This window comes from Saimiri boliviensis, chromosome 11 (genome assembly GCF_048565385.1).
Source record: "Saimiri boliviensis isolate mSaiBol1 chromosome 11, mSaiBol1.pri, whole genome shotgun sequence".
Lineage (NCBI taxonomy): Eukaryota > Metazoa > Chordata > Mammalia > Primates > Cebidae > Saimiri > Saimiri boliviensis.
The window spans coordinates 11,574,568-11,716,574 of NC_133459.1; the positions used below are offsets into that span (position 1 = coordinate 11,574,568).

Here is a 142,007-nt window from a genome sequence, read left to right on the forward strand (position 1 = left end):
AAATGGGACTGGGTCTGTAGCACCCTGTGGCACTGGCCTTATGGCGAGTTCTCGCTGTGTTTCTGGTGATGTGTGATCCTTTCCCAAGCAAACTACCGGCCTCTTGTACTCTCTCAGCAACGTTCCCCTCTGCACCAAGCACACCCTAGGTAGACAGTGGGTGCTCCGTAAAGACTGGTTCTGCTTTCCTGAGTTGGTGGCCTGGGGGCTGGTGGTGGCATGGCAGGACAGAGGGCATCTCTAGCTGTGGCTGGTTCTCTGCAGACTGGTTCATAAAGGTCATACCAGGGAGATAGAGGGGCCTTAACCCATGGCTACTAGGAGGAGCCTGGCAGAGCCGGCAAGGAACCCTGTACCTCCCTCTCTCTGCCTCTAGGCCTGGGCTCTACTTACTTTCCTGATTTCTGCCCCCTTCTCTCTGCCCTTGGCAGCTGGGGACCCCGAACAGACCAGTTCTCTCAAAGGATGGAGTTTTGTGGTTGGGACTAGCTCCCTCCCAACTGATCACCAAAGATTTGAACAAAGAAAACTCCCAAAAGCCATCTCTCTTTATTTTTCATTCCTGCCGTTCAACCAGTTTGCACAAGCCGAGGATGAGTGGGTTTTGGAACAGGAGGCAGAGCATCTGGGGACAGACCCTCCTGGAAATGGTCTATGCACACTGCTGAGGCTGGTTAGACTTGAGAAGCAATTGAACAATAAACTCTACAGAACTGGAAATGTACAAAAGTGTCGTGGTGGCTGCTGGCTGGTTCCCTGCCTCCCCGTGGGGGTCAGTTACACCCATCAGTCCTGTGCAAAGGTCCTGGGACTGGCCTGGGGACAGCTGGCTTCTTTGCTGGGGACAGGAGCTGTCCTGCTCACCCAGCAGAAGTGTGCCAATGGACAGGCGCTTGGGTGTGTGCCCAGGTGCCGCGGCCCCCGAACTCCGTGGTTCCTCGAGCGTGTCTTCATCCTGCCTCTATGTCCGCCCTTTGAAAGTGTTCATGCAGGTGTAGGTTCCTGAGAATTTGTGGATCTCCTCGAGTGCAGCCTGTGGGAGTATGCTGGGGGAGTGGGAGGAAGAAAAGAAGATGTCAGCACAGTGGGATCCAGGGGCTGGGTCGCTGGCGGCCGTGTGACACGGGGCAGCAAAGGGCTGTTTCTGAGAAGTGCTCCCCACCCCTCCAAGCCACTCACCAGATTCTCCCCAAACTCCCACCCTCTCCAGGGGAAGAGCTTTCACATCAGTGGATAAGCAGCTGTTAAAAAGGCAGGGGAGAGCCGGGCGCGGTGGCTCAAGCCTGTAATCCCAGCACTTTGGGAGGCCGAGGCGGGTGGATCATGAGGTCAAGAGATCGAGACCATCCTGGTCAACATGGTGAAACCCCGTCTCTAGTAAAAATACAAAAAATTAGCCGAGTATGGTGGCACGTGCCTGTAATCCCAGCTACTCAGGAGGCTGAGGCAGTAGAATTGCCTGAACCCAGGAGGCGGAGGTTGCGGTGAGCTGAGATCGTGCCACTGCACTCCAGCCTGGGTAACAAGAGCGAAACTCCGTCTCAAAAAAAAAAAAAGGGGGAGGGGGGTACGGGGAGACTGGGCACAGTGGCTCATGTCTATAATCCAAGCACTTTGGGAGGCTGAGGTAGGTGGATCGCTTGAGCCCAGGAATTCAAGACCAGCCTGGGCAACATGGTGAAACCCCGTCTCTACAAAAAAATATAAAAATTAGCCAGGCATGGTGGCATGTGCCTATAGTCCTAGCTACTGGGGAGGCTGAGATTCGAGGATGGCTTGAACCCAAGAGGCAGAGGTTGCAGCGAGCTGAGATCACACCTCCGCATTCCAGCCTGGGTGACAGAGCCAGATCCTGTCTCGAAAATTGTTTTTAACAAAGGCCAGATGTGGTGGCTCACGCCTGTAATCCCAGCACTTTGGGAGGCCAAGGTGAGTGGATCACCTCAGGAGTTCGAGACCAGCCTAGCCAACATGGTGAAACTCGATCTACTAAAATACAAAAATTAGCCGGGAATGGTGGTGGGCACCTGTAATCCCAGCTACTCAGGAGGCTGAGGCAGGAGAATTGCTTGACTTGGGAGGTGGAGGATACAGGGAGCCGAGATCACGCCATTGCATTCCAGCCGGGGCGACAAGAGTGAAACTCTGTCTCGGGGAAAAAAAAAAATTCTTTTTAAAATATATTTTTTAAAAAGGCAGAGGGTTGGCGGTCAGAGCAAAAATTTTTTTAATTTAAATTTTTAATTTTTTTCCTAGATACTGAAACAGAGCTCTTTAAAAAAAAATTTTTTTTGTGGGTACATAGTAGGTATCTATATTTATGGGGTACATGAAATACTTTGATAAAGGCATGCAAATGTATAATAATCACATCAGGGTAAATGGAGTATCCATCACCTCAAGCATTTATCTGTCATGTTACAAACAATCTAATTATACTCTTTTAGTTATTTCTTTTTCTTTCTTTTTTTTTTGAGACAGGTCACCCAGGCTGAAATGCAATGGTGTGATCTTGGCTCACTGCAGCCTGTGCCTCCTGGGTTCAAGTGATTCTCCTGCCTCAGCTTCCCAAGTAGCTGGGATTACAGGCACCTGTCACCATGCCTGGCTAATTTTTATATTTTTAGTAGAGATGGGGTTTCACCATGTTGCCCAGGCTGGTCTTGAACTCCTGACCTCGGGTGATCTGCCTGCTCCGGCCTCCCAAAGTGCTGGCATTACAGGTATAGCCACCGTGCCTTAGTTATTTTTAAATGCACGGTTAGATTAATATTAACTATAGTCACCTGTTGTGGTATCAAAGATTTGTTCTTATTCAGTATATTTTTTGTACCCATTAAAAAAATGAGAGTTAGATGCCACTAAGTAGGTGGCAATGCCTTAACCTGTGTGTGTTCCTTGTCAGGGGTAGTGCTGACCTTCTGTCCCTTCATACCACACACACTTTCAAAACCAAGCTCTTGGCCAGGCACAGTGGCTCTTTGGGAGGCTGAGATGGGTGGATCATAAGGTCAGGAGTTCCAGACCAGCCTGGCCAATATGGTGAAACCCCATCTCTACTAAAAACACAAAACCAAGCTCTTAGCATCTTGGTGCTCACAGGCAGCTCAGAGATCCATCGATCCCAACGGCCACTGATTCCACAAAGGTTACAGTGTGGATCTGAGGAATTAGGTACGATTTGGGTGTCACATCCTCCAGAGAAATGTCCTGGGCTCACCCTGAAGCGTCTCCTTGTGGAACCCAGAGTCCTGGCACTTCCCCAGCAAGCCCTGGTGTAGTCCTCGCCTATTTACTTGTCAAGCCTGTGGGGGCCTTCATGGCAGGTAGTTCATTTCTGATCCCTAGCCCCGTGCATGGGCCGGCACAGAGAGGGCCCTATGTTGTCTGGTGAATCAAACTGAAGGCCCACTCTAAGTATAAGATGAAAAAGGTTGACTTCTAGCTGGAACAATCTGGAAGGCTTCCTGGGGGTGGTGAGGAGGGACACAGTTTGGGGAATGGGGAGGGGGTGGCTCCTGCTTCCTGTCGAAAAGCAGTTTAGGTTGGAAAATGAAGGCTGAGGACGACTGTGGAGAGTGCTGAGATGTTCTAGACCAACTTTTCTCTAGAAAGTTCTGGAAGGCTGCCATGAAGCCCCCTTGAGGCGGAGGGTGGCAGCCTGGCCTCAGTGAGGACCTGGGCCCCTGATCAACTAGGGGCTTCTAGAGGCGTCCGAGGAGCGTCTCAGACCCGAGGTCAGGATGGACTGAGGGAGGCCGGGGCGTGGCCTGGATGCCTCTGGGCACCCCCCAATCCCTGGGCTGCTGAAAGGGCTTTGAGTTTGGGGAGGATGGCGATCGGCCTTTCCCCTCGGTTTCCAGGTGTCTGTGCCATGTGTGTTGGGGCTGCCCCTCAGCTGGGGCTCACCGTGTCCTGGCAGCCAGGGCAGAAGCTGGCTTTCCTGGGCGTGCGTGTCGCACGGAAGCAGGAGCCAGCCTGGCACTTGAGGCCTTCCCTTCCTGAAAAGGCCTTCCAGGTCAGAGGGGCTCAGTCAGGTGGGGGGCGGCAGCCGGAGCCCCAGGGGAGCCAAGAACCCATGGTCACTTGTGGCTCCAGGGATGAGGCTCTCCTGCTGTACTAAGAGGCCTGAGAAAACTGAGTGTGGGACTGGGATGGGAAGGGTTTGCTGCACAAAGTCTGGAAAGTTCTAGGGGAATAGGATGCCAGGCAAATTCTGGAGGAGGATTTGCTCCTTTATGAAGCCTACCTCCACCAAGTGCTCTGCCCTGCTGCGTCCCACCTGACTGGCACCATGACGCTTCTGTGAATTCTGAGCCCTTGGCATCGAGATCCCGTGTTTCCTGTAACAGTAAACTCCCTGAGGGCAGGGCCTATGTCCAGTAGGCTCTAGAACAGTGGTTCTCCAAGTGAGGTCCAGGAACCCTTGGGGGTACCCGGAATCTCTTCAGGGGTCTCTGAGGTCAAATTGTTTTGATAATAATCCTAAGATGTTATTTGCCTTTTTCACTTTCGTTCTCAGTGAATGGTAGAATTTTCTGGAGGCTATGTGACACAAGCTATCACAACGAACTGAAATCAGAAGCACATGTAAGAATCCAGTTGTCCTCGATTAGACCAAACATTTTTACATTTGCAAAAATGTAAAACAATGCCACTCCTGACTACATTTCTTTTGTTTTAGAATATATAACTAGTTGCCATAAAACATATTTATATTAATGTAGTGGGTTTGTCATGGCTATTTATAAACGAATAAATATTATAAATAAATGTATACATCTTATAACATTTTTATGGCTTTTAATTTCTTTCTTTCTTTCTTTCTTTCTTTCTTTCTTTCTTTTTTTTTTTTTAGATGTTGTTTTGTCCCTGTTGCCCAGGCTGGAGTGCAATGGGGCGATCTCGGCTCACTGCAACCTCCGCCTCCTGGGTTCAAGCGATTCTCCTTTCTCAGCCTCCCAAGTAGCTGGGATTACAGGTGTGTGCCACCATGCTCGGCTAATTTTTTTTTGTATTTTTAGTAGAGACAGGGTTTCACCGTGTTAGCCAGGATGGTCTCCCTGCTGACTCCATGATCTGCCCTCCTCGGCCTCCCAAAGTGCCGGGATTACAGGCATGAGCCACCACGCCTGGCAGCTTCTAATACAGGTTACAATAATTGCAGATACCCACAATTTCTAATACAGTAAATAGTGAAGATACAACTCACGTTGACAGAAGCTCTTTGGGTTCCTCCATACTTTTTTTTTTTTTTTTTTTTTTGAGACAGAGTCTCACTCCGTTACGAGGCGCCAGGCTGGAGTGCAATGGCATGACTTTGGCTCACTGCAATCTCCACGTCCCAGGTTCAAGCAATTCTCCTGCCTCAGCCTCCCGAGTAGCTGGGATTACAGGCGTGCACCACCACGCTCAGCTAATTTTTTTGTATTTTTAGTAGAGACGGGGTTTCACCATGTTGACCAGGATGGTTTCGATCTCTTGACCTCGTGATCCACCCGCCTCGGCCTCCCAAAGTGCTGGGATTACAGGTGTGAGCCAGGGCGTCCGGCTCCTCCACACTTTTTAAAACTCACAGGGGCCCTGTGACTAACAGGTCTGAGAGCTGCTGCCGCACGTGAGCACAGCACATCAACAGCAGATGTGCCGCCGCAGACATGACTCATCGATCACATGCGCACTTTCCCCTGACCCAGAGCATCCTCTCCCAGCCCCATACCTTTTCAAGATAATGAGGGCATGCATCGTCCACGGGAGGAGGAGGAGGGCCTGGTTGAGCTGCACGGCTTCCACTGTCCTCCGGGCCACCGTCTCCGGTTTCAGTGGGGGAAAGAGGTTGGGAAACCTGAACACGGGAAGAGACACAGTGGGTTTCTCCTGGAGAGGCATGTGCTTATCTGGAAGCCTCTATGAGGCTGACATGTCTGGGGCACCCTTTGACCTTTCCTATCTGAGAGACCCGAGGCCTGCTTGGAATACTCCCTCTACCCCACACTCATCAGGAGAGCCACATTCCCTCACTCCTCCAGGTGCCCAGAGGTCTCTTCTTGAGTCAAGGATTTCTAGCCCACCTACTGGGAACCCATTCTCCCAAGCCCACCAAGGGTTCTCAGCACCCCAGGGCTTGGCCTCTCCATGGCCCTGTGCAATCCGGGCCCTGCCTGTCCTTCTGATTCCTCTTCCCTACACTCTGCTCCTTCAGGACTGGTCTTTCTCTGTTCTTTTTTTTTTTTTTTTTTTTGAGATGGAGTCTCACTCTGTCACCCAGGCTGGAGTACAGTGGTGCCATCTCAGGTCACTGCAACCTCCATCTCCCGGGTTCAAGCGATTCTCCTGCCTCAGCCTCCTGAGTAGCTGGGATTACAGGCATATACCACCATGCCTGGCTAATTTTGTATTTTTTGTAGAGACGGGGTTTCACCATGTTGGTCAGGCTGGTCTTGAACTCCTGACCTTGTGATTCACCCGCCTTGGCCTCCCAAAGTGCTGGGATTACACATGTGAGCCACCACCCATCTCTATTCTTGTCACATCACACTCTTGGGTCAGGGCTTTTCGACAGCTCTCGATGGTCTGGCTTTCTCCTCCCAGCTCCTCCTCTGGGAGGCATCTCAGGCCAGTCCACCCAGAGTGACCTCTGCTTTCGTCCCCTGCTAATTTCCTTGATCACGTTCACCCCGCCTAGGAAGGCCTTGATTATTGGGTTGTTTTCTTGTCAGTGGCCTGTCTCCCCCATCAGACTACGAGTTCCCTGAGGGTGAAGGCCTGGTTGGTCCTGCTCCCTGTTGCATCTCCAGCATCTAGCACAGCATCTGATACATAGTAGGTGCTCAATAAATACCTCACAGACTGAACACACTGACGACTTGCTGCTTTCCAAATGTGTCCTGCTCATTTTGTCTGGAGGCAGGGGCTCCGCTAGCAACGTCTTTGGCTCAGTTTGCTGGTTCACTAACTCATTGATTGACTCATTCATTCATTCAAACATCTGCATAGTGTTTTCCATGAGATTTTAAAATGAATGAATGAATGAATGATTGCGTAAGCAAACATCAGGGGCTTCTCATGACTCTTTAGAAGCATGTGACCCTAGACCCAAACCATGATGATGTTCCCTCAGTGGCAGATTCAGGCGCAGATTATCCTCCCAATTTACAGATAAGGAAACTGAGGCTCTATTGAGTCAGAGGGACAGTCCAATGCTCTGTCCCCTTTGCTCACTGTTCTTTCTGCCCCTTCTGGGTCTATAGGTGCAGGGCTTATGTTGCTGGCTCTGACCCAATCCCACAAGGAGCTTGTGATCCACTGTGGCACCAGGAAGATTAAGGTGATGAATCACCCAGGTTTGATGTCATTCCTGAGCAACAGGGAGCCCCTGGACTCCCAGCGTGGTCTTGGCCTCAAAGGACACATGGATCTCACCCCCTGCCCTGTAATTCCTTTGTCATCATGATGGTGATTCTTTTTTTTTTTTTTTTTTACTTTTGAGTCCTGGGTCTCACTTCGTTGCCCAGGCTGGCGTGCAGTGACATGGTCACAGCTCACTGCAGCCTCGACCTCCCTGGGCTCAAGTGATCTTCCCACCTCAGCCATCCGAGTAGCTGGGACTACAGGTGCACACACCATGCCTAGCTAATTTATATCTGTTTTGTAGGGCCGGGTTTTGTCATGTTGCCCAAGTTGGCAACTCCTGGGCTGAAGTGATTCACCTGCCTCAGCCTCTCAAAGCACTGGAATTACTGGTGTGAACCTGGCTACTGCGCCTGGCCCTGATGGTGATTCGGAGAGGCCCAGAGCCCTGTGGTCAGGAGGAGCTGGCCTCTGTGGTTCTGCAGAGATAAGTGTGCTGAGACAGCTCACTGGTACTGGAGTCCTGCAGGTCTCACGGGCAGTCTGGATTGTCTGGCTTCCACCTGTGGCCTGTCCGGTTCTTGGGAAAGGGAAGACAGGATGGACAGACCAAAGTCCATGAGATTGAGGGAGATCCTTCTTGGTAAGACCCCCGCCAGGGAAGTTGACAGAGGAGGCCTCGAGTACGTCTACGCATAGGATTTTCTCCTTCCTCTCCACGCGGAACTGGCAGAGCTATTAACTCCCATGGAAGCAGTGCAAATTCCTGGAAGAAGCATGCTCAGTTAGCCAGTTTCGAGCTGTGCGAACCTGGACAGGTAACTTTGCCTCTCTGAGCCTCAGTTCCCTCATCTGTAAAATGGGAATAAAAGCTTTCCTGCAGAGTTGCCGTGTGGGCCAAATGCAGCAGCCACTGTAAAGTGTCTAGTGGCTCCAGACGGGTCTATGGCTGGAACATAGAAGAGGCTCAATTTGGCCAGGCGCGGTGGCTCTTGCCCATAATCACAGTACTTTGGGAGGCTGAGGTGGGTGGATCACTTGAGGCCAGGAGTTCAAGACCAGCCTGGGCAACATGGCAAAACACCATCTCTACTAAAAATACAAACATTAACCGGGCATGGTGGCAGGCACCTGTAATCCCAGCTACTCGGATCACAGGCAGGAGAATTGCTTAAACCTGGGAGGCGAAGGTTGCAGTGAGCTGAGATCATGCCACTATACTCCAGCCTGGGTGACAGAGCAAGACTTTGTCTCAAAAAAAGAAAAGAAAAAAAACAAGAGACCAAATAAATAGCAATTTATAAACAATGACATCCACTGACGCAGCCAGTCTTGCTGAGAAACTCATCCATTTTGACCTAAGCATGACTTCACATTTAACCCATTTAACCCTGGGAAGCTGCCAAGCATGGTTGTAGGAGGAAGCCAGTGCCTTATTCACGTTTTGCTCTCTTAGGAAATGGGAGTTGGTACCATCTTTCTTCTACTACTCTTCTGGTCAAGCCCTCGGGGCTCCCTGGCACAACCACAGGCAGCTAATATTCACCAAGTGCTTGCTGCTCGCCAGGCACGGCCAGATGATTCACACACAGGCACTCACCTAACCCATGAAAAGGGGATACTGTTGTTATTATTATTATTATTTTAAGACAGTGTCTTGCTCTGTCGCCCAGGCTGGAGTACAACGGCACAATCTCGGCTCACTGCAACCTCCACCTCCTGGGTTCAAGAGATTCTCCTGCCTCAGCCTCCCAAGTAGCTGGGATTACAGGCAAATGCCATCATGCCTGGCTAATTTTTGTATTTTTAGTAGAGATGGGGTTTCACTATGTTGGCCAGGCTGGTCTTGAATTCTCCACCTCAGGTGATCCACCCACCGTGGCCTCCCAAAGTGTTCGGATTACAGGCATGAGCCACCATGCCCGGCCAGGGATACTATTATAATGAATCCCTTTTTAGAAGTGAGGAAACCGAAGCAGAGAAAAGTCAAATAACTTGCCCAAGGTGACGCAGAGCTGGGATTTGATCCCAAGCAGTTTGGGTTCACACTCTGAAAAACTGTCGTAGGAAAACCTTGAATTTCCTTCTTAAAGTTGTAGAGAGGAAACTATGCTAGAGGGTGAAATAGACACACAAACTCAATGTCCGCAATGCCCTGCTCTTTCCTGTGCTCAGGAGACCCAGTTAAAACTTCAGATTGGCCGGGTGCGGTGGCTTACGTCTGTAATCCCAGCACTTTGGGAGGCCGAGGCGGGCGGATCACGAGGTCAAGAGATCGAGACCATCCTGGTCAACATGGTGAAACCCCATCTCTACTAAAAATACAAAAATTAGCTGGGCATGGTGGCACGCGCCCGTAATCCCAGCTACTCAGGAGGCTGAGGCAGGAGAATTGCCTGAACCCAGGAGGTGGAGGTTGCGGTGAGCCGAGATTGTGCCATTGCACTCCAGCCTGGGTAACAAGAGCGAAACTCCGTCTCAAAAAAAAAAAAAAAAAAAAAAAACCTGCAGATTGTCACTGATGCACTTCTGTCCAGTATACATTTATTGAGCACCTTCTGTATACTCAGATTAAAATAAACCAAACCAAGACCCATGGGGGAAAATGCCCACAGGAAACATTAATAGCCATTAGTCTAGCCTCCTTGAAATTCAAAATTTATGATAATTTGCACGCCAGCCAGGTGGTCTGCTAGGAAAATTAATGACGTGCATTTATGAAGATGTTTATTGTGAGTAAAATATAATGAGCAGCAGCTCCTTTTTTTTTGAGACAGAATCCCACCCCTTTCGCCCAGGCTGGAGTGTAGAGGGTTGATCTCAGCTCACTGCAAACTTCGCCTCCCAGGTTCAAAGATTCTCCTGCCTCAGCCTCCTGAGTAGCTGGGATTATAGGTATGCGCGCCACCATGCCTGGCTAATTTTTTGTATCTTTAGTAGAGGTGGGGTTTCACCATGTTGGCCAGGCTGGTCTCGAGTATCTGACCTCAGGTGATCCACCCACCTTGGCCTCCCAAAGTGCTGGGATTGCAGGTGTGAGCCACCACACCCAGCCAGCAGCTCCTTATAGCGCATCTAGTATCTGGGCTTTGCAGATGTGTTACATGTATTATTTCTAATTTCCTGGGCTCAAGCAGTCCTCCTGCCTCAGCCTCCCTAAGTGCTGGGATTACAGTCATGAGCCACCAAGCCCGGTATTTCTGATTCTTGACAATCAGCATTGCACTGCCCCTGTTAATAGTAACTAAGGCGTAATGAGTGACTCCCATATGGCATGCCCTACACAAAATAGCCTCATTGAATGCTCATGATGACCCACATCATCCTCATTTGTGGAAGCAGCTTAAGGATATGATTCAGAAGGTGAAACATTGTATGCTGGACTGCAAAAAACCAGGGAGAATAGTATTTGAGTCATTCCCGGTTTTCACTCATTGATGACCTCATGCCCCTACACGACTGCACATCATTACAGCACCGTTTATTGAGCACTTAATGTGTACCACATAACGGTGTTCCCTGCCAGATTCCACTTTGTCCTCACCGCAGAACCTAGGATGGAGACATTAACTTCTTTTTTTGACGGAGTTTTGCTCTTGTTACCCAGGCTGGAGTGCAATGGCGCAATCTCGGCTCACTGCAACCTCCGCCTCCTGGGTTCAGGCAATTCTCCTGCCTCAGCCTCCTGAGTAGCTGGGATTACAGGCACGCGCCACCATGCCCAGCTAATTTTTTGTATTTTTAGTAGAGACGGGGTTTCACCATGTTGACCAGGATGGTCTCGATCTCTTGACCTTGTGATCCACCCGCCTCGGCCTCCCAAAGTGCTGGGATTACAGGCTTGAGCCACCGTGCCCCGCCCATTAACTTCTTACAGAACAGCCAGAGCAGTAACAGATGGACCTAATGTCACAGAGTACATCACAACTATGAGAGGGTCACCACCCCAGGTGGCATGAGCTCTAGACCAGTGGTCCCTATTTTCCTTCACTTAATTGGTCTGGAGAAAGAGTGGCTGGACCTCCCTACTGCTTATTTTAAATTGAGCTATGGCCAGGCACCATGGCCCATGCCTATAATCTTAGCACTTCGGGAGGCCAAGGCAGGTGGATCACCTGAGGTTGGAAGTTTGAGACCAGCCTGGCCAACATAGTAAATCCCTGTCTCTATTAAAAATACAAAAATTAGCTGACTGTGAGTGCACACCTGTAGTCCCAGCTACTCGGGAGACTGAGGCAGGAGAATCACTTGAATCTAGGAGGTGGAGTTTGCAGTGAGCCGAGATCGTGCCACTACACTCCAGCTTGGGTGACAGAGAGAGAGAGTGTATCTCAAAAAATAAAATAAATAAATAAATAAATTGAGCTATAATTTGCATACAACAAAAGGTATAAATCTTAAGCACAGGAGGCTGAGGCAGGAGAATTGCCTGAACCCAGGAGGCGGAGGTTGCGGTGAGCCGAGATCGTGCCATTGCACTCCAGCCTGGGTAACAAGAGCGAAACCCCGTCTCAAAAAAAAAAAAAAAAAAAAAATCTTTAGCAGACAGTTTGACTAACTTTCACCTATTAAAGCCTTACAGTTGCCTTGGCCTCCCTTCCAGGTTATATCCCCAGTCCTCCAGGGGCAGCCACAGGTCTGATTTCCAACACCCTAACCCCGTTTTGCCTGTTTTGGAACTTCTTACAGGTGGAACCAGGCAAACCAGGCAAAACCAGACATTGCCCTATGTCTCTGGCTCCCTCTGCCCCGCACAATGCTGTGGCGGTTCACCGGCTTCTTTTGACCTTCGAGCACACTCCCTTGCATGCCGGTAGCTCTGGTAGTTTCCTGCAAGCTCCCTGAGCAGCCCCACTGTGGCATCACTGCCTTGCAGACAGAGAACCAGGTAGGACAGCACCAAGCAGAGGGTGGAGGCTCCTCAGTGACATTTTTTTTTTTTTTTGAGACAGTCTCGCTCTGTTGCCAGGTTGGAATACAGTGGTGCGATCTCAGCTCACTACAACCTCCTCCTCCCAGGTTCAAGCAATTCTCTGCCTCAGCCTCCCGAGCAGCTGAGATTACAGACACCCACCACCATGCCTGGCTAATTTTTTTGTATTTTTAGTAGAGACGGGGTTTTACCAGGTTGGTCTTGAACTCCCAACCTTGTGATCCACCTACCTTGGCCTCCTAAAGTGCTGGGATTACAAGCATGAGCCACTGCACCTGGCCAACTTTTTTTTTTTTTTTTGAGACGGTCTCCCTCTGTCACCTAGGCTGTAATGCAGTCACACAATTACAGTTCCCTTGCAGACTCAACTCCCTAGGCTTAAGCAATTGATCCTCCCACCTCAGCCTCCTGACCAGCTGGAACTACAGGTGTGCCCCACCATGCCCAGCTAATTTATTTTTTGTAGACACAGGGTTTCTCCATGTTGCCCAGGCTGGTCTCGAACTGCTGGGCTCAAGAGATTCGCCTGCCTTGGTCTCCCAAAGTGCTAGAATTATAAGCTTGAGCCACTGCAATCAGCCTGATTTTTATATCAGAGCTCTTTCTGCAGTTGGCTTACTGAATGTCCCCAAGGTGGGTCCCCCACTCACTGACCTGACCCTCATGCCCTGGAACATCTCGGTGCTGGTATGGAAGGGCAGCACCGTGGTGGCACTGACGCCCGGACAGTCCAGCAGCCCCAGGGTCAGGCTCTCCATGAAGGCAAAGGCTGATGCTTTGGATGTGCAGTAGTCGATGGCACCGGGGATGGCAGACAGAGCCAGCACAGAGTTGAGGCACACGATGTGGCCATTCTGCAGCTCCAGCATTCGCGGCAGGAAGGCCTTGGTGGTCTGAGGGCGGATGGGGTGTCAGTGTTGAGCAGCCACGGCTCTGACAACCCCTCCACCCTTCTCTCGGGGAGAACAGCCCGCCTGTCCCGGACATTCATGATGCTCTAGTGTCTGAGCCTTCCTGCGAGGGAGAGGGCCAAGGGCTCCTTGCCCCAGGACACTGAGCACATGTCACAAAGCCTGATGTGTCCTGGGGCTGGTCATTCCTCCTGTCCGGCCACCTCGTTTGTGGACATTCCTGCTAGTCTGAGCCCAAGCCCTGGCAAGCATCCTCTCCCCTCCACCCTGCCTGGGGTCCCTGTATGCCCGGGGCTGGCTCTGGCCCGGGACAGCCTTACCCAGAACTGGCCCAGGGTGTTGATGTGCTGGGACTTGAGGAGGGCATCGTCGTCACTGTCCATCAGGCTCTTCCCATGGACCACGGCAGCATTGTTCACCAGGATGGTGATATCACCCACCTGCAGGTGAGAGGGGGCCATGGGGCCACGAGCGCAGCCAGCCCCAGACCAACAATACACGTTTTTTGTTGTCTGTTTTTGAGATGGAGTCTCACTCTGTCATCCAGGCTGGAGTGCAGTGGCGCGATCTCGGCTCACTGCCACCTCTGCCTCCTGGGTTCAAGTGATTCTTGTGTCTCTGCCTCCCGAGTAGCTGGGATTACAGGCTCCTGCCACCATGCCCAACTAATTTTTATATTTTTAGTAGAGATAGGGTTTCATCATGTTGGCCAGGCTGGTCTTGGTCTTCTGACCTCAATTGATCCACCCACCTCAGTCTCCCAAAATGCTGGGATTACAGGTGTGAGCCACCGCACCCGGCCAAATATACTTTTTAAAAGGGATACAAGCTACACCTAAGTGAACGAGTAATTTCTGAGTTAATTTATGGTCCATCAACTGATGTGTTATTTACAAGCTTTTCTTTATTCCTTCCTGCAGGCTACTTTCCGCCTGCCCAGTTCCGCCAGCATACATAGAGCCCCAGCAGCCACCTGGCCCCACCAGCAGCAGCCACAGGGCCTGGGGAAGAGAACTGCCTCTCTGAGCACCAGTCCTGATTTGTGAATGAGGCTAATGCCCCACCAGGACTGTTCTGAGGAGCAGAAATAATTTATGGCACACATTGTACCTGGCACACAGCATATTTATAATAAAGGAGGTTACTGCGACATAAAAACAGTGAACATTACCACGTGCCAGACACTCAGGGTGGGTTTCTCTCTCTTGGAGTTCACTGATATATTTAGTCCAAACAGATGACTGGAGTCAGGAGAAGGATTTTCCCAGAGGCCAATGGGACATGTGCCCCGCCACGGTCCTGGAGTGAAACCCACATGGTCTACATTTCCAGGGAAACAACAGAGGATGGCTCTGTTACATAATCAACCCTAATCCCTGCCTACGTCACTGGGGCCAGCTTCATGGGAGAGTCCCCAAAGATGCCCCAGACAAAGCCCCTCTGCCATAAGCAGAGCTCCCTTCCAGGCCACATGAGAATGTTCTCTCTGGCGGGAATCCGCCTGTGGTCAGCTGTGCTAGGAACAGAGCCTCCGGGGCTACGGACCTTCTCCCGGACAGCCTTGGCGGTCTGGTACACCTCCTCCCGGTTGCCCACGTCGCAGATGAAGTAGTGGCACTCAGTGCCCATCTGCCGAATCTCCTCTGTTGTCTCCTTCAGGCATTTCTCAGTCCGCCCCCAGAGAACAATCTGGAAGAAGAGAAAAACAGCACAGAGCAAATGGTCATGGAACAAGCCACAGTGATGCAATGATTGCCATCAGGAATCAGCATTTCGAGTGATTTGTCTTGAAATTACTGGCCTCCCAGATTCCACCCAAAGATAAAGAATACAACACAGATTAACAATATAACATTTTTTTTTTTTTAAAGCAGGATCTTGTTCTGTTGCCCCGGCTAGAGCACAGTGGTGCAATCATACCTCACTGTGGCCTCAAACTCCTGGGCTCAAGAGATCCTCCCATCTTAGCCTCCTGAGTGGCTGCGACCACAGGTGTGTGCTACCATACCTGGCTAATTAAAAAAAATTTTTTTTTGTAGAGTAGGGGTATTCTTATGTTGCCCAGGCTGGTCTTGAAGTTTTGGGTTCAAGCAATCCTCCCACCTTGGCCTCTCAAGTGGTAAGATTACAGGTGTGAGCCACTGCCCCCGGCCAACAATATGACTTTTTAAAGGGACAATCTATTCTAAAATGAACCAGTAGTTTCTTTCCTCTCTCTCTCTCTTTTTTTTTTTTTTTTTTTGAGACGGAGTCTTGCTGGAGTGCAGTGTCGCCATCTTGGTTCAATGCAACCTCCACTTCCTGGGTTCAAGTGATTCTCCTGCCTCAGCCTCCTGAGTAGCTAGGATTACAGGCGACTGCCACCACGCCGGCTAATTTTTTTTTTTTTTTTGTAGTTTTTAGTAGAGACAGAGTTTCGCCATCTTGGTCAAACTGGTCTTGAACTCCTGACCTCGTGATCCACTCGCCTCGGCTGTGAACCAGTCGTTTCTCAGCCCACTTATGATCAATCAATTGATGTGTATTTACAAGTTTTTCTCATATATTCCTTTCCGCAGGCTGCCTCCTGCCAGCCCAGTTCGCTTCCTGCAAATGTGGAGGCGATAGCAGAGCTCTTTCCGCACCGTGTTCCAGAATGCCCTGTTAGGAATCAGCTGGCTTCACCAGTTAGGTCTACAGCCAGGATGATTAACATCAGCCGGCAGCATAGACTGGACTATTCCAGCCTCAAGGCTCACAGGAGCTAAGCCAAGCCTCCCATCTAGCTGCAGTCACGCCCCTAAGTTCTGGAAGGGTCTGGACGGGGCTGCCACTGAGAAGGAAGCATTGCCTCACCCGGCAGGTCATAAACAGGGACTCATTACGCCAGGAGGTGACCTTGGCAGGACCACTGAGGGTTTGGGCAAATTTATGAATGGCTGGCCCATAAAAGGTTCAGAAGAGAAGCCTGGCGATTTCTTAAGCTTCACCTCATGGAGGACAAGGCACCTCCCCATGATGTGAGGCCTCTGTTGGTAAAAAGGCCTGGAGCTGGATGACAGGGGGACCAAGAGCCCTAGGGAAGAACCATCTTCACCAGCACAGAGGGGGAAAGGCAGAGGGTTGAACACTGCCCAGGGGACAGAGCAGTGACAAGAAGAGCCAAAAGGCATCGTGGGGATTCGTCTGGTGGGTTTCTGTTTTTGTTTCTTTCTTTCTCTCTCTCTCTTTTTTTTTTTTTTTGAGACAGAGTTTCACTCTTGTTGCCCAGGCTGGAGTGCAATGGTGCGATCTCGGCTCACCGCAACCTCCACTTTCCAGGTTCAAGTGATTCTTCTGCCTCAGCCTCCCGAGTAGCTGAGATCACAGGCACGCACCACCATGCCCAGCCGATTGTTTTTTTTTCTTTTGAGATGGCGTCTCATTCTATCACCAGGCTGGAGTGCAATAGTGTGATCTCGGCTCACTGCAACCTTTGACTCCCTGGTTCAAGCGATTCACCTGCCTCAGCCTCCCAAGTAGCTGGGATTACAGGCACCTGCCACCACGCCCAGCTAATTTTTGTATTTTTGGTAGAGAAAGGGTTTCACCATGTTGGCCAGGATGGTCTCGATATCCTGACTTCCTGATACCCCCACCTCGACCTCCCAAAGTGCTGGGATTACAGTCGTGAGCCACCGCACCCAGCCTGATTTTGTATTTTTAGTAGAGACGGGGTTTCTCCATTTTGATCAGGCTGGTCTCAAACTCCCAACTTCAGGTGATCCACCGACCTTGGCCTCCCAAAGTGCTGGGATTACAGGTGTGAGCCACTACGCCTGGCCCTCTTTTCTCTTTTTAAGATTATCAATGAAATTCTCCCTTAAAAAAAAAAAATCCAACATGGAAGCCTCAACATGTGAAACCAAGAGAAGGAATAAATGATACGCCTGGCTCCGTGATATTTTCTTACTGTAAAGGCTGCTACTGAGAACAAAACGGCTGCTTTGGAAAGGCAAACGTTTTAAACTGGGGTTACAGATGGCGGCTCCAATCACATCAGACCCACGTCCAGCTGATTTCTGTATTTTGCTTTGTTACACAGTACAGAGAAAAGTCACATTGATAAGAAGTTGCTAATGGTAACAGTTTATCAGCTGCTCTCCTTGAAATCTCAAAACAGTCACTTAAGCAGAGAGGGCACAAAACAGGCCAACTGGGGGACACTCAGATATTCCGGTGGCCTCCAATGGAATTGATTTTTTAAATTAGAGTTTTTAAAACTTTTAAAATATTTTACAAAAAAATAAGTGTTCTCTCTTTTTTTTTTTTTTTTTTTTTTTTGAGACAGAGTCTCACTCTGTTGCCAGGCACCAAGCTGGAGTACAGTGTCACAATCTCGGCTCACCGCAATCTCTGCCTCCAAGGTTCAGGCAATTCTCCTGCCTCAGCCTCCCGAGTAGCTGGGACTAAAGGCACACGCCACCATGCCCAGCTAATTTTTGTATTTTTAGTAGAGACGGGGTTTCACCATATTGGCCAGGATGATCTTGATCTCTTGACCTCGTGATCCGCCTGCCTCGGCCTCCCAAAGTGCTGGGATTACAGGCTTGAGCCACCGCGCCCGGCCAATAAGTGTTCTCTTAAACCTAGTTTGAAAACCCCAACTTAAGACTAGCCACTGTATTTTAATTAAGGTTTTGAAATATAGGAAGGGCTTAACAAGTGGGTCCCCTCAATTCCTCTCCATGACCATACACGTCCATCAAAGGCAGATGGACTGCAGTCAAACAGGCTCCAAGGGATACTTTCTTGTCTGTTGAACTAAACAGAATATGCTCCTCCAGGAGAAGCGGGGAGGTTCAGTTCATAGAAAAGAAAAAAGACAAACATTTGCTCCAGGAAGGCAATTTTTGGTGTGGGCTCCTCCACTCCACTGGACACCCCCTTTGCCTTGCAGCCATTGTCATCCAGGTTGCCTTTCTTCCTCTGTTATCACCCCATCTATACAGCCACCCATCCATCTATCTGGCCATCTGTCCATTTTCCCACTCACTGGTCCATCCATCCACCTACCATCTGCCCACCCCACTCCATCCATCCATCCATCCATCCATCCATCCATCCACCCACCCACCCACCCATCCATCCATCCATCCACCCACCCACCCATCCATCCATCCATCCATCCATCCACTCACCTACTTCTCCATCCATCCATTCCTCATCTACCCTACTCCATCCATCCGTGCATCCATCTGGTTTCTGAGTATGTCAGCCTGAGGGGGAGGCAATCCTTGGTTTCCATCCATCCACTTCATGCAAGCACTCATCCATCCATCCATCCATCCATCCACTCACCTACTTCTCCATCCATCCATTCCTCATCTACCCTACTCCATCCATCCGTGCATCCATCTGGTTTCTGAGTATGTCAGCCTGAGGGGGAGGCAATCCTTGGTTTCCATCCATCCACTTCATGCAAGCACTCATCCATCCATCCATCCTTCCCTACTCCATCCATACATGCATCCATCCACTCATCCACCCCACTCCATCTATCCATCCCTCATCTACCCGACTCACTCCAGCCATGTGTCCATCCATTCACTCACTTACCCCACTCCATCCATCTATCCACTCACCTACTTCTCTACCCATGCATCCATTTATCCATCCATCCATCCATTTATCCATCCCTCACCTACCCACTATACCCACTCACCTACCCACCTCCATCCACCCATCCATTCACTGCCCCATTCCATTAATCTATCCACTCACCTATCTCACTCCATCCATCCATCCAACCATCCACCATCCACCAATCCATGCATTCATCTGCTCACCAACCCTACTCCATCTTTCCAACCATCCGCTCATCTACCCAACTCCATCCATCCATCCATCCATCCATCCACCCACCCATCTCCATCCATCCATCTACCCACTCACCCACCCATCTCCATCCATCCATCTACCCACTCACCCACCCAACTCCATCCATCCAACTATCCATTCATTCACCTACATGCCCACCCACCAGCCCCACTGCACCCATCCATCCACCTGGTTTCTGACTATGTGAGCCTGAGGGGGAGGTAATACTTGGTTTCCATTCTTCGGTTCTGGTCCCGGCCTAACCCCATCCCACCTCTGGCTCATATGTGTGACAGGACCATGGGACTTGTGTAGGCTCCTGGGGTCTGGCGAGGCAGGGAGAGGTGCCTCTGGGGGCCCTAGGAATTGCTGGGCAGGTTGACAGAGAGGAAAGCTTAAAGCTGGGGGCTTGCAGGGAGACATAGGGTTCAGATGTCCGTGGGGACAAGTGGTTACCCCAGTGCTGTCTACTTGGTGGGAAGACGGCCCTGGTGAGGAAGTGGAGCAGGGCTGAGGGAATGAAGAAATGAAGGCTTCCAGTGCCCAGGAAGCCCCCCAGGCAGGGCCTTAAGGCTTTATTTCCTTTCAAGGGTCTGTTGAGGGTGCCCCAGGTGGACTGGGGGACTGGCCTTGCCTCTCCCCAGCACCATAATAGGCTTACCTTTCTGCCTCCTCACCACCCACTCCTCTGGGCCCCAATTCTAACCTGTTTACCTCCTAGTGCCCAGCACAGCACATGCTGTTTGTTGAATGAATGAATGACAGTTCAGGTACACAGGTGGATGGGGAGGGAGGTGGTTAAACTGTCTCTAAGAGGAGAGACCACCCATCCCATTGGCTAAGCCATTTAGGGCCTCAGAACCTTCCATTCAGTTCACCTGAGACAAGAGTCAGAAAGACCTGGGTGCCCCAGAGCATCAGCACCATCCTGGCCAGGCCTTGGGTGAGGAGTAGCTTCCACAGGGCAAGGCTCCAGCTGCGCACGTCCCGCCTGGCACCTCTGGGCCAGGTTCTGCGTGTTTTTATAAGTGAGTTTCTGTAGTATGTTTGTGAATGTGTATGTGTGACACACACAGACACACACACACTCTTGCACACAGACACAGTAGTCTGTAGTGTCTCTTTGAGTGTGTCTGTATGTGTCTATGTGTGTCTATGAATGTATCTGTGAGTGTCTGTGTCTGTGTGTCTCCGTGTGTCTGTGGGTGTCTCTCTGTGCGAGTGTATGTGTCTACGTGTGTCTATGTGTGTCTGTGTGTGTGTGTCTTTGTGAGTGTGTCTGTGTGTTTGTGGGTGTGTGTGTGTCTGTGTCTCTGGTGTGTATGTCTGTGTGTCCATGTGTGTCTCTGTGTGTCTGAGTGTGTGTCTCTGTGAGTGTGTGTGTTTGTGGGTGTCTCTCTGTGTGAGTGTATGTGAAGGCGTTGTCTCTGTGTGTCTGTGTCTGTGTGTCTCTGTGTGTCTGAGTGTGTGTGTGTGTGTGTCTGTGTGTTTGTGGGTGTCTGTATGGGTCTGTGTGTTTGTGGGTGTCTGAGTGTGTTTGTGGGTGTCTCTGTGTGAGTATATGTGTCTGTGTGTGTGTCTCTGTGTATGTGTCTCTGTGTGTCTCTATGAGTGTGTGTCTCTGTGTGTCTGTAGGTATCTCTCTGTGTATGTGTCTGTGTGCGAGAGTGTGTGTGTCTGTCTCTGTGAGTGTGTCTGTGGGTGTCTCTCTGTGTGGATGTGTGTCTCTGTGTGTGTATCTCTGTGTATGTGCCTGTGTCTGTGTGCGAGAGTGTGTATGTGTCTGTGTATGTCTGTGTGTGTCTCTGTGAGTGTGTCTATGGGTGTCTCTCTGTGTGAATGTGTGTCTCTGTGTGTGAGTGTGTGTATCTCTATGTCTCTGTGAGTATATCTATGGGTGTGTGTATGTGTGTCTGTGTGTGTGTGTGTGTGTTGTGTCTGTGTATGTCTTGTGTGTCTCTGTGTGTCTGTGGGTGTTTCTGTGTGAATGTGTGTGTGCATGTGTGCATCTCTGTGTGTCTGTGTGTGAGAGCATGTGTGTATCTGTGAGTGTGTCTGTGTCTGTGTGCGAGTGTGTCTGTGGGTGTCTCTGCAGATGTAGGTCTCTGTGTGTGTGTGTCTGTGGGTGACTATGTGAATGTGTGTGTGTCTGTGGGTGTCTCTGTGTGACTGTGTGTGTGAATGTGTGTGTGCGAGTGTGAGTGTGTGAATGTGTGTGTGAGTGTGTGACCCTATGTACTGTTGTGTTTCCTTAGGTCCTTGGTGGATGCTCAGTCTCAGGGAAGCGGGTTGGGCACCTTCCATCTTAGGAACTGGCGGCATCTCTGAAGTGATGGGCTGGCACCGGAGTGGGCCGAGTGGAGGGAGGGCCCTTTTCCCTGGTAGGCGATGCCCTGTGGAGCTGCCCCCACCACTGTCCCTTCCTGGCTCCTCTTACCCTCCAGCCCCTACCCTGACCCTTCTCGAGATCTGAGTCACTGAGCAGGAAACTGGCAGGTGCCGTCGGCCTGCCTGCCCGGGGCTCCTGCCCAAGTCCCCAGGAGGTGACCTGCACGGTCCCACCCAGGTCCCACCCACGGTCCCACGGTGGGACAAGGGTCCCACCCAGGGCAGCATGAGAGTGAGGACTGGGTGGGTGGAGGCCTGCAGAGGGGACTGATTTCTGAGCCCCTGGAACCAGGGCGGCTGCCTCTTAGTGAACTGCGTGCGGACAGGCAGCAGCTGGGAAGGCCGGAGGCCTGGAATTCACTCTTAAGCAGGGTTGATAAAATAAGGGCTGGGGTGCTCAACACCTCCTGGCCCTCCCCTGCCCTCCCCTCTGGGGCAAATGGTGAGCTTCTGTCCCCTTCTGTCTCCTAGTGACTGGTAGGGAGAGGCAGGGAGGGGAGAAAGACCTCGGACCTCCGGGGCGCCGGCCCGTCCTGCCCTCGCCCAGAGCCACAGCCAGCCAGACACCTCCGCGCTGAAGACCGTTGTCATCCACGGCCGCGGGGAGAAAACCACGGCCCAAAGGGGTTAAATAACTCAGCCCAGGCCACCCACTGGGAAACACGATTTGAACCCAGAGCCCCGGACCTTTGCAGAGGCACCCCTAAGCCCCCAGGCACGGTGGGGTGGTCTGAGCTTTGAGGGTTCCGCTCTCATCACAGGCATCCCCGCGGCTCGCGTTCTTCCCCGCCCCGGTGACCGTTCGCCTGCGTCCTCGCCCCCAGTGACCACAACAGCCCCGTCCATCCAGGACCACACAGCCAGCCAGCTATGGGCTGAGGTGGTCATCCAGCAGAGTGTGAAAAGGATGTCATCTTGCATCAAGGAACCCATATTCCAGGGGGAAGACAGAGAAGGAACCAGAAAACTATCGGTCACAAATGACAGTGAGTGGGATAAAGAATGAACAAGAGGCCAGGCGCGGTGGCTCACGCCTGTCATCTCAGCACTTTGGGAGGACGAGGCAGGTGGACGTGAGGTCAAGAGATCGAGACCATCCTGGCCAACATGGTGACACCCCATCTCTACTAAAAATACAAAAATTAGCTGGGCGTGGTGGCACGCACCTGTAGTCCCAGTTACTTGGGAGGCTGAGGCAGGAGAATCGCTTGAACCCAGGAGGCGGAGGTTGCAGTGAGCCGAGATTGCGCCATTGCACTCCAGCCTGGCAACAGAATGAGACTCCGTCTCAAGAAAAAAAAAAAAAAGAAAAGAAAAGAATAAACAAGACAATCTCATTATTTGCACTAGGGAATTGAGAAGATGGCCATATTATGCCCATTTTAAAGATAAGGAAATGGCAGTTCAGAAAGGCTAAGCAACTTGTCTGAGGTCACACAGCAACTGAGTAACTGAGCTGGGATTTGAACCAAGGTCATGTCCAGCTCCACAGGCTGTTGGGGTGGCATCACCACTCACTCTCCTGTAAGAGGAAACACACCTCCTCTCTTCAAGGGGTCCTGTGGGGATTAGGCTGGCAGAAGATGGCACCCACTAACTCACTGCTCAGTGCCCACTCTCTCCTGGTATTTCCCATGGGGAGGAAGAGCTGAGAAAATCACAGCACTGCCTCTGCTACGCCCTCTCCTGCGGGCTTTAATGACATGAGAAAATGCTCAGGAGCCTAATGTTCAGACACTAGAGCTTCAGCACTATTTGAATAAGATAACTCGACTCTAAACTTTTTTTTTTTTTTTTTTGAGACAGAGTCTTGCTCTGTTGCCCAGGCTGGAGTGCAGTGGCACAGTCATGACTCACTGCAGCCTCCATTTCCTGGGCTCAGGCGATCCTCCCACCTCAGCCTCCCAAGTAGCTGGGACCACGGGTGCAAGCCACCACTCCTGGCTTATTTTTATATTCTTTGTAGAGATGGGATTTTGCCATGTTGCCCAGGCTGGTCTCAAGCTCCTAGGGCTCAGGCGATCCTCCCACCTCGGCCTCCCATAGTGCTGGGATTACAGGTGTAAGCCGCCAGGTCAGTGGAAGTCAGCAGGCTACACGGACATGGGTGTCTCGAGGCAGGATCGCAGCTGACTATTGTTTGCCGCTTTATATTTGTATAAGTGAAAAATGTCTCTAAAGAACAAGTATTGTTATTTATGATCTTAAAATTAGAAGGTGGGGCCAGGTGTGGTGGCTCAGGAGGCTGAGGTGGGAGGATCGCTTGAGTCCGGGGGACGGAGGCTGCAGTGAGCCGAGATCACACCACTGCACTCCAGCCTGGACGACAGAGAGAGATCTGGTCTCAAATAAACAAAACAAAAACAACAGAAGGTGGAATAAAAGCTTCCCTATGGATCACTCCCCAGATAGATTCTTTACACACAGATAATGTCCCTCAGCCCTGTGGGTCCCCTTCGGGGGTCCTCATCCACTGAGAAGTGACTCTCTATTCACATCTTCCTTCCCACTGTTGAGTGAGGGAGGAATTCTGCCAGGTGACCCAGAGCTCCCAGTTTCCACTCACTCATGACACAGTGCTCTTGGCCCTGCGTGTGCTTTCACAGCCATTTGGGGTCTATATCCTGTCTCTTGGAGGACAGGGACTAAATCTCTCAAATTCAGGATTCCCCTGTGTTTCTACCTAGTGCCCAGCCTGGGCTGTTTTTCTCCGTTTCAAATGCCAAAACTACTTCTGGACTCCTATTCATCCTGCAAACCCCCGCTTGAATGCTCCCTCCGTTCTGAAGCCTCCCTGGCTGCTCCTTCCAGCCTCCCCACAACAACGACAATGCCACCACTATACGGTGGCTAAGTCCGTGGAGCCCTTGCCATGGGCCAGACACTGTGCTGAGTACATGGATATATTTTCTTTAGCCCTCACAACCCCATGAGGGGGTATGTTTACCCTCCCCATTTAATAGGTAAGCCTCAGACAGACAGTGACTCACCCAGGGTCACGCAGCTCATAGCAGCAGATCAGCCTGACTCAGGATACCCACTCCTCGCTGCTAACGCTAGTCTGTGTTCAGCCTCCACCTGTGCACAGATTCATGCCGACCGATTTGTGAACACCCGGCCTCTCCCGCGAGTGTGCAGGGTCCTCCGGGGAATCTTCCTCATCTCATAACGCTCACATTCAGCATGGGCCAGACACAAGAGTACAAGCTCGGCTAACATCACCACAAGACACCCGCCCCAGGAGGCCCCCGATCAGAGGATACCCAAGTGCCTTCCTCTACCCAACCCTGCCTTCCTAGACCAGAGGGGCTTGCCCTAATGCGGGACTTGGCTTTCCTTCCTGGCGTTCAGCTGCGGAGCGCCCTCCCACCGGCGACATGCGCCGGGTGGTCTCCGGGTGGGTCCCAGGAGGAGCATCTGTTTGTAATTGGCAGCCCCGGAAAGAATGGAGCCCCTGGGCAGGTCTCTGACAGGCCAGCTCACGTCCCATGGGCTCCATGTTTTGGGGCTGGGTGGGTGCTGACTCGGCTTCTCGGAGGGAATGAAAATACCCGCCAGAGACCCCAAACCACAGCAGGCTGGGTGGCGGGGTGGGAAGGTCACAGTGTGGAGCGTGCACAGCCCTCTGCTCCCGGACCCTGCCGCAGGAGGCTGTTAATAAAAATCCATCCCTGTGGCCAGATGAGCAGGCAAACAACCACCTAGCCTGTAAAACATTAGAGTTAGAGCCGCGCGCTAAACCACAGGGACTGGTGTGAGTGTGGCGCGGGTTACGACAAGAATGTCCTGCTTTTACCTCCCTGTCTATTTCCAAAAGGAGAGACTCTATCTCGAGCAGAGCAGCTTAGAACATGGGCTCTGGAGCCAGACTGCCTGGGTTCAATTCTTTAATCTAACAGTTACGAATTACATGAACTTAACCTCTGTGAATTCAGGTTTAAAACATCCACTTTTTTCTTCTCCTTTTCTTTCTTTCTTTTTTTTTTTTTTTTTTTTTTTTTGAGATGGAGCCTCACTCTGTGGCCTAGGCTGGAGTGCAGTGGCGCGATCTCGGCTCACGGCAACCTCTGCTCCCAGGTTCAAGCAATTCTTCTGCCTCAGCCTCTCAGATAGCTGGGAGCACAGGCCTGTGCCACCAAGCCCGGATAATTTTTGTATTTTTAGTAGAGATAGGGTTTCACCATGTTGGCCAGGCTGGTCTTGAACTCCTGATCTCAAGTGATCCGCCTGCCTTGTTCTCCCAAACTGCTGGGTATGAGCCATCACATGCAGCATAAAATACCCACTTTGAAGGGTAGTTGGGAGGATTAAGAAAGGGAACCATACATGCCAGCTGTGAGTTAGACATGGTGGCTCACGCCTATAATCCCAGCACTTTGGGAGGCCGAGATGGGGGATCTGGGTTTTTCATCCCTCACACACCTCCAGTGTATCTACTGCTGCCTTCCACAGTCCCATGCTGGTCCACGTCACATTGTTCTTTCACCTGGGCTGTGACAGACGCCTTCCACGGCTCCTTCTTCCCACTCCAAATCCAGCGGTCTCTTGTCCCCTCATCAGTTCACCTCTGGGCAGCCAGAGGGAACTTTCATTTTTAATTTAATTTTTATTTATTTCTAGGGACAGGGTCTTGCTCTATCACCTAGGCCAGAGTGCAGTGGCATGATCGAATTCCTGGGCTCAAGGGATCCTCTTGCCTCAGGTCTGCCAGGACCACCCTCACCCCCTGGTCCCCCTCCATCTGTGAGCCACACAGCGGAGCTTCTCAGCAGTCTCCCACCCTGCCCTGCTCTCAGAGCCTGCAGGCCTCAGCCTAATGGCAGCCTGAGGCAGGGGCCTCCGGGGTTCAAGAGATTCTCCTGCCTCAGCCTCCCAAGTAGCTGGGATTACAGGCGTCTGCCACCATGCCCGGCTAATTTTTGTATTTTTAGTAGAAACAGGGTTTTACCATGTTGGTCAGTCTGGTCTTGAACTCCCAACCTCAGGTGATCCACCTGCCTCGGCCTCCTGAAGTGCTGGGATTACAGGCCTGAACCACGGCGGCCCGCCTAGAATAGTCATTTCTACCAAGACTCTGTCTCTAAAAAAAATAGATGGAACGTGACTCTGAATCCGCAGCCTGTTCCTCTCCAGCACAGCCCTGGAAAGAAGCCTGCCTTCTCTGAATGGACCCTAGTGGGATCCCTCGAGCTGTCACCCATTGAGAGTGCTGGCCTGCCACCTGCGCATGCCCAAGAAGCCTACCAGCCCTTCTGCTTCCAATACAGATCCACACTGATCACGCTGATCCACAATGATCGGGGTTCCGCCTTGCAACCTCTCCTCCCCAGACTTTCTGATCCCTTCCACCTTTTCTCCCCGGAGGCGTCTTCCACACTCTACACAGTCCAGTCTGCATGCTGTCAGGATGGGGACAGAGAGATCGTGAGATTATGTGGTTTTGCCCCACTCAAGGCTGTTTCTAGGGAAGGCCAGACACACAGCTTCAGAAGGGGTCTTGCAGGCAACCGTTACCCCAACAGGGTACTGGATCTTCCACTAGCAAGGGGGACGATTTGTTGCTGTGCTAATAAAAATAGTAACAGCTGGCCAGGTGCGGTGGCTCACGCCTGTAATCCCGGCACTTTGGGAGGCTGAGGCAGGCGGATCATGAGGTCAGGCATTCAAGAGCAACCTGGTCATCGTGGTAAAACCCTCTCTCTACTAAAAATACAAAAAAGTTAGGCATGGTGGCGTGTACCTGTAACCCCAGTTACTTGGGAGGCTGAGGCAGGAGAATCGCTTGAACCCGGGAGGCAGAGGTTGCTGTGAGCTGAGATCGTGCCACTGCACTCCAGCCTGGGCAACAGAGTAAGACTCTGTCTCAGAAAAAAGAGGAAAAAGGTCAGGCGCCATTGCTCACGCCTAGAATCCTAGCACTTTGGGAGGCCAAGGTGGGTGGATCATGAGGTCAGCAGTTCAAGACCAGTCTGGCCAAGGGGATGAAATCCCATCTCTTAAAAAAAAAAAAAAAAAAAAAAAAAAGTAACCGCTAGCATGTATTGGTACAGCCCCAGCTTTGCTACAGGCCAGGCGCAGTGGCTCACGCCTGTAATCCCAGCACTCTGGGAGGCCAAGGCAGGCAGATCACCTGAGGTCGGGAGTTCCAAACCAGCCTGACCAACATGGAGAAACTCCATCTCTACTAAAAAAATACAAAATTAGCCAGGCATGATGGCACATGCCCGTAATCCCAGCTCCTGGAGAGGCTGAGGCAGAAGAATCGCCAACCCGGGGAGGGAGGTCAGAGGTGACAGAAGCCACTGGGCCTCTGTGTCAGAGACTTAGGCTAGTGTCCTTCCTGTTCCTGCCCTGCTGAGCTGCGGAAGCCTAGGCTGGTCTCTCCCACGTAGCCCTGTGAAACAGGCTCTCCCTGGCTCCGGGCCCCTGTTTTGGCCTGCCGAGAATGTTTTGGCTACCGCTGCCTCAGCTGTTGGGGAGGATTGTGATGAAGCTCCTCAAATTAGATCAGCCAGCCGCGTTGCGCTCCCACAAGTCCCTGACCGCAACCTGGAGAGACTTTCTCCAGGCGGACGTCCAGCCTGAAACCAACCCGCTTGGGAGGCACAGGAATGACAGTGGCCCTGGAATGCACGTGGGGCTCACTAGCTGGCCACACCGCCTCAGCATGGGTGCAGTCGGCTGTCTATTCCTCTGTCAGCTCTAGAACGGCTCATACAAGAGAAAACTGACGCACCAAGGGGCTACGTAACATAATTCCAAGTGGTCAGCGGTAGCACTGGAATCCGAGCTTATGCAATCTGTGCCCTTGGCTACTGACTTCACCTGCAGGAGCAAAGTGACCCCAACATATCCATTCATTGCACAGGTACACGGAGCACAAGCCATGTGCCAAGGACTGGACAGAGAGGTGCTCACCTCCCAGGGAAGGGGGGAAAGGTGCGGTCATCATGTGGTCCTGATAACCAAGTGGTTATGAAAGGGGTGACAGAGGCCAGACACGGTGGCTCACGCCTACAATCCCAGCCATTCGGGAGGCCAAGGTAGGCAGATGACCTGAGGTCGGGAGTTCAAAACTAGCCTGACCAACATGGAGAAACTCCATCTCTACTAAAGAAAATACAAAATTAGCCAGTCATGATGGTGCATGCCTGTAATCCCAGCTACTCGAGAGGCTGAGGCAAGAGAATCGCTTGAACCTGGGAGGCGGAGGTTGTGGTGAGCCAAGCACTCCAGCCTGGGCAACAAGAGCAAAACTCCATCTCAAAGAAAAAGTAGGGGGTGGGGGGTGTGACAGAGATGCTCCTTGCCCCTCTGCAAGGACACCGGGGGCTTATGGGGCTCAGGTGGGAGGACAGGTGAGGACAGAAGCTGTTCTGAGCATGGGTCAGCACGGTGCCCAGGGCTGGTGGCTGCTGTGAGGGGGTGAGGGGTGTGCCTGGAGCATCCTTGGTCTCCAAGTGGGCAGGGAGGGACAGTGGCAAGCAGTCACCACCACCTCAGTGAACAATCTGTGGACTTCTGCTGCATGCCAGGCCTGCTCTGGGCACTTAGACTGAGTCCTCTTGGCTGCCAAGGGTGGTACAGTCGGCTGATTAGTGTCCCCTGAAAAGCTGTGTCCAAGTCCTACACCCTGGTACCTGTGAATGTGACCTTATAGAGAAAAAGCGTCTTTGTAATTGAGTGGCTGTAAGTGAGTTGGGATCTCAAAGTGAGATCACCCTAGGTTAGCTCTGAATCTAAGGACTGGTGTCCTCAGAAGAGACAGAAGACAGACACACAGAGGGGAGGGGAAGGCTGTGTGAAGCCCGAGGCAGAGACCGCAGTGAGGCGGCCACTGGCCACAAGCTGCACGATGCCAGGAGCTGCCAAGAGCCACCAGGAGCTGAAAGAGACAAGAACGGGCCCTCCCCTAGAACCCGGGAGGGAGTGGGGTCCTGCTGACAGCTGGGGTTTGGACTTCCGGTCCTCAGGACCGTGGCAGCAGTGCTGGTGTTTGGGCCACGCAGCTGGTGGTCATTTGTTGTGCCACCGACAGGAAACTAACAAGTGGGCTCCATCATCCTCATTCAGTGGAGGAGGCCAAGTGAGGCGCAGCCCCAGGCTCCTGAAGCTGGGAGGCGACGGAGGCTGCATCCCCTCCACGCCACTCCATGTTTTCAGATGCCCAGGTCTTTTAACCTCTGAAGCCTCGTCACTGTCCTGCATTGTGTTTTCTCTCACCGTATGTCCACTCCAGCAGGCACCCTGTCAGCCTGACCTCTGAAATCCAGAGGCTCCTCACCACCTCTCGCCCGCTCCATGGCTGCCCCGCGGGGCCCTGCCACAGCGCCCCTCACCTGAACTACGGGTGGACCCTTCACCTGGTCACAACACATCACCCGGCTCCTACCTTTGCCCCAGGGCCCTGCCTCAGTCTGTTCTCAACACAGCAGCCAGAGATCCTTCTAGAATGTATCAGACTACGTCACCCTGCTCATGACTACTGACGGCTGCCCATCTCACAGACTGGAATCTAGTGTTTACTGGGATCGCAGGCCCTTCTTGGTCTGCCCCCAGGTCCCTGCCCTGCATAAGCACCGGCCTGCTCTACCTCGGGGCCTTTGCACTGGCTGCTCTCTGCTCTCTTTTTCCAAGTATCCCTCTCCTTGCAGGGCACCCTCCCTTCTTTTAAAAAATTATGATGATGATTATTTGTAGAGGCAGGGGTCTCACATTGCTGCCCAGGCTGGTCTTGAACTCATGGCTTTGAGTGATCCTCCTGCCTCAGCCTCCCAAAGTGCTGGGATTACAGGAGTGAGCCACCGCACCTGGGCACTTTCTCTTCTCATAGGTTCTGCTCAAGCGTCTCTACCCAAGAGGTCTTCATGTAAAATGCCCCAACCCCACAAACATCAGCTCTGATTTGATTTCTATCCTTCTTTGATTTCCCAGACTCCTCCTTCCCAGCTGCTGAGACAGGCATGTGTCCCCCTGTAATGAACACCTCGCGTTCCTGAGGACACTCCCTCAAACCCTAAAACCACGCCCTGCCGAGGGCCAGCGCGTGACAACCGGGCAGAGTCTCCGCCTCACCCCTGGGTGTGATTCTTGTGAACCTTTTTGGGACCACTCAGAAAACCATCCAGAGAAACGGTCACAAAGGCTGACCCGGGGCGGGCAGAACACTGCTCTCCCGCAGCCAGAAACCCAAGGGCTGATGTTTCTTTTCACAAACATCCACAGCCCACGAGACCAGCCGGGGCCTGCACCTTCATCTGACTCCCAGGGCCGCACTTGGCAAAACATGGAGGCAGAGAAACTCAGGCTAGAGTTCCTGGCTCATGCCCCACAACCTTTGCCCCGTTTCCCCAACTGGACCTCTTGCTTGGACAGTGCCCGGTGACCTTGGGGTAGGGGTGCCAAGGAGGGGAGGGAGGAGCCGACACCTACAGACCGCCCCTCCCCCCCCGCACCCCCCCGCAGCCAAATCTCCAGATTACCGTCCAGCAGGCTGGGATTTGGACAGTCGAAGTAACTCATGCAGGTTGCACTACTACAAGTTTCAAAGCAAGGCTTGGAGCCCAAAGCAAGCTCTCTCTCTCTCTTTTTTTTTTTAAATATGGAACCATTCACGAATTTTAACAGCCCTGTCCTGCCTCATTCATTCATTCATTCATTCATTCATTCATTCGTATTTGTGGCACTGTGGCACTTTGGAGGCCCTGGGATACAGCGGGGAATACATTTATCTCACTTGCGGAGTTTGCTTGCCTGTAAGTCCAGGGACAACCAGCATGAACACTTGTTCACACGAACGAATGGCTATATTAACTAGAGGTGGCTGGAAGTGCGTGGGAGGGACACATAGGTTTGTAAGGGGTTGGAGGGAGTGATTACGGGGTGGGAGTGGTATTTAGATGGGGGGCAGGGAAATCTTGGTTAAGATAATGTTTTGGAAGAGACCTGAGGGATGTGAAGAGGGAGTGATACGCATGAAGGAAGAGCATCCCTGGCAGAGGGAACAGCGAGTGCAAAGGCCCTGGGGTGGAATGAGCTTCTCCAGCACGGAGACCAGTGTGGAACACCAGCCACTGCAGGACTTTGAATTCCATTGTGAGATGGGGTAGATCGGGAGTTTGTAAGCAGAGAAACAACCCCCTCTGACATGAAGCTGGGCTGGGGTGCTTAGGTCATGGGGGAAGGGGGGTTCAGGATGTCTGCAGAGCTGGGTACTGGAGAAAGTGAGCTTCCCAGAGGATTTGGCCTGAGCAAATGGAAGAACGGGGTTGCCATTCCCTGAGCCCCAGCGCCTCCCTCTCCAGGAGGGTTGGCGCTGGCAAGCCCCAGGTGTGCAGGAAGAGACCCCGGTCCCTATAGCTCCCAGAACAATTGGTTTACGCAGAGGGAGGGGGAGGGGAGGCGGTGAGCGAGAAAGCAGTTCCAGGTGGCAAGGGCAGCTCCCGGGGAAGAGGCTGCCCCAGCGCCGCCGGGGACCCACCTAGCGCAGCGGGGGCGAGCCCAGTTTCCAATAACAAAGTGGCCAGGCCGTCCCAACCCCAGCCCTGACAGCTAACGAGCTGCAGCCGGCTCGGTGCGCGGCCGGGAGGCCAGCCTGGCTCACATGATGGCGTGAGGGGGTGGCAGGAGGAGCCGCCAAGCCCCAGCGGGTCGGGCAGGAGGCTCCAGGAAGTCTTTCTGAACGTGGGCCCAGGGGCGGGCGCGGGGCGGGGCCGCGGGGGTCCCGGGAGGGGCTGGGCGGGGCTGCAGTGCCGGGTGGGGATTGGGCTGGGATCCCTCGCGGCGGATGGGAAAGGGGTGGAAAAGGGATGGGAAGGGGTGGGAGATAGATGGGGAGGGGGCGGGGCGAGGCTGGGGTCCTGGGTGCAGATAGGGAGGGGACTGACTGGAGCGGGTGAGGGGGCTAGTTGGTGTCCCGGGAGCAGAAGGGAGGGCTTTGGGGGGAAAGCAGGGGGACGGGTTGGGGTCCTGGGGCGGGTGGCGAAGGAGGGCCGCGGTGGGGTCAGGATACTGATGGGGGCCGATGGGACAGGCTGGGGGCTGTGGAGGGGAGCTGGGTTGGGATCTCAGGTGCAGATGGGGAGGGGGCAGGGTAGGTGGCTGCGGAAGGGGGCTGCGTCGGGGTCTCAGGTGCAGACGGGGCGGGGCTAGGCGGAGGGGGTGAGAGGGGAGCCGCGCTGGGGGCCGGGGCGCTGCAGGGAGGGGCCGGGGTCCTCCTCCCGCCCCGGGACCGCCCGCTCTTGCCCAGACCCTGCGGTAAACAGACGCCGTGATGTCACGGGCGCCGCTGACCTGTGGCTGAACCCGGAGCTGTAAATGAGATGCAAGGTGCCAGCAGCCTCCGGCCGCAGGGCCTGCGAGCCACACGCGCTTCTCCGCCGGCCCGAGGTTACCCCAGCTGCACACAGGGACAGGATGCTGCAAACGCCACCAGACATTGCAACACGCAGCCAGTCTGTTGGCCGCCGCGTGAACCGTCCCGGCAGCCCTCGCCGCCCCCCTGGCGGGCACCCGCCCAGCTGGAGCGGCCTCGCGCCCCCGAGGCACCCTGGGGGACTGGCAGCTCCCACCCATCTGAGGCAACCTCTCCACGAGGGTCTCTGTCTCCGCCTCCCCAAGGAACCTCTAAACCCGAGGGCTGGGCCTCTGGGGTCAGCTTTGGGTTTTCGTGGGAAGAGATCCGGGAGGTGCCTGCCTTTGCTCTGGGCGTTCTGGGAAGCTCATTACTTCTCATTTGCAAAGTCCGGATGGGGGGCTGGGGGATTGGGGGGCTGGCTTCCAGGTATAAAGAGGTGTAACGTGTCCCGACGGCCGCGCACCACCCCTCCCTTCCGAAGCAGGGGGCCTGTTTATCCCGCAGAGCTCCCAGAGCAGCCCTGGCCCGCAGTCCCTTGGCAGCTGCGCTCCGCGCTCAGCGCCTGCACTGCCCTTTGGAATGAAAAGCAGCCTGGTTGGGGCCTCAAGGAATCTGCTCTGGAGTTGATTTGCTGTGTGACTTTTGGATGAGTCACTTGGCATCTCTGAGCTTCACCATCTCCATCTGGGGAAGTGGGGAACACTGAAACTGGCCTCCCTGGGCTGGTGTGGGAAAGGTCAGAAGTGCAAGAAAATGCTCACCAAGCCTCAGGCTGGTCAGAAGCCTCAGGTGCCAGGGGCCTGGCATGGCGAGAACTTGGAAACCCTCAGAGAAACCAAGGCTGTTCTTCTCCTCACCCGTTGTCCCCCAGACTTGGCCTCTGGGTTTATTGTGAGAAGCTGGGGTGACCAGGTCTTAGGGATGAATAGTCCCCCCTGGCTCGAGGAGACCCCCACTGACTTCCCTACTTGGACTCCATTAACAATGACCACCCTGCCTTGTGGGGGGTGGGGAACCTAGAAATGACCCCATATCTTTAGCGAGTGCAGCAGGGCACAGCTGAACTCCAGCCCTGATGCCAGCTTCTCCTTCACTGAAACTCATCTTTACACCCTCCTCCCTCACACAACTCTGTTTTCTTGTCTTTACAGCACTTAGGCACTATCTGAACTATCATGGTTATTTGTTTGCTTAGTTTTTGTCTCTTTTCCCCATTCTCAAACACACAAGCTCTCTAGAACGTAGGCTCTCCGAGGAATTTCCAGACCTGGCTCGGTAATCAGGTGCTGGGTGACTGTGTGAATGAATGAATGAATGAAATCGTTTTGCCTCTCCTGGGAAATATTAGTAACTTCCCTTTGAGGGGACCGTGGGAGGGATGAAGTTGACAACCCATGTGGTGTGGCTATTGTTAGGACCAGCCACATCATTCGCAGGGTCTCTTGTTCAAAAATTGTAAAGAATTCCAAGATGGTGACATCAGGGGCTCAAACCAACTGCAGGTGCTTCTGAGTGCAGGGCCCAGTGGGAATCCCTGGGTCACACCCAGGAAGCCAGCCCCAGCCATCACACAGAGGGTGCCCAAGAGGAACACCCGGTGGGACCTCGTGCCAAGTCACGAGCCTCCCACGCTTCCCTGGGCAGCAGGAAACACAAACACAGATCCGGCAGAACCACTCCAGGGGGAACGTATCACACATCCTCAGGAGACAGGTGACACTTGCAAACTACAAGTCGCTGCACCATGCAATCTCTATACACGCAGAGACGCAGGGGCAGTAGATACGGCAGCCTATTAGCTGTAGGAGAAAGAGGAAAAATAAAAACAGCGAACCCGGGCAACATGGGGAAACCCTGTCTCCACTAAAAATACAAAAGTTAGCCAGGCCTGGTGGTACGCGCCTGTAGTCCCTGCTACTCGGGAGGATCACGTGAGCCTGGGAGGTTAAGGCTGCAGGGAGCTGAATTCGCACCACTGCACTCCAGTCCGGGTGACAGAGTGAGATCCTGTCTCAAAGAGTAAAATAAGCTGGGTGCGGTGGCTCACGCCTGTAATCCCAGCACTTTGGGAAGCCGAGGCGGGTGGATCACGAGGTCAGGAGTTCGAGACAAGCCTGGCCAAGATGGTGAAACGCTATCTCTACTAAAAATTCAAAAAATTAGCCGGGTGCAGTGGTATGTGCCTCTAATTCCAGCTACTCAGGAGGCTGAGGCAAGAGAATTGCTTGAACTTGGGAGGCGGAGGTTGCTGTGAGCCAAAATCACGCCACTGCACTCTAGCCTGGGCGACAGAGCAAGACTATTTAAAAAAAAAAAAAAGTAAAATTAAAAGAAAAAAGACAGTCCTCATCATAATGAGCATTTATTTAGGAGCTTCTCTGAGTTCAACAGTGAGGTTTACGGCCCCTTACCTTTGGTTCTAGAATCCAAATGGCTCTAAAATCCCACATTTAATTTTGACGCACATGTTCAGGGCAGGCCCTAATTGGAACTATCATGAGGCTACTTCTGGTCACTTTATCCCACTGCGGTGACTATCACTGTGGTTCTGGGCGGCTGCCCCAGGCCTTGCTGTGCCCATCACTAGGTATCGATCTGTGTGCTGTATTGCATTTCTAAAGTCCAAAACATCGGAACTATGAAATACACCAGCCTTACGGGTTTCAGATAAGGGTGTGTGGACTTGCTCTGGGCCTCTTTTTAGAGATAAGGCACTGAGACCCTGGGAGTATCAGTAATTGCTCAAGAGCACAACCAGGAACTAGCGGAGCAGAGACCCCCAGACCCGGCGGCAGCACCTCTCAGAGCTGCAAGCAGAGGGAAGCATTCAGCTCTTGTTTTGGAAAAGGGAAGATAAACATATACTGGAGTATTTCAGCTTCTCCTTCAGATTCCAACATGAAATTCAGAGGTCACTGAGCTGGTAGGCTCAATCTCACACTGGGGCTGATGTGTCCCAGGGAGACCTTTGGCTAATTAAACATAATTTATGGACCAGCCTCTAAGGACAAGCTTTAAATTACTTGCAAGCTGTGCCAAGGTAGCTATCCTACAAGCTATTAATTAGGAATCAGTTTAATCTCTGCTAGGACGAGGGTCAACTGCCTTGGAGTGGGCCCTTCTGGCTGACTGGTCTCGTGCTATCAGGCTGTGGCTCTGGGCCCAGAGGGCCAGGGGACTCAGGGGCCAGGGGACAATCAATGGAAATGACCCAGCCAGCACACCCTGCAGAGACCAGGATGCTGGGAGAAAAACCAGGCCCTGGGCCCATGGGGCCAGGTGAAGTGGGACTTTTCCCGAGCACCAGCCTCACAGAAAGTGATTTTCAGTGGTCCTCAGAGAGCATCACATCCCTCCGACATCAGAGAATTCTGTGGACTATGAGGCTTCCGTCACCTTCCATTAATGTGGGCTGGTCATGCACCCTGTAGAAAGGCTTCAGTGGCTCCCTAGTGCTCTCCCAATCATGCCCAAACTTCACCCCACAACCACCAGGCTCTATGAGGTATGGCCCTGTCCATCTCTCTCCATTCCCCACTCATACTTTTGTTCTGGCTAGGCCAGGGTCATTTTTCCAAAGGAAACAAACTCCCTCATCTCCCACTATCTAGCCCTGCTCTCTCCCTTCGCCTGGAATTTTCCTTCGGCTGCTTCTACCTCATCCTAATGCCTCAGCTTAGACCCCAAGCCTAGGCACAGCCCCATTTCCTTTCCTAGAAGCCAGACTGCCTGGGTTCGAACCCCATGGCTACCGGGGCTGTGTGACCTCAGGCAAGTATTTAACCTCTCTGAGCCCTAGTATTTCCATCTTTAAACTGGGAACAGTCAGAGTTACTGCATCACAGGGTTGCTCTGAGGAGGAAATCAGATTGTCCATGTAAATTGTTCAGCACGTGGGTAGCATTTTGTTAAGAACAAAGACTGGTTGGAACCCCCGGTCTGTGCTCATAGCTGCCTCCAGCCACAGTCCGCCCCACCAAGGCACCCATCCCACCAGGGTCACTGCAGGCTACTGGTCCATCTCCTCAGCAAGACTGAGGATGGGTGTCTTTTCCCCCTGCCATACTTATGCAATGTCAACCATGTGCTTGTGACCAAGGGAGCCCCTCTCCCCCAAATGCCCTTCGCTTCCGTCAAATCCACTCTGCAGGAAGCCATCTGGGATGACCCAGAGTTTTCTCTCCTGTGGAAAAGCTGCCCACCCAGGTGGGGCACAATTAGGATCCCCTGTTTTGGTCTTGCCCTCCAAGGGTAAACCCTCCCTGATGACCAGCTGCACTGCCAGCTTCTCTACCGCAGCGACTGTGACAGCTTCCCTTTCTGTGTGGCACTGGGAACAGAGCTGTGTGCTCAGGACAGACCCAACCAACATTTTTCATCCCCTGCCACCGTGTTCAATAACCTGGAATCTTCCCAAGGTCCCTGGGAGGCTGGGACTTGCATTGCCACTGTAGAGATAAGGATACTGAGGCCCAGAGCGTGTAGCTGACTGAACGATGCGCCTTCTCTGAGATACCCATATTTCAATCCCAGAACCTATGAATATGTTATCTTCTATGGGAAAGAGGAATTCACGTTGCAGATGGAATTAAATGTGCTAATCAGCCAATTTTCAGATGGAGAGATTATCCTCAGTTCTCCAAGAAGGCCTGATGTAATCCCACTGGACGAGGGAGGCAGAGAGTCGCGTGGAGATAGGGTGTGAGTGGTTGACTTTGAAGATGGAGGGGCCATCTTCAAAGGGGCCACGAGCCAAGGCATGCAGCTAGCTTCTAGAAAGAGCAAGGACATGGATTCTGCCCTAGAGCCTTGCAAAGGAGCACAGCCTTGACCCCTTGATTTCAGCCCAGTGGGACCCATCTCGGACTCCTGTCCTCTAGAATTGGAAGGGAGTAATGTGTGTTGCTTTCAGCCACTAAGTTGGTGATAATTTGTTACAGCAGCAACAGGAAGCTGCTATAGAGGTGCTAAGGGATGGGTCGAAGGCCTCCAGCCAGAAGAGCTGGGACTGAAACCTGAATCTGCCTGCTTCAAAGTCTGCAGTCTCTCAAAGGCACAGCATCTCCTCCCCAGGCGAACCTATCAGCAGTGCTTATGAATAAAACAAACACAAGCCATTCCCGTCTTAAAGAAATGCCCTGGAGACTTTTGTAGAGAGTGCAGTTATGATCTGTACCCTCACCATCATGGCCAGCACTTACTGGGCATTCATTTTGTGCTCTGGACTTTAAATGTATTATCTCATTTAATCATCATCTGACAGATAAGGCAACTGAGGCTCAGAGAGGTCCAGTAACTTGTCCAAGGTCACACAGCAAGTGAATAGAAGAGCTAGCATATGAACTTTGGTGTGCTCGACTCCTGAACTCAAAATCTGAATCTCTGTGCTACACTGGCTCCTTGAGAAAGAAAGGCACCTCTGTGTGGACACACACGCACTCACGTTTCCACAGACGTGAAGGCTCAGGAAACATCCACAAAGCCAGGGCATGGATCTGCTGGCTGAGGAGGTGTGAGCCCTCGGAGGGCACCGTGTGTCCAGCCCACACTGACCTTGTGTCCTGCCATCCCTGGAGGACCCCGTCTCCTCTGCTGTGGGCAAACAGGGAAGTGGTCCGGAGACGCCAGACTCTTAATTCTTTGGCAACTGAAATGTAAGAGCACGGACCGTGCAGCCAAGGGTGGACACATGCCATGTGGGTGTGACTGGCAGGACTGCCTACCTGGGTGAAGGTCACGCCGCCCTTGACAGTCCCACTGGCCCCAGCTCCCCACGGTGACCGGCTACCAGGCCTGTGAGAGGGGCCACTGCTTGCTGGGCTGGGGAAACTCTAAAAGGACTCCAGAGACCTCCCCCCAAAACCACCGCGGAAGGACCCAGTATCATCTCTCTTCTGCTCCCCTATAGCTGGAGAGCGGGGAGAGCTGACCTCTGGCACCTGAGAAGTATCACTAGCAACTGTGACCTAGCAAAGGGGCTTCCTTTCCTCTCACGTGACATTGACCTTACATCTTCTAGAAAAGCTTCCGAAGTCAGTCTGTTGACAGACTTTGGATGTGACTGATGGAGGAGCCATCTTGAAAGGGGCTACAAACCGAGGCATGCGGCTAGCTTCTAGAAGCCAGAAAGGGCAAGGACGTGGATTCTCCCCCAGGGCCTGACGAAGGAGTGCAGCTGTGTAGCCCCTTTGAAGCCCCGTGACCCCTTGATTTTAGCCTGGTGGGATCCATGTCGGACTCCTGCCCCGTAGAATTGGAAGGGAGTCATGTGTGTTGCTGGACCACTTTGGTGGTTGAGCATTTTGCCTCTTTGAACTACAGTCTCCTTGAAGGCAGAGGTTTCAGCTTAACCCTGAAAAGTCCATTCTATCATTTTTTTTTCCCCCTGCGGGGATAGAAGGGGTTAAGGCATCAGCAAATGACCTGATAAGGTCTGCAGGATTCGACCTGGAGGGCTCCCTGATACAGGCAGGCCGGGGTCTCCTGGCTGTTTCCACGTGGCATGACTGAAAATGAAAGTTGTCCTTCCATAAGAAGGTATACTGGACATCTGCATCTGAGCCCCTTGCTCCTGCTGACGGCCCCCCATCTCCCCTGCAGAAGCCCACCTCCCCACTCTCAAACCCTATGGCTTGGCTGGGGCTGGTATACCCCTGGCTCAGAGTCCGGCCGTGACCCACAGATGGCCAATTAGAGCACGATTTCTGGTTCAGGCTCACCAGTCACTGCCAGAGAGACTTAATTCCTGGACCCTTCCAGGACCTCTGGGCAAAGAACACCTGTCTGTCCACTCGGAGGGAGCCGGGAAAGTTAAGTTAGGAGCAGCAGGGGTAGCTGTGAGCAAGCCCGTGGCAGAGAGGTCTGCCTAAAGGTTAGGGGAGAGAGAAGCAGGGAGATTGACTCCTGACAGATTGACAGCACTGTGCCCCTGGAGACGTGCCCAAAGTCAGCCCTGCCCAGGGCCTTCTGGTCCCATGAGTCGATAAACCAATCTGAGGAACACCTCCAGAGCCCCGTCAGGAGAGCTGGAGGTGATGTCGTCTGAGCCATGTAGACACTCAATCTACAGACTCCTCTAGGTGCCACCAGTGTCGTCTCTTCCATGAAACTGTTAGCCAGGAGGCAAGACTCACTGGTTACAAGCACACGAGACACCCCGGGTTCCAGCCCTGCTTGGCCATTTACTAGCCGTGTGATTCTAAATTACTGACCCTCAGAGTCCCATTGGTAAGGAAAGGATAACAGTATCCAAGCTGGAGTCCCCACTTCGAGGAGTAAATGACCGTGTGACACGTCAGGACTTTGAACAGTCCCTGGTACACAGTAGGTGCTCAGTAATTACTGGCTCTAACTAGCTACACTGGGTCAGTCATGCATTCATTCAGGTAACAACCATTTAACAAGTGTCTACTGTGGGCCGGGTGCGGTGGCTCACGCCTATAATCCCAGCACTTTGGGAGGCCGAGGCGGGTGGATCACGAGGTCAAGAGATCGAGGCCATCCCGGTCAACAAGGTGAAACCCCGTCTCTACTAAAAATACAAAAATTAGCTGGGCATGGTGGTGCATGCCTGTAGTCCCAGCTACTCGGGAGGCTGAGGCAGGAGAATTGCTTAAACCCAGGAGGAGGAGGTTGTGGTGAGCCGAGATCGCGCCACTGCACTCCAGCCTGGGTAACAAGAGCGAAACTTCGTCTCAAAAAAAAAAAAAAAAAAAAAAAAAATAGTGTCTACTGTGGGCAGATACTGTGCCAAGTGTCAGCTCTCTGGTGAGTGAGGAGGGCATGCCCCCTGCCCCTGTGGATATCAACAAGCAGCCACACGGCGTGGTGAGTTGCTATGGTAACACCCTGACTTTGGCCTCACCGAAGCCCAGTCCTGACCAACTGAGCTACTTGGATGCAGAGATAAAAATGACTAATGCCTTGTGCGGAGGAAGTTGGATGGTCGTGGGGGTTGGGCAGCCAGGACCAGCGTGGAGGCCAGGCCCCTGACCAGCCTCAGCCCCTGGGTTGCAGAAAGGCCTATACTGGACCAGCCCCTGCCTAGGAAGATAGGGGCTGTGCCACCGCATCTCAACAGGGGAGAGGCCTCAGGTGGAAGGGAGATGGCCAGACTCTGAGACTTCCCTGTAGGGAGTGGTTCCCTCCTACAGACTTCTAGAAAGAGTCAAGGGTTCAAATTCCCCCGAGGGCTTCTGTGGCAGGGGCACAAGGCTCCCCTTCCTGGGGGAGTCCCAGAACTAGGGTGAGTCAGGCCAGAGGGTCCTTTGCCTTTTGTCCCTGGTGCCCTGAAGAGCATCTGATCTAACACGCAGAAGAAGGGCTGGGGCAGAGGGGCATCCACACTCCCACCCCCAAGGCCACAGCCCCAGCCGGGAGTTGTGAAACCCAGAGGGGTCTAGGAGCGATTTCACTACATTTTCACATCTTCAGATGAGGGAACGAAAGCCCAAGAGAGTCACTCGCCCAAGGTCACCCAGCAAGTCGCTGGGAGGCCCTCATAATCTACCGCATTAGGCGCTGGGTTCCAGCAGCCCTGCTGGCACGCTAAATTGCATGAGTGCTCCGGCCAGAGCCGGCCGCTACCACCCAAAGGATCTTGGCCGCTGTGACACAGCCTATGGGCCAGGTCTGGGCTTTGGGGCTGGGGTTGTCAAGTCATACTTTCCCAGGGCTGGGTGCTCTGGAGGCAGGGAGGGCCAGGCGGAAGCCTCCTGTGTCCTTTCTGGCAGACGGATTTCGGCTGGGACCTCTTGGAGAGGCGGTCTCAGAAAGTCTGCTGGGCACTCAGAGCTTCTAGTTTACAGGCACCCCCAGTGGGAGAGGAGGTGCCCAGGCTGAGGGCAGAGCAGGACCTGGGGTGGGAGTGTGGACCCCTCTCCTGAGGGGCAAAGGCCCAGGAGAACTAGAAGACATTGGTCCAGAAGCTGCAGCACCTTGGAGTAAAGAGCCAAAGGTGGAGGTGTCATTAAAGAGGTGACATCCAGCAAATCCAGGAAGGCTCCATCGAGGCAAGGGAGTGGGCGGACTCATTTCCTAGAAGCATTATTTTCAAGCCTTATTTTTTTTTCCTTTCTTTAAAGCAATGACTTTCAGCCGGGCGCTGTGGCTTACACCTGTAATCTCAGCACTTTGGGAGGCCGAGGTGGGCGGATCATGAGGTCAGGAGTTTGAGACCAGCCTGTCCGATATGGTGAAACTCCATTTCTACTAAAATATACAAAAATTACCCGGATGTGGTGACGAATGCCTGTAGTCCCAGCTACTTGGGAGGCTGAGGCAGGAGAATCGCTTAAACCTGGGAGGCAGAGGCTGCAGTGAGCCAAGATCGTGCCAGTGCACTCCAGCCTGGGTGACAGAGCGAGACCCTGTCTAGAAAGGCTAGAACCCAGTGGCCTTCGCCAGGCTGACCACTGGTGGCCTTAAGCACCAAGCCACACATCTGTACTCTCCACCCTGAGCTTGCATGGCTATTGCGTCGCAGGACACCAGAGCGTTCCCTGCCTCTCATATGAGCTCTTGCCCTGGGCCTGCATCTGAGCATGTAGGACTCAGATGGGTTTTAATTGTATCTAGTCCAAGCCTTCTTAACCCAGAGACTAGGATAGGGGATGGGGTACATGACCCCTTAAAAGTACAAAACTTTGGTTGGGAGTGGTGGCTCACATATGTAATCCCAGCACTTTGGGAGATTGAGGCAGGTGGATCACGAGGTCAGGAGTCCTAGACCAGCCTGGCCAAGATGGTGAAGCCCCATCTCTACTAAAAACACAAAAATCAGCCGAGCGCGGCGGCGGGCGCCTGTAATCCCAGCTACTCAGGAGGCTGAGGCAGGAGAATCTCTTGAACCCTGGAGGTGAAGGTTGTAGTAAGCCACGATCACACCACTGCACTCCAGCCTGGGCAACAGAGCAAGAGTCTATCTCGAACAAACAAACAAACAAATAAAAAACACTACAAAATTTTGAGTGTACATTCTTCTTGGGATAGAGTTCATATTTCTGTCAGAACCTTGAAGGGCTCTATAACCAGCAAAAAACTGAGACTTAACTGCAACCCCCTCAGTTGCCACCTCCTTCGAGAAGTCTTCTAAGATTTTCCTTAATTTACAGTGATCAAAGCTCTCAGGCCATGCAGAGCTCAGTGACCTCAGGCTTAACTAGAGGGAGCTGTCACTCACTCACTCCTCTGCAGCAGGGTCCCTGCATGTTAAGCTGTCTCACTGGTTGTCAAATGACAGAAATTTAACTGTGCTATTCCCTTGCTTGTCAGTTTACTCTTTAAAAGAAACCCTGATAACTGAGGACTATTTTATTCCTTTGGCAAGTCTCCCATTCATTGTATGCAAATACTGCTACTCCGTGCTCTACACGCTGTTTGTGTAAAAGCGGATTTTGCTCCATCCCTGCCCGCATCCTGTTGACTCACTGACTGCTTATCACAGCTCTCTCCAGAACCCTCCCGTGTACTAAGCCCCATTACTTAACAGCTTGTCTCTTGACCTCTCCATGACCCTGAGTGAGGCAGGCCAGGCCAGGCCGAGATTATTTGTTGCAGTGGGAAAAGATGGAGTGTTGAAGCTGGGAAGCCCGGGTTCAGAATCTGTTCCCAGCGACGTGTCCCAGCTCACTTCACCTGCATCTCAGAAATGGGTGCTGGTGGCCGGGTGCGGTGGCTCACACCTGTAATCCCAGCATTTTGGGAGGCTGAGGCGGGTGGATCATGAGGTCAAGAGATCAAGACTATCCTGGCCAACATGGTGAAACCCCATCTCTACTGAAAATACAAAAATTAGCTTGGCATGGTGGTGTGTGCCTGTAGTCCCAGCTACTCAGGAGGCTGAGGCAGGAGAATCGCTTGAACCCTGGAGGCGGAGGCTGCAGTGAGTCGAGATTGCTCCACTACACTCTAGACTGATGACAGAGTGACACTCTGTCTCAAAAAAGAAAAGAAAAGAAAAGGGTGGTGGTTACACCTACCTTAGAGGACAGTCAAGAAGGTCAAGGAACTGGGTGCAGTGCTCATGCCTGTAATCCCAGCACTTTGGGAAACTGAGGCGGGCAGATCACCTGAGCTCAGGAGTTTGAGAACGCCCTGGGCAACATGGTGATACCTCGTCTCTACTAAAATACAAAAAATTAGCCGGGCGTGATGACGCACACCTGTAGTCCCAGCTACTCGGGAGGCTGAGGCTGAGGCACAAGAATCACTTGGCCCTGGGAGATGGAGATTGCAGTGAGCCAAGATTGTGCCACTGCACTCTAGCCTGGGAGACAGGCGAGACTCCATCTCAAAAACAAGAAAAGAAGGTCAAGGAAGACAAGGAATGTGCAAAAGCACCATGCAGTCACGTAGAGTGCCAAGTCACATTTGTTACCAACATCACATACATTGCCACAGCCACATGCAGTGCCACAGCCATGTATATTACCAGGGTCACGTACTGTATCAGTCTTGTACATCACCACGGTTATGTACGGTATCAATCTCGTATATTACCAAGGTTGTGTACAGTGTCAATCTTTCATATTGCTATGGTCATGTATTCATCTTGTATATTACCAAGGTCACGTACAGTATCTATCTTGTATATTACCAAGGTCATGTATAGTATCTTGTATATTACCATGGTCATGTATAGTACCAAAGTCATGTATAGTATCTGCCATGTATATTACCATACATGTGTGTTACCATAATCATATACATTACCACAATCATGTACAGTACTGCAGTCACATACAGTATCAGCTATGTATATTACCACAGTTATGTATATTAGTACAATCATGTACAGTACTACAGTCATGTATATTATCAGTTATATATGGCATCACAGCCATGTACAGTACCACATCATGTATGGTACTACAGTCACATATAGTAACACAGTCATGTAGAATGCAATGTCGTGTACAATATCATGCACAGTTTCCATCAGACCACAGTCTTTAATAATACCATGGCCATGTATATTCCCAGTCATGTATATTCCTACATTCATGCTATTTCCACAGTCACGTACTAAGGGTCTTCAAAAAGTTCATGGAAAATGTGTATTATGAAAAAACTAGGCATATATTTGAGCTTTTTTTTTTTTTGCACCAAAATAACTAACTTGTTATAACATGACTAAATGGGATCTAGTTTGAGGCACTAAGAAGGATAAGACATCAATTTGAAAAGAGCTCCTATCAGAGCAACATGAATTCTACTAAAACTGAAACAAGAACAGACATCAAATACACAGTGAAGCTTGCTTAGATGGAAGAATGCTGAAATCACTGATGCTTTATGGAAAGTTTATGTGGACAACGCCCCAAAGAAATCAGCAGTTAATAAATGGGTAACCTGATAAAAAGGGATGAGACAATGTTGAAGATGAAGCCGGACATGCCAGACCATCCACATCAAATTGCAAAGAAAAAACTCTTGTTTGTGCCCTAACGGAAAAGAACAGACAATTCACAGCAGGAAACAATAGCCAATACCGTAGACATCTCAACTGGTTCAGCTTACCCAATTCTGACTGAAAAATTAAAGTCGAACGAACTTTCCATTCTAAGGGCACCAAAACTACCGCACCCAGATCACGTCTTTAATAGTACCATGGCCATGTATATTCCCAGGATTGTATATTCATGCAGACAAGAGCACAGCTTTCAATGAAAATTTTAAACAAGTGGGATCAAGAGCTTGACGTATGTCTTCAAAGAACTGTAATAGAAGATGAAACATTTACCACTACGATCCTGAAGACAAAACACAATCAAAGCAATGGCTACCAAGAGGTGGAAATCGCCCAGTCAAAGCAAAAGCAGACTAGGCGAGAGCAAAGGTCACGGCCGTAGTTTTTTTTGGGATGTTCAAGGCATTGTGCTTGTTAACTTTCTGGAGGGACAAAAACAATAATATCTGCTTATAAGGAGAGTGTTTTGAGAAAGTTAGCCAAAATTTTCATAGAAAAACACCCAGGAAAGCCTCACCAGATGGTCCTGCTCCACCAAGTTTCCTGTTCATTTCTCTCATTGAACAAGGACAATTTGTGAGAGTTTTGATGGGAAATCATTAGGCGTCCACCTTACAGGACTGGTTTGGTTTTCTGACTTCCTTTTGTTTCCTAATCTTAAAAAATCTTTTTTTTTTTTTTTTTTTTTTTTTTTTGAGATGGAGTTTCGCTCTTGTTACCCGGGCTGGAGTGCAATGGCGCGATCTCAGCTCACCGCAACCTCCGCCTCCTGGGTTCAGGCAATTCTCCTGCCTCAGCCTCCTGAGTAGCTGGGATTACAGGCACGCGCCACCATGCCCAGCTAATTTTTTTGTATTTTTAGTAGAGACGGGGTTTCACCATGTTGACCAGGATGGTCTCGATCTCTTGACCTTGTGATCCACCCGCCTCGGCCTCCCAAAGTGCTGGGATTACAGGCTTGAGCCACCGTGCCCGGCACTTAAAAAATCTTTAAAAGGTGCTACAGTGAGGCTTTCTGTCCCCACCCCGATCTCCTCTTGAATTATAATCCCCTTAATCCCCACGTGCCAAGGGAGAGACCAGGTGGAGGTATTGGTCCATGGGGGTGGTTTCGTCTGTGCTGGTTTCGTGACAGTGAGTGAGTTCTCATGCGATCTGACGGTTTTATAAGTGTTTGACAGTTCCTCCTCAGTTCATTCTCCTTCCTGCCACCTTGTGAAGAAGGTGCCTGCTTCCCCTTCTCCTTCCACCATGGTGGTAAGTTTCCTGAGGCCTCTTCAGCCACGTGTAACTGTGCGTCAATTAAACCTCTTTCCTTTATAGCAATGGGAGAAAGGACGAAGACAAAGGGCATCCATTTTTCTTCAGTTAATGATGTAAAAAAAAAAAAAGACTGCATTGACATGGCTAAATTCTCAGGACCCTCAGTTATTTATTTATCTTTTTTTTTTTGAGACAGAGTCTTGCTCTGTCACCCAGGCTGTAGCACAGTGGCACAATCTCGGCTCACTGCAACCTCCACCTCCCGGGTTCAAGTGATTCTCCTGCCTCAGCCTCCCCAATAGTTGGGACTACAGGCACATGCCACCACGCTCAGCTAATTTTTTGTATTTTTAGTAGAGACAGGGTTTCACTGTGTTAGCCAGGATGGCCTTGATCTCCTGACCTTGTGATCCACCCGCCTCAGCCTCCTAAAGTGCTGGGATTACAGGCGTGAGCCACCGCGCCCGGCAGGACCCTCAGTTATTTACGGACGGACTAGATGGCTGGTATCATCGCTTACAAAAGCATCTTGTAACCTGATGAAGCTTACGTTAAGAAATAAAAAAATATATATACAGAGAGAGAGAGACGGAGAGAGAGAGTGCACACGCACACATATGTGTGTGTGTGTGTGTGTGTGTGTGTGTGTCTGTGTGTGTATAGACATAGAGAGACGCAGTCTTGCTCTGTTGCCCAGGCTGAAATGCAGTGGTGCAATCTCCACTCACTGCAACCTCCACCCGCCAGGTTCAAGTGATTCTCCTGCCTCAGCCTCCCGAATAGCTGGGATTACAGGCACACACCACTATGCCTGGATACTTTTTACATTTTTAGTGGAGATGAGCTGGTCTTGAACTCCTGACCTTAAGTGGTCTGCCTGCCTCGGCCTCCCACAGTGCTAGAATTACAGGAGTGAGCCACTGCGCCTGGCCTATGTTTTTTATTCTCATCCTTTAATTCCATTTTCCACAAACTTTTTGAAGCCCCCTTGTATATTACCACAGTCACATATATTATCAGTCACGTGTGGTACCACAGCCATGTAGATTACCACAATCATGAATATTACTAGGAACCCAAAAAACCCATCAGCATCCAATTTGGAAGCCACAGGAGTCTAAGCCTGAGTGAAGGACATGAATCTGTGCCCACCCTGCACCCTCCCGCCTCCTCGCTGCTCCAGCACCTTGGAAAGCCAGGACAAAGGAATGATACTAAGGCTGGAGGATGGTGCTGCAGTCATGCTGAGGAGGGCTGCCTCCTTTTAATTTGCAAGTGTTGGTTGATTGATGCTGGTGTCTTCTTTTCCTCCTGCCCCCTGCCCCTGCCTGGGTCACTGCCCTCACTAACATCATGACAATGACTCATAGAATCAAAAGGTAGAAGGGACCCAGGAGGTTGTCCAGAACCTAACCTCCCCCAATGCAGAAATCTCGACACCGTGTTTGCTTAAAGATCAGCCTGTTCCAAAGGGCAGGAAGGTGTTCCTCTTGTAGTGCTGAGGTCTGCATTTCCAAGGTGTCCCACGGGCCTGCTGTGGGTCTCCAGAACCATCTGGAACAGGTCCCATGCTTCTCTGGTACTGGAGTGCAGCTGATACCCTCTCCTGCCTCCTACGCAGTCAACTAGATTCCCATGGATTCGTCACCCAACCCAAGTCACGGCTTCTAGTCCTCGTCACCTTGAGCCTGCTCCCTGGATACCCTCCAATTGCTCAGGACCCTGTCAAACTGCTGGCCCACACGAGCCACAACGCCCCAGAAGTCATTTGACAAAGTCGGACTGAAAAGCATCTCCTTCATTCCGAGTACCAGCACAGTGGATCTGATTTTATCTTGGAGGGAGTTAAGCACTTCTGCCATCAGAGGCCTGCTAGGGTGTCAACCCATCATTCCACAGCGTCAGGAGCTTTTTCAGTCTGGGGAAGGTGGCCGCTCAGGAACACTCAGTGCCACAGGGAGAAAACCTTGTTTGTGAGTTTCCATGCCGCAGCGCTGAGGCCTAGTTTGCTGAATGAATGAACAAAGCCAAGGTAGTCTTGATTCCTTGGAGCCGTGTCACCATGAAGCTGGTTGTCACCCCTCACCTCAGTCACCAGCAAGACAGATCAGGATCTGGCTGGAAGCCAGGCTCCAGCAGAGCCCCGAGGGCTGGGTACCAGCTGCCTCCCGCCCCCTCCAACAGTGGCCCCCTCCCCCGGCCTGCCTAGATTCCACATTTCCCTCAGTCCAGACACTTCCATCTTGACAGTAAAGATCTCGGAGGCCCTCAGCATCCTCTGAAACTCTAGGGCAATGCTGAGAGCATCCCCCGAGCTCTGCGAAGCTCTGAACGAAGGTGGCGAAGCAAGGCTGGGTGATATTCTTGGAGGAGCCGCGGAAGCCCGACGGGTCTCCCACCCCTGTCACGACACTTGCACCGCCTGCATGTCACGGCAGCCAGGGGACCACCTGCTGAGGCCTGGGTGAGGGCATGACGCCTGGGTCCTGGGGTCAGCTAGGTCCACGTGCCCTCCACGGGAACGGTTTCCCTCAGTTCTTCCTCCCCACGCACGCACTGCTCCAGCCACGCTGACCGCCTCTGGGTCCTCAGACTCTCCAGGCACACGCTCTCCTCGGAGACCTTGCTCCGTCCTCTCCGGGAACACTACCATTCCCTTCCCACCCCACCCTCGCCTCCTCCAGGTCTCTCCTGTGTCCCCTTCTCAGTGTGGCCTTCTTCAGACCCTACCTGGCGTCCCAGGCCCTGGCCTGCCCATCCTCTTTGCCTCACTGGTTCTCCCCTCATTGCTTCCTGTGACAATTCAATGTACTCTTTTATTTATTTTTTTGAGATACAGTCTCCCGCTGTTGCTCAAGCGGGAATGCCGTGGCACGATCTCTGCTCACTGCGACCTCTGCCTCCTGGGATCAAGCGATCTCATCCCTCAGCCTCCTGAGTAGCTGCGATTACAGGTGTGCCCCACCACAACCAGCCGATTTTTTTTTTTTTTTTTTTTGTATTATTAGTAGAGACGGGATTTCCCCATGTTGGGTCAGGCTGGGCTTGAACTCCTGAGCTCAAGTGATCTGCCCACCTCAGCCTCCTAAAGTGCCGGGATTACAGGCATGAGAAGGTACTGTTCTATGGAACTTGCTTTTTCTATGCTTCTTTTACTAAAATGCCAGCTCTCACTACATAGGTGTGGATTTTTATCTGTTTGCTCCCTGCATGCCTTCAGTGCCCAGAACAGCACCTGGCATATACCAGTTGCTCAATAAATGTGCTGAATGTATGAATGAGTTCCCACTAACCATTCACTTGCTAACCCGGCATTCTCTTGTTGAGAATCTGGGCATGTACTCATTTTCAGACTCTAAGATCTCACTCATTTCAGGGTGCCACAGCAAATAAGCCCAGATGTGGGCATGCTAGTGTCTAAATAGACTCACATTTCTTCTTTGCAATGGGCTTCAATGGTTTCCTAACCCTCATGGTCCATGTGAATAATATGTTGAAATGTTTCAAGTATCTTATGGACATATATATATATATATATATATATATATATATATATATTTTTTTTTTTTTTTTTTTTTTTTTTTGAGACGAAGTTTCGCTCGTTACCCAGGCTAGAGTGCAATGGCGCGATCTCGGCTCACCGCAACCTCCACCTCCTGGGTTCAGGCAATTCTCCTGCCTCAGCCTCCTGAGTAGCTAAGATTACAGGCATGCGCCACCATGCCCAGCTAATTTTTTTGTATTTTTAGGAGAGACGGGGTTTCACCATGTTGACCAGGATGGTCTCGATCTCTTGACCTCGTGATCCACCCGCCTCGGCCTCCCAAAGTGCTGGGATTACAGGCTTGAGCCACCGCGCCCGGCCATATATATATTTGTTGTTGCTGTTTTTGAGATGGAGTTTTGCTCTTGTTGCCCAGGCTGGTGTACAATGGCACAATCTCGGCTCACCGCAACCTCTGCCTCCCGGGTTCAAGCGATTCTCCTGTCTCAGCTTCCTGAGTAGCTGGAATTACAGGCATGTACCACCACACCCGGCTAATTTTATATTTTTAGTAGAGACGGGGTTTCTCCATGTTGGTCTAGCTGGTCTCGAACTCCCAACCTCAGGTGATCCGCCCACCTTGGCCTCCCAAAGTGCTGGGATTACAGGTGTGAGCCACCGCATCCGACCAGACTTGTATTTTTAAATTGTGTCTCCTGAAGGTGACAACGGGGATGACCTCATAACATTCTAGGTGTTTTCACGCTTTTGTCCAAGGATAAGGGGGAACGTGTCAGGTGTGGGACCCATTCCACACTGGTACTCAGAACTGTGGTAGGATATCGCTGGTAGTGACAAGTTAAGACGAGGCCTTTTGTTACAGTGATTGTGACAACCAGATACATTTCCTGGGTAGAAAGGATGTCTCATACATACAGCTGAGATCACTTTCTCAAAGTAGATGGCCTTGGCAAATCACAAGATGGAAATATCAAGATGGAAATGAACCAGAGAAGGTAACCACAAGGATACAGAGATCAGAAGAGCTTGGAAGGGAGCTGTCCAGCCATAAACAAGCATGCTTCATCTGAAAAGATGGAAGTTCAGAAGAGCTTGAAGTCTAAATGAGAATGAGCAGAAGGGCTAGGTAGACTGAAAATGAACTTGACTCACATTCAGTATTACTAGATGGAGGAGGCATTCTTGAAAGCTCAAATAGACAAACGTGATTTTAGGAGGAAAAAAACAGGACATTTTGTCTGATGTGCTAGTTGGGTAACTCGGGTCTCTTGTTCCCTTAGGAGCGATGGTTTGGAAATATGAACGTCTTCTGCAAACGCTGCAATACATCCACGGCAGACACTGTTGAGGGACTTAAAGATGGGTGTGGGGTTCTGTGGAGCTGGAGCGTAGCACATTTTCCAACTTTGAGTTGCTTCTCTTTCATTTTGTGGCATCTAATGACTAGCAAAGACTGAGATCATCAGTGAACGGGGACAAATGCTTTCTTCATCACGAAGTCTCCTCTCTACAACTCAGGAAAGCTTGGCGATCCATCCACTGCTTTCAAAGGTTGACTGATCTATAAGATGAGAATTTTCGAGCATGCCAGGATCTTAGGGATCAAATTGTAACCCCTCTCATTTTATAGGTGTGCTTCACAGCTGCAAACCAAGAAGGCAGTAACTTTTCCAGGGTCAAGAACCCAGTCTCGGCCGGGCGGGCCAGCTCATACCTGTAATCCCAGCACTTTAGAAGGCCAAGAAGGGAGGCTTGTTTGAGTCCAAGAGTTCGAGACCAACCTAAGCAACACAGTGAGACTCCCCTCTCTATTTTTAAGTAAATAAATAGAAAGAACTCAGTCTTGGGCCTCCTGTCCAGGTGCAAGAGTGCAGGAGGGCATGGTCCCAGAGGCAGACACCTTTGTTCCCCAAGGGAAGGGCCTGGGGGCGTAAGAAGGAGGTGTTTGTCTGTTGATGAGATAGCCTGATTCATAAGGCCAGTCGTGACCAACGTTCCAAGTGGAAACACTTCTCCTAGATGTCACAGGTGGAACAGGTAGCCCACCTGCCTGCTTCCAGGCTGCACAGAGTGACGATGGGCGAGACGGGCCACCGCTGTCTCCCCTGTAAACTGGTTAGTGCAGCTGTTTCGGCCTGATGACTCCAGGGACCCACAGATGACCCGTGTGGACCCTTTTCTTCTTTTTCTGTTTTCCTATTCTTACCAGCACTGACCCGACTCCAGAGTCTGAGGTGTAAACTCCCTGTTTACCTCCCTAGCCCACAACATGGTGTTTTCTCGCTTCCCTTTCCACTTCCCTCCCCCAATTCCAGCCAGGTAAAGTCTTTTTTTTTTTCCTTTTTTTTTTTTTTTTGAGATGGAGTCTTGCTCTGTTGCCCAGGCTGGAGTGCAGTGGTGCGATCCCAGCTCACTGCAACCTCCGCCTCCTGGGTTCAAGTGATTCTCCTGCCTCAGCCTCCCGAGTAGCTGGGACTACAGGCACACACCACTAGGCCCAGCTAATATTTTTGTATTTTTAGTAGAGACGGGGTTTGGCCAGGATGGCCAGGATGGTCTTGATCTCTTGACCTTGTGATCCGCCTGCCTCAGCCTTCCAAAGTGCTGGGATTACAGGCGTGAGCTACCACGCCCGGCCCAGATAGTCTCTGATCAGGTGGTTTGTTTCTTGCACCTAGATTGCCCTTGTCACACCCCTTCTGGTTGAAACTCTTGACCTTCCTCAAGGCTCAGTCAAAGGCTCCTTCCTTCACGAAGCCTTTCATGAGCCCTTGCTATAAAGTAACTGTTCCTCTGTGCTCCCACAACGCAGCATCCCCCAAACTTCATGCCCATCCAGAACTTCAGATGCAGTCACACTGGATTTAGTATGTGCCCTGAATCCAATAACTTATGTCCTTATAAGATGATGACAGGGGCCGGGCTCGGTGGCTCACGCCTGTAATCCCAGCACTTGGGAGACTGTGGCGGGCAGACTGCTTGAGGTCAGGAGTTCAAGACCAGCCTGACTAACATGGTGAAACCCCCACCTCTACTAAAAATACAAAAATTAGTCGGGCATAGTGACGGGTACCTGTAGTCCCAGCTACTTGGGAGGCTGAGGCAGGACAATCGCTTGAATCTGGGAGGTGGAGGTTGCATTGAGCTGACATCACATTTCTGCACACCAGCCTGGAAGACAGAGCGAGACTCTGTCTCAAAAAAAAAAAAAAAAAGATGATGGGAGCCAGACACACACAGCGAGGAAGGTCACGTGATAATGAAAGGAGAGATCGGAGCCATGCAGCCAGCAGCCAAGGAGCATCCGGAGCCACAAGGAGCTGCAAGAGATGATGAAGATCCTCCCCTGGAGTCTCTGAGTGGAGAGGAACCTGCTGATGCCTTGATTTCAGACTTCTGAACTCTAGAACCACCAGAGAATACATTTTGTTGGGGTAAGCCCTCAAGTTTGTGTTAATTTGTCATGGCAACCATAGGAAGCACATACACATGATCATCTGTGCCTTCACCGTAGGTACCTGGCCACACTCTAGGCTTTCTTCATCTTTGCTGCATTTCCCCACAGGCCCAGAGCTGTACCGAACACTGAACAGACACCCCAGGCGGGCTTGCTGAGCTACGTCTCTCAGAGACTGTGTCAAGGGACTTAGGAGCTTGGCCCCAGGGCTAGGGATGGGAAGGACACAGGACTTGCTGAATGGAAGTGCTGGAGACTGGGATTCATAAATCTACTCGCAGGGCTAGCCTAGCTGGGTGTGTACCCACATGCTGTAAATTCACTGACAGCAAGACCGAACTCTAAGCCAGTCCCCATCCTACCTCCCTGAAATTCCTCCTCTCAGACCACCTCTCTGAAATGGGTCCTTGAGTTCTTTTCCTTTTTCATTTTCTTTTTCTTTTTTTTTTTTTGAGATGGAGTTTCACTCTGTTACCAGGAGGAGTACAACGGTGCGATCTCGGCTCACCGTAATCTCCACCTCCTGGATTCAAGCAATTCTCCTGCCTCAGCCTCCCAAGTAGCTGGGATTAGAGGCGCTCACCACCACACCTGGATAATTTTTTTGTATTTTTTAGTAGAAACAGTGTTTCGCCATGTTGGCCAGGCTGGTCTCAAACTCCTGACCTCAGGTGATCCACCCTCCGCCACTTCCCAAAGTGCTGGGATTACAGGCTTGAGCCACTGCGTCCGGCCAAGGTCCTGGAGTTCTTGACGTGGTATTGGCCCACGTATGTGGCTCCACCTTCCTAGGTTTGCAATCATGGCCCAAGACTCTAGTCCAGCCACTTGCTTGATACCAAAGCAAAGGCTGGAATGGTCATGACAGATACTTGTAAACCAATGGTCCGCTTCTCCTCCCAGGGGCTCCTGCTAACACCATGTCAAACTCAAAGACTGAAGCCTGGGCTGACCACTAGCCAGAAGTTAGTTCCCTTGGAAGGAAGGGAACAAGCTTAAGCTTTGTGAATGCTTTTGTGGAAGGAATTCTAAGAGGACATAGAAAATTAAAAAGCCAGAAGTTTATGCCTGGAGACCCTAACCATGACCGGCCCTGCCTCGGTTTGCCGCGATGCACTGTGGGTAAGGAGAGATGGGTCCTGATTAGAAGCTTTCCAGTTCTTACAGCCTTAGTGTCCCTTTAAGAAAAACCCTCGCTTATTTGGGCCACCTTTGCACCCTAAGGCTCACCACCACCCACAAATATTGCCGAATCCTATTTAGCTCAAGGTCATTATAGGAAACTGGGTGGTCAACTCTCCCTCCTTCCTAAATAAACGGGTAACTCCTGGACATGTCAGCTATTTGCAGAGATTCTAGTACTCTATTTTTAATTTTTTTTTTTTTCCTTTTTGGGGGTCTCTCCTCTCCAGATCCAATCCCACCGGAATCTAGTCTGGGAAGTGCTCAGATGCAGCCTCCACTTCCACCAAGAGAAGGGACGTCATCTGTGGATCTGCACCGCCACCTCTCCTCATATCACTGCACGCTGCGGGTGGTACTGGCCTCTCTGGTCCAGTGCTCTTGAGCCACCCCCAAACTCCACTGTTCACACCTGTTCCCAACCCATAAATCCCCCACTCCCTCAACACTTGACCCTCTGTTCCAAACCTCAAAACACTCCTGGCTCTGGAGGTTGTCCCAAAGTCGTCTCGCTGGTCTCAGGCAAGAAGCCACAATTCCAAACTCCCCACCATGACAGCAAACAGAAGCCTCATTATAAAGTAGCTCCAGTAATTGGTCAGATAATGATGAGTTACAGGGAGCAATGCTGGTCATCCTGATGAGTCGCATGACTGAACCGAACATGAATGGCACTCAGAGTTTCACAGGCCCCCATGGATCCTGTTTTGTTTTTGGTGACCCTGACACCAATTTCAGACATATTTCTAATTGGCCCTGGCTAGATTCCCTGGAAGAAGACGTCCAGTCCAAGTTAGGTGGGGTTTGGTTCCCGGTGTGTGAACTTGCAGGCTCCACTCTGTGCTATCACACCCAGCCCCCAGTGCCATACACTTCTTTCAATTTAGGATTGTTTATAGTCAGTCAAGTTTTTCCAGATTGACTAAGAGTTCCTCATCTGCTTACTGCAGTCAGCTACAAGAACAGTAAAAGAGACCCAGGACTTGGGCCAGCTGGAAGACTCAGAAGAAAGTCTCTGTGGGATGCAGACAGCTAAAGAATGACAATCACATGCAATTGTCCCAAACCCCACATCCCCCACCAAGGGACACCCTCATCTGCCCTTTTGAGACCCCTTCACAAAAAGCCTCGGGAGCCCTTTTATGGGGCATTGCCTCAAGGAAATGAAACTGCTGAGAACAACTCTTACTTCCCCTTATTTGGTGTGTCCAAGGGTTAAAAACACTTCCGAACTCCCCCTCCAAATGCAAGGTCAAGCAGCTGTCCAAACCACCCAAGGAGAAGAGGGAGTCCTGGACAGCCAGACCCCCGCCAGCTTGGCCACCATGGGCTCCAGCCAGCCCGGCTAGGGAAGAGTTAATCAGATCGGCTTTGGCTGATAGTTCAGGCTCCAAAGTTCAGTCCCAGTCAGAGCCACCCCTGAGGAATTGTAAATCTCAGGGCAGCATTTAACAAAACAAAAGCAACCTGGAATTACATGCAGGTTTGGTTTTCTACAGTACATATTTACTTAATCCCCAAGGTATGCGGCTCCATGTCAGATCAGCTGGCTTTGCGGCCCTTTCGCCCCCCTAGTTCACAGCAGTTTAAGTTTCAAACTAATTCCCTGTTTTCACTCTTCCTCTTCACAGAGCTGGCTGGAGACAGCCGGGCCGGCCTCCCTCTCCCGATGGCTCTGGTCACCGGGTGAGTCAGCCTGGCCTGGGCTGGGAGTTGGGTGACAGCCGGCTCACCCTCCCCACTCTCCAGCACCCGGTCTCCAAAACCTGGAGCAAGGGGTGCTGGGACCACCGAAAAGTGAAAGGCAGTGTCTGGTGGGCAGGACCCTCCCTGTAGCAGCACCTTCCAGCTAAATGGGGAGGGATCTCTGGGGGGTGTGATGGGGGGAGGGGACAGGGTTGAAGGTGAGAACAAGGGCTCTTTATCAGTAGCTGCTTACCCTGGCCTCCTCTTTCCTGCTTTCCAGACACCTGGGCCTCCCAGTGTCGGTCCGGCCAGACTACTACATCCAAGACCGCTCTTCCCTTTTCAAACCCAAACCAATTACCCCCTCTCTTGTCTTCAGAGCTGCAGCCGCCCAGGTTGGGGCTGGGTAGCGGGTTGCCAAGGAAAATACGAGGCGCCAGCTAGCAGGCGGCTCCCAGCTCTACCCAGGAGCGCGCACACCCTGCACTCACCAGGGTGGCGGCGAGAAAAGGGGGGGCAGGCGGGGAAGGGGGGCACAACACCTTCCCTTGGGAGGCAGGAATGTGGGAGATGGGTGGGTCTCCTAAGTTTCAGGGTGGGGGTGAATAGCCAGCCAGCCACGGATCCCCAAGGAGCGGATCAACTCTGAACCTGCCAAAAAAGATAGTCCGGTGCCCGGGAAATTTACAAGGTGAAACCGACTAGCTCAGCACTCGCGGGTGGCGCGGGGGAGCGGGGTGGCTCGCGACTCTCAGCTCCCGGGCGCCGGATCCCGCAGCGGCAGCAGGTGGGCTCACCCCCGCCCCTGCGGCCCCCACTCCCCGGAGTCGCAGTGCCTGGTACCTTTCTGGCGCCGCGCTCCGCGAACTCGCGGGCGAGCTGACGCCCGATGCCTCTCCCGCCGCCGGTGATGAGGACGTTCTCCCGCGACAGGTCCCGCAGCTTGGCGGGCAGCAGCAGTCCGACGGCTGCTTTCGCCACCAGATAGATGATCTGCAGAGGGAACACCAGCAGCGCGCCCAGCCGTTTCCACACCATCCTACGCGCCGCGGAGCCGGGCAGGGGGCGAAACTCCCCGGGCCGAGCAAAACAGGAATTTAAAAAGAAAACACCCCAAACGATAAATAGTAAACCGAATAAGGAGAGAGGCGTCCCACCTGGCCACTCTTCCCAAATGCAAAGCACCGGGTGAGGAGAAAAAAAAAAAAAAAAAGATAAATTCTCCTCTGGGGGAGAAAAAGCGTCTCCTTAGGTCGGGACGGAAAAAGAGGTGAAGGGGGAAGCCGGAGGTGGAAAGTTCTAACAAGAAGTTTCTTGCCCCAGCAGCCGTTTCGGCTGGGGAATTCTCAGGTAATGTTTACAGACTGACAGAGGAGTTTAGGCAGGGGAAGGGAAAAAAAAAAAAAAAAAAAAAAAGGCACCAACCACACGCGCGCACCCTGCCTCGGTCCCGCGGTTTCAAAGTGCAAGATTAAAAGAAAAAAAAAAAAAAAAAAAGCTGTTTCCAAATTGTAGCGCCCCCACCCCCACCCCTTCTCCAGGAAAAAAAAAAAAGTGGGGGGAAAAAGTGCTTGGAGCTCCCAATTTCAGCCCGCGAAAGTCTCCCGACTCATTGCTATTCTTGGGCTCAGGAAATTGCTTAAACGCGATCTGATTGCCAGCAACGTGCAGGAGAAGTGGGGGGTCCGGGTGTCAGTTTCTTTACGTGCAGGGCTCGCCCTCGCGCGCGCTCGCTCTCTCCGGCTCCCTCCCTCCTGCTCTGTTCCAGCAGAGGCTGGGAGTTGCCGCTCGATCCGGCTCCCCTTCTCTCCCTTTTTAGCATTTATTGCCTTCTTTTTGTCCTTTCCAACTTGGAGAGGGCCCGGGTGTGGAGCGCGCGTGGATCGGACGCCTTGGTCTGCGCGGCCCTATTCATTCGCTCCTCGGGCAGCCGCGGCGCGGAGAGAGAGGGCGGCCCTTTTCCCCCCATTTTTTTTAATACCCCATTAAGTCTGATTGACAGTTAAAGTTGTTGGGAGGCTTCATTACCGTTCCTCTGAGTGGCTGCTGCGGCCTCCCCTCCCCCTGCGCCGTCGCGGGGCGCGCGCATAGGCGCGCACTCGGGCTCGCCGGGACTGGCGCTCTCCCGGGACTGGCTCCCCTCTCTGCAAGCCGGGACTTGCCGCCGGTGTCCCTGAGGGCTCGCAGCTGTAACTCGAACACGCTGGAACCGACTCCTGCGAGCCGGCTGCCTTCCCGAGACATTCCTCCTTGCCCGGGCCGCCCGCGGGCCAGGTGACCACCCCTGCGTGTGGAGCAGGCCTGGGGGAGCCTGCGCATGCTTTGATCCAACCAGGTCGCCCAGGGTCTTATTTCAGGTCATTTGGTCATCCCCTGCCTCCAGGTAGGCTCCGGAAGCCACTTCTCACTTTTGCCCGGACCTCTTCTGTCTTCGCTTTGAGTGGACCTTTAAAAACCTGACCCCAGTCCCTCATGTTGTTGCGGGGAAGCCGCTGGGGAACCGGCGTTTGCTTTGAGAGGAGGGGGTAGTCAGGGTAAAGGAACCTCTGCTCGGGGTGCCAATAAAATCCCCATAAGATTAGCTGGGAGCATATTTATTGCTCATCTGAGCTAGAATTACCTTGACTGACAGCAATTTCCTTAATAACCAACGCCTGTAAACAAAACGGCCTCTACCTGCGCCCCTGCGCTGTGCGGGCAGCGTCTCCTGTTCTTGGGTCTCCCTGGACTGCCCTGGCGGGGCACCCACCTTCTAACCTCCTGCCCTCCCCGACCGGAATGTCTCCCTTGCTGGAGGGTGGGACCGAGCTGCTATTTAGAGTTGTCTGTTGCAGGAAGTCTGGGAGGTGAGTCACTAAAAAGCAGCCCCAGTTCAAAGTGCTGATGGGACTCGCCTCCCGCCCCCTGCACGCTCCCGGGGCCGGAGGAGCGAGAGCGAAGCCGGGAGCTGCCCTGTAATCTGGGGCAGCCGATTCCAGCCCGCGACTTGTTCAGACGGCGATTCCTGGGCCTCACCCCGGAGATTCTGATTCAGCAGGGCTGGGTGCGCTGGGATCGGCGCTTTTACTGCTGCGCCTGGGTGAGAAAGTCACTTCAAAAAACGCTGATCTGCGGGGAGGGGAGGCTGGGATTGCCTAGTCACCTGCAAAGACCTAGATGGGGGAGAGGTTCTGCAGGTGAGGATCTTCCTTCTGGGTGAATTGGGTGAGGCCACTGGAAGAGCAAAAGGCTGGAGAAGCTGAGGATGAGGAACTGTCCTGCCCTGAAGGCCTGGATTTGGACACTTAGTCCTTCCCGTGACCTTGTCATGGGGGTACTATTACCCCATCTTCCAGGTTACCCAGCCAGGAAGTGCAGGAGGGAGGCATCCCAATCCCGACCTCTTCCCACGCTGACCAGACGGGAGAAGTGGAGGATGGAGCTCAGCTAAGGGTTGCAGAGACTCCCCACCGCCTCCAAGAGTCTGACCCAAGGGCGGACCACTGTCCCCATCTGACCCCAGAGCAGGACTCCATGGTGGTGACGGCCTCCTCCCATCTTCGAGGTCTGTAAAGATGGGAAAGAGATTCCAGCCTGGGAGTGACAGGCCTTTCCCACCCAGCAGCGGCTGGTGTCCGCCAGGCCGGCGAAGAATCCTGGAAAGGTCTGAAGACAGAACCAAGCCCCAAAAGCGGGCTCTGCTCATCTGCTGTCCTCGGAGCCGCCTAGTGGCCCAGATCGGACACTGCGCCTCCAAGCTGCCCAGCCTCCAGCCTCCCCGCGCTCCTGCTAACTACCTGTGCTTTTCTTCCAGGCATTTCTCTCCTGTAAGGTTAACACCCCAAGTCGAAAAGGGCTTGTGAAGATCGGAGTCCTCCAGCCCCGCCCCCCGACATACTTTTATGGCTGGGGAAACTAAACCCAAAAGATATTAAGCAACTCATATACAGAGATGGGCGTTCACCCCAACTAGCCCACCATGGACAGATGCCGAACCAGCTGGGTAACCCCTACATCCTGCTTACATATCTCCAGTGTTGTGCCTTGGACGGAGGGCAGACAGTGGGGGGGGGAAGAAGGTCGAGAACCCAAACTGACCTTTCCTGCCTCAAGCCCTTGACACAGTTTCTGATTTAATTTCCTTAACAGCCTGGGGAGGCAGGCGTCATAGTGGCCATTTATTTATCCCAGGAGGAAACAGGCTGGTCAATCTACGTAACTTGTGCAAGGCCACGCAACCCACTTCCCAAAAGGCTTGGGATGAAATCAGAGGGGAAAAGAACATGTCAGCCATTCCCCAAAGGAACTGATAGTTCCAGAAGCTGGCCTGAGGTGGACAGTGGCCTTTTTTTTCCTACTTGGTCCATCTTGAGGATGTGGTTTCTGTGGGCCTGGAGGCTCTTTGGGCCACAGATGCCTCTCAGCATCAATTGCTTGGAGCGGAGCCATCACCTCCTCTATTTGTCCTCCCTAGGAAGATGGGTCCAAGGAGGCGGGGTGTGTGTGTGTGTGTGTGTGTGTGTGTGTGTGTGTGTGTGTGTGCGCGCGCGCGCATGCGCACATGCGTGCGTGCTTGCACAGTTCAGCAGGCTGGCCCTGAGGTTCGCTGTGGCCTGGCTTCAGTGAGAACAGCATGGGACACATCCTCCCTGCCTTTCCCTCCCTCCCCCCAGGTGCCCCCTCCTGGAATTTAACTCAGGGCAAAGTTTGAAGTTTCATATCCCAGGCCCGTCCCTGAAAATGTGAAAGGAGCCTTTCTGGGCTTAAGGGAAGAGGTGAGCTGCAGTTGGGAGAAATTTTTTCATGGCTCAGCCCCCTCAGTGCAGCAAGGTTCCACACTCACCCTGCGATTCCTGCACCAGAAGCCTGTTAGAAATGCAGAATTCAGGCCGGTGCGGTGGCTCACATCTGTAATTCCAGCACTTTGGGAGGCCGAGGTGGGTGGATCACCTGAGGCCAGGAGTTCAAGACCCATTCTGGGCAACACGGTGAAATCTGGTTTCTACAAAAAATTCAGAAATTAGCCTGGTACAGTGGGGTGCACCTGTAATCCCAGCTACTAGAGAGGCTGAGGCAGGGGAATCGCTTGAACCCTGGAGGTGGAGGTTGCAGTGGGCTAAGATCACACCGCTGCACTCCAGCTTGGGTAAAGGGAATGAAACGCAGTCTCAAAAAATGAAAAAAAAAAACAACCAAAAAAAAACCAAAAAAGAAATGCAGAATCCGGCTGGGAGATCACAAGGTCAGGAGTTCAAGACCAGCCTGGCCAACATGGTGAAACCCCATCTCTACTAAAAATACAAAAACTAGCTGGGCATGGGGGTGCATGCCTGTAGCCCCAGCTACTTGGGAGGCTGAGGCAGGAGAATTGCTTGAACCCAGGAGGCAGAGGTTACAGCGAGCTGAGATCATGCCACTGCACTCCAGCCTGGACCACAGATTGAGACTCTGTCTCAAAAAAGAAAAGAGGCCGGGTGCGGTGGCTCACGCCTGTAATCCAAGCACTTTGGAGGCCAAGGTGGGTGGATCACCTGAGGTCGGGAGTTCAAGACCAGCCTGACCAACATGGTGAAACCCCATCTTTTTTTTTAAAAAAAAAAAAAAAAGGAAAAGGAAAGAAAAGAAAAGAAATGCAGGATCTCAGGCCCCACCCGGGCCCTCCTGAATCGGGCTCTGCATTTTACTGAACGTGATGCCCAGGTGTTCCTCTGCTCACTGTGGTTTGAAAAGCACAGAGGCGGGCCGGGCGCGGTGGCTCAAGCCTGTAATCCCAGCACTTTGGGAGGCCGAGGCGGGTGGATCACGAGGTCAAGAGATCGAGACCATCCTGGTCAACATGGTGAAACTCCGTCTCTACTAAAAATACAAAAAAATTAGCTGGGCATGGTGGCGCGTGCCTGTAATCCCAGCTACTCAGGAGGCTGAGGCAGGAGAATTGCCTGAACCCAGGAGGCGGACGTTGCGGCGAGCCGAGATCGCGCCATTGCACTCCAGCCTGGGTAATGAGAGGGAAACTCCGTCTCAAAAAAAAAAAAAGAGAAAAGCACAGAGGCTGGGTCCTGCACGCCAGGACGAGGGCTTTGGGTTTCATCTGCAGTGCGATGGGGGGGCCTTTGGGAGCGGGGCGTGGAGCAGAGGGCAGATGTGATAGAATCTCTGTTTTTGGAGGCTGCTCTGGCTGCTGGGTCCAGGATAGCTCTGGGAACTGAGCGGATGTGGGGAGAACAGGGAAAAGGCCACTGGTACTCAGGCCAGGGATGGCCACTGGCTACCAGTTCATGATGGGTAGACAGTGACACCTGGACCTCTGCTGCCATGAGCCCTCAGCTCAGGGACATGGGGGCGAGGCTGGGGCCCCTTCCTCTCCCCGCCCAAGGGACTGCAGTCCTGGGAGCCAAATCCCAGCTCAGCTCACTGCTGAGCTACTCTGCCCCCTTTCTTACCCTTCCTCCAGCTCTCGAGCAGGATTTTAATACCAACAATTTGGTGTGCTTGACACCTACAAATGCGTGTGCACACACAGACACACGTGGACTCACACACGTACGTGACTTTATGGGACGATTGGCTACTTTCCCCTGAGCAGAACAAGCTGGCAGTGTTCAGCCAGGGAGATGTGGAAAACAGTGTTCCCCAAAGTTTAACATCAGCTGCTCTGGAGGGGCTCTTCACGGAGACAGGTTCCTGGGAAACTATGAGTGTCTGTGATGGCCAGCGGGGAGGCTTGCCTGGCCAGAGGCAACAGAGGAAAAAACAGGCGTCAGGTGAGTGGAAAATCCCCGTAGGGAGGGGACCGACAGGGGCCAAGGTCCAGGAAAGCAGACCTGCAAAGGCCAGAGATGGTTTAAAACCCTCATAAAGCACCTCCCCTTCCTAATACAGAACATGGGCCAGGAGGACGCGTTTTCTCCTCGGCAAGGCCTGGTGGACACATAACCACAAAACGCCCCCGCCCCCCGCCACAGGTGAGTATTTTCCATGGAATTGCATCTGTCTCTTCTGGGCACCGGCTTTTTTTTTTTTTTTTCTTTCATTATTGTTTGGAATCCCAGGCCGCAGCAGCAGGGAGGTGGGTTCTTTTGGCTCTTGGGAGCAGGTGCTGGGGCAGCCGTGTTTATTCTGGCTGCCAGGGTCCGGTGAAGACGAAGGCAGGAGCCAAGGCTGGAACATGGCAGGAACACAGAAGGGTGGGAGGGATGTGCTTAGCAAGGGAACAGGCCCCAGGGTGTCACTGTGTCACCTGAGAAAGCTTGGGCGGAGGCCAGAGGGTACCCAGGGGTCCTCACCTGCATCCTGCCTCTGGGTCAGCCATGTAATTCTAAACCAGGGCGTGGAGGATGGGTTTGAGGTTAGTGTGGTTGCAGTCAGATCTAAGCTCTGCCATTTATTGTCTGTAAACTTGGGCAGATGATTTACCTCTCCGAGTCTCAGTTTCTCCATCCCTTAAAGTGGGAATGTTGGCCAGGCGTGGTAGCTCAAGCCTGTAATCCCAGCACTTTGGGAGGCCGAGGCAGGTGGATCACGAGGTCAAGAGATCAAGACCATCCTGGTCAACATGGTGAAACCCCGTCTCTACTAAAAATACAAAAAATTAGCTGGGCATGATGGCGCCTGCCTGTAATCCCAGCTACTCAGGAGGCTGAGGCAGGAGAATTGCCTGAACCCAGGTGGCGGAGGTTGCGGTGAGCCAAGATCGCGCCATTGCACTCCAGCCCGGGTAAGAAGAGCGAAACTCCGTCTCAAAGAAAAAAAAAAAAATGAGAATGTTGCCACTACTAAGATAACATCTTTGCAGGGCCTTGCGTGGCACCTGGCAAGGAGATGCCAGTGGGCATTCATGTCCCTCCCCAGGCTTCACATCCTCAAGAAACACACTCTTTGGGGTGGGAGCTAGGACTGAGGGGGGACCCTGGGAGGCAGAGGGACAGAGTCATGGAGGTGGGTGGCAGACAGAGCTGGGACCGTGGGAATACTAAATCCTTACCCTAAACCAGGAGTCTGCAGACCTTTTCTTTCTTTCTTTCTTTCTTTCTTTCTTTCTTTCTTTCTTTCTTTCTTTCTTTTTTTAAGACAGTCTCACTCTGTCACCCAGGCTGGAGTTCAATGGCGCGATCTCGGCTCAGTGCAACCTCTGCCTCCCGGGTTCAAGCGATTCTCCTGCCTCAGCCTCCTGAGTAGCTGGGATTACAGGCATGCGCCACCACGCCTGGCTAATTTTTGTTATTTTTAGTAGTGATGGGGTTTCACCATATTGATCAGGCTGGTCTCGAACTCCTGATCTCGTTAGCCACCTAGCGGATCTTTTCTGTAAAGGGCTTTGTGGGCCACGTGGGTCTCTGTTGAAACAACTCACCTCTGCTGTTCTAGTGTCAAAGCAGTGAGCAACTGGACATGCATGAGTGTGGTTGTGTTCCAATAAAACCTATTTACCCACACAGGCATTTGAATTTCATGCAACTTTCACGTCATGAAATACTCTTGTTTTGGTTATTTTCTAACCATTTAAAACTGAAAACCACTCAGCTTGCAAACTGAACAACAAAAGGCAGTGGTCCAGATCTGGTCTGTGGACTGTTTTCAGTTGTCAGTGCGTCCTCTCTACCACTAGCAAGCTAGCAAACCAACTTCAGTCTTTCAAGCCCTAAGAAATGAATGAAGCAGCCTCAGGAAGGCAGAATCTACCTTCCATGCCAGGCACAGTGGCTCATGCCTGTAATCCCAGCACTTTGAGAGGCTGAGGCAGGAGGATCACTTGAGTCCAGTAGCTCAAGACCAGCAACATAGTGAGTTCACGGGCAACACAGGGAAACCCCATCTCTACAAAAAATAGAAAAACTAGCCAGGTGCAGTGGTGCATGCCTGTAGTCTCAGCTACTCAGGAGGCTGAGTCAGGAGGATTGCTTGAACCCGGGAGGTGGAGGCTGCAGTGAGCTGTGATTGTACCACTGCACTTTAGCTTGGATGACAAGAGTGAGGCCCTTTCTCAAAAACATACATTCACCAAGACCCAAGGTTTTTTGTTGTTGTTCCTTTTTTTTGTAACAAAGTCTTATTGTCACCCAGGCTGGTGCGCGTCATGGCTCACTACAGCCTCCGCTTCTGGGGCTCAATCAATCCACCACAGCTGGCTAATTTTTGTACTATTTGGTAGATATGGGGTCTCCCCATGTTGCCGACGCTGCCTTGAACTCCTGGACTCAAGCATTCCATCTGTCTTGGCCTCCCAAAGTGCTGAGACTATAGGCATGAGCCACCACACCCGGCCTAACCCAGGTTTTAATAGCCCCTGGAAGAAGAAGCTCTTAAAGAAGTCATGCAGGAGACTGATTTCATTGAGAGGTTAAAAAAAAAAGGCAGGCACGGTGCCTCACACCTATAATCCCAGCACTTTGGGAGGCTGAGGCAGGTGGATAACAAGGTCAGGAGTTCGAGACCAGCCTGACCAAGATGGTGAAACCCCATTTCTACTAAAAATAGAAAAATTAGCTGGGCGTGGTGGTGGGCGCCTGTAATCCCAGCTACTTGGTAAGCTGAGGCAGGAGAATCGCTTAAACCCAGGAGGCAGAGGTTGCAGTGAGCTGAGATCACACCATTGTGCTCCAACCTGGGCAACAAAGCAAGACACCATCTTAAAAAAAACAAAAAACAAAAAACCACCAAATGCGTAGCTCTAGTGATGGATTTGTCATCACAAGGAGCTACCATTTATTGAATGCTTCCCACACTGTGGGACTTCATCTCCTTAAAGATATTGTCTCATCTGGTCCTAACTGAACCTGACGTCATCTGTGATGAGGACAGACATCCGCAAATGTTCAATAACTTGCCCAAGGCCGCTGCTTGGAGTGGTGGAGGTTGTAGTGAGCCAAGATAGTGCCACAGCACTTCAGCCTGGGCTACAGCGAAAGACTTTGTCTTGAAAAACAAACAAACAAACAAATAAACAAAAACGTGCACATTGGCCAGGCATGGTAGCTCACATCTGTAATCCCAGCACTTTGGGAGGCTGAAGCAGGCGGATCATTTGAGGTCAAAAGTTTGAGACCAGCCTGGCCAACATGGTGAAACCCTATCTCTACTAAAAATCGCAAAATGTGGCCAGCCATGGTGGCAGGCGCCTGTCATCCCAGCTACTTGGGAACCTGAGGCAAGAGAATTGCTTGACCCCTGGACGCAGAGGTTACAGTGAGCCAAGATAGCACCACTGACGCCAGCCTGGATGACAGACCCAGACTTTGTCTTAATAAACCAACAAAAACGTGCACACTGCCCAGGTATGGTGGTAGCTCACACCTGTAATCCCAGCACTTTGGGAAGCCAAGGTGAGCAGATTGCTTGAGTCCAGGAGTTTGAGACCAGCCTAGGCAACATGGTGAAACCCTGTCTCCACTAAAAATGCAAAAATTAGCCTGGCATGCTGATGTGTGCCTGTAGTCCCAGCTACTCGGGATATTGACGTAGGAGAATCGCCTGAGCTGGAGAAATTGAGGCTGCAGTAAGTCATGGTCGTGCCACTGCACTCCATCCTGGGCAATCGGAGTGAGCTCCTGTCCAAAACAAAACAAAACAAAAACGTGCACTCTGTTGACATTATGCTACATTGTTAAAAATTTAGAAAGCAAGGTATAATTGGGAATTGTATTAGTATTATTTTTTAGCTGCCTGGGAATAGAAGTCAATTTTTCCATATTTATGGGAGTGAAATTCTTTTTTTTTTTTTTTTTTTTTTTTTTGAGACAGAGTCTTGCTCTGTCTCCCAAGCTGGAGTACAATGGCATGATCTCTGCTCACTGCAACCTCTTTTTCCTGGATTCAAGTGATACTCCTGCCTCAGCCTCCTGAGTAGCTGGGATTACAGGCGCCTGCCACTGAGCCCAGCTATTTTTTTTATTTTTTAGTAGAGGCGGTTTTGCCATGTTGGCCAGGCTGGTCTCGAACTCCCAACCTCAGGTGATCCCGCCTGCCTCAGCCTCCCAAAGTGCTGAGATTACAGGCGTGAGCCACCACGCCAGGCTGGCAGTGAAATCCTTACAGTGTTAGCATACAGATTGAATCACCAGTCTGATCCTGTTTTTGGAAAGAAAAGGCCTGTAGTATATATTCATATTTATTTAGTTACTGTTTGGTTGGGATTTACTGTGTGTCAGGTTGTACACTAAATACTTTATATTGATTTAATCAAAAGAACTCCCTGGAGGTCAGACCTATAGCCCCATTTTACACTGGTGGAAATGGAGGGTAAGCAACATGGCCAAGTTCACGGAGCCCGTGAGTGGCAGATAGGAGATTAGAATTCAGCTCGGGTTTAAGTCAAAGCCCATCCTCTCTGCTTCTGTCTCTGCTCCCTGCTCTGAAGCGGTCTCTGTCTCTCTCTGTAAGCACACGCATGACTGCACACAGAAAAAAGACAGGAAGGAAACAGAATGTTTACAGTGGCTGCCTGTGGTTGATGGCAGGACACGTTTAAGGCATTTACTAAGTAAACTAAGGCATTTACTTAGTTTAATGCCTTGTTACATATTCTCTCTGTTTTCTAATGAGTTTCTAGTAAGAAAAATCTACCGTATGATCTTTCTGTAAAAGCATGCTTGTTTTACAGTCCTGGGGTGAGGCCCTAAAGCCCCTGACCACTAAAACACTCTCCTAAAAAGTAAGGCAGAGAGGGGAGCCAGGACCCGGCTTCTTGGAACTGCCTAATCCATCCTATAATACCTTGCTTTGTAGGAAAGTTCTGTGCATAAATCCCATAAAATCCCATAATGTGGCGTTGACACTGAGCCTCCCCAGAACAAAATCTGCTAATGATCACGGCTTGCCAGGAGCCTGCAGCAAGCAAGCAGACCTGTCGCAACCCCCACGCCTGCCTCCTGCCTGAGCCCTTTCTAATAAGGACTCTTTTCATGAGTTCATAAAAACGCTTTGTTCAGATCATGTTGGGTCTTTACTTCATCTTAGTCAAACACTGAACGTCTATGGGGCCGGAAGGGGTTGAGGCCTGCCCTTCGGTTTTGGGACCCAGAGAAAAAAAAAGCAATAGGTTTGTAAAACCAGAAATGAACACCTCTCTCCTCACCCCATTGCCTATCCTGTTGCCTCACCCCAGGACGGGACCTTTCTAAGGTTGCTTTAGAAACTGGAACAAAAAGTAGAACAGAGAGAGTGTGAATATTGGCTGCCCCACATGGCAGGGGTACCTGGAAGTGCATGCTGCCCTTAACAAAATCTGGGCCGGGCACGGAGGCTCACGCCTGTGATCCCAGCACTTCGGGAGACCGAGGCAGGTGGATCACAAGGTCAAGAGTTTGAGACCAGCCTGGCCAACTTGGTGAAGCCCCATCTCTACTACGAATATCAAAATTAGCTGGGTGTGGTGGTGTGTGCCTGTAGTTCCAGCTACTCGGGAGGCTGAGGCAAGAGAATCACTTGAACCTGGGAGGTGGAGGGTGCGGTGAGCCGAGATCGTGCCACTGCACTCCGTAAGACTCTGTCTCAAAAATACAAAATCTGAAATGACTGAGCATCAGAGCGAAGTGCTGCGTGTCTCACTTTCATTGGATTTAAAATGAAGGTTGAATTCATTACCTTACAGGGCTGGTGTAAGACCGTGGAGGCTGCCTGACGCTGGATAGATGTTTTGATCGTCCTTCCCTTTCCCCGCTGCCTCTGCCATATTGCCCCTGGCAGTTACCTACTTTTTTTCACAGCTCAATGCTGAAAAGTTTTAAACTCTAAGTCTGAAGACACAGAAAAGTTGCAAAAATAGAATCACGAAGTCCTGTACCTCCCTCACTCGTGTTAATTAACATTTTGCATTTGCGTTATCTGTCCATCCACCACACACCCACCCATCTTCTACAACCTTTTACACAGCAGACATGATTGTGTGAGTCTCCAGTTTTTTTTTTGAGACGAAGTTTTGCTTCTGTTGCCCAGGCTGGAGTGCAATGGCATGATCTCGGCTCATCACAACCTCTGCCTCCTGGGTTCAAGTGATTCTCCTGCCTCAGCCTCCCAAGTAGCTGGGATTACAGGCATGTGGCACCATGTCCAGCTAATTTTGTATTTTTAGTAGAAATGGGGTTTCTCCATGTTGGTCAAGCTGATCTCAAACTCCCGACCTCAGGCGATCTACCCACCTCAGCCTCCCAAAGTGCTGGGATTATAAGCATGAGCCGCTGCGCCCGGCTAAGTCCCACATTTTTAAGTGTATATCTCTTTGAGATATACACTTTTTCTTTTCTTTTTTGGAGTCTTGCTCTGTTGCCCAGGCTGGAATATAGTGGCACGATCTCAACTCACTGCAACCTCCACTTCCTGGGTTCAAGCGATTCTCCTGCCTCAGTCTCCCAAGTAGCTGGGATTATAGAAGTGAGTCATCACACCCGGCTAATTTTGTATTTTTAGTAGAGATGGAGTTTCACCATATTGGCCAGGCTGGTCTCGAACTCCCAACCTCAGGTGATCTGCCTGCCTTGGCCTCCCAAAGTGCTGGCATTACAGATGCGAGCCACCGTGCTTGGCCAAGTGTATAATGCTTAAAAATAAGAACTGCTTATGTCACACCACAGTACTTTTTTATCAAAATCAGGAAATGGATGCTGACACATTACTATTATATAATCATCTACTGACCTTATTCAGATTTCAACAGTTGTGTCACTAACATCCCTTACGGCACAAGAAAGATAATGTTTCAAGTGGTACTTGGTTTCCATGCCCTCTTTTGATTCTTTATCTTTAGTGACCTTGAAGTTTTTGAAAAGCACTAGTTGTTAGGGGCTGAACGGTGTCCCCTAAATTCATGTGTTGAAGCTCTAACCTCAGAATGTACTGAGAATGTGGCCACTGTTGAAGATAAGGCCTTTAAAAAAGCGATTAAGTTAAACTGAGGCTATTCTGGTGAATCCTAATCCAACCTGACTGGTGTCCGAACGGGAAGAGGCAATTGGGACACGCAGAGACACTAGGGATGCGTGTGCTCAGAGGTAAGACCAGGCAAGGACACAGCAGAAGGTGACCATCTGCAAGCCAGCCAGGGAGACCTCAGGGGAAGCCAAGCCTGCCAGTACCTTACATCAGGACTTCCAGACTCCAGAATGTGACAAAATGAATTTCTGTTGCTGAATCCCCCAGATTGTGGCATAAGGGGTCCTGGTAAAGTAAAACACAGCCGGGCGCGGTGGCTCAAGCCTGTAATCCCAGTACTTTGGGAGGCCTAGGTGGGTGGATCACGAGGTCAAGAGATTGAGACCATCCTGGTCAACATGGTGAAACCCCGTCTCTACTAAAAATACAAAAAATTAGCTGTGCATGGTCGCACGTGCCTGTAATCCCAGCTACTCAGGAGGTTGAGGCAGGAGAATTGCTTGAACCCAGGAGGCGGAGGTTGCGGTGAGCCGAGATCGCGCCATTGCACTCCAGCCTGGGCAACAAGAGCGAAACTCCTTCTCAAAAAAAAAAAAAAAAGAAAAAAAAAAAAGTGAAACACGATCACTATTTTGCAGACTGTCCCTTAACTTGGACCCAGCTCATTTTTAATTTTTCTCCTTGCTATCCAATATATACTCTTGGATGCTTCCTCCAACTAAAATTATCTGCTATCCCTACGGGCCAGCCTGTGCTAAGGAGTTTACATGTGTGACCCTTCCAGCAACCCATCCAGGTGGATACTGTGAAAGGAAATATCTTGGGCCCCCACAACTACTAAGCTAACGGGAAAAGTCAAGCTGGGAACTGCTTAGAGCAAACCCACCTCCCATTCTGTTCAAAGTCATCCCTCCGCTCACTGAGATAAATGCACAGCTGATTGCCTCCTTTGGAGAGGCTGAGCAGAAACTCAAAAGAATGCAACCCTTTGTCTCTTACCTACCTATGACCCAGGAAGTGGAAGCTCCCCCGAGTTGTCCTGCCTTTCCAAACCGATGTTTATTTTGCGTATGTTGATTGATGTCTCAAGCCTCTCTACAATGTACAAAAGCAAACTGTGCTCCGACCACCTTGGGTACCTGTCGTCAGGATCCCCTGAGGCTGTGTCAGGGGCCCGGGTCCTCAAGCTTGGTAAAATCAACTTTCTAAATTAACTGAGACCTGTCTCAAATGTTCAGGGTTCACAATACCATCCTATTATTGTGTCCATTTTACAGATGAGGAAGACTGAGCACGGAGGAGGTGAGGCTACACAGGCAGTGGAGGAGACTGTGGGCCAGAAGACGCGGACCCAGGAAGGGTAAACTAATTAGAGCAATCACATAAACAAAGCCGGAGGAAGAGGCGTCTGCTGCTCTAAGAGTCCCATAAATCAGGTGCCATCACTGTGGAGTTTCTCCCTGTGGGGAACATATGGCTGTATTTCAAGGCTCAGTTCATGCAGCACCATTTCCTATAAGCTATTCTCGGAGCTGCTCCCTTCCTCACGTCCGGGATTGGGTCCTTCTCCCCCTTTTTGAACCTCTTGGAATAACAATAGCTATTACTTGTTGGGGGTCTACTATACCCTCATTTCTGTTTTAGTGAATTTATAAGTACAGTTGTCCATTGGTATCTTTGGGGGATTGGTTCTAGGACTTCTCAGATGCCAAAACTTAAAGATGCTGGCCAGGCGCGGTGACTGACGCCTGTAATCCCAGCACTGTGGGAGGCCAAGGCAGGTGAATTACGAGGTCAGGAGTTCAAGACCAGCCTGGCCAACATGGTGAAACCCCCTCTCTACTAAAAATACAAAAAAAGTAGCTGGACATGATGGAGCGCACCTGTAGTTTCAGCTACTTGGGAGGCTGAGGCAGGAGAATCACTTGAACCTAGAAGGTGGAGGTTGCAGTGAGCCGAGATCACGCCATTGCACTCCAGCCTGGGCAACAGAAGCCAAATTCCATCTCAGAAAACAAAACAAAACAAAACAAAACAAAACAAAACAAAACAAAACAAAACAAAAACCTTGCAAATGGACACTGCTTTAATAGTTGTGTTATTCATAATTTCCAACAAAGAAAACCTCACAAATGTCCACAGATTAATGAACAGATGAATAAAATGTGGCAAGTCCATACTGTGCAATATTATTTGGTAGTGAAAAGGAATGAAATATACTGTATAGGCTGTGACATGCATGAGCCTTGAAACGTAAGTGAAAAAGCCAGTCACAAAAACCACATGTTGTCTGTTCCATTTCTATGGAATGTCCAAAACAGGCAGCTTCGCAGAAACAGACATCAGGTTAGTGGTTACCAGGGGATGGGGGAGGGGAAAGGGGTGTGACTGCTAATGGGGGAAGAATTTAAGAGGGGAGATGATAAAAATGGTCTAAAAAGTTTCTTTTGGAGATGGAGTTTCGCTCTTGTTGCCCAGGCTGGAGTGCAATGGCGCGATCTTGGCTCACCGCAACCTCCACCTCTCGTGTTCAAGCAATTCTCCTGCCTCACTCTCCTGAGTAGCTGGGACCACAGCCTCTCGCCAGCACATCCAACAAGTTTTGTTTGTTTGTTTGTTTGTTTTGGAGACAGGGTCTCCCTATGTTGCCCAGGATGGCTTTAAGCTCCTGGCGCAAGCAATCCATCTGCCTTGGCTTCCTGAAGTGCTGGGACTGCAGGCATGAGCCACTGCAATGGCTCTGAATTGTACCTTTGTACGGTATGTGAATTACATCTAAATAACACTGTTACAAAGAAAGAGAAAAGCCCCACAGGGGCTCTACACCAGATGCAGGGGTATGATGTCCATGTGAGTAGCTGTAGACACTGCCCTTCTCCCTCACATCCAGGTGGGAGGGCAGACGGAAATCACTGACCACAAAATTGGATTCACGCTTGTGAGATGTCCCACAGGAAAGAACAGAGTGTAGCGTGAGTGGCAGGTAAGTGGGGGATTTGCCAAGGGCAGGGTTAGGGAAATTGAGGAAGTTTATTGGAGGAAATCGTGGAGGTGAGAAAACCACCCAGGTTTCTCTGTCCCAAACACTTGAACTTTTAGGCTATACTGTCTCTATGTGACCAGGCATCTTAATGCAGGAGCCCCCCACCTGAGGCGATGGTGCCCTGGGTACTTGTTGGATGTCTTGTGTTGTTTTTATCTTTTTTACTTTTTCACTTTTGTGGGTACATAGCCGGTGTCGATATGTACACCTGAGATATTTTGATACAGCCATACAGTCTAATAATCACATCAGGGCAAACCGGGATCGATACACTTAAGCATTTATCCTTTGTGTTATAAACAATCCAATCATACCTTTAGTTTTCTCAATGTACAATTAAATTATTATCATTTTTTCTTTCGAAATGGGGTCTTACTATGTTGCTCAGGCTGATCTCAAACTCCTCCAGAAGTGTGGGATTACAGGCATGAGCCACCGCACGAGGCCATTAAATAATTACTGAGTGTGGTCACTCTGCTGTGCTGTCAAATACTAGTTCTTATTCATTCTGTTTTTTGGACCCATTGCCTCCTCAGGCTCATCTACAAAGCCACAAATGCACCCAGCCACATTATGTCATTTTAAGCCACCGAGTTTGTGATAATTCGTTCCGCATCAGTAGGACACGGACATTCCTCCCTCTTCACTTAAAGGATGCCTCACCTGGAGCATAGTTCTTAATGCCCCTGGGCCTTGGCTTCCACACCTGTGAAATGGGGACAGCTGAAATGTCTACATCAGGAGTGTATAAGGACTGGATAAGAGTCTGGGGCAGCTGGACGCGGTGACTCACTGCTGTAATCCCAGCACTTTGGGAGGCTGAGGCAGTGGATCACCTGAGGTCGGGAGTTTGAGACCAGCCTGACCAACGTGGAGAAACCCCGTCTCTACTAAAAATGCAAAATTAGCCGGGTGTGGTGGTGCACACCTGTAATCCCAGCTACTCGGGAGGCTGAGGCAGGAGAATCACTTGAACCCGGGAGGGCAGAGGTTGTGGTGAGCCGAGATCACCCCATTGCACTCCAGCCTGGGCAACAAGAACGAAACTCTGTCTGAAAAATATATATAGAGAGAGTTGGGGGTAGAGCTCTGAGAGGTAGGTTTGGCACCCGTTAAGTGCCCCTCGCCGGGCAGTGAGACCTTAAAGTAGTGTCACCACAGTTCTGGCTCTGACCACTTCTGTCCTCCTGTAGGGGCACAAATGGACATTAGATAAACCAGTCTTGAGGTCTGTTTTGTTTGTCACAGCTAAGACAGGACCCCAGCTAATCACGGGCTGCCTCATGGGAAATGGTGTGAATGACTCCATCTCTGTGACGTCTTTTTTTTTTTTTTGGAGACAGAGTCTTGCTTTTTCACCAGGCTGGAGTGTAGTGGCAGGATCTCGGCTCACTGCAACCTCCGTATTCTGGGTTCAAGCTGTTCTCCTGGGTTCAAGCTGTTCAAATCCCAACCTCCCAAGTAGCTGGGATTACAGGTGTGCACTGCCACGCCTGGCTAATTTTTTTGTGTTTTTTAGTAGAGATGGGCTTTCACCCTGTTGGCCAGGATGGTCTTCATCTCTTGACCTTGTGATCTGCCTGCCTCGGCCTCCCAAAGTGCTGGGATTACAGGCATGAGCCATTGCCCCCGGCTGTGATGTCATTTTTAACCCTGTCAGTTAAAGGGAAGGCAAACCTGACAGTGACCAGACACAGCCTCTGGGGTGGCCTCCCTTGGTTTAAAGTCCAGTTCTGCCACTCACTTGCTGTGTGCCCGTGGGCGAGTCACTTCACTTCTTCCTACTTTGGTTTCCTGGCCTGTAAAATGGGTAGAGTGTCCATTACGCCACTACCCCTTCCTGTTTCCTGATGCTTAGACTGGTGCTGGAGGATGCTGCCTGCTCATGAAATGGATGTCAGGATCCTGACCAAGGACGTTTCTTTAAATTTGAAGCCCAACCAAATTTCCGCCTGAGATGAAACTGCCCCTTCACCACTGGCTGCCACCCTGCCTCCCAAGGGAGGCTCACAGCCCAGGGAAGTCCTGCACGTTGCTCAGCTGTTTACCAGCCAACGCTCCGGGAGGCTGGGGGGAAGTGGATGAGTATTTTGGCCCTTCCCCCTGCGTGCCTGGGCTTCTTCCGCAGAAGACAAACCCAGCCTCCCAGGGTGAGTCCTCCCAGGCCTGGGATGAAAATGCTGCTTTGGTCCAAATATCAGGTCATGTGGCCTGTTTTCTCAAGGGCTTCCCCCTTGAATTCTTGGAATTCTTGGCTAGCCTGGAGTGCCCCAAGGGATCTGCTCCCAGGTCTGGGTTAACTGGGCTGATTTACAGCCTGGGGGCGCCGTCTGTGGCCTAGGGAATGGGATGGGTGTGTGGCGGGGAGGCTCTCAGGGTGGGGATTTCCATGGCCTGGTGAGGCCATGGGTGTTCTGGTGGGGGACTGGTCTCACTCCATCCTCCCAGATAGCTTGGGGCTTCCTGGGGAGGCAAACACAGCAAAGTGCTGAGAAGTGTTGGCTCGCTCTCCTTTCTCCCTCCTGCCCCTTCTAAGGTCGTGGACATTGCAGGCTGGATTTTTGCTGTGAATGACAAAAGGGTAATTCTGCGGTGAGCTGGCCGTGTGCTGCGTGCAGGGAGGGGATCCGCCACCCAGAACACCTTGTGCTGTTTTTCCCCTCTGGTCTCTGTTTTGGAACATTGTTTAACCTCCACCCCGCTCAGTTGTACTTGCTATGTCTCCAGTTTCTAATTCCAGAAAGGCACAGCCTCCATAAGTTCAAGTCTGTCTGCCCATCCATCTGTCAGACCTGATAAAAGAAAAACTTGAGCAGAATTAAATTTAAAGCAGTTTAACTGAGCAATAAATGATTCATGAATCAGGCAGTCCCCAGAATCACGGGAGATTCACCAAGACTCTAGCACAGCCACGTGGTGGAAGGTTTTTTTTTTTCTTTCTTTTTTTGAGAACCAGTCTCCCTGTGACACTCAGGCTGGAGTATAATGGTGCCGTCTCGGCTCACTGCAACCTCTGCCTCCTGGGTTCAAGTGATTCTCCTGCCTCAGCCTCCCAAGTAGCTGGGACTACAGGCACGCACCACCACACCCGGCTAATTTTTTGTATTTTTAGTAGAGGCAAGGTTTCATCATATTGGCCAGGCTGGTCTCGAACTCTTGACCTCAAGCGATCTGCCTAACTCAGTCTCCCAAAGTGCTGGGATTACAGGCATGCCACCAAGCCGGCGCCATGTGGTGGAAGAAGATATATTGACAAAAAAAGGAAAGTGACGTACAGAAATCGGCAGTGAGGTACAGAAACAGCTGGGTCAGCTACAGGCTGGCGTTTGCCTTATTTGAACACAGTCTGAACACTTAGTAGTCTCTGAGTGGTTGAAGTATGGCCGCTGGGATTGGCGACCACCCCAGCTCAAGTGATCCTTCTGCCTCAGCCACCCAAGTGGCTGGGACTACAGGCATGTACTATTGTTTTGTTTTGTTTTGTTTTGTTTTGGCAATGGAGTTTCGCTCTTGTTACCCAGGCTGGAGTGCAGTGGTGTGATCTTGGCTCACCGCAACCTCCGCCTCCTGGGTTCAGGCAATTCTCCTGCCTCAGCCTCCTGAGTAGCTTGGATTACAGGCACACGTCACCATGCCCAGCTAATTTTTTGTATTTTTAGTAGAGACAGGGTTTCACCATGTTGACCAGGATGGTCTCAATCTCTTGACCTCATGATCCACCCACCTCGGCCTCCCAAAGTGCTGGTATTACAGGTGTGAGCCACCGCGCCCGGCCCCCTCCTCCTTTTTTTTTTTTTTTTTTTTTTTTTTTAATAGAAATGGGCTTACACCATGTTGCCCAGTCTGGTCTTGAACTCGTGAGCTCAAGTGATCCACTGCCTCGGCCTCCCAAAGTGCTGGATTACAGGCATAAGCCCCGGTGTTCAGACCTTCTTTGTTTGTTTAATGATGTGGATAAACTATTTCAGTCAAGTCTGTTTCCTTTGCAGTGTGCAGCTTCTAATGTCACACCTCAGGGGGTGCAGCCTTGGACATGCGTGCAGTCACCCGGACTATGCAGCGTTTTCTACGGTGCTGTCTTTGACTTTCTCCTTCCCTGATCTCTCTGTTAATCTCTGTGCCTCTGTTGGTCTCACACCCAACTGTCAGCCTCCACTGACTGCAGGCTAATTGTTCTACTGTTTTCAAAAATGCTCTGGGGGTAATAATTGCGCTATGTACTTCTCCAGGTCCAGCTCCTCTAGAGTGTGAGATCTTCGGAGGTATCCATAAACACGCTTAAGAAGCCAAAAATTATATTATTTGTCATGAGTTTTAAAAAGATAATTACACCTAACTAGTATAGTGAATCTTGTAACCCCTTAAGACAAACCTAAGTAAAATCTTATAAAGATACAATAACATAAATATCTACCATGCATCTACGCACTGGGGTAAAGCCTCTTCTATAACTTTCATTTTCTGTAGAAACAAAAAACGAAAAAAACATCAACTAAAAACATAAACAATAGGCATTAAAAAGGGGGCCTGCCAGGCCGGGCGCGATGGCTCAAGCCTGTAATCCCAGCACTTTGGGAGGCCGAGGTGGGTGGATCACGAGGTCAAGAGATCGAGACCATCCTGGTCAACATGGTGAAACCCCGTCTCCACTAAAAATACAAAAAATTAGCTGGGCATGGTCGCACGTGCCTGTAATCCCAGCTACTCGGGAGGCTGAGGCAGGAGAATTGCTTGAACCCAGGAGGCGGAGGTTGCGGTGAGCCGAGATCGCGCCATTGCACTCCAGCCTGGGTAACAAGAGCGAAACTCCATCTCAAAAAAAAAAAAGGGTGGGGGGGCCTGCCTTCTAGTTCCAAGCCCTGCAGCACTCGGAGGTCGGAGGTCAGTAACTTTCCCTTCCAGTCCCCTTGGGTGGTTTCACTTTAGAGTGGCCTCTAGCAAAACACCTCCCTGTGAAGGAATGGCTTTCCCTAGCACCCAAGAGGGTGGATTTTCAGCAAATTTGTTGAGTGTGTGTGTTGGGGGAAGACACCAGCGAGTCCCACTGGTGTAGCAGCAGAGCAAATTCTCTGTCAGTTCAGTGAGTCACACCATGCCCTTTCCAACAAGAGCTGGGTCTCAGCCCTATGGGTGGGAACTTTCGTGGGTGCGCTATTTAAGCCCTAGGGATAGCGGTAGGGGTAGTGGTGTTTCCTTATATGTATAATTTCTGTTTTTGTTTTTGTTTTTTTTGAGACTGAGTCTCACTCTGTCACCCAGGCTGGAGTGCAGTGGCTCCATCTTGGCTCACTGCAACCTTCGCCTCCTGGGTTCAAGCAATTCTCCTGCCTCAGCCTCCCAAGTAGTTGGGATCACAGGTGCCTGCCACCATGACTGGCTGATTTTTGTATTTTTAGTAGAGACAGAGTTTCACCACGTTGGCCAGGCTGTTTCTTGAACTCCCGACCTCAAGTGGTCCACCTGCCTCGCCCTCCCAAAGTGCTGGGATTATGAGACATGAGCCACCATGCCCAGGGTTAATTTCTGTATTATTTTGAGCTCTCTTTACTTCTTGTGAGCCAAGCCCTTGTCACTCCAATGCCCGGTGGAAGTTCAGAATTCCTGATGTGAAGCTTTCCTTCCCACACGCAGATGCCGGGCACTGTCAAAGCTTTAGGTGCTGCAGGATCCCGCTGTGTGAGCACCTGAAACCTGGAAGCAGAACCCTTCTCTTCTGCGATGTCTCTCTAGGACCCTTTACCGCCAAAGCATAGGCACCAACAGGAAAAGGCAAAATACGTAGAGGTTCCAGCTCCATTTTCACAGAGCAGACCCAAATTGTGTGTTTGGAATGGAGAAGTACTCACTGGAGAACTGGCAAAAACTCAAATGTCTGTCAGTAGCAGAAAAAGAAAAAAATGGTGTTATACACATACAGTGGAAGGATACAAATGAATGAGAATGAATGAACAGATATACACAACAGGGAAGAATCTCACAAACATGATGTCAAGTGAGAGACACTAGACATAAAAGAATGCTGTCTGGACTGGAGTGCAATAGCACAATCTCGGCTCACTGCAACCCCCGCCTCCTGGGTTCAGACGATTCTCCTGCCTCAGTCTCCCGAGTAGCTGGGATTACAGGAGCCCATTCACCACATCCAGCTAATTTTTATATTTTTAGTAGAGACGCGGTTTCACCATGTTGGCCAGGCTGGTCTCAAACTCCTGACCTCGTGATCTGCCTGCCTCGGCCTCCCAAAGTGCTGGGATTACAGGCTTGAGCCACTGCACCAGTTTGGACCCTGTCATTACAAAACAAACACACACAAGAATACTGTCTGCATGATTCCAATTATTTAAATTCAGAAACCATTCTGAGTCTCTGCTAATGGGGGAAGGAGAATGGCTACCTGTGGTGGGTGCCATAACTAGAGGATGGGTGGTAATGGGGAGAAGGGAACGTGTGGGTGCCAGAGGTGTTGGTACCCTGATTTGGGTTGTATAGGCCTCCAGGGCCTGATCCTTCAGCGGTAAGATAGGCCTTGGCCAGCTTTCCTCATCAGGGTGTGGTTAGGGTGAGCACAGCACAGCTCAGCCCAGCTCCCTAGCTAGCTGCCCTAACCCTACTTTTGTTTTCTTTTGTTTTGAAACAAGGTCTCACTCTGTCACCCAGGCTGGAGCGCAGTGGCGCAATCTCAGCTCACTGCAGCCTCCACCTGCCAGCCTCACACGATCCTCCCACCTCAGCCTTCTGAGTAGCTGGGACTACAAGTGTGCATCACCACCTCGAGCTAAGGTTTGTATTTTTTGGTTGAGGTAGGGTTTCGCCATGTTGCCGGGGCTGGTCTTGAACTCCTGAGCTCAAGCTATCTGCCTGCCTTGACCTCCCAAAGTGATGGGATTACAGGTGTGAGCCACTGTGCCTGGCCCCCTCACCCCAATTTAATGCTCCAATCGAGGCCACAGGGGAGGCATAGAGTAGCCGAGTGGTTAAGAGGTTCATCTCAGACCGGAGTCTGCCAGACTTAAACCCTACCTCTCCCGTTTATTAGCTCCATGGCCCTAGATGAGTTCTCTGCTGTCAGCGTCCCCGTTTCCTCATCTGTAAGGTGGACATCATTATAGTGCCTGGGGAGTAAGTATTCATAAAAGAACTCAGGGGCCGGGTTGCGGTGGCTCACGTCTGTAATCCCAGGACTTTGGGAGGCCAAGGTCTGGGCATTACAAGGTCAGGAGTTGGAGACCATCCTGGCTAACAAGTGAAATCCTGTCTCTACTAGAAATACAAAAAATTCGCCAGGCGTGGGGGCGGGCGCCTGTAGTCGCAGCTACTCAGGAGGCTGTGGCAGGAGAATCGCTTGAACCCGGGAAGCACAGGTTGCAGTGAGCTGAGGTCGCGCCACTGCACTCCAGCCTGGTGTCTGGTGGCGGAGTGAGACTCTGTCTCAAACAAATAAATAAATAAAATGAAATGAAATAAGGACTCAGAAGGGGACCTGTCATGTGGTCAGCACGACACAAGCGTTTGTCAAATTAAAATATCTAACACTGTCAGGCTCCAAGCCTACTTCCCAAAATGGTTCTGATCATTTCTTTCTCTCTTAGAAGTAAGCAATGTGGATAAAAATTGTCCCCACCCCAGCCCTGGGCGCCATTTGTCGAGAGGGAAGATGAGGCTGGATAGAGCCTAGTTTTGCCTGCAATGACATTCCTCCCTCCTGGTCCCAGGACCCCAGAAGATCATCACTACCAGAAAACACACCAACCTTTGCCCTGGTACAGCCAGAGGCCCAGAGGGTGCAGAGGTGGTGACAGAGGGAGACCTTATTTTAAAAACAAAACCAAACAGGGGTTAGGGCAGCCAGCTGGGGAGCCGGGATGTGCTGTGCTCACCCTAAGCACACTCTGACGAAGAAAGCTGCCCAAGTCTCCTCTCTTAACAGTTGAAGGATCAGGCCCTGGAGGCCTATACAATCCACGTGAAATCTCTTTCCAGGGTTCCCAGGAGCTGAGACAGATGCCCATTTGAGCCTGATCTTCCTGAAGGTCTTTGCGAAGCCCACCTCCCAAGACTCCCCTTGAAGGGCGGAACTGGTTTTTCTGGGTCCCCACATTGCTTAGGGAAACAGGTTCTTCTAGCTCCCCATTGGCCCTTTTGTGCTTACTCTGAGAAGCCAGGTCAGGCCACTGTGTCAGGCTTAGCCCAGAGAGAGTGGGGTGGAGGAGGCGGAGGGTATAACCCGGCTGGGTCCTCTCCACACAGGCTCTCAGGCAAGCTCCCTGGGGTAGCAGCTCCTTGAGGCCCCAGGAACATGGCTGTCCCGTGGCTGGTGCTGCTCTTGGCGTTGCCTATCTTTTTCCTGGGAGCCTTTGTCTGGGCTGTCTTTGAGCACTTCCTCACCACAGATGTCCCCGCCACCATGCAACAGCGTGCCAAGTTGAGAGCCCTGCATTGCGGATTCCTGTATGTGCTCACTTTGGTGAGTTCACTCTCGGGCCATATCATAACCCGCGGGCGGTTTCTCTCGTTCTCAGTACCTTTCCCTCTCTTCCTCTTTCCCTTCCCTTCGGACTCCCTCAACATACACTTGCCTCTTCTGTATCTGCTGTTCCGTTTTCCTCCTCCGCTCTGTTCCTTCCCCGTTCCCATAGCCGGCCTCCCTCCCTGCCTGCGTTTTTCCCTTTCTTTCTTCCTCTCTCCTGCTCTAACTCCCTTCCTTTCTCTCTTCAGCATCAAACCTTTACTGAGTGCCAGTCACTGGGCTCTTTTCTGAGAATTCGAAAACCATTTCAGACCTAGTCCCAGCCTTCCATGGGCTTGTGACCCGACAGGGCCCTGCACCTCCTTCAGCCACAACATCTTTCAGCCTCGGTGCACTGACTTGCCTACAAGTTGTTTCTGTTCTATTTTATTTTATCGAGACAGGCTCTTGCTCTGTTGCCCAGGCTGGAATGCAGTGGTGCAATCACGGCTCAATGCACCTTAACCTCCTGGGCTCAAGCGATCCTTTCCATCTCAGCGTCCCAAGTAAGCTAGCTGGGACTACAGGTGTTCACCACCATGCCTGGCTAATTTTCGTACTTTTAGTGGAGACAGAGTTTTGCTCTGTTGCCCAGACTGCTCCAGAACGCCTGAGCTCAAGCAATGTGCCCACCTTGGCCTCCCAAAGTCTAGGAATGACACGCGAGAGCCGCCGTACCTGCCTCACAGGTGTTTTCTCCTTGTTAATCTCTGTGAGCTCAGTCCCACTCACAACACCTGGCATCCGGTAGGTGCTGACTGTTTGTTGATACAGTCAGACATGAATTTACGTAGGATTTCCGAGTGGCCGAGCCAGCTAGGCTCTGAGCCGGGATTCGGGGCTGGGGGTTTGGCAGGGCTCAGCCCACTCCCGGAGTTGCAGTGGATTTGAAAACAATGGTTTGGCATCTTGCTTGTGGCAGGCAACCTGAGTTAACCCCATGTCCCAACGGCGGGTGGAGTCAAACAGCTCCTGCCGATTACAGGGCAGCTGTGGAGGAGGATGGGGAGGCCAAGCTTAATTGACAGGAGGGCTTAGGGATAAGGAACAGAGACTCCAGCCAGACTGCCTCAGTGTGTGTGGTGTGTCCCGGGGTGTGTCCTGAGTGTGTGTGGCTGTGTCCAGCTCTGCCACTCACTCGCTGTGTGGTCCCGCACCATTTACTTACCCTCTCTGTGTCTCAGTTTCCTCATCTGGGAGGGTTCATGTGTTGAGAGATGTTTAGTGAGTTCATAAAATATGTTTCTGAGCTGCCGGAATTGTTCCCTATGAGTAACTAACATTCTCTAAAAGAGAAATTGTCTTTCATTGAGACAGGGTCTTGCTCTGTTGCCAGGCTGGAATGCATTGGTACGACCGTGGCTCAGAGCAGCCTTAACCTCCCCGGGCTCAAGCGATCCTTTCCATCTCAGCCCCAGGCTGGTCTAGAACTCCCAGGCTCAAGTGATCTTGTCTTGAAATCGTCTTTTAGAGAATGTTTGTTACCCATGGGGAAATTTACAGAAATGAATGAGTTCAGTTCGCAATGGCAGAAATGCTGTTGCCTCAAGGAGGCAGGCCGAGGCCGTAGGAAGTACTCTTGTCTCTCTCATTTGGAGAACGGAATCAGCCTGGAATTAGGCCGACTCATGGCAGTGGCTGCAATCCATATGAAATTACTGGCTCGGTTAGGGCCCAAGGATTTAAAACAAGGGTCTAAGATATTCAAGTAGCCCAGAGACATTAAGATTTTTCTAACCTTCAGTGTTTCTCCTCCAAAGTAGCCCACAAGCTGAGCATCTACTGTGACAGCAGCTACAGGCCGCTCACAGGAGACTCTGAGATGGGTCTGCAGCGGCTGAAAGGGTGGATTTGGCTTGTGACGTCCTCTCTTGATCCCTCCAGCCCTGGGCCCTCCGGGGCACACTGCCCATCATGGGGTGACGATGGTGAGGATGAAGACATCCAGTAGTGAATGTTCATTCATTTCCAGAGGACAGGTAGACATCACAGGAACAAGAATTTTGGGGAGGACAAGGAAAAAGCTAAAAAGAGTCTACGGCCAGGAAATTAAGAGCTTTGTTTTGGTATCAGACTACCCTGGGTCTGAGCTCTGAAGCCTTACTCGCTTTGTGGACTCATGATTTTGTGCCTTTATTTTCTTCTCTGAAAAATGAATTTTTTTTTTTTTTTCTGAAACAGTCTGTCACCCAGGCTGGAGTGCAGTGACGTAAACACCACTCACTCAGCCTCCCACCTCCTGGGCTCAAGTGATCCTCCAACCTCAGCCTCCCAGGTAGCTGGGACCACAGGTGTGCACCATCACATCACGCCTGGCTAATTTTTTGATATTTTGTACAGATGGGGTCTTGCTATGTTGCCAAGGCTAATCTTAAACTCCTGGATTCAAGCAATCCTCTTGCCTTGGCCTCCCAAAGTGCTCGGATTACAGGGATGAACCACGGTTCACGGCCCAGGGGAGGCCTTGTATAGGGTGATGTGGGGATTAAATGAGAAAGCATCAAATATGCACAGTACAGTGCCAGGTGCTTAGAAAGGCTCAATAAAAGTCGAGTATTCATAGTATGCTTATCAAGTCCCTGAAGGCAAAGATGTAGCATTTCTTGAAGTTATTATAGATTTAAGAGTTGCTACGAATGATTTCAGCCTTACTAAAATATATAGAGTAATCTAACAAACACTACTGCTTTTCTTTTTCTTTTCTTTCTTTCTTTCTTTTTTTTTTTTTTTGGTTTTTTGAGACAGGGTCTCAGTCTGTCACCAGCCAGGCTGAAGTGCAGTGGCACAATCATGGCTTACTGCAGCCTCCACCTCCGGGGCTCAAGTGATCCTCCCACCTCAACGTCCTGAGTACCTAGGCACCGGCCACCATGCCCACGTAACTTTTTTTTTTGCATTTTTTGGTAGAGATGGGGTTTCGCCATGTTGCCCAGGCTGGTCTTGAACTCCTGGGCTCAAGAGATCTGCCTGCCTTGGCCTCCCAAACTGTTAGGATTACAGATGTGAGCCACTGCACCTGGTCTCTATAGCTTTTCTTTTAAAGGGCAAATGATGCAGTATTTGTCAAGGAGTTTCAACAGCTATCTAAAATTCTGAACCTCAGATATTTATTTTCTGTAGAGATGGGGTTTCTCCATATTGTCCAGGCTGGTCTTGAACTCCTAGGCTCAAGGGAGGAAAATGGTCCCATGTGAACATGACCCTTGAGCCTGGATATGAAAGTCAGTTTGGTGTCCACCTACCTGCTGGACAGGTAAGAAAGGCTTCCAGGAAACAAAGGAAGGCATGGAGAAGCCCTTAGTGTGTAGGTGAACAGGGCAAACAGCTGGGGAGATCAGAGCTGGAGTCAGCCTGTCCCAGCAACAGGTGCCATGACCTCAGGGAGCTCATAGCTGAGCAGATGAAGGTTCATGCTGGCACACATAGAGGTCTGGGGTTTTCAGATGTGAGTCAGGTAATGGAAAAAGCAGGTGACCTCCACCTTGCAGATCAACTCGTTCTCCAACCAAAGCAAGGAAATCATTATTTTGCTTGGAGTGCCTTTCGGGGAACCCCTTCATGGAGGGAATCGATTGGGGTAGTCTGTCGGACCTTGGACAAGACCCAGTGGGTGCAAGCAAGAGAAAGGGTGGGGCTTGCACTGGCCAGAACCCACTGGGGAGACACTCAATGGAGGTGGTCAGATCCCAACCTCACACCTCATCTTTGCACCATACACACCATGCTTCTGATTTTGTAGACAAGGGAAATTGAAGCTCAGAGACAGTAATGCCCAAGGCTTTTCAGTTAACTGGAGTTGGGTTCAGACTTGAGCTTGGATAGGCTAGGCTCCAGAACCCAAGCTCGTTCTCCTTCAGCAGTTGAGAACACAAAATTTGTATCTTACTTGTTGAACAACCCTGGGCAAGGAACTTGATCTTGCCATGCCCTAAGTTCCCGATTTGTAAAATGGAGCTGGTGATTGTGCTTGACTTAGAAGGTTACTGAGTTTAATCAAGTCAACGATTCATGCCACTTGGGGCAGTACTGGCACATTGTAAATGTCTAATAAGTATCAGCTGTTCTTATTTTTTTCTTTCTTATCATCCCTTGCTGTTTTCTTTATGACAAAGATGCTCTCCAAATGTGAAGTCTGTGGGAGAGATTATCCAGAATGGCTGAAATGTACTTAGTATGCAAAATACGACACCTTGTAACTACATTTCATGAAAAATTCAGATGTTGACTTGTTTATAATTAGAGTGGCCATGTTAATTTAAAAACACATTATTCCCTTGACCTGAGCCCACAACAGACATCCCTAATGAATCACATTGCTCTTTTTAGTTGAACACGGACACAGTTAGGAATCCTTCCTAATGTGGAAGGAGAATGTGTTGATGCAGGTGAGGAACTGCCTTTGCATCCCAGGCTGGAGAGAGGCCAGCATAGAGCTATAGAGAGAGAGGTTGCTGGTCAGTTGCCTTGGACAATTGGCATCGCTAAGTCAGTGGCTTCTTCCCACTCAGCCCCAAACTAGGCTATCCTTTGGCAAATTCACACCATTATTCAATCAAAAGCCTTTGGGAAGAAAGGTTGGAAAACCCAGCCCCCTACCTGGACACAATCCAGAGTCCACTGATTCCTGATGAGCCTCCTTTACCTGCAGGAGGCAGGTGAGAAACTGTGAAAACGTTCTAACAATTCTAAGTGTCGGGGAATCTATCATCCGGATTTTAACTTCTTCTAATGTATGGCTTTCTTTCATGACTTCCAATAGGGGAACATACTTGAGAAGCTGGGAATTTGCTCCATGCCCAAATTTGTCCGTTTTTTACATGATAGCATGAGAATTAAAAAGGACCCTGAACTTATAGTGACTGACCTGCATTTTGGGACGATACCTGTGAGGCTGTTCCAGCCCAAGGCAGCATCCTCCAGACTCCGGCGAGGCATCATCTTCTACCATGGAGGGGGCTCAGTATTTGGGAGCCCAGGTAAGTGGCTTCCCTGTGGCTTTGTAGAGGTCGGGCCTCATATGCATGCGTAGCCGAGTTCATGCCTCCCGCAAGAACCCGTCTGCAGTAGCTCAAAGGAATCCGTTGTTGGAATTTTTTTGTAAGGTTAATAGCCCAGACTAAGGGCTTTGGGCTCAGGTCAGTAGATGGTGTGGAGCCTACATGGGAAACCTTTTCCTTTCTATAATATGATAGTCTCGGTCAAGATGGGGACAGCAGCATCATGGTGGGGCTGCCACAGAGGCTGTTGACACCTCTCTCCCCTTTCTGCTCACAGTCTGCCCTGTCTCATGTTAGTGATCCCAAACCCATGTATTTCCCTCTAGCTCTGCAGTGTCGCTATCACCCAGGGCCCCATTGGTGCTTCCCTGTCCCCTTGCACCCAGCCTCCCAGCCACTGGTCTCCCTGGTTCGCCTCTCGATCCTCACATCTGGTCCCCACCCAGAAGGATTTTTTTTTTTTTTTTTTTTTTTTTTTTGAGATGAAGTCTCGATCTGTCACCCAGGCTGGAGGGAGTAGTGTAATGGCATGATCATGGCTCACTGAAACCTCTGCCTCCCAGGTTCAAGCGATTCTCCTGCCTCAATCTCCTGAGTAGGTGGGATTACAGGCGCTCGCCACCATGCCCAGCTAATTTTTGTATTTTTAGTAGAGATGGCGTTTCACCATATTGGCCAGGCTAGTCTTGAACTCCTGACCTCATGATCCACCCACCTCGGCCTCCCAAAGTACTGGGATTACAGACATGAGCCACCGCACCCAGTCTTCTGCAGCTATTTCAATAGTTTCCTTTTGCTAGTTGTGTGAAACTGCTCTCCGGAATTTTCTGTTCTTCTGCTACCACCCTGTGTAATTCCTATCTCATTTTTTTTTTCCCTTAGAGATTTCTGTCTCTTATACTTAGGAGTTGACGAGGGAGGAGGTCAGTCTTCAGTATCTATTTCCTGCTGACTGAGGTGTCAGCCCCGCCTAGTGTGGGCTTGGCAATCTCTGGATGCCTCATATACGGGTCTCAAGGGTGAGTCATCAGGAGGATCTGAATCCAAGGCAGGGATTGGTTGGAATCCTGCAGGACCATCCTTTTGACATGGAACTGTTGTAATTTATTAGGTTGGTGCAAAAGTAATTGCCGTTTTTGCCATAAAAGGCGAAAACCATTTGCGCCAACCTAATAGAAGAAATAAACTTTAGAAGAAAATTAAACAAGCAAGGACCCAAGATTGGAAGTAATAAGACAGCTATTAAAAGTCCCAGGAAAGGTAGGACTCATGTCACACTTGGTCGGTATCCCTGGATGGAACCCCAGGTGGTTTCAGCAGTGAGGTAATTGAAATGATACAGCCGGCTGGGTGCGGTGGCTCACGCCTGTAATCCCAGAACTTTGGGAGGCCGAGGTGGGCGGATCACCGGAGTCAGGAGTTAGAGACCAGCCTGATCAACATGGAGAAATCCCATCACTACTAAAAATATAAAAAAATTAGCTGAGCGTGGTGGCTCATGCCTGTAATCCCAGCTACTTGGGAGGCTGAGACAGGAGAATCGCTTGAACATGGGAGGTGGAGGTGGTGAGCTGAGATTGTGCCATTGCACTCCAGCCTGGGAAATGAGAGCAAAAACTCCATAAAAAAAAAAAAAAAAAAAAAAAAAAAAGAAAGAAAGAAAGAAAAAAGAAAGAAAAAGAAAGAGCCAGGCACGGTGGCTCATGCCTGCAATCCAAGCACTTTGGAGGCCAAGGTGGGCAGATCACCTGAGGTCAGGAGTTTAAGACCAGCCTGACCAACATGGTGAAACCCCATCTTTAAAAAAAAAATTGAAAAAAGAAAGAAAAGAAATGGTATAGCCAGATAGCCTGCTGGTAGAACTTTGAACCAGCTGTTCCACTAATCTTGAATTGTTAATAGAAGAACGACAGTATGGTTTGTTACCGCACAAACTCCTCCGAGTGGTTTATGCTCTGGTCCTCTTAGGGGATTGTACAATGGCTTAGTAGTGAGCTTAAATCCTGGGATCCAAGTCCTGTAAGATCTTGGCGTAGCCAGGAAAGTTCTAAGTTGCTTCTTTGTTTGTGGAGGTCCCGCCTTCGAGATCGCCTCCTTTCATTTGACGGACAAGACCTGGTTCCCTGGGCTTAGTGTGTGCCCTGGGTATTTTATTTCAGGTTTAGAAATCTGGGCCTTGGATGAAGAGAACTCATACCCTCTTTCTCCCAGAAAGTTTAGGACCTGAATGGCATTCTTCTCTGCGTCCTCTTTAGTGGGACTGCGTACAAGAATAAATTCCACACATCAGAGTATCCCCCCGTTTCTAGCTCTAGCTCCCTTAATTCTCGTGCCAGGACATTACACGTGAGTGCCACCCCCTAAGCACAGAGGCAGTACCGTCCAGGTGTGCCGGTGGTAAATAGTAGTAGTTCCAGAATTGGGCCACTCAAAAACACACAAATACTGAGAGTCAGGTGCAAAGAGCCACAAACGAAATCATCCATAAGATCTAATACCATAAACCAGTTGGTGTCTCCCAGTATTTGGGTAAATATGGTATAAGGATTTACACTATAGGATGTAAGAGAATTATGGTCTTATTAATGGCTTATAAGTCTTTTTTTTTTTTTTTTTTTTTTGAGACAGAGTTTTGCTCTTGTTGCTCAGGCTGGAGTGCAATGGCATGATCTCGGCTCACCGCAACCTCTGCCCCCTGGGTTCAAGCGATTCTCCTGTCTCAGCCTTCCAAGTAGCTGGGATTACAGGCACCTGCCACCCTTCCCAGCTAATTTTTTGTATTTTTAGTAGAGATGGGGTTTTCGCCGTGTTGACCAGGCTGGTCTCGAACTTCAGACCTCAGGTGATGCACCCGCCTCGGCCTCCCAAAGTGCTGGGATTACAGCTCTGAGCCACCGCACTTGGCCAATGGCTTGTATGTTGAACTAGACAGGAGTCTCACTTTGGTTTTTGGACAGGGAGGACAGGTATATTACAAGGAGGTCAACCTGGAATGAGGAGGCCATGTTTTCACAGCTTCTCAATTAGAGGTTGCAATCCTTGCCTGGCTGCTTCTTTGAGAGGATACTGATGCTTATGTGGGGAATTATTTTTGACTTTTAAAGAGAGGATCACTGACTGAGCACGTATTGCTTTGCCAGGGTTTCTGATTTCTTGGTTTCATACTTGTGGGTCTACCTGAGACCTTATTTCGGTGTGTGTGTGGGGTCTCCTGTTTTTCTGAGGCTGGCTTAGAAATAATAAGCATTGCCAATAAGGAGGGCTTTCCGGGGCCTGATACACTTAAAGCGGATTTGTTTATTGGGATGATTAGACAGTCTCATCCCAATAAACGAATGGGACATTCTGGCGTAACTGGAAACTCATGAGTTACTATATAGTGTCCTAGCCTGCAGCTCAGGGGTAAAGTAAAGCGCTTTGATTTTGGTGTGTCATCAACACCAGTGACACTGTAGCTGTTGGAGGGTAAGGGCTCAGGGTAGCTGTTTAGGGGAGAGTAAGTGGTCCCTGAGTCAATTAAGAAGTTAATATTCAGCGGACTCGGTGGCTCACGCCTGTCATCCCAGCACTTTGGGAGGTGGAGGCTGGCAGACCAATTGAGGTCGGGAGTTTGAGACCAGCCTGGCCAACATGGAGAAACCCCGTCTCTACTAAAAATACAAAATTAGCCAGGTGTGGTGGCACATGCCTGTACTCCCAGCTACTCTGGAGGCTGAGGCAGGAGAATTGCCTGAACCCAGGAGGCGGAGGTTGCAGTGAGCCGAGACTGCGCCATTGCACTCCAGCCTGGGTGACAAGAGCAAAACTCCATCTCAAAAAAAAAAAAAAAAAAAAAAGAAAGAAAGAAAGGAAAGAAAAGAACAAATGGAAATTTATATTCTTACCAGCCATGTCAAGAGCCACTGAGGCTCCTCAGCTGTGATGACATGATTTGGTGGGAGCTGCCAGGAACCTCAGGCCTCTTTAGTTCTCGGTTGTGGCCACTATGGCATTGGGTGTCCTCCTCTCCCTTCGGAGCTCCGGCAATCCCTTTTCCAGTGGCCCTTCCACGTGCAGTGAGGACAGGGTCTTGGTAGGCTCCCTGGCTGGGCAGTCCTTGCCCCAGCGTCCTGGCTTTTCACACGTGAAGCAGCAACCGTTGCCCGCACGTTTGCTGTTAGGCCCGTTTGGCCCATGGCTGAAGCCTCCCTCTGGATGACTGATTTTGCAGGGCACTGCTTACACTGCCACAATGGCAGCTGTCATTCGGGCCTGCTGTTCGTCCCACTGTTTGCCACGCTGGGTCTTTTCAACCTCTTCAGCCCTGTCCCTATTATTGAATATCCCAAAAACCACATCAAACATTTGATTAGCAGGCATTTGGAGTCCCAAAGCCAATTTCTGTAATTTTCTCCTGATGTTGGGCACTGGCTGGCTAATAAAGGGTTCTGATCGGCCGGGCGCAGTGGCTCACACCTGTAATCCCAGCACTTTGGGAAGCCGAGGCGGGCAGATCACCTGAGGTCAAGAGTTAGAGACCAGCCTGACCCACACGGAGAAACCCCGTCTCTACTAAAAACACAAAAAAATTGGCCAGGCGTGGTGATGCATGCCTGTAAGCCCAGCTACTTGGGAAGCTGAGGCAGGAGAATCACTTGAACCCAGGAGGTGGAGGTTGGGTGAGCTGAGATCGCGCCACTGCACTCCAGCCTGGGCAACAAGAGCGAGATTGCATCTCAAAAAAAAAAAAAAAAAAAAAAAAAAAGATTGGTTCTGTTAAAAAGCCATGAAGGCCTGTATATATGGTATTTCAGTCCATTTCTCCTGGCATTTATGAAAAAATCCTAATTGCAAGATGGTATTACAATTTACGGTTTCATTCTCTGGCTATTGTACCCTATTTTCCAACTTACGTTGGGGCCAAATGGTGTTATAGAAAGAATTGAGTTTCTCCTGAGCCCATCAAGTTTAAAATTATTCCAGTTTTTAAGAATGCGTCTCAAAGGGGAGTTGGCAGAGAAAAAGAGTTACCCATGACCTTGACTCGTCCTTGGCATGGCTTGAGAGAGAAGGGAAAAATAACAGGATGGTTCCCTCATAGACGGACTGGTCCTGGCATTTTACGAAATGCCCCTTGTGATCAGCCAGCTCCATGGCCATGCCCGGGAGACGGGCGTCCCAGTTCCCTTGGCTGGTGCCTCAGCGTCCAGGTATCCCTGGAGTCTCAGTGTTGCCCGGACATCCATGGCCCCTGGGGCTTTGGGAATGGGAAGGTAGAGACGGGCAAGTTTGCCGATATCCATCTGAACGTTTATCACAGGTAACACTTGGGAGTAGAGATGATTCAGCATGCCCCAAAACAGGGACCGTGAAGGGACCCCTTGGCGTTCCAGAGGACAGTCTCTAAGGGACCTATCCTGCTGTGTCTAAAGAGTTCACTGAGCTTTCGTGCGAAGTAGGTGGAAGAATCATGAGAAGATAAAAATCAAAACAGTAGGGTTTAAAGAAAGACAAGGAGAAAACGGTTCCCAACCAGGGTCAGTGTCTTGGCACAGCTGGTCCCTTGGGAAAACAGAAGCCCCCCCCCCCCCTTCCCAGGAAAAAGTGATAGTGCTCCTTGGAAACCACCCAGCCACTGTCTGCTCTGGGTTTTTACCCCACCACCCTCATGAGGCTTATGTCTGGGAGGATCATGTGCCTCAAAGCTACTCAGTGTAAGTCTGGGCATGGTAGCTTATGCCTAGAATCCCAGCACTTTGGGAGGTTGAGGCAGGTGGACTGCTTGAGCTGAAAAGTTCAAGACCAGCCCTGGCAACATGGTGAAACCCCTTTTCTACAAAAAGTACAAAAGTCAGCTGGATAGGGGGTGGTGCATGCCCGTAGTCCCAGCTACTCGGGAGGACTGTTTGAGCCCAGAAGGTGTGGATTACAGCGAGCTGAGATTACACCGCCGCACTCCGGCCTGGGTAACAGAGAAAGTCTGTCTCCAAAAAAAAAAAAAAAAAAAAGCTGCTCTGTGTAGGTGGAAAATTTTCCATCTCTGCTTGTCACCCATCAGAATGAGTTGGGTTTTTCAGCTTGAGGGAGTAGTGGGGAGGCCGACTGTAGTCAGCACCCAGAAACAAGGAAGGAAGTAGCAGTAATTCCAGAGAACCAGAGGACTCCAACCAAGGTTGGAGTGGGACTTACCGATTGCCAGTGGTTCTAATATGAGGGTGATGGTGTTCCTGGCTGGGTCACCACAAAGATGATGATACAGGTGGGCTGGGGGAGGTCCCCAAACACCAGTGGGTCGTCGACCCTTGCTAATGTTCAGGCTCTTGACACCATCATGAGAATGAATTCAAGGATGAGTCAGAAAATAATGAAAGTATGGAGTTTTTTGGGGAAAAGCATATAGTCAAGAGTACAGGTGGACTCAAGAGAGACATGTGCAGGGGGGTTTGGGGCTGCTACCTTTAAAGGTTTCTTTAACCAACGAGTGGAAAATTCATGACAATTCCCGGAAAAAGGTGGTGTTTTCTCGGAACTGTGGTGGCACCCATTTGTACACAAAATATGGGTGTTTCAGAACTGTCATGGTCCTGATGGTTGTGTGTTTAGTGTGTTGGTGAGCATAGGAGGAGGTCCTAGGAGAGACTCGGATCCAATCCACTGCCATCATGGGTCTAGTCGGTCTTAGCCAGCTTGGTCCACACCCAGGCTGTTCAAGGGTTTATCAGTCTCTAGCTCTGCAGCGATTTCAAGTTTCCCTTTGCGCATTGTGCGAAACTGCTGCCTGGAATTGCTTTCCTTTTCTTCTTTTCTTTTCCTATTCTCTTTTTTCTTTCGTCCTCCTCCGTCACCCAGGCTGGAGTGCAGTGGGGCGATCTTGGCTCACTTCCACTCCACCTCCTGGGTTCAAGCGATGCTTGTGTCTCAGCCTCCCGAGTAGCTGGGATTACAGGCATGTGCTACCATGCTGGGCTAATTTTTGTATTTTTAGTAGAGATGGGGTTTCGCTGTGTTGGCCAGGCTGGTCTTGAAATCCTGACCTCAGGTGATCCGCCCACCTTGGCTTCCCAAAGTGCTGGGATTACAGGTGTAAGCCACCGCAGCCAGCCTAGAATTTTCTATTCTCCTGCAAGCAACCTGTTATTCTTGTCTCAGCTTCCCTGGACATCGTATCTAAGAACTCTCCCTGCTGACGCTGCTGCCCTGCCCTGCACTGCTGTCTCCACCCCCGCTTCATCCTTGTTAATTTTCTTTTCTTTTCTTTTCTTTCTTTCTTTTTTTTTTTTTTGAGACGGAGTTTCACTCTTGTTACCCAGGCTGGAGTGCAATGGCGCGATCTCGGCTCACCGCAACTTCCACCTCCTGGGTTCAGGCAATTCTCCTGCCTCAGCCTCCTGAGTAGCTGGGATTACAGGCACGCGCCACCATGCCCAGCTAATTTTTAGTATTTTTTAGTAGAGACGGGGTTTCACCATGTTGACCAGGATGGTCTCGATCTCTTGACCTCGTGATCCACCCGCCTCGGCCTCCCAAAGTGCTGGGATTACAGGCTTGAGCCACCGCGCCCGGCCCATCCTTGTTAATTTTCTCTGGGCACTTGTCACAGTCGAGCTCGTTTTGTTCCTTCACGGCTTTCCTTATTTAGTACTTGACTCCCCCACTAAAAATGAAGACTGCAGGAAGTTTTGTTTGTTGCTAGATCCTCAGTGCCTGTTGTTTTCATTTTTTGAACTGAATGAATGAATGCACGAATAAATAGATGGATGGATGGGGGAATAAGTGGACGAAAGGATGGGCTTGCGAAGGAACCGATGGATATGGATGTATGGACGGACGCATGGACACACGGGAGAAAAATCTGCCCATAGGAAAAGGCGGGCTGCTCCCGGTACATAACTTCCCCGAGATTAGGATGTGCTGCCACCTGGTGGTGGAAGTGACCATGGCCATTCTCTAGCTGGATCTGTTGTCATGGGAACAGAACCCAGTTCCTGGCCTCATGGACCTGACAGTCCCCTGAGGGAGCTGGACGCTGAAGCTACTGCAGATCGTGATAACACAGGTGGCATGGAGAATGGCTCACAGCATCATTCCGATTTAGCTCTTCTCATCGGAGAAGTCAGACTTGAGCTCAGGCCCAATGGATGAGGAGGATCTTGCCCCGAGGAAGCCGGAGAAGAGCCTTCTAAGTTTAGGGCCGGGGCTAGAGGGAGGCACTTGCTTCAGGCTCCAAATTGAAAGGATGCCAAAACATTCATTCATCAAGATAGGTAATATTTTAATGCAATGTTTGAAAAAACTAAATATTAATGCCAAACAATTATGATGAACCAAATGGCAAAATGTATATACAGGCAGGGCCGAACAGGGCAGAGCAAGTGGGTAAGCAAAAAGCAGAAGCCTGTATATATATATATACTTTTTTTTTTTTTTTTTTTGAGACGGAGTTTCGCTCTTGTTACCCAGGCTGGAGTGCAATGGCACCATCTCGGCTCACTGCAACCTCCGCCTCCTGGGTTCAGGTAATTCTCCTGCCTCAGCCTCCCGAGTAGCTGGGACTACAGGCACGCGCCACCATGTCCAGCTAATTTTTGTATTTAGTAGAGACCGGGTTTCACCTTGTTGACCAGGATGGCCTCGATTTCTTGACCTCGTGATCCATCCGCCTCGGCCTCCCAAAGTGCTGGGATTATAGGCTTGAGCCACCGCGCCTGGCCTATATATAATATTTTAAGGACAGGTCTTGCTCTGTCACCCAGGCTAGAGTGCAGTGGCGTGATCACAGCTCACTGCAACTTCCAACTCCTGGGCTCAAGTGATCTCCCTACTTCAGCCTCCCAAGTAGCTGGGACATAGGCATCCACCACCACCCGGTAATTATTTATTGATTTGTTTGTTTGCTTGTTTTGAGACAGGGTCTCACACTTGTCGAGGCTGGAATGCAGTGATGCAGTTATGGCTCACTGCAGCCTCAACCTCCTGGGCTCAGGTGATCCTCCTGCCTCAGCCTCCCGAGTAGCTGGCACCACAGACATGTGCCACCATGCCTGACTAATTTTTAAATTATTTGTAAAGACGGGGTCTCCCTGTGTTGCCCAGGCTAGTCTTGAACTCCTGGGCTCAAGTGATCCCCCCACCTTGGCCTTCCAAAGTGTTATGATTACAGGAGTGAGCCACTGTGCCTGGCCTAATTATTTTTATAGAGATGGAGTCTTGCTATATTGCCCAGGCTGGTCTCAAACTCATGGGCTCAAGTGAGCCTCTTGCCTTGGCCTCCCAAAGTGCCGGGATTACAGATGTGAGCCATTGCACCCAGCCAGGCCTATGGAAAATTTTGATATTTTGTTCATCATTCAATTTTTTGGCATTAATTCTGATTTCTTTTTTTTTTCTTTTTGAGACAGAGACTCACTCAGTCTCCCAGGTTGGAGTGCAATGGCGCCATCTCGGCTCACTGCAACCTCCGTCTCCCGGGTTCAAGCGATCCTCCTGCCTCAGTCTCCCAAGTAACTGGGATTACAGGCACTCACCACCATGCCCAGCTGATTTTTGTATTTTTAGTAAAGACAGGGTTTCACCCATATTGGCCAGGCTTGTCTCAAACTCCTGACTTCATGATCTGCCTGCCTCAGCCTCCAAAAGTGCTGGGATTACAGGTGTAAGCCAGGGCACCAGTATTTTTAAACAGCTCATCAGATGACTGCAATGTGCAGCTGGGACTGAGACCTGCTAATATGGAAACTTCACCTTAGGGGCTCCGACTGGATTTAGACCCCTCTGTGCCTCTGGCTGCACTCAGAACCATTGTCACCTTCCTCAAAGAGCATTATTGAAGCATGCACCCACTTCAGCAACCTCCCCAAACCCTGGAATTGCCTGGTGTGATTTAAAGAATCCTAATGCCTGAGCTTCCACCCTAGAGAATCTGATCCATTTGGTTTGAGGTTTAGCCTGGGCCGGAGGACCTGCAAAAACTCCCCAGTACCTCAGTGTATGGCTGAAGTTGAGAATGACTCAATTAGAAAGAAGTGTATTTGGCACTGATTCTGTGCCCACCACTGTGCCAGTAAATTCTGTGTCCTCGTATTAATGAACCTGCCTCTGAGACTTCATATGCACCACTCCACTAATAGAAATGCCCCATCCAAGCACTGTTTATTTCCTGATCAATATCAATATATAGTTACTGTTAATACCCCAGGGCAGGCAGGCCTAACTTCTCTTGGTTTCGTCCACGTCTGATCACTAAGATTTCCAGGTTCCTGGTTTCCTCTACTGTAAAATAAATGTTGCAGAAAGTGAGCCCCAAGGTGCATTTGAGCCCCAACATTCAGGAGGTTGGGGACAGATGTCTGATTTGGCCTGGCTTATTGTCTCTGCCCAGGCAGAGCCAGCCAGAGTCACTTCAGAGGAGGCAAGAGCACAAACAGAGAGAGGAAGCCACATCCCGCAGCAAGACGGTCAGCTGGCTCTTCCTGGGGGCTGTGGCGAGAGGATCTGGGCCCTACTCATGGGCTGCTACTCTGACTGTGTTTGTCTTGCAGATTGTCACCATGGCCTGTGTAATCATCTGGCCCGGGAGACTGACTCTGTACTTCTGATGATTGGGTGAGTTGCTGGAGACAGCTGGTGGGTTTCACGGGGGTGAGAGGAGACAGGGTAAGTTTGTGGGTGATTTGTAGATCAGAGATGCCCTGACTCCCAAGAGGCACCTCTTGGACACACATCCACAGAGACAGGCGCAGGAGTGCTCAAAAGAGCAAAAACCTGGAAACAACTCGCAGGCCGGTGAGCAGGAGCATGCTGAATAAACCGCAGTACGGTGACTATTCTATCCCATAACTACGGAGATGTTACGGAATGTTACATAGCCATTTAAATAAATGAACTAGAAAGGTATGCCATATTGCAAATGAATCTTAGTAGTATGAAACTCAGTGAAAAATTTTCAAAAAATTACGTAAAGCCCAATACTCATTTTGCAAAGGTAAACACGTTAAAACCAAAAGAATACTTTTGAGGAATCCACGTAGACATGATAAGACAATGTAACATAGAAAGAAAAAATGATAGAAACGGGATTCAGGGTAACCCTTTGTTAAGTTGGGGAAGAAGCAGAATGGGACGGTGGTGGGGTCGGCGAAGGTGAAGGTCGTTTTCTGGCTGTTGTTTGGGGTGACGGTTCTGCTTATTGCATTGTCGAAAACTAATTAAGCTTCTGGTCCTGCAGAGACTAGTGCTGAGAGTCTCTTAAGATACAACCCTGGTCCAGTAAAAACAAAAGGGAGATGAGGGCATCTTTAGAGTGGATGGAGAGGGCAGTAGGGGCTCCTCACTTGGATTCTGGTTTTTGGCCCACGAGATCTCACGTCACTGGGAAAGAGTTTAGAGAAGGCCAGTGAGAGAAATTAAAATCTGCCTTTTTAGATTCTACCTCTACAATGAACCTCCTCAAACAGTAGCTGCCCCTAGGCTTTGGTAGACAGAACAGCTGTGTGGCTTAAATAAAGTCACTTAGCATCTCTGGTCCTCCCTGATGAGACTGAGGAAGCCAGCACTTTCTAATATTCATCCACATACCTCCCAGGTAGCTTATCACTGTGTCTGAAATTCTACCATGAAAGTCTATGTCACCAAAGGCCTTTGTGATAATAAAAAGATCCCTTGAACAGGTAGCACATAAAGGTATCAATAAGCACCTGCATTAATACCTTGTAGGAAATTGCTTAGGATACCATTATCCCAGGTGCTTAGAAAGACCTGGTGCATGGGCCAGGGCAGTTTTGATACAGTGGCTGATGGAGTGGCATGCACAGATAAGGGCTTCAAGGAGGCTGCAGGGGGACAGTAGCTGGGAGGAGACTCCCTGAGAGACACTGAAGGAAGGAAGATGTCTAAAGCCTGGATGGGACTCCCTACCCAAGCGCCTGGAGAAGATGGGTCTTTTGACCGTTGATTCTGTGAAGCCTTTACCTCAGGTGGGTTTCTTAATTTGGGCTGCTATGCCAAATTTCCATAGATGGGTCAGTTTAAACACATTGATTTTTCACAGTTTTGGAGGCTGGAAGTCCAGGATCAGGGTGTCAAGCATGGTCCGGCTCTAGTGAAGACCCTTTTCCAGGCTGTAGACTGCCACCTTCTCCTTGTATCCAAACGTGGCAGAAGGAGAAGCCAGAGCACTCTCTAAAGCCTCCTTCGTAAGGGCACTAATCCTGTTCACGAGGGGTGCACCCTCATGGCCCGGTCACTTTCCTAACACCCTCACATTGCAGTGTAGGATTTCAACATGGGAATTTGGGGGGTGGGGGTGGACACACACATTCAGTCCATCACAGTGCGCAAGAGAGGAGTGCAGGGAGGCACAGGAGAATTTCTGCCTCTTTCTGGAAGGTCAGAGATTTTGCTGACAGAAAGTACCTAATATTTGTTATCCCCTTCATCATGTTGCAGCTGTATATTCAACATTTGGTGAGGAATATTCACTTCTAGAAATGGAAAAATGAAAGCTGAGGTTTGTGCTCATGGCTGCCAGGTGCAGGGGTCACCTCCCTGCAAGGACCCTCTAAGAAGCATGTGTTTTGCCTGAGCTTTCGTGGGAACCTGTCTTGTTAACATAGATAGTTTATTATTATTACTATTATTATTATTATTTTGAGACGGAATTTCCGTCTTGTCACCCAGGCTAAAGTGCAATGGTGCTATCTCAGCTCACTGCAACCTCTGCCTCCTCCTGGGTTCAAGCAATTCTCTTGCCTCAGCCTCCCAAGTAGCTGGGATTACACGCATGCGCCACCATGACCGGCTAATTTTGTATTTTTAGTAGAGACGGAGTTTCTCCGTGTTGGTCAAGCTGGTCTGAAACTCAGACTTAGGTGATTCACCTGCCTCGGCCTCCCAAAGTGCTGGGATAACAGGCATGAGCCATTGCACCCGGCCCAACATGGACAGATTTATCAACATATTGACCATCTAGGAAATGGGCAATAGCATTATTGGGCAATGTTTCCTAGATGGGCGCTATATTATGCTGCAGTCACCCAAACTCTATTTTGAAAGATGAAGCTTTAAAGTAACTTTTAAAGGAAACAAAATTTAAGGTCTAATAGAAGGCAGTGGTTTTCAAACTGGTTCCCTTGAACCCTAGGGTTCCCTGTGATGTCTCAGAGACAACTATGGAGGTCAAAGAAGAATGAGAGAGGGAGGGCTTAGGTTCCTTACACTTGGGCAAAACCAGAACAATCGCATTTGTTTATTTTATATGGCGGGGCTCGTATATCATTTTTTTCTACTCAGAAAAAAATAATTTTATTGTTTTAAGTTGAAAGCTACTAAAGTGTAATTTTTCCTTATGAGCTTCTTCCAAATTCAATGCAATAATTCGAATATACCTTTTCGATGTTTTCTTTTCTTTCTTTTCTTCTTTTTTGAGACGGAGTCTCACTCTGTTGCCCAGGCTGGAGCGCAGTGGCACAATCTCACCCTCCGCCTCTTGGGTTCAAGCGATTCTCCTGCTCAGTGTCTCGAGTACATGGGATTACAGGCCCCCACCACCACAACCAGCTGGTTTTTTATTTTCTCTGTCCTTGACTTTCTTTGAGGAGACATACTTTGGAAACCAAACCTTAGGATATTTAAGACCAACTTCCTAGTGTTCTTCATCAGCCACTGGCACCTGGGTCTTCTGCAGCATGAGCTGTGTGTCTCCGGGCTAGCTTTCTGTCTCGACACGGCACCTTCAGAACAGTTCCAGCCCCTCTCGCCTTCCACACTGGAGTGCAGGGTACGGTCACAGCACACTGCAGCCTCAACCTTCTGAGCTCAAGCAGTCCTCCTGCTTCAGCCTCCCGAGTAGCTGGGACGACAGGTGTGAGCCACCATATATGCCTGCTCAAATTTTTAATTCGATTTTTGATTTAAAAAATTCTGGCTGGGTGCAGTGGCTCACGCCTGTAATCCCAGCACTTTGGGGGACTGAGGTGGGTGGATCATGAGGTCAAGAGATTGAGACCACCCTAGCCAACATGGTGAAATCCCATCTTTACTAAAAATACAAAAAAAATTAGCTGGGCGTGAAGGCGTGCGGCTGTAGTCCCAGCTACTCGTGAGGCTGAGGCAGGAGTATCGCTTGAACCTAGGAGGTGGAGGTTGTGATGAGCCGAGATGACACCATTGCACTCCAGCCTGGCAACAGAGCAAGACTCCATCTCAAAAAAAAAAAAAGTCTGCCTGAAAGTAACATCCCCTTGGCCTTAGTGTCCTCTCCCCCTTTCTCTGCAGACGTGTAGTGGGACTGGCAGTGGTGTTGTTTGCATTTTTTTTTTCAGCTATTGCTGGTTGTTTTGCTCCAGAAGCAAATAGCTTCAATGAAAGCAAAGTTGCATCATCTCATAGGGAGTTTACAGGAAGCAGACAGAGCACAGGCTCGGAGTAGAAAATCCTGGACTGTGAGTCTAGGCAGGTCCTTCATATGCTCATAGGGAGACAATGGGGATCAAATCCTTACTTCATAGGGTTATTCTGAGGATTTAATTAGATACGGTCCTGTAAGGAGGGTTGAGGACTCTGTTGAAACAGCTCCCTGGCCACACTCCACACTGGCCTACCGTGGCTCCCTGCTTGCTTTCTAGGTACCGCATGGTTCCTGACCACCATTCCCCTGCCATTTTCCACGACTGCCTGAATGCCTCTGTTTACTTCCTGAAGGCTCTGGAAACCTATGGGGTGGACCCCTCCAGGGTTGTGGTCTGCGGAGAAAGCATTGGAGGCGCAATGGCGGCCATCATCACCCAGGCCCTGGTGGGTAGATCAGATCTTCCCCGGATCCGGGCTCAGGTCCTGATCTACCCGGCTGTCCAGACATTCTGTTTGCAGTTACCATCCTTTCAGCAGAACCAAAATGTCCCGTTCCTTTCCCGGAAGTTCATGGTGACCGTTCTGTGTTACTATCTGGCCATTGACCTCTCCTGGCGCGATGCCATTTTGAACGGCAGCTGTGTACCCCCGGATGTCTGGAGGAAGTATGAGAAGTGGCTCAGCCCTGACAACATCCCCAAGAAATTTAAGAAAAGAGGCTTCCAACCCTGGTCTCCGGGCCCTTTTAATGAAGCTGCCTATCTAGAAACCAAACATACGCTGGATGTAGAGAATTCTCCCCTGCTAGCAGATGATGAGATCATCGCTCAGCTTCCCGAGGCTTTCCTGGTGAGTTGTGAGAATGACATACTCCGTGATGACAGCTTACTCTATAAGAAGCGCTTGGAGGACCAGGGGGTCCGTGTGACGTGGTACCACCTGGAGGATGGTTTTCACGGATCCCTTATCTTTTTTGATAAGAAGGCTTTCTCTTTCCCATGTTCCCTGAAGATTGTGAACGCTGTAGTCAATTATGTAAAGGGCATATGATAGTAACCCTGGAGGCCCGGGGAGGAAGGGGTAAGTATGGACTCTACCAGAAACTGGGTGCTTTAGTGAGCTCTACTTTATTGACTGAAGCGGTGCTACGCCAATGCTTGGGTCAGCTGGGAAGGGTGAGAAGGAAGCTAACGGTCCTGCCTAGTGTTCAAGAAAATCCCAATTCTGTGTGTTTCCTTTTGTCACTAACAGTGTCCAGTTCCAGATCTAGCAGCATTCTTTAGCATTCCATTCAGGTGAAATAAATATCAAAAGAAGCAAAATGGCCTTAAAAATTTCTCAAAGCCCTAACATATAAGATCTGTGCAGAATAAATGCCAACAACTGGTCATGCTGTCAGCGGTGAATCTATACCCATGATGACAAAACATTGCTCGGGGCTGTGGAGCCTGTTGGAGGAGGGCGCACTTAATTGTTCCTGTGGTCAAAGGTCACTGGTCAAATCCCAACTTTGATTGGTTCCAGCTAGTCTGAGAAATGCTGTTGCAATGAAATTCTACCCTTGACACAGCCACCCTTGGGCTGGACTAAATGAAGATCTCAGAGGGGATTGTGGGAAAGAGAGGAACAGAGAAAGAGGCAGGAGGAAAGGAACAGAAGAAAAGGGTGGGCTCTGGGGAGCTGTGAGCTTTGCCTGGGCTCAAGTCTTTCATCTGAGTTTCAAAAACAGACCACTGGCTACTAACAGACAGGCTCACCAAGTCAGGATGTCTTGGGAACCTCTGGGTGCCATCTGGAATATAAAAAATGCCTTTCCTGCATCCTGGCCAACATGGTGAAACTCCATCTCTACTAAAAATGCAAAAATTAGCTGGGTGTGGTGGCATTCACCTGTAATCCCAGCTACTCAGGAGGCTGAGGCAGGAGAATTCCTTGAACCTGGGAGACAGAGGTTGCAGTGAGCCAAAATCATGCCACTGCACTCCAGCCTTGGCCACAGAGTGAGACTCCGTCTCAGGAAAAATAAATAAATAAATAAAATAAAATAAAAACTGCATTTCCTAAGGGAGTAAGGTGATAACCTCTTTTCTTTGATGAGCTTGTATATTGTTCTCACATTTATAAAGAATCGTGCCCTGGCTTAGCCATACCAATTTCTCTGCTCACAGGGAAAAGAAAGTGAACCTTTGTATTGCATGTTGGAGGTGACCCATACTAGTTTTTGCATTGGGACCATGTATGCTAGATATATCTGTACTACCCACGGGCCCAGTGCTGTCAGTCTCACCAAAGTCCCTCACAAATGCTGAAGCTGGAGGTTCTTCCAACCAAAGCCTCAGTGGGTACCAACGACCCTACCTATGACTTATGGAAGATGGGGTCCTACAGGTGTCTTGGTTCTTTGCAAAGAGAGCAGGCATTCAAACAGGCAATTTGGACTTGGCACCTGGGGGCATGAGCAGACAGTGTGACTCATGGATTATATGTAAGCAGCTTTGATGGAAACCTGTGTTAATTATCTATTGATGTATAACAATATTGCCACAAGCATGATGGCTTAAAACATTACACATTTATTAGCTCACAGTTTCTGTAGGTCAGGAGCCTGAGCATGGTTTAGCTGGGTTGTTCGTTTAGGGTTCTGCAAAGCTACAGTCAAGGTGTTGGGGCTGTGGTCTCATCTGAGGCTCAGTTGGGGAAGGATCTATTCTCAAGCTTGGTCAGGTTGTTGGCAGAATTCAATTCCTTGTGATTATAGACTGAGGACTTCAGTTTCTTGCAAGCTGTGGTCAGAGGTCAATCTTAGCTTCTAGAGGTCACCTATAGTGTCTTAACACATGAAATTCTCCAAATGACTGCAAGGAAGAGATAGACTCAAGTTATTAGAACTAACTAAGGTAGCTATTGGAACTAATGTAAGGTAATCATAAATGCATATCACATACATGTCATCACCTTTGCTACATGCTATTGGTGAGAAGCAAGTCATAAGCCTTGTCCACAAGGGTATGATCACTGTGGGGTGGGGACCATGAGGCCGCATTAGAGCATGTCTTCCATGGAAGGCTCACCAGGAGGTGTTGGGAAGAACAGTCAACCCAACTTCTCAGCCAGAGAAACCCAGGATGGTCTGTAATCATTGGCTTGACCTGGAGCTAGTGACCAATGATTCCTCCAGTAGAGTTCTCTTCCCAATTCTGACTCTCTCTTCTCCCACTCTCATTACTCCCATATTTACTTCCATGGGTGGTGTAATTTGCACCTTCCTCTAAGCTCTTCCAAGCATGTGTTTATGATGTAAACTCTATGTCCTTGCATTAGGTAGGGTCCAATCAGGAGAAATAAACCATACCAGCAGTCCTCTTCTTTTCTCTTGAAAGTCTTTATCAGCCTCTAAGTAGAATCAAATCTTCATAAGCTATTTTCTACCTCTGAGAACCTAGCTAACACTTATATCTGGGAACACTTATAAGAAATTGTGAACACAGAAATCACTAGACTCTGGTTCTGAATTGACACCAATCTTGAGGACAGTGTTTCTGTGGCTTTCCCAGTCAAAGTGGGGGCTTTCTGTGGTCAGGTGAGAAATGAAGTCTTGCCTCAAGTCCAACTCTCATTGGGTCAATTTGTCCACAGACACATGTGTTCATTATATCTCTAGTGCCTCAATGTAGCATGGAAATAGACATATTTGGAAACTGACAGAATCCTACGTTGGCTCTATGATCAAAGAAATGAGGGTCATTATGGCAGGAAGCACTATGTGGAAGACCCTGAAACTTCTCCTCAAGATAATAAGCCAGAAGCAGTCTGCCCCCCCAACAGAGAACTGCAGAGATTCATACCATCCTAAAAGATTTAAAAAAGCACCTATCACACCCTGATCTAGTTCACCAGTTTGAAATGTGCAGAAGTCTGATCGATCTTGGAGAATGCATATGAGTGATTCTAAAATTACTCATGCAGTGATTTCGATTCCAGCTGTTTTTCCAGTCCAGGTTTTCTTCTATGGTTTTTATGGTTTGGGGTTTTATATTTAAGTATTTAATCTATCTTGAGTTAATATTTGTGTAAGGTGTAAGGAAGGGGTCCAGTTTCAGTTTTCTGCCTATGGCTAGCCAGTCCTGAATGGTATTGCCTAGGTTTTCTTCTATGGTTTTTATGCTTTTGGGTTTTACATTTAAGACTTTAATCTATCTTGAGTTAATTTTTGTATAAGGTGTAAGGAAGGGATCAAGTTTCAGTTTTCTGCTTATGGCTAGCCAGTTTTCCCAATGCCATTTATTAAATAGGGAATCCTTTCCCCTATTGCTTGTTTTTTGTCAGGTTTGTCAAAGATCAGATGGTTGTAGATGTGTGGTGCTATTTCTGAGGTCTCTTTTCTGTTCCATTGGTTTATGTGTCTGTTTTGGTACGAGCACCATGTTGTCTTGGTAACTTGTGGTATAGTTTGAAGTCAGGTAGCCTGATGCCTCCAGTTTTGTAATTTTTGCTTAGGATTGTCTTGGTTATGCAGGCTCTTTTTTGGTTCCATGTGAAATTTACAGTAGTTTTTTTTTCTAATTCTGTGAAGAATGTCAATAGTAGTTTGATGGGAATAGCAGTGAATCTATACATTACTCTGGGCAGTATGACCATTTTCACTACATTGATTCTTTCTGTCCATGAGGATGGGCAAAGGATATGAACAGACACTTCTCAAAAGAAGACGTTCACGTGACCAACAAACATATGAAAAAAAGCCCAACATCACTGATCATTAGAGACATGTGAATGAAAACCACAATGAGATACCATCTCAGTCAGAATGGCAATTATTAAAAAGTTAAGAAACAGTAGATGTTGGGGAGGCTGTGGAGAAATAGGAACATTTTTACACCGTTGGTGGGAATGTAAATTAATGCAACCATTGTGGAAGGCAGTGTGGGGATTCCTCAAGGATCTTGAAACAGAAATACCATTTGACCGAGCAATCCCAGTACTGGGTATATACCCAAAGGATTATAAATCATTCTACTATAAAGACACGTACACACGTATATTTATTGCCACACTATTTACAGTAGTGAAGACATGGAACCCAAATGCCAATCAATGGTAGACTGGACAAACAAAACGTGGTACATATACACCATGGAATACTCTGCAGTGTGAGTATGTCCTTTGACATGAGATCAGAAAGAATGAGATCATGTCCTTTGCGGGGATACAGATGAAGCCGGAAGCCCTCATCCTCAGCAAACGAACACAGAACAGGGACGCAAACATCACATGTTCTCACTTGTACGTGGAAACTGAACAATGAGAACACATGGACACAGGAAGGGGAATAACACACACCGGGGCCTGTTGATGGGTGGAGGGCAAAGGGAGGGAGAGCATTAGGACAAATACCTAATGCATGTGGGGCTTAAAACCTAGATGACAGGTTGACAGGTGCAGCAAACCACCATGGCACCTGTGTACCTCCATAACAAACCTACACGTTCTGCATGTGTATCCCGGAATTTAAAGATATATATTTTTAAAGATAACAGGGAAAAGCTTAGGCAGGTTTGCTCACTTCTAAAAGATTTGGAATCCCTGAAGGTCAGAGTTCCTCAGCTGTGATACAACTTTACCAGGCATAGCGTCCGCCTGGCTTCTCTGTGTCATTCCCATGGGATCTGGGAGGCAAAGAGAACCAGCGCTAATGTAAAGCTCATTCTGTTTGCCATGCTATACATCATAATAATCTTTGAATCTGAGCCTGACCTCTCTTGTTTTCTGGCAGTACCCATGAAACTATGGCAGTCTAACTTGGTAGTTTGCAAGTACGATAAGAATCTGAGACCTGTTCCCCAGTTCTTGACACAGCCTTGACAGCTCTACTCTGCCACCTCAAACAATGTTAAGGTTTGTCAGCAGAAGATGCTGGAGAAATACTGGGAAAGGGTGGGCTTCTCATCTGAGTTCTGGTGTGCTCTTCTTGCCAGATGTCTGCAGTTCATGGTTTCTCTACTGTGGATTCCTGCAGCATTCAGTTTTGCCAACATGTGGGTCCCACTGAGAAAGCCTTCTCTGATGCCTAGCTCCTGCAGTACCCAGTGGCCGTCACACCCAGTGACCAGCAGTCTCCTTTGGTAACATTCAGATGGTTTTGCAGCAGAGTGTCACCAACTAGGCACTCTCCCATGAATGACTTTTTGGCACCTTTTCTAGTTACCTATGACCATGTCCTCTAAACTAAGGTCAGATCTTGACCTAGGAGCAGTGGCTGATTCTTATATCTGTGACTCCCTATCTCTGTCTCCTAGTTTGACCCTAATACAGCATCTAAAGTACTTGCTACTTTCTGCTCATGTGATCCAGTCAGCACAATGCCATCGATATATCGGACCAGTGTGATGTTTAGAGGAATGTCATTATCATAATCTCTGAAGACTAGATTATGGCAGAGAACAGAATTGACATTGCCCTGAGGCGAGACTATAAAGGTGTACTGTTAGCCCTGCCAGATAAAGGCAGGTGGCTTCTGGTATTCCTTACAAATTGGTATGGAACAAAAGGTAGCTTCCAGGTCAGTAGCTGCTTACCAAGTACCGGGAGCTGTGTTTACTTGCTCCTATATGATGCTGTAGCTGGAAAAATAGCTGCAATTGAATTCTAAAATTACTGCATGAGTAATTTTAGAATCACCCGCAAACATTCTCCAAGATCAATCTGATTTCAGCACATTACAAACTGATGAATTAAATCAGGGTGTGGTAGGTGTGTCTTTGAAGTCTTCTAGGGCGGTATGAGTCTCTGCAGTTCCTAGGGGTAGGGAGGGGTAGCACTGCTTCTGGCTTATTATCTTGGTAGGGAAGGGAAGTCCAGGCCCTTCCACATAGTGCTTCCTACCACAACGACACTCATCCCTGTGGCCACAGAGAGCCAGTGCAGCATTCTGCTAGTTTTCACATATGTCTATTTCAATAACACATAGAGGCACTAGAGATATAACAAACACACGTGTCTTTGGACCACATGGGCCCAATGTGAGTTGGACTTGAGGCCAGATTTCACCTGTCACCAGGTCACAGTAAGCTCTCACTTTGAGAGAGCCGCCTGTGCAGCAGGCCCCTAGGACTAGTGTTAATTCAGAATCTGTGTGTCCCGATTCCTGAACAATTTGAATACTTCCTTTTCTCTTGTGCATGGTCACTCCGGTAAATGACTATAGATCCCTTTGGGGAGGGCTTGGGGAAGATTTATGGAGCATACTTGAGGCAAAGCTGTAGGGGCCTTCCTCTGCGAGACCTAGCCTCTACTTTAATCAAGGGTTTCCATATCTGTGGATTGACTTAGGTTTGGAAACTGGATGAGAGATCATGGCTCTACTGTAGAGCCTTAAGTGGTTTATGGCCGCTAGACCTGGAGCTTTTTTAAATTAAAAAAGATCACTCTAATAAACTGATGATATATTTTATTCTTGAGACACCATGACCATTTAGCCACCACCCAGATTTCTGTGGGCCGAGGGTTCTGATTACTGATTACTGGGACATCCCTCTTGCTTTTTTTTTTTTTTTTTTTTTTTTTTTTTTTTTTTTTTTACAGGGCCTTACTCCATCATCCAGGCTGGAGGGCAGTGGCATAAACATGACTTGCTCTAGCCTGGAGCTCTTGAGCTCAAACAATCCCCCTGACGTATCCTCCCAAATAGCTGGAACCATAAGCGAGTGCCACCATGGCCAGCTAATCAGAACAGTGTTTTTTTCTTTTTTTTTTTTTGAGACAAGGTCCTACTATGTTGTCCAGGCTGGTTGCAAACTCCTGGGCTCAAGCAATCCTCACACCTCAGCCTTCCAAAGTGCTGGGATTACAGGAGTGTGCCACCACACCCAGCGCCTCTCCTGCTATGGATGGTAAATGCACTCACCTTGCTGTTGGTGATGAAGGGCTGCTGGTCCTCTATTGCTCTGTGCTACCGTATTACTCAGGGTTCTCTAGAGGACAGAATGAATGGGATAGATACACATCTACAGGGCAGTTTATTAGGTATTAACTCACACAATCACAAGGTCCCACCATAGGCCATCTGCAAGCTGAGGAGCAGGGAGAGCCAGTCCAAGTCCCAAAACTGAAGAACTTGGAATTCAATGTTCGAGGGCAGGAAGGGTCCAGCATGGAAGAAAGATGGAGGCCGGGAGGCTCGGCCAGTCTTGCCTTTTCACGTTCTTCTTCCTGCTTATATCCTAACTGCACTGGCAGTTGACTGGCTGGTGCCCACCCAGATCAAGGGTGGGTCTGCCTGTCCCAGCTCACTGACTCAAATATGTGTCTCCTTTGACAACACCCTCACAGACACACCCGGAATCCATACTTTATATCCTTCCATCCAGTCAAGTTGACACTCAGTCTTAACCATCACAGACACCATTATCTTAAATGAAGTTAGAAAGACCATCTCAGTGTGGCCTCCTCCACAGTCACACCTGCTTACTAAGGAGAACAATCACAGATATTTTTAAGGGTATAGCTGTTCTCCTCAAACATGAGTTTCTTGGTGTGTTAGCGAGAGGACTGTCTTCTGTGTCTTCTTGGCATTTGTAGTTGGCGGGTGATCATGCAGGTTGCAAAAGAGAAATCCAGTCCAACAGCCCCATTTCCATAAGACTTTGGATTTCCTTCTCCAAATGGTGCTGGGGAAACCCTGACATCTCAAGTTCATTAAATGTAGGCCACACCACTAAGTCCAAGGTTAAGTCTACAACCGCATCTTGGCCAGGTGCGGTGGCTCAAACCTGTAACCCCAGCACTTTGGGAGGAGAATGGCTTGAGTTCAGGAGTTGAAGCCTAGCCTGGGCAACATGGTGAAATCCTGTCTCTACAAAAAATACAAAAAAATTGGTCTGGCATGGTGGCACATGCCTGTGGTCTCAGCTACTTGGGAGGCTGAGGTGGGAGAATCGCCTGAGCCTGGGAAGTCAAGGCTGCAGTGAGCTGTGATCATGCCACTGCACTCCAGCCTGGGTGACAGAGTGAGACCCTGTCTCAAACAGATAAATGAATAACAATTAAAAATTACTACCACATTTTGAGGTTTTTGTAGCCCCCCACCCTGGATACTAAAAGTATGTATTGGTTATCTACCACTAGATAAGAAATTACTCCAAATTTTTGCAACTAAAAACAACAAATATTCGTTGTTTCCCAGTTTTCGTGGGCAGCAGTCTAAACACAGCCTTGCTGGTGTCTCTGGCTCAGGATCCCTCACAGGCTGTAATCAAGGGTCAGCCAGGGCTGCCATCATCTCGGTGCTCAGCTGGGGAGAGATGCGCTGCCTCGGCCGCTCACGTGGCTGTTGGCAAACCTCAGGTCTTCACTGGCTGTTCGTTAAAGACATCAGTGTGAAGGGAACGCTGTGCCTCAGCTACCAGTTCCGGGGGAGAGCTCCAGACACCTCTGCCCATTGCTTCTGGTACTGGAATGGCCAAGGGAAATGCAACCTAGTTAAACACTGAATGGAGCAAGGCTTGACTCACATGGAGAAGAGGCAGAGGAAGATCAGCTTCAAATGTGGTACATATACACTGTGGAACGCTATGAAGCCATAAGAAAGAAAGAGATCCTGTCCTTTACAGCAACATGGATGGAGCTGGAGGCCATTACCCCATGTGAACTAAGGAACAGAAAACCAAATACCACATGTTCTCACTTGTAAGTCAGAGCTAAACATGGAGAACGCATGGTCCCAAAGAAAGAAACAGACACTGGGACCTACTTGAGTGTGAAGGATGGGAAGATGGAGAAGATTGAAAAACTACCTGCTGGGTCCTATGCTCCTTACCTGGGAGATAAAATAACCTGTATACCAAACCCCTGTGACACGCAATTTACCTATATATAAAAGCTGTGGCTGGGTGAGGTGGATCACACCTGTAATCCCAACACTTTGGGAGGCCGAGGTGAGCGGATTACAAGGTCAGGAGTTCAAGACCAGCCTGGCCAATAAGGTGAAGCCCCATCTCTACAAAAAATGCAAAAATTAGCCAGGCGTGGTGGCACATGCCTGTAGTCCCAGCTATGCGGGAGGCTGAGGCAGGAGAATCGCTTGAACCTGGGAGGTGGAGGTTACAGTGTGCCGAGATCATACCACTGCACTCCAGCCTGGCGACAGAGCAAGACTCTGTCAAAACAAAACAAAACAAAACAAAACAACCTGCACACGTATCCCTGAACCTAAAATAAAAGTTCAATCACCGTCAACAGTGTGTCCCTATGGCCAGCAGAGCCCCCGTGGTCAGCGGGGCCAATTGGTTACATGCACCTCTCTCGTGCTGCAGTTGAAGGACTCCGCTCCTTCCCGTGGAGACAGACACAGCAAGGGGGTTGGCCAGGTGCCACGTGAGGCCCATGCTTAGGCAGAACAAAGGAGCACACACTGGCAACGGGGATCTTCCCACACAAGGCAGCAAGCCTAGCACAGGCCATGTTAAGAAATGTCCCAGCCCTAAGGTCCATTCTTAGTGGCCAAGTAGGGGTGGAAAGACTGCATGTGGGACACTTCCTTTCCCAGCTTTCCACATGGCATCTGGCTTCAGAGTGAGTGAGCCAGAGAGTGAGGGAGGAAGCAAGGGAGGGGGTGCCCCAGATCCCCAGAGGGAAGCCCCAGTCTCTTTGTAGTTCCTATAAAAGTATATGATAAGGCCGGGCACAGTGGCTCACGCCTGTAATCCCAGCACTTTGGGAGGCCGAGGCGGGTCAAGAGATCGAGACCATCCTGGTCAACATGGTGAAACCCCGTCTCTACTAAAAATACAAAAAATTAGCTGGGCATGTTGGCGCGTGCCTGTAATCCCAGTTACTCAGGAGGCTGAGGCGGGAGAATTGCCTGAACCCAGGAGGCGGAGGTTGCAGTAAGCCGAGATCGCACCATTGCACTCCAGCCTGGGTAACAAGAGTGAAAGTCCGTCTCAAAAAAAAAAAAAAAAAGGGTAAATTTTTGTTAAAAAAAAAAAAAAAAGGACTAAAAAAAGGAACCCATTTTACGAGTGAAAACACCATGGTGCAGAGAAATTAAGAAATGTGTTCTAAGTCACCCAGCTGGCTACCAGCAGATTTAGGGTTCAGCTGGAAACATGAAGACTCGGGAAATTCCCTCTCCTCATAACAACCTGAGGAAGGAGACAAAAATTGGCCATTTCTGGTATTTTTCAATACATATAACGATGTGCATGCCCTGAGCCAGGGCAATGCCGTGGACCGGCCTCACGAAGTTCCCAGTGCATGACTGGACAGCAGGATCCGATGCCATTCAATGCACACCTACTGAGCGCAGGCTGCGTGGTGGATGCTCTGCAGCCAGACAGCCTGGGTTCAAATCCTGGTCCTACACCTAACGAACTGTTGGTTTTGGGCAAGTCATTTGATTCTCCAAAGGTGGATAATAATATCATACCAGATTCAGGAAATTAAATGAGATGAAATGCGAAGACCATTGCAGGGGATCAGAAGGTGCTCCCCCAAAATATGCCACTTTGACATAGGGATTATTTTGAGCTGAAGACAACTGGGAAACAGCAAATGCTTATTTGCCTAAAAAGCAAATATGTTCTATGAACTATATGTAAATATGTATATTTTTGGTCTACAAATTCTCCTTTGTGAAAGCGTCTTCTTCTCTATTTTACACCAGGAAGGGCAGAGGAAGATGACTCTAGAATTTTTTCATGACTTATTTGGCTTCCGAATCTAACCTGAGTTCACTTGTTGGTACCTTCAGATCTAAACTAAAACAAGAATACTTATTTATTCCACTTATGTATTTATTATTTTTTTTTTTTTGCAGATGGGGCCTTACAATGTTGCCCAGGCTGGTCTCAAACTCCTAAGCTTAAGTGATCCTCCCACCCCAGCCTCCTAAAGTGCTGGGATTCCAGGCATGAGCCAACACACACCTGGCTTCACTTATTTATTTATTCTACATTTTATGCCCGTATTTATTCCACATGATTTATGCTTTATTCCGCTTCTGTGAGTGTTCATAGATTTGCTGCGAAGTGTTAATGTGTATAATAATGAAATATTTTCCAGTGTCCTGCTGGGCTGATGTGTCTTTGTTTACGTATCATATTATCTTTAAAAAAAATTTTTTTTTTGAGACTAAGTTTCGCTCTTGTCGCCCAAGCTGGAGTGCAATGATGTGTGATCTCGGCTCATTGCAACCTCCGCCTCCCAGGTTCAAGCTATTCTCCTGCCTCAGTCTCCTGAGTAGCTGGGATTACAGGCATGTGCCATCAAGCTCAGCTAATTTTTGTATTTTTACTGGAGATGGGGTTTCAGGATGTTGACCACGCTGGCCTCTAGGGAATGACACTGAGTGAAATAAGCCGCTCTCCAAGGGTTACTCACTGTGTGATTCCTTTTAGATAATGTTCTTGAAATGACAAGTTATAAAGATGGAGAATACACAGTAGCTGCTAAGAATGGGGGAGAGGAGAGGTGAATATAGTTATAAAAGAGTAGATCAGGTTTGCTTGTCACAGAATTGTTTTGTATCTTGACTGTGGTGGGGGATTATATGAGTCTACACATAAGATAACATTGCATAGAACTAAACACACACACACACACACACACACACACACACACACACACACACACACACACGAACGCATGTAACTAACATCAAGTTCCTGGGTGTGATGTCCTATAGTTAGGCCACATACTACCATTGGGGGAAAATTGGGTGAAGCATTTATAGGCTCTCTCTGCTTTATTTCTTTATCTCTCTCTCTCTCTCTCTCTCTCTCTCTCTCTCTCTCTGTGTGTGTGTGTGTGTGTGTGTATATATATATATATATATATATATATGTATGTATGTGTATATATATATATATGTATGTATATATATATGGTTTTTTTTTTTTTTTCAGATGCAGTCTCACTCTGTCACCCATGCTGTGGAGTGCAAGTGGCATGATCTCGGCTCACTGCAACCTCCACCTCCTGGGTTCAAACAATTCTCCTGCTTCAGCCTCCTGAGTAGCTGAGATTATAGGCATGTGTCACCACGCCTGGCTAATTTTTGTATTTTTAGTAGAGACAGGGTTTCACTACGTTGCCCAAGTTGGTCTCGAACTCCTGACCTCAGGTGATCCGCCTGCCTTGGCCTCCCAAAGTGCTGGGATTACAGGTGTGAGCCAGTGCACCTGACTTACTTTCTTTCTTTTTTTTTTTAATGAATGAAAGGTTCTTATTTTGCCCAGGTTGGCCTTGAATGCATAGCCTTGCCTCCTCAAGCGCCAGGACAACTGGCCAGAGCCACCGCGGCTCCCGACCTACTTTATTTCTTAAAACTGTAGGTGAATCTCTAATGATCTCAAAATGAAAAGTGAAAAAAAAAAAAAAAAAAAAGAAACACAAAGAAGTGCTAAGCACCGCAATGCTGGTGACAGGGCTGTGACCATGTGCTGCTATTGGTGGATGCATGAGCTCAGCGATCCTGGGGAGCAGCTGGCATATGCCTTTGCACAGACTTTGTTGCCACAATTCTGCTCATGGAGATTCATCCTAAAGAACAGCTCAAAAGGAGAAAATGCTAAAAAATGAAAGCATAGATGCAACTTCCGTGTCCAGCAATTGGGTCATGCAAATCAGGGTATATTAGTTAACTCTGGAATATTATGCAGTCATTAAAATAATAAACACGTAGTCAAAGATGACTGAAAAAACAAACAAACAAAATAAACACAAACATTATATGAGAGGTAGGAATTGTGCATGATATATATAATTTTATATCAATTGTATATATACAATTTTATGCCAACTGTATATACACAATTTTATATCTCGTATATAATTTTTTTTGAGACACGGTCTCACTCAGTTGCCCAGGCTGGAGTGCAGTGCTACGATCTTGGCTCTCTGCAGCCTCAATCTCCTGAGCTCAAGTGATCCTCCCACCTCAGCCTCCCACGTAGCTGGGACTACAGGCATGCACCACCATACCTGGCTAATGTTTCTATTTCTCTTCAGAGACCGGGTTTTGCCATGTTGCCCCAGGCTGGTTTCAAATTTCTGAGCTCAGGTGATCCACCCACCTTGACCTCCCAAACTGCTGGAATTACAGATGTGAGCTACCAACCGCACCATGCCAAGGACCTTAAAAATGTTTATTGAACAAATTATTTTATAGAAGCAGTTCTTTTAATGGGGGAAAATGTAGAGTATGTGTTAGATAAGATTTCCAAAAACAAAGTCGAGTTTCTTCTAGGAAACCAAGCAATGGAGGTATTCAAAACTATAAAAAAATATATAGCCTAAACCCAGAGCTACAGGAACCTGGTCTTGCTGAAAAGAATCGGCCTTTGATGATCTTGACCTCCGGATCTTCCTTTCTCTGGTTACCACAAGCAATTAGCACAGATCCTTGTAAATTCTCATCCACTTACTACCCTTTACTCAATAACCAAGCCCCAGGACACTCCAGTGAAAGATTGTGTTTTTTTTTTTTTTTCTTTTTTAAGACAAGGTCTTTCTCTGTCACCCAGGCTGGAGTACAGTGGCGTGATCACTGCTCACTGCAATCTCTGCCTGCCGGGCCCCAGAAATCCTCCCACCACAGCCTTCTGAGTAGCTGGGATTACAGCCATGTGCCATCATGTCTGGCCACCTTTTTTTTTTTTTTTCCTGTATTTTTGAAGAGAAGGGTTTTGCAGTGTTGCTCAGGCTAGTCTTGAACTCATGAGCTCAAGTGATCCGCCCACCTCGGTCTCCCAAAGTGTTGGGATTCCAGGCATGAGCCCCATGCCCAGCTGGCTGTGTCTTATGAATAGCACCTTCTCCCTTTCACTCAGTGCTGCTTCCTCGCCTGTTCCTTTTGTAAACATCATGGTTCTCACATAAATTCGATTTCCTCATTAATGGTTGCAATAGAGTCCATTCAAGTTGTGAAACGTCTTCTGTAAGAGAAAGCCGAGGTGAGGCTCTATTCAGATGCTGATGTAAGAAACTCATAGGAAGAAAATAGATGTCAGCTTTGGTGTGAAAATAAAACCACTTATTTCTGCCACCTTGTCAACCATTCAACAAATATTTACGCAATGCCTGCAGGTTTCAGGCACTGTTCTAGCTCTGGGGTATAGGACTGACTGAAACCCAACTGGGTCTCTATAGATTATCTGTTGTTTTCCAGACCTTTGTGGCTATTTGTCCAGGAGTGTGATTCTGTACTTCTATTGATTGTGTGTCTGTGTGTGTGTGTGTGTGTGTGTGTGTGTGTGTGTGTGTATGAGACAGAGAGAGAGAGAGAGAGAGAGAGAGAGAGAGAGAGAGAGAGCAGGAGTGCATTGGGTGGAATGGCGAGAGAGGGAAGAAAGGGCTCAGGCTTTTTCCTCTGAGTCCTGTGTTGAGATGAACTGATCTTGTGTACCTGAAGTCAGCAACAGCAGATAAAATCATTAAAAAGGAGGAAATTAGGAAATAATGGCTGAGTCAATTTAGGAAAAGAAGAATGAAGAGGAGGGATTTCTCCTTGCCAGACATTAATAACATGCTACAATAAAAAGCTGAGGTGGACGGATCACAGTGTCAGGAGTTCAAGACCAGCTTGGCCAACATGGTGAGACCCCACCTCTACTAAAAATACAAAAATTAGCCAGGCGTGGTGGTGGGCGCCTGCAGTACCAGCTACTCAAGAGGCTGAGGCAGGAGAATTGCTTGAACCTAGGAGGCGGAGGTTGCAGTGAGCCGAGATTGCACTACTGCACTCCAGCCTGGGTGACAGAGCAACACCCTGTCTCAAAAATAAAAATAAAAATGAAATAAATAAAAAGCCACAATAATAAAAGCAGTATTCTGCCTGTATAGAAACTGACAGATAAAGGTCTAAGGTACCACAAATCAATGAAGAAAAATTGGTAGTTTAGGAGATGGTGGTATGAAATCTCGTTCAATTCATGAAGAGAAATAAGGTGGACTAGTGCCTTAACTGTCTACACTTCTGCTTGAAAGATACGCTGCAGAGAAAGTTATCAAAAAGATGGTAGTCTTGGAGAAAAAACATGCGATATCTAAAAGCAACGAGGGAATCTGGAATACGTAAGGAATTCCTGAAAATCAACAGAAAAGACAAAAACAAAAAACAAAAAACTAAGAGTGGGCAAAGAATGTCACTAGGCAATTCAGAGTGGAAAATGGAAATGCTACATGCAGATGAAAAATATCTTCAAACCCACTATAAATTAAAAACGTACAACAGTGTACATTTGTAGTCCTTTAGATTGGTAGAAAGCAAAACAAAGGGCCACTGTGGAGGATGCGGAGAAGTGAATTGCTCACTGCTGGTAAGAGACGCGTGCTTGCCAGGCATTTCAAAGACGTTGGCAGCATTTATTCAATTAGCCTGCATCTACCCTTCATTCTAGCTGCCTCTCCTCTGGGGGTATACTCCAGATCAATTGCTTCTGGGGACCAGGGCAGAACACACACACAAGGACATCCTGTAGAGTGTTTCTGGAGGCAACCTGCTTTCATCCCTAAGAAAATGGAAAAGTAGACCGCTTGCATTGATATTATGAAATACTATTCAGTAATTTTATAGAACACATCTGATTTCATATAGCAACACAGACTTTAAAAACTCAGCGTTGAATTTAAAATATGTATAACAAACAGAATGAGAAAAAATTATAGAATATTTATGTAAATCAAAAAATACACACACGCACAAAAACAATACCATGTGTTTTACAAGGACACATGTGTGTTCACAGACATATGTCAAACATATTTGGTGGAGGGTGGGCAGTGCCTAGGGGAGAGGGAATAAGAATGGATAAAAAAGGTAAAAGGAAATCAATATTGTGAATAAAACAAGAGTAGGACCACATAAAAACTGATCATGGTTTGCCATGAGTATAAGCTTCAATTGAAAACATCCAGGCGGGCACAGTGGCTCATGCCTGTAATCTCAGCACTTTGGGAGGCTGAGGTGGTTTGATCACGAGGGCAGGAGATTGAGACCATCTTGGCTATCATGGTGAAACCCTGTCTCTACTAAAAATACAAAAATTAACTGGGTGTGGTGGATGCGGCTGTAGTCCCAGCTACTCAGGAGGCTGAGGCAGGAGAATCGCTTGAACCCGGGGGGCGGAGGTTGCAGTGAGCTGAAATTGTGCCACTGCACTCCAGCCTGGGCAACAGAGCAAGACTGTGCCTCAAAAAAAAAAAAAATACAGTAGCTGTACTGAGCATGAAGCTGGAGTTGGTGGTCAGGGGCTCGCATCTCCAGGCAGGACCAGCAGGCTTGGATGAGAGCCTGGAGCATCTGAGTGGGGTTACATCAGCACAGAGAAGGATTGCTAAATAAGGTGTTGCAGAAGCCACTTGGTCCAAATCCTTCACTTTCCAGGAAGGCTTCTGGGGAACAGGTGAGGGGAGGGACTCTTACTTATAGCCATTAGTGGCAGAGCTAGGCATGGAAGCCACATTTTCTGATGCTGGCTCAGAGAAGAGATTTTCCTTCTGCACTTCATCTTTTTGGCCATAGGAAGGCAATTTCACAAGAGTGTGGGGGGAGGGTTGGGGGTAATGGGGAGTCTGGAGGCCATTCTCTGCATCGACATTTTTTTTTTTTTTTTTTTTTTTTTGAGACGGAGTTTTGCTCTTGTTACCCAGGCTGGAGTGCAATGGCGCGATCTCGGCTCACCGCAACCTCCGCCTCCTGGGTTCAGGCAATTCTCCTGCCTCAGCCTCCTGAGTAGCTGGGATTACAGGCACGCGCCACCATGCCCAGCCAATTTTTTGTATTTTTAGTAGAGACGGGGTTTCACCATGTTGACCAGGATGGTCTCGATCTCTCGACCTCGTGATCCACCCGCCTCGGCCTCCCGAAGTGCTGGGATTACAGGCTTGAGCCACCGCGCCCGGCCCATCAACATTTTTAAGGATGATGGACGGATTAGCCATGTAGATAACCCCATCCATGTCTGGCAATGGTGAGAATGGCTAATTCTTTATGGAATGTGAGTGAAGCAACCAGTAGCATCCATTGAAATAACATGCATGCAGAGGAAGAGCATCTTTTCTAACTGATTCTTCTTTTTTTTTTTTTTTTTTAAGATGGGGTTTCTCCATGTTGGTCAGGCTGGTCTCGAACTTCTGATCTCAGATGATCCACCCACCTCGGCCTCCCAAAGTGCTGGGATTATAGGCATGAGCCACCGCGCCTGGGCTCTAACTGATTCTTAATGAGATGTGGCGCAGTGGTGAGCATCTCCCCTGCATGACACATGAGGGAGAGGTTCAAATCCCGGTTCTGCTAGAAAATGCAGGTGGCCCTGGATAATACCCCACCTGGCTCCACAAATGTGTATTGAATACCTATCACATGTTAGGTGTTACCTATCCCGGGGGCTACATCTTAAACCAAACAGACAAAAATCCCTGGCCCTCTGGGGGCTCCCATCCTAGCAGGTTCCTGGACAGTTGTTGCAAGTGAAGCAATCACAAATTGGAGATCATTTCTCAAGCGTTGAGACTGGACGTTGAGTACATGGAGGTGTTTCCGTAACTAAATACCTTGGTAGCATGGGATACCTCACAATGGTTTCCATTTGCAGTCAGTGGCTGCATTTGACCCCATGAATGCTTTATACATTTGTTCCCAGGAATTGTTTTTCTTCCTTCACAGCATCTGTTTTCATGAAGGGATTCCCCAGACCTACTTGCTTCCCCAAACCCACTGTTTAATGAACTTGAATTTGATTTCTCTCCTCACAGCCAGCTAACCTGCAGCCCCCCCTGCCATTCTGGGGACACCTTGCCGCTGTCCCCAGCCCTTTGACTTGATATCAGTCAGTTCTCTTCTTTTCTGCTCAGGCCAAACAGTTCTGACACTTCTCCTGATTGTGCATTTGGAAGAAAGACATTTGTGCTGAAGTCATTAGTTGAGCCAGAACCTGCAATTTCTTGGCTTTGATCACAAGGCCTTGACCATGGCAGTGGATGGCTGGCCGGTGCAGGTACGAAAGATTCTGAAGGGGGAAGGTCCAGAGCAACCTGCTGCTGTATGACCTTGGGTAAGGTAATGACCTTCCCTGAGTCTCACTTTCTTTTCTTGTCAGTGGGATAATTTAAATTCCTCTTGCAGGGTTGTGGTGAGTATTAAAGAGAAAACCAACATCAAGGGCTTTCTCTTCTTTCCAATAAGATTATAGTATGCCTCAATGGCTTTCACAAGGGGACCTGGCCAGAACAGGTCCAGATTGAGGGAGGAGGAGGCTAGGACTTGAATTCAACCAGATAGAAAAAAGGTGACTTGGGGCCAGGTGTGGTGGCTCATGCCTATAATCCCAGCACTTTGAGAGGCCAAGGCGGGTGGATCACTTGAGGCCAGGAGTTTGAGACCAGCCTGGCCAACACGGTAAAACCCCATCTCTACTAAAAATACAAAAATTAGCTGGGTGGAGTGGCAGGTGCCTAAAATCCCAGCTATTCAGGAGGCTGAGGCAGGAGGATCTCTTGAACCCAGGAGGCGGAGGTTGCAATGAGTCAAGATCACACCACCACATTCCAGCCTGGGCAACAGAACAAGACTCTGTCTCAAAAACAAACAAACGGAAAAGAGATGACTTGGCAAAGTAGTCAATCCCAGAGAAGTTCTAGATGAAGACAAAAACAATTAAGGCAGAGATGATCAGGCACATAGACAAAAGTTAAGTTCTGGAAGCTCAGCCAGGCCAGGGGGCAGTGGGAAGGGGTATACTGGAGGCCAAGCAGGTAAAGGGGTCAAGTCCAGAAAGGCAGGGATGGGGAACCCAGCTAGAACAAGGGATGAGGAAAGATGGAGAGGGCATCGGTCAGGAGGGGTCCAGGTGGTATCTACTGTGTTTCAGGAGCAAGAGAGGCTTGATGGCAAGCCAGGGTATGTCTGAGGCACAAGTTCTGTGCCCGCGCCTGCTGGGGGCCAGGGCTGGTTTCAGAGCCCGGTGACCAGGCAAGTGTAGACAAGTAAATTCATGAATCTAGATGGTGAAGTTGGGTCCTGATACATCTGTGTGAGGAGCTGGTTCTGCTCTCAGCCCCACGTCCCACCATCTCTTGCTGGCATCCATTGGATAGCAGCTCCCTGTTGCTTGTTCCCCAAGACAGAGAATCAGAGGTCAGAGCTAGGGCTGCCAAAAGAAATGAGTGTCTCTCAGCTCTTGGAAGTCAGGGCACATTTCTAGGGCCCAGGTAAAGCACAGACATAGGATAATTCCTAGGACTTTAAAGTGTGAACCAGGAGGGCTGGATGATGGTGAGCAGGAGAGAACCTGACCACTATGCTGGCCTTTCTCAGTGGCCACGATCTCCTCCTGGCCCTTATCTGAGAAGATTCCCTGTGATCAGGTCCGAGGGCCAATGGCTGGGGGACTGGTGACTCCGATGGGCAAAGATCGAGAATGTTGGGGGTGAGATGTGCGGGGAATGTGGTCCATAATCATCAAAAACACCCATCACTGGCCGAGCGCAGTGGCTCATGCCTGTAATCCTAGCACTTTGGGAGGTCAAGGCAGGCAGATCACTTGAGGCCAGGAGTTCAAGAACAGCCTGGCCAACATGGCGAGTTCCTGTCTCTACTAACAATACAAAAATTAGGGGACTGTAGTGGCACACCTGTAGTTCCAACTACTCAGGAGGCTGAGGCAGGTTAATTGCTTAATCCTGGGATGTGGAGGTTGCAGTGCGTGGAGATCATGCCACTGCACTCTAACCTGAGCAACAGAGTGAGATTCTGTCTCAACAAAACAAAACAAAAAAATAAAAACACTCATCACTGGGCCAAGACAGAGTCGGTAGCCACTAATCTCCATTTCTGTTCATGCCAGATCAAAGTCCTTTTCTGTTTAAGTTTCAGGCTCTTGTCATGCACTTTTCCTTACAACTGCTTTCTCCACAACCATCCTAATCAGCAGGGGGTCTCTGGGCTGTATCCTTAGAAATCCTGTCTTCCAGGCCGGGTGCGGTGGCTCAAGCCTGTAATCTCAGCGCTTTGGGAGGCCGAGGCGGGTGGATCACGAGGTCAAGAGATCAAGACCATCCTGTTCAACATGGTGAAACCCCATTTCTACCAAAAATACAAAAAATTAGCTGGGCATGGTGGCACGTGCCTGTAATCCCAGCTACTCGGGAGGCTGAGGCAGGAGAATCGCCTGAACCCAGGAGGCGGAGGTTGCAGTGAGCCGAGATAGCGCCATTGCACTCCAGGCTGGGTAACAAGAGTGAAACTCCGTACTCCACCCCCCCCCAAAAAAAAAAGAAATCCTGTCTTCCTGTCTTCATTCCTCCATGGCAAGAATGCACACTGCCATACCAGAGACATCACTGCCACTTGATGGCAGTGTACCCCAAAGTACAGGTATAAATATCCGAGGAGCACACATTTTGAAGGCTGACTCTGCAATCTTAAAGTAGAGGTAAGGCCAGCAAGATGGTAAACGGCATGAGACACAAGACATAAATTTTGGCAAATAAGACAGTGCATAAAGATTCATCACCGGAGGAAAGTGCAGACTCTGATGGAGAGAATCCAGGTGACTGTGGAGTGACACACAAGGATAACAAGGGAGGCAGATGGTCATAGGCCAGTTTCTAGTTCAGGGTTGCTTAAGATCAGCCATGTGTGCCATGGGAAACTGCCCTGATGCATAGTACCCCACATACAATCAGGCAAGCAATTCTAGAGGTCACTGAAGAGAAGGGTTCACAGACAAGACTAAGACGACCCAGTCCCAGGGTTTAAATCCATTTAGAACATACCAAGGAGAAAGAGATGTGGAAATTACCTTGTGGAGGATAAGGTAACGGGGGGGTGGAAGGTTCACACATGTTCCATCCGTGGTTACCCAACGTTCACGTGCCCTCTCTTTCTACCACCTCTGCCTTCCTCGCTGTTGGTGTGGTTAAGAGAATGAGAGTAAACTCGAATGAGATGGGGCGGGGGCAACACGGTGGAGGGTACCTGGAGCCGACACACATACTTACTCTATTGAAGAGGCACAGACAGACACAGGGGCGGGTCCACACCATAGCAGCTGCTCACTCATTAGCTTGCCAAGGAGCTGTGAATTTCATCTGCATTCATTGTGAGCGGATGTGTAGGGCCAGGATGGGCCCATATTAGGTGTTTGGGATCCCCATAGAAGTCAACCCAGATCTGGCATGCTTGTGACTCATGACTTAATCTTTCTGTTCCTTTCTTTCTATACATAGTACTCTTGTTTATTCTATCAAATATTCCATGTATCTACTGTATTTTTTTTTTTTTTTAGACAGGGTCTCACTCTGCCACCCAAGCTGGAGTGCAGTGGCATGGGCATGATCATAGCTCACTGCAGCCTCCATCTCCTGGGCTCAAGTGATCCTCCTGCCTCAGTCTCCCGAGCAGCTGAGACTACAGGTGCACACCACTATGCCTGGCTAATGTTTAAAAATTTTTAGTTGAGAATTTCCAGTCTTTTCAAGAATGGTAGGATAGGACATCATTAAAACGTGAGTGAGTCAAAGGAAGCAGAAGGAGAGGTATCGGGGGCTGCTGTAAGCTTCAGGATTTGTGGACTGTGGTGGTTGAAAAAACATGACCTTGGCCTTGAAGTCAGAGTTGAATTGAATTGCATTTAAATCATCTTGAATTTGAATTGAATTGGATTTGAATCTTAGCTCTGCTGGCCTCTTACCAGCTGGCTGAATGTGGACAGACTGCTTCATTAATTGCTTCTGTTGCCTCATCCATAAAAATGGATCTAGGGCTGGGCGCGGTGGCTCATGCCTGTAATCCCAGGACTTTGGGAGGCCGAGGTGGGCAGATTACGAGGTCAAGAGATCGAGACTATCCTGGTCAACATGGTGAAACCCCGTCTCTGCTAAAAATACAAAAAATAGCCGGGCATGGTGGCACGTGCCTGTGGTCCCAGTACTTGGGAGGCTGAAGCAGAAGAATCGCTTGAACCCCAGGAGGCGGAGGTTGCAGTGAGCCGAGATCGCGCCATTGCACTCCAGCCTGGCGACAGAGCAAGACTCCGTCTGAAAAAAAAAAAAAGGATCTAATAGTGGCCCTGGAACTCTCCCTCCCCAGCAGTCTATGCGCTGATAAGGTTTGGGTCTGTGTCCCCCGCAAATCTCATTTGAAATGTAATCTCTCATGCCATAGGTAGAACCTGATGGGAGGAGATGGTATCAAGGGGGCGGTTTCGAGTGTGTGGCACCTCCCGCCTTTCTCTTCCACCTGCTCCGGCCACATGAGGTGCTGTCTCCCCCCTTTGCCTTTTTCATGACTGGAAGCTTGCTGAGGCCTCCCAGAGGCAGGCTCTGCTATGCTTCCTGTACAGCCTGCAGGACAATGAGGCAATTAAACCTCTTTAAAAAAAAAATAAATAAATAACCCAGTCTCAGGTATTTCTTTATACAAGTGTGGAAGCAGATTAATACATGGAGCCTTTGGGTTCTGGGGTAACATAGAGGAGCCAGAGGCTGCAAAGTCTGAGGAGATATGAGTTTAAACTGGCTTCAAAGAAATAAACTTCACACAAACATTACGTGTGCTGTCTCCAGGGTTTTTGAGCTTCTACCAACTTTCATTTCCACCACTGCCTGCATCCTTTGATAAACATAATCAGAAGTGCAAGAGAATGAGGTTTCATGCTGCCCTTGTCCCCAGTCCATGTGTCATCATTTATCATCTGTTCAGACGTAATTGACTGGGCAGCTACGCTATGTGCTGGACGCTGGAATACCACAGTGAGTGAAACAGCAATCCCTGCCCTTGCTGGAATTATGATGTCATTGGGAAGATAGAAGATCAGCAGAATCACAAATATATATAACCCAGATTCTAAAGTGAGCAGAAGATGAAGAGCAGGGAGCCATCATCAAGAATAATGAATCGCTGGCTGGGCGTGGTGGCTCATGCCTGTAATCCCAGCACTTTGGGAGGCCAAGGTGGGTGAATCACCTGAGGTCAGGAGTTTGAGACCAGCCTGGCCAATGTGGCAAAACCCCGTCTCTACTAAAAATACAAAAATTAGCTGGGCGTGGTGGCAGGCACCTGTAATCCCAGCTACTCAGGAGGCTGAGGGAGGAGAATCATTTGAATCTGGGAGGCAGAGGTTGCAGTGAGCCAAGATTGTGCCATTGTACTCCAGCCTGGGTGACAAGAGCAAAAGTCTGTATCAAAAAAGAGAAAAAGAATAATGAACAGGGTTAGATATAGATGTGTTTGAAATACAGGATCTCAGAGCCCAGGGATGACTTGTGTGCAAACGTTGTGGGAGCAGGAAGAGGAATGGATAACTCCAGGAGTTCCGGCAGAAGGGATGGTCGTGTGATTTGCCGAGGTGTGGAAGCCTGGGAGAGAAATAGACAGAAAAGGCCATATCAAGAGGGCAGTGGCATTTAAAAATTTTTTAAATTTTTGTGGGTACATAGTAGGTATAAATATTTATGGGACACATGAGATGTTTTGATACTGGCATGCAATGCATAGTAATTACATCATGGAGAATGGGGTCATATCCAGCCCCTCAAGTATTTATCCTTTGTGTTATAAACCAATTATACTCTTTTAGTTATTTTTAAATGTACAATTAAATTATTATTGTAATAATTAATTAAATAAATTAATTGATGATTAATTTAATTAATTAAACAATTAATGATGGATCATGAGGTCAGGAGATGGAGACCATACTGGCCAACATGGTGAAACCCCGTATCTACTAAAAATACAACAATTAGCCGGGCATGGTGGCATGTGCCTGTAGTCCCAACTACTTTGGAGGCTGAGGCAGGAGAATTGCTTGAACCTGGGAGTTGGAGGTTACAGTGAGCCTAGATCGCACCACTGCATTCCAGCCTGGCAACAGAGTGAGACTCCATCTCAAAAAAAAAAAAAATTATTATTGACTATAGTCACTCTGTTGTGCTTTCAAATAGTAGGCCTTATTCATTTTTTCTACCCACTAGCGATCTCCACTTCCCCCTCACCATCACCACTGCCCTTCCCAGCCTCTGGTAACCATCCCTCTATCTTAATGAGTTCAATTTTTTTTTTGATTTTTGGATTCCACAAATAGGTGAGATCATGCAATGCTTGTCTTTCTGTGCCTGGCTTATTTCACCTGGTGCAGTGATTTCCAGTTCCACCCACGTTGTTTCGAAGACAGGATCTCATTCTGTTTCATGGCTGAAGAGTACTTGGCCATTGCGTTTTTGCATCTGAAACTCTGGAGAGAACACAGAGCTGAAGCTAGAAAGCTTTGTGGGCAGTAGTTAAAGCTACGGGAGTGAGGCGTGTTAAGGAAGAGAAGGAAGGGAGTTCCGAACCCAAAGCTCAACATTTGGAAGGAAGATGGAGGAGGAGGAGGTAGAGGAGAGATAGTCTTGTCTTTGGACAGTCTGTGGTTTACACGACCAACACGTAGGTCTTGGCTAGAATCTTCTTGCCCCAGGCCATATAGCAAAATTAATGTTGTGTAGGTTTTATACGTCATGTGAAAATAACTTAAGTTTCTCTCAAGAAAGCCATAAAATGCAAGATGTGCACAAAGGTTAATTACAAACAAATCATTTGGGACAAAGAGAACGCTCAGATGCCTTTAATGTTGGCTGGAGAAAGGTAGCCCTGAGTTCTAACACAGGTGAGAGGGAGAAGAAAATGGATTCAGAAATGCTCGCAATCTCCCATCTTTAAGCTGAGTGGCCAGCATGAAGCGTTTCCATTTTAGGTGGCGGATAAGTCCTCTTTATGCTTTTTTTTGTTTGTTTTTGTTTTTAGGTGGGGTCTCACTCTGCCATCTTGGCTGGAGTGCAGCGGTGCAATCTCGGCTCGCTGCAACCTCTGCCTACCTGGCTCAAGCCATCCTCCCGTGTCAGCCTCTGGAGTAGCTGGGACCACAGGCATGCACCACCACATCTGGCTTTTTTTTTTTTTTCTTTTTTTTTTTTGTATTTTTGGTAGAGATGGGATTTCACCATGTTGCCCAGGCTAATCTTGAACTTCTGAGTACAAGTGATCTGGCCGCCTCGACCTCTCAAAGAGCTGAGATTACAGGCGTGAGCCACCCTGCCTGGCCTTCTCTGTGTTTCTTAACGAGCAGCGTCCACAATAGATGATGCTGTGATGATGGAAACAAATCACTGAAGTGCCTGGTTCTGTGTCTGGCCCATAAATAGAGATCTATAGGTGTGTTTTTCCTCTTTCAATGCCTGATAAAAATGTTTCCAGGGGTTATGCAGCTATTTATGTGGCAAATAAAAGAAAAAAAATGTTTCCAGGGGTTGAGAGTATTACTGGGAAGAAAGATGATCATGTTTATAATTAGTCTTTGATTCCTCCCCAGATATCTGAAAGTCCCTGAACACATGTTCCCAGCCATGTTTGATGATTGTCTGAATGCCTCCAACATCTTCTGAAGACTCTGAGGTCCTGTTGGGTGGATCCATCCCAGGTGGTTATCTGTGGAGACGGCACTGGAGTTGGGCTAGGGGCTGAAGTTTGCCAAATGCTTCTCTGCATGCTGAGCCTGCCCAAGATCCAAGCCCAGATCTTCATCTACCTACATCTCCAATCAATTAACTTCAAGCTGCCTTCCTAGCAGCAGAACCGACACACACCATTCATCACCCAGTGCTTTGTTCTTTCTTGTTTGTGTTCTTTTTGTTTTGTTTAGTTTTTGAGATGGAGTTTCTCTCTTGTTGCCCAGGCTGGAATGCAATGGTATGATCTTGGCTCATTGCAACCTCCGCCTCCTGGGTTCAAGTGATTATCTTATCTCAGACTCCCAAGTAGCCGGGATTACAGGCGCCTGCCACCATGCCCAGCTAATTTTTGTATTTTTTTTTTTTTTTAGTAGAGATGGGGTTTCATCATCTTGGCTAGGCTGGTCTCAAACTCCTGACCTTGTGATCTACCTGCCTCAGCCTCCCTCCCAAAGTGCTGGGATTACAAGTTTGAGCCACCTTGCCCGGCCTATTGTTTGTGTTCTTACTTCAAGATTTCTCTCTCTGAGAGAGATGATATTTTGAATGGCACCCAATTACCTCTGGACATGAGAGTAAGATTAGGGAAGTGGTTGAACCCTAATGATATAACTGAGTGGTTCAAGAAAAGAAGCCAGACCTTCAAGGAGGCTGGAATTTTTAGGGAGGAATCCCATTTGGTGAGCAGAGAGATCCTTAAGCTAAAATACTCACCTGTTGTTGGTGATAATGACATCATCTGCCACCTCCCCAAGAGTTGTCTTGGGAGCTGTGAGCATGATATCCTTCGAGATGACACCTGCCACGTGAAAAGAGGCTGGGGGATCACAGGGCATCACATTGGTTTTACTTTGCATTCCCCAGATGACTAATGAAATTGAAATTGTCCTGTGTATACTGGCCACATTTGACATATGTGTGTTGAATATTCTCTTTTGTAAAGGGCCTCTTCAAATATTTGCTCATTTTTCTATTACATTTTCAGTCTTTTTGCTTTGTAGGGGTTCTTTATGTTTTGAATGTGTTTCCATTGTTGGAAATAGGTATTGTATTGCAAATATCTTCCCATTCTACAGGTTGTCTTTTTCCTCTCTTCGTGGTATCTTCTTTTTTCAATTAACTTTTTTTTTTTCTTTGAGACAGGCTCTTGCTCTGTTGCCCAAGCTGAAATGCAGTGATCATAACTCACTGCAGCCTTGTTCACTCAGGCTCAAGCGATCCTACTGTCTCCACCTCCCATGTAGCTGGGACCACAGGCCTATGCCACCATGCCTAGGTAATATTTTAAAAAATTATTATTTGTAGAGATGGAGTCTCACTTTGTTGCCCAGGCTGGTCTCAAACTCCTGGGCCCCAGTGATCCTCTCTTCTGAACCTCCCAAAGCGCTGAGATTATAAGTGTGAGCCATGGGTCTCGGCCCTTCATGGTGTCTTTTGATGAACAGAGTTCTCAATCTTAATATGGTCCAGTTTATCCTTCTCTCCCCTGCTCCCTGGCATTTATGGTTAGAGCTTTTAGTTTTCCTTAAGAAATATTTATCATTGTTTTATCTGCTACATTTTTAGATGCAACCCATCGGAAATTCATTCTTGTGTATAGTAGCATTGAAAATGTCATGCTTCCTTCACAGCCCTGCACTGTCATCTTTGCCATAAATCAGGTGGCCACATATGTGTGAATTAGTTTCTGCTACACTGGTCTACCCTTGCATTGATAGCATGCTGTTGAATTATAGTAGTTTTCTTGTAATTTTAATGTCTGATAGTGTAAGTCTTCTGGGTTCTTTGCATTTCCACATATATTTTAGAGTGAACTTGTCAATTTCTGCAAAAAAATTTTTTTGATTGGGAATGAATTAAATTGAAAGATCGAATTGGGGAGAATTTATATTTTTCATTATCAAGTCTTCCAATCTATGAAAATAGTATTCTGCATGTATTTTAGTGTTCTTTCATTTCTCTCAATAATGTTTCATAGTTTTCAATATAGAGATCCCAAACATTTTTCAATTAATTCCTAGCTATTTGGGGTTTGAAATGACATTATAAATATATTTTTGATTATATTGATTCACAATTAATGTTTACACACAGTAAAATTTTGGTGTGCAACTGTAGAGGTGTGCAACTGTATAAGTTTTGACAAAATGCATATAGTTGTATAACCACCACTACAATCAAGGTATAGAATAACTCCATCACCTAAAATAATGCCCTCATGTTATCCTTCTGAGGTCAGCCACTTCCTCCATTCCCAGCACTTGTAAGTCACCAATCTCTGATGTCTTTTAAAATTTTTCATTATCTATTCATTTGAAGCTGGAATATAGAAATACAATTTATTTTTGTATCTTGATCTTATACTCATTAGCCTTCTTGTATTCATTTACTACTAGTTTTTCTGTAGGTTGTTGGGGTTTTCTATATATGCCATCATGTCCACACTGGATAATGACAGTTTTATTCCTTTATTTCCAGTTCTTAAGCTTTTTATTATTTTTGTTCTTGTCTTATTGCACTGGCTAGGACTTCTAGTACAATGTTAAATAGATGTGGTGATAGTGGGCATCCCTGTTTTATTCTAGATTTCAGGAAAAACCTTCCAATATTTTAACATTGACTATGATGCTTCCTGTAGGCACTCTCTATCAGATTAAGGAAGATTCCTCCTATTCTCAGTTTAAAATTTTTATCATAAAGGAATGTTGAATTGAAGAGTATTTTTGAGAATAAAGTGAAATAATTTTGCAAAAAGCCTTATATATTGCAGATTCACATTAAATATTAGCTTATTTTCCCTTCTTCCCTATCACTCTGATTATCTTGTGGAATTTTTTTTTTTTAAATAGTTCTTCTTGATCAAGTTCTATTTCAGAATATTGGGAGGAATCCATTAAAGATATTTAATCTGTTCTGGATTTATATAGCTACAATGTGAAATAGCTAAAGAGAGCCCAGTAATTGTGTTTTCCAATATGTTCTTATTTTATTGCCTTTCAAATTCTGAATTGGTTACTAGAGTCTGAATGTGTCAAGCTACTAAACAGCTTGTGGATACAGGAGGAAGTGAACTTGTCTTTCATTTGGGGAGCAGAGGGTAGGTGTCATTTCTCCAGTGTCTAGTGGGAAAACTTCCATTTGCCAAGTACATGAAACTAACATGATCTCTCATCTTTCATTAACATGAAGAATTTATTGTGTAGTTCAGATAATTTCAACAAAACTATTATATCTTCAAACCTGGGTTCGATGGATAATAGTTAAGGAGTGCATGAACTTGGGTGGGAAAAGAAATCACATTGTTATTTTCATCAACCTCTAATAGAAATTTAGTTTCTTTTTGGTATACGTGTGGGCCATGAGTCACAGTAATATTGCCTATATGTGGACTTTATCACCAGTGAAAATCACAGATATTTTCATATCATATTTCAGTTGTAGCAGATATCACAAAGCATCTTTTATGTTCATCATTACTCTGAAATATGGCAGTTACTGAGCTGCCAGTAGATACTGTTACTGAAAACTTTTTTTTTTTTTTTTTGAGACTCTTGTTACCCAGGCTCGAGTGCAATGGCATGATCTTGGCTCACCGCAACCTCCGCCTCCTGGGTTCAGGCAATTCTCCTGCCTCAGCTTCCTGAGTAGCTGGGATTACAGGCACACACCACCATGCCCAGCTAATTTTTAGTATTTTTAGTAGAGACGGGGTTTCACCATGTTGACCAGGATGGTCTCGATCTCTTGACCTTGTGATCCACCCGCCTCGGCCTCCCAAAGTGCTGGGATTACAGGCTTGAGCCACCGCGCCCGGCCTGAAAACTTTTTTGAAAAGAGCACTTACATTACTGTATCAGAAATGGAAAAAATATTTCAACAACCCTATTTCCTTTTTTTTTTTTTTGGCAGATCTGGCTCTGTCACCCAGGCTGGAGTGCAGTGGCACCATCTTGGCTCACTGCAGCCTGGACTTCCTGGGCTCAGGTGATCCTCCCACCCCAGCCTCCTGAGTAGCTAAAATGACAGGTGTGCTCTATCATGCCCAGCTAATTTTGGTATTTTTTATAGAGACGAGTTTTGCCATTTTGCCCAGGGTGGTCTTGCACTCCTGAACTCAAAATATCCTCTGCCTGGGGCAAAGACATGTAAGCAACCTAGATGCCCACTAGCAGTGAAGTGGATAAGGAAAATGTGCTACAAATAGACAATGGAATACTATGCAGCCATAAAAAGAATGAAATAATGTCCTTTTTAGCAACATGGGTGCAGCTGGAGGCCTTATACTAAGCAAATTAGCACAGGAACAGAAAACCAAATACCACACGTTCTCACTTACAAATGGGAGCTAAATGTTGAGTACACATGGCCACGAAGAAGGAAACAATAGACTCTGGGGCCTACTTGAGGGTGGAGGGTGGGAAGAGAGGGTAAGGACTGAAAAACTACCGATAGGATATGAGGCTGATTACCTGGGTGACAAAATTATCTACACGCAAAACCCCTTTGACCCGCAATTTACCTGCACGTGTACCTCTTGAGCCTAAAATAAAAGTTGGAAAGAAAAAAAAAGCATGTGCCATAAAATTGAAGTTTTATGACAGTGCCCTGGCAAGTGGCACTCTGTGGAGTTGTGCCAGAGGCACCAGAAGCCACCACGCACAGCCCCGGCCCTCACCGCTCCCTTCCAGGCCATGTGAGACAGCCTGTCCTGCCTCTGTTTCTTTTGAGTTCATTCCGTTCTTTCTCCTTACAGTCCTGAACCGGACTAGGTCCTGCTCCAATTACCCTTTTCATTTTTAGACTCCGTTAACACCTCTGCCTCCTCCTTGGTGGTCATGACATTCTGCCCCGGACCTACAGATACCCCCAGCAGTTCTATCCTGAGGAACGCGGTCGTGAGCTGTCATTCTTGCCCCACTCAACTCTCCTTCTTAACCCTCCTTCCTGGCCATCGTCTCACCACTGCTCCTTCCTGGCCTGGGTAGAAATGGCATCTTCGGGTGGGGTTTTGCAGTGGAGGGTGCAGTGAGCTGAGATCGCACCACTGCACTCCAGCCTGGGTGACAGAGACAGAGTGAGACTCTGTCTCAAAAAAAAAAAAAAAAAAATATATATATATATATATATATATATATGTATATCTATATATAGGCACACACACACACACACATATATATCAGATCTCTAGTGCAGAGTCGCATATCTGTATGGGAGCTCCAATAAATTGGAAGGCAGAGGTTAAGTGTTCATTAGGCAGCTACATCTACTAGGAGCTTTCTTTGTTATAAGGGGTGGTGCCCACCAGGGGAAGGTCCCACGGGCATTTCCCACATGTAACCTAACCCTGTATGTGCTGGAAATTGAAAGTGGGAAAACAGAATGAAAGAAGAGGAGAACGCATGCCTCCTGGGAGGGTGGAGGAAGCTGCCACATCAGAGGCATGGACTTCTCATCAGAGAGGAGAGAGTTCTGCTGAGTCTTCAGGTGGTGCCCTGAAAACGAAGACTTTCAGGTGAGAGTTACATTGGTGACATTGACTGACGTAGTAAACAGTTCTTGCAGACACCTTTATTGCACCTGCAAAAGCAAGCCTCACACGCTTATTTCTCAAAGCCAAAGGCACTTGAAAGGGCCAGGCACCCCCTACCCCGTAGGCTGAATAATGCTCCCCTCAAGGGCATGCCCGTCCAACTCCCCATGAACCCATTAATATGTGACTTTACATGGCCAAAGGGACTTTGCAAACCTGGTTAAATGAAGGATTTGGGTGGGGGTGGGGGTGGAGATGGCCCTGATGATTTGGGTGGGCTTGATGTAACCATAAAGTTCCTTCTAACAGGGAGGCAGGAGAGAAGAGTGATTCCGGAACGGATCGATCACGAGCCAGGAAACGCAGGCGTCCTCTGGAGGCAGGCCCGTGCTGCGGACACCATTTTTTGTTTTGTTTTTGTTTGTTTGTTTGTTTTTTGAGTTTCACTCCACGGCCCAGGCTGGAGTGTGGCAGCGCTATCGAGGCTCAAGGTAACCTTCGCCTCCCGGGTTCAAGCGATTGTCGTGCCTCAGCCTCCCGCGTAGCTGGGACCACAGGTGTGTGCCACCACACCCAGCTACTTGCGAGGCTGAGGCATGAGACCATGGGACTGGGTCTCACCATGTTGGCCAAGCTGGTCTCAAAGTTTGGACCTCGAGTGATCCACCTGCCTCAGCCTCCCAAAGCGCTGGGATTTTAGGAATAAGCCACTGTGCCTGGTCTCCTGCTGACACCTTGACTGTAGGCTTCTGACCTCCAGAATGGGAAGAAAATACATTTTAAGCCACCCAGATTGTGGTAATGTGTTACAGCGGCAAGAGGAAACGAACATAGACTGGGCGCGGTGGCTCATGCCTGTAATCCCAGCACTTTGGGAGGCTGAGGCAGGAGACTCACTTGAGGCTGGGAGTTAGAGACCAGCCTGGCCAATGTGGCAAAACCCTCATCCCCCACCTTCCCCACCCCACCTTCCCCATCCCCCACCTTCCCCACCCCCACCTTCCCCATCCCCACACTCCCCATCCCCCACCTTCCCCATCCCCCACCTTCCCCATCCCCCACCATCCCCACCCCCACCTTCCCCATCCCCCACCTTCCCCATCCCCCACCTTCCCCATCCCCCACCTTCCCCACCGCTTGCTGCTTGGTTTTTCCCTGTGACCTTTATCACCACCTGCCTCACTTGTTTGTTTATTGTCTGGGAGGACAGGAATTTTTCTTTTGTGCTGTTTTACTGCCAGAAGCCGGATCTGGGCTTGGTACTTTGTAGGTGCTCAGCAAACCCCTGTGGAGTGAGAGGCTGAATAGACAGGCTTTGTCCTCTTTCTTGCAAATCCAGGAGACTGTGCTTGCTTACCTTTCCAGGTCAGGTCAGAGGCTGATGTCACCAATGGAAATCCTCCCTAATGACCAAGTGCCACATCCAGGGTCGCAACAGCAATATCTGCCGTGTCTCCCACCTCCGGGCTCAGGTGAGAGGGCAGTCGTTCTCACACAGGGGAGATTTTACCTCCCAGAAGATGTGGCCATAGCTGGAAACATTTTTGTTGTGCCCACTGAGGAAGGAGCAGGGCTGGCGCTGGAACGCCATAGATAAGAGGCCAGGGTTATTGGCAAACATCCCCGCAATGCACAGACTCATGCAGTCCAGTGAACCGGCAGTACGGAGGTTGAGAAACCCTGCATTCGCAACGCTTGGATTTGAATCCTGGCTCTGCCAAATGCCAGCATTCTGATCGTGAGCAAGTTATGTGCACTCAGCCTCAGTTTCCAAATCTGTCAAGTGGGGATAATACTAGGACGCCCCACTCTGTAGGATTGTTGGTTGTGGCAAGCGCAGCTGGAGTGGAATCAGGGAGTGGGGGGATGAGGTCCGAAGGCTGATGGGCGGAATCGTGTTTGTGATGTCCATTGTGACTTGGTGGCTTACCCAAGGCTAGTTGTAGTTAGCAGTGCCAGGTTGTAAGGTGGGACTCTAGAACTTTATTTTCTGGCTGGATCGGCTGGATGGGCCACTTTCTCCTCTGCATGGGCCCTGTCCTAGAACCATGTCCTCACCTGAGCCTGTGACTCACCTGGGCTGGGCCAGCGTTTGTGGGAGGTAGGGGAGGGCAGATGTGACTTATAAGTGAAGATCTGCCGGCTCGGAACCGTGTCCTGAAGTGTCTGTGCAGTGCACGGCTTCTTCTCAGCCCTCTCCGAGCGGGAAGCAGCATGTGGACCCTGGCCCTGATCTTCCTCGCCGTAGCCTGCTTGTTCTCTCTGGGGGTCACTCTGTGGGTCATTTGCAGCCATTTTTTCATTATGCACATCCCTGCAGCGGTTGGCCACCCTGTGAAACTGAGAGTCTTCCATTGCATATTCCAGCTGCTGGTGACATGGGTGAGTTTTGTGTTTCATGTGTCCCCTCCAGCTGAGTATTGAAGGGGGCAGGAGAAAGCACACGCCAGGAGCTTCTAGCTGAATGAACATCAATATCATGGGACCCACAGTGATGGCTGATCACCCCTTCTCAAACCTGCGTTATTACGTGGTTCTTAGCCTCTTTTGGTGTTTATGAAGCTGGCTGGGCTAATATCCACAAAATTCAAAGAATGATCTGCTTTCTCAGTTCACAGAAGGAAAAAACAAGTCTGGTTCTATCCACCTGCATGTCTCCCGTTTGACTTTCTTTCTTTTTTTCTTTCTTTTTTAATAGACACAGGATTTCTCCATGTTGGTCAGTCTGGTCTCGAACTTCCCAACCTCAGGTGATCCGCCTGCCTCGGCCTCCTGAAGTTCTAGGATTACAGGCGTGAGCCACCTCTTCCAGCCTGACTTTCTTTTTTGTGTTAGTTTGTTTTATTTTTAAACGGAGGTAGAACATTCATATAAAATGTACCATTTTTGCTATTTTTAAGTGTACAGTTCAGTGGTAATAAATGTGTCTGTATTATTAGCAGCACTCACCACTCTCAGAAGCTGCGAAGACAGGAATGAGTTTTCCTGAATCTCTGAGCCCCAGTTGCTATTTACCTGCTAGCTAGAGCCAGCAAGCCACAAAATAAACGGGTAGCAGATGAGTACATTAGTGCCGGTGAGCAAAACTACAGATTATGACTTTAAGAATATATTGTTGCTTTTGAGAGATAGAAAGCTGCCTAGGTAATATAATTTGATGCTGCTCCTGTTGTAATTTATTAAAATACCTGTAAATGGAACTGTGTAGGTATTGCCAATATGGATTTCTTGTACTTTTTCAGAGGGTTGACAGAAATTGAATATACAAAATATTTCTTGTAAGTTTCTTTCTTTTTTTTTTTTTTTTGAGACGGAGTTTCGCTCCTGTTACCCAGGCTGGAGTGCAATGGCGCGATCTCGGCTCACCGCAACCTCCGCCCCCTGGGTTCAGGCAATTCTCCTGCCTCAGCCTCCTGGGTAGCTGGGATTACAGGCACGTGCCACCATGCCCAGCTAATTTTTTGTATTTTTAGTAGAGACGGGGTTTCACTATGTTGACCAGGATGGTCTCGATCTCTTGACCTCGTGATCCACCCGCCTCGGCCTCCCAAAGTGCTGGGATTACAGGCTTGAGCCACCGCGCCCGGCCTCTTGTAAGTTTCTTAGAAAATGAAAAGCAATTTCCGGGGCCTCTTCTCCAGAGACACCTTAGATGTCTCTTCTATACTATTCAAAAGAATGTAGGGTCTGTTGGGGGATGGGGAGCTAGGGGAGGGGCAGCATGGGGTGGGGAGGTTGGGGAGGGATAACATTGGGAGAAATGCCTGATGTAGGTGACAGGGGTGATGGAGGCAGCAAACCACCATGGCATGTGTGTACCTATGCAACAATCCTGCAAGATCTGCACATGTACCCAAGAATTTAAAGTACAATAAAAAAAAAAAAAAAAAAAAAAAGAATGTAGCTATTATCTAAAAGAGAAGAGCCCGGGAGCCCGAGGCTTCTGATCTCCAGAGTCAGCTTTTATCAGATGTAGTGATTGGCTCCCAGGTGTTCCTGGCCTTGACGCTCATATTCTGTAGTCCAGGGTCTCAAATACAGTGACTTGATTTCCTCTTCTGCAAAGTGGGGAGAATTGCCCCTACTTCACAGCGTTTTGTGGGGACTTCGTGAATCACCCTTTCCGAAGGGCGATGCCTGGCACAGAGGGAGCTGTTCGTAAATATTAGCCATGGTCACTCTCTGTTGACTTATTGCGCCCTGCACCAATTCTGGGCTCCGGGGTCAATGACAGGTGAGAGAGAGAACGTCCCCCTAGGTCTGCCCTTAGGGAGCTCGTAGGCTCTAGGCAGTGGGGGCGGGAATCGGTCCATAAAGGAGCAAACCTACAAGCGAACAAGTGGCAGATAAACAGCTTCCCAAAGTGGAGAACAACAGCAGGAGGAGAGCTGCAGGAAAATCCACTCCCACAGCTGGTGCTGTGGACACGTGGGCCAAAACCCATCAGGTGAGCCCAGCAGGGCTTCTCACCTAGGGCCCCCTGAGCCCCCCTGGGTCACGGAATACAAGGGGCTCGTGGATTTGGATGGGGTCAAAATTACCCCATTTTCACAGCTGACCTCCAATCGAAATTCCTTCCACGAGGACTGAAGGCAGCAAACCACAGTCCTGAAAGCCAGACCACGACTTTGTCAGAGCTATTTGCATAGCCTATTAGAGACCGTGAAAACGCATGTATTCTCCTCTTTCCTTTGAAACTAGGGTACCATCAGGCAGCAGCTAGATCTTATTACTTGATGTGCTGATAAGGAAATACCTATATTATCACATCATACACTTTAATATTTTAGTAAGTATACTCGAAACTGCTTTCCTTTATAATCCCACATATTTATTTTATGTATTTAAAAATGTTCTGGGCTGGGTGTTGTGGCTCACACCTGTAATCCAAGCACTTTGGGAGGCTGAGACAGGAGGATCGTTTGAGTCCAAGAGTTTGAGACCAGCTTGGGTGACACAGTGGGGCCTCCATTGCTCTAAAAAAAAAAAAAGGTCTGAAATGAGTCCCTTTACCCATGATCAAAACGGCTGTGACACAGAAAAGGATTATGAAACACTGGAAGGCTACCCAGAGAGACAGCCTGCTTTATTTGCATATTTTTAACTCTTTTTTTTTTTTTGACCTGGAGTTTTGCTCTTGTTGCCTGCCGAGGCTGGAGAGCAGTGGTGCAATCTCAGCTTACTGCAACCTCTGCCTCCCGGGTTCAAGAGATTCTCCTGCCCCAGCCTCTCAAGTAGCTGGGATTACAGGTGCCTGCTACCATGCCTAGCTAGTTTTTGTATTTTTAGTAGAGACGGGGTTTCACCGTGTTGGCCAGGCTGGTCTCAAACTCCTGACCTCAAGTGATCCACCCGCCTTGGCCTCCCAATGTGGGGATTACAGGCACGAGTCACCTTGCCTGGCTGTATTTTTAACTCTTTGTGCAAACTTTGACATATGCCAAACGGGAGCAGAGTGCCCACCCTCCAGCGCTGCCGTCGCTGACTCCTGGCCCATCTCCCTTCCCTGCGTCCCTAACTTTCCCCTCATTTCCATTTATTTAAGGAGCCAATCTTGGACATCGTATTATTTTATCCTCAAATTCTTCAGTAGGTATTTTCAAAAGATAGAAACTTCCCCTTCCTGTTTTTAACAAACATACCCACACCTTAGTTAGCTACACATGCGTGGCCAGATTGGCTGGGACAGCACAGGAAGGCCTCCCTGGAAACGTGTCACGCCAGGGCGAGGTGGAGCAGCGCCTCGTGGCAGAGGGCGGTGTTGCAGATAGAGGGACCATCGGGGTGTCCAGAAGCCTGGCTCGCAGTGGCTGCAGTGTAAGGCGTCAGGAGAGTGGGTTGAGCAGGGCTGGCTGGTGCTGTGGACACATGGGCCTGCGTGGGAGTGGATTTTCCTGCAGGTGTCCTGAGAGCAGGGAGGGGTTGAGCAGGGCTGTGTCCAGTCTAACTGCTGTTTCCTCAAACTCCTTTCGCCACTTGTGAAGGGCAGGTATGAGGGCCAGGCTCCAGATGGTCTATGCAGAAACCCATCTCAACTCATTTCTTCTTCTGTTTCCAACAGGGGATGATTTTTGAGAAGCTCAGAATCTGTTCTATGCCCCAATTTGTCTGTTTCATGCAAGATCTGCAGCTGCTGAAGTATGATCCTGACGTTGTGGTTACAGATTTACACTTTGGGACAATCCCTGTGAAGCTGTACCAGCCCAAGGCATCCAGCTGCACCCTGAAGCCTGGTATCGTGTACTACCACGGTGGCGGGGGTGCCGCAGGGAGCTTGAGTAAGAACCCTTTTCTCAGACCTCCCAAATGGTGATGGCACCCCTTAACATAACTTGAAAGGATGGGATCTTCCTGGGACATAACGTTTGCTATCATGACGAGGGAACACCAGGGCAGTTCATGGTTTGCAGGTCATTCAGGGGAAAAAATATGGACTATATTGCCCTCTTATACATCTCCTTATTTACATAAATGTAATCTTTAGTGAAATTAACAATACTGTAATATAAGGAAGGAAACTGTAAGGTGATGATCCCGAAATGTACCCCTATCTGCATTTGTATGTGTACATATGTATATACATACATACATATATATATATATATATATATCACTACCTTATCATTACCACCTCTATTTAGTTGGAGATAAGGACATCTTAAATGAAGAGAATTAAAACACAGCATTTTGTTTCACATCAGGTTTTGCTAAGACAAATTCTGGTACAAACAGGAAGATTTGAGAAAAACCAATGAGAGGAAAAAGTCACAATTGAGACAATTTTACTATCTTAATTGTTACCCCTGGGGAATTAGGGTGGGGGGACACTTTGATTTGCTTTCAGCAGTGCTTTCTAATCTGTGGAATGCCAGGGTCCCAGTGTGGCAGCCTTTGAGAATAAGGGGTTTAATGCAATGGAGATGTTAGTTCGGTCTGTATGAGAATGATGGTAACAGCTAATATTTATTAATCAATATTTATTAATAGGACTAATTACATGCAGGCACTGTGGGAACCCTGCATGTGGATGATCTCATTCCTACTCCAGCACTCTATGAGTTACATATTATCATCATCCCAGCTCACAGACGAGGAAATTTCGAGGCACTATGTTAGCTCCAGCTAGAAGGAGGCAAAGCCGAGGTTCGAACTCCAGTCTGTCTGAATCCAGAGCTCACACCCTAAGCCACCACCCTCTGCAGTCAAACAGCTTTGCAGATATTTTTAATGACTTGTAGGATGGATCAGAGGGTGGGTATCTTAGAGAAAGTTGCTCAGGCAGTGTCACGGAGAAGAATCAGTGAGAAGCTTGACCGGAAGTTTGCCGGAGTAGGGGAAAACCTAGTCAGCGTCAGCCCAAGTGCTGTGTGTGTAGGAAGATGACAGTGACAATGGCTGGCAAAGGAAGCCTTCCTAGTGAATGTCAAACACCATTTATTTTCTAGAAACCCACCATGGCATATGCTCTCGTTTGTGCAAGGAGAGTGACTCTGTGGTTCTGGCAGTTGGGTGAGTAAAGGGGAGACGCCAGGGAGCCAGCCGGGAGCAAGGCTCTGATGTGGAGAGATGGGGTGGGAAATAGAAATGAGGGTGAGGGGTGGGAGCAGATGGGAGCTGGAGGAAGCCCAGAGGAGGGGATGGGCTGAGAGAAGCCATTGAAGAGAGAAAGAGAGGTGGCTGGGTGCAGTGGCTCACGCCTGTAATCCCAGCACTTTGGGAGGCCACGGCGAGTGGAATGCTTGAGCCCAGGAGTTCAGACCAGCCTGGGCAACATAGTGAAATTTCATTTTTACAAAAAATACAAAAATTAGCCAGGTGTGGTGGCATACACCAGTAGTCCCAGCTACTTGGGAGGCCGAAGTGGGAGAAGCACCTGAGCCTGGGAGGTTGCAGTGAGAGAACCTGATTGCGCCACGACACTCAGCCTGCGTGACAGACAGGAACCTGTCTTAAAACAAACAAAACACAACAACAAAAGAAAAAGAAGTGAGAGAAAATAAGGGGAGATGAAGAGAGAGGGAGAGACAAACAATGGGAACCCTTCCTCTGTGCATGTGGGCCTTGGGTTTATTTAAACAGGCGTTTTGTGCATTTGGAAGCTGGGTAGGAAGGAAGTGGCCTTTTTTAAGCAGATCAGGTGCAGAGTTTCACTGCAGGAACACTTGGGTGGCACAGCTCTTCTTTGAGTAAAAGAGCCCTGCCCCTCCCTCTGCTAAATGCCAGTAGTACCCCACACCATCACTCACCCCCAAATGCTGCCACATCCACTTCCCAGTGTTCCCAAAAGGGAGGTCCCCCGGGCTGAGACCCACTAGAGAAAGTGAGAAAAACAAAAACAAACCCATTGTCTGTCCGAACGTGTCTCTGACAGTCACCCACCCCTCCTGGAGCCTCAAAGAGGGCATGGTGGGCACTGGGCCTCTGTCCTGCCACGTGATGCAGCATCACGCAGGTGCTTCCTCCTGATAAGTTTCCCTGTAGTTTCATTTAAAGGTACACATTCAAAAGAAATGTCTGTTCTAGCTGGGTGCGGTGGCTCACGCCTGTAATCCCAGCACTTTAGGAGGCTAAAGCAGGTGGATCACCTGTGGTCAGGAGTTTGAGACCAGCCTGGCCGACAAGGAGAAACCCCATCTCTACTAAAAATAAAAAAAAAAAATTTAGCTGGGTGTTGTGGCTGTCACCTGGAATCCCAGCTACTCGGGAGGTTGAGGCAAGAGAATTGCTTAAACCTGAGAGTCGGAGGTTACGGTAAGCCAAGATTGTGACATTGCACTCCAGCTCGGGAGACAGAGTGGGACTCTGTCTCAAAAAAAAAAAAAAAAAAAGAAAGTAAAAGAAATATCAGTTGTCTGCATCTCAGTTGGGGTACATCTCCTAGCTTTCCTGTGGCATAGCTATCTGAGGAGAGTGAAAAACGAAGAGATGAAGCT

The 142,007-nt window shown here is 49.3% G+C and overlaps 3 protein-coding genes, 1 long non-coding RNA gene and 1 pseudogene across 7 annotated transcripts in view; 3 read left to right on the forward strand and 2 right to left on the reverse strand.

Moving 5' to 3' along the window:
• Window positions 1-530: 530 nt before the first annotated feature.
• Window positions 531-58,284, reverse strand: DHRS3 (dehydrogenase/reductase 3). 3 transcript variants are annotated; one of them, XM_003936011.4, is made up of 6 exons: window positions 57,182-58,284; window positions 14,740-14,883; window positions 13,515-13,634; window positions 12,938-13,176; window positions 5,720-5,845; window positions 531-1,046 (listed from the first exon to the last, which is right to left on the reverse strand). In XM_003936011.4, the coding sequence occupies exons 1-6, from the start codon at window positions 57,374-57,376 to the stop codon at window positions 962-964; spliced, it is 909 nt and encodes a 302-aa protein (XP_003936060.1). In that variant the 5' UTR covers window positions 57,377-58,284; the 3' UTR covers window positions 531-961. The 3 variants fall into 3 exon arrangements, with proteins under 3 accessions (XP_003936060.1, XP_039329920.1, XP_010344804.2); XM_039473986.2 differs by lacking the exon at window positions 57,182-58,284 and adding an exon at window positions 56,592-57,052; XM_010346502.3 differs by lacking the exon at window positions 57,182-58,284 and adding an exon at window positions 32,713-32,826.
• On the reverse strand, window positions 2,840-2,940 carry LOC120366247 (U6atac minor spliceosomal RNA; annotated as a pseudogene).
• A 304-nt stretch (window positions 58,285-58,588) lies between the features above and the next one.
• On the forward strand, window positions 58,589-72,753 carry LOC141580208 (uncharacterized). Its single transcript, XR_012512317.1, has 3 exons — window positions 58,589-63,282; window positions 71,461-71,619; window positions 72,662-72,753. It is a non-coding gene; the product is annotated as an uncharacterized LOC141580208 (long non-coding RNA).
• Window positions 72,754-80,381: 7,628 nt separating this feature from the next.
• On the forward strand, window positions 80,382-102,442 carry AADACL4 (arylacetamide deacetylase like 4). Of its 2 annotated transcripts, none has more exons than XM_003936010.4 (4): window positions 80,382-81,690; window positions 86,492-86,708; window positions 97,247-97,310; window positions 101,330-102,442. In XM_003936010.4, exons 1-4 carry the CDS (start codon window positions 81,523-81,525, stop codon window positions 102,102-102,104), a joined length of 1,224 nt encoding a protein of 407 aa, XP_003936059.2. In that variant the 5' UTR covers window positions 80,382-81,522; the 3' UTR covers window positions 102,105-102,442. The 2 variants fall into 2 exon arrangements, with proteins under 2 accessions (XP_003936059.2, XP_074236184.1); XM_074380083.1 differs by lacking the exon at window positions 80,382-81,690 and adding an exon at window positions 81,706-86,387.
• Window positions 102,443-135,244: 32,802 nt separating this feature from the next.
• The window catches only part of AADACL3 (arylacetamide deacetylase like 3), a 14,309-nt gene continuing 7,546 nt past the window's right edge, over window positions 135,245-142,007 (forward strand). The window contains exons 1-3 of the mRNA XM_003936009.4: window positions 135,245-135,456; window positions 139,136-139,352; window positions 140,520-140,583. Coding sequence (XP_003936058.1) covers window positions 135,289-135,456; window positions 139,136-139,352; window positions 140,520-140,583 — 449 coding nt within the window. The 5' untranslated portion in view covers window positions 135,245-135,288. The remainder of the gene's footprint in view (window positions 135,457-139,135; window positions 139,353-140,519; window positions 140,584-142,007) is intronic.

Bases quoted from the DNA above. Each gene is read 5' to 3' on its own strand.
- DHRS3 (XM_003936011.4), bottom strand. From the start codon at position 57,376: ATGGTGTGGAAACGGCTGGGCGCGCTGCTGGTGTTCCCTCTGCAGATC. The intron at 14,884-57,181 runs GTACCAGGCACT...CTCTTCTTCCAG, and splicing joins CGGAGCGCGGCGCCAGAAAG to ATTGTTCTCTGGGGGCGGAC. The intron at 13,177-13,514 runs GTAAGGCTGTCC...ATCCGCCCTCAG, and splicing joins ACACCCTGGGCCAGTTCTGG to ACCACCAAGGCCTTCCTGCC.
- AADACL4 (XM_003936010.4), top strand. From the start codon at position 81,523: ATGGCTGTCCCGTGGCTGGTGCTGCTCTTGGCGTTGCCTATCTTTTTC. The intron at 81,691-86,491 runs GTGAGTTCACTC...GACTTCCAATAG, and splicing joins TCCTGTATGTGCTCACTTTG to GGGAACATACTTGAGAAGCT. The intron at 86,709-97,246 runs GTAAGTGGCTTC...TTTGTCTTGCAG, and splicing joins CTCAGTATTTGGGAGCCCAG to ATTGTCACCATGGCCTGTGT.